This window comes from Engystomops pustulosus, chromosome 6 (genome assembly GCF_040894005.1).
Source record: "Engystomops pustulosus chromosome 6, aEngPut4.maternal, whole genome shotgun sequence".
NCBI classification, from domain to species: Eukaryota; Metazoa; Chordata; class Amphibia; order Anura; family Leptodactylidae; genus Engystomops; species Engystomops pustulosus.
Genome location: NC_092416.1, coordinates 115250183 through 115372078, shown reverse-complemented (window position 1 = coordinate 115372078; position 121896 = coordinate 115250183). Strand labels below are relative to the sequence as shown.

The window sequence follows — 121896 nt, the reverse complement described above, 5'->3', positions numbered from 1 at the left end:
GGAAACTCTGTGCAGGGGTGATGGCCTGGGTGCCCACAGAGAATGCTCCGAGTGCTACCTCTGGCACCCGTGCCATAGGTTCGCCACCACTGTTCTATCGTATAAACGGAGCTAAAAAACTCATTAAGTATCTCCGCCTTCTCTTGGTCTCCAGTCAATGAAGCCCCATTTTAAAAATATTGGGCTCCAACATGTTCTGACCCAATTTTTTTGCATTTATATACTTAAAAAAAATTCTTGGGATTTGTTTTGTTATCTTTAGCCACCTTTCTTTAGTCCACCTTTCATTTTGTATTTTGGCTGATTTGATTTCCTTTTAACTGTAGCTGTAAGCGACGTGGGGTGTAATCTAGCCCGTCTATACTTGTTACCTATTGGAATAAATTTAGAAGTATAATGACCCAGGATAGATTGAAATTTCTCCCATTTAACATTAGTATCATCATTTGACAGTATTTGAACCCAGTCTATATCTTGTAGTGCAGCCCTGAATTTCTGGAAATTAGCCCTCTTAAAATTCCCACTTTTTTCTGCTTTTTACAGTTTAAGAGGAAAATAATTATATTTTGATCGCTTTTCCCAAGGGGTTTCCGGACACTAACATTTTGGACAATCTCTGCATTGGGTCCAACAATGCATCACCTCTTGTGAGATCTTCTACAAGGTGCACCATAAAATTATCCTGCAGAAAGTTGATAAAATGTCTCCCCTTCACAGATGCAGGGCCGGGTTATAGGCGGGGCTTTCGGGGCTCGAGCCCCGGGGCCCCCACCATATCGCGTCCCTCCGGGCCCTGACTCCTCAGCCGCCACCTCCCTGAGCCTTTTGCCCGGCACAGGTGACCGCCTCCCCGCATATCCCCCTGCATGGCCTCCCCGCCCACCTGTCCGGCCCCCGACACAAGTTACCATATGTCCACCCGCCCTTCACCTGCATGGCCGAGCCCACTGCCGCAGGTTCCCGCCTCCCTGCCCGCCAGAACAAGCAGCCTTACCCCGCATCCCCCCGCGCGCCACCCCCCCTGCCCGAACAGACAGCCGTCCTCCGCTTAACAGGCGCCGTAGCAAGCCCAGCCGTCCTCAGCATCTCCCCGCTGCCACCAGCCCCCACTCCGCGCCGGTACGAGCAGCCGTCCTCCGCATCACCCCGCCAGCCCGCCCCCGCCGGAACAAGTGCAGCCACCCTCCGCATCCCGCCGCCGATAAAGCGCAACCCCCCCCCCCCGCACGCGCGCCGGAACAAAAAAGCACGCCCCCCCCCCTCCCCGGCCTAACAAACGGAACAAGCGCAGCCATCCTCCGCATCCCGCCGCCGATACCACCGCCCCCCCCCCACTCCGCGCCGGTACGAGCAGCCGTCCTCCGTATCCAACCCGCTGCCACCAGCCCGCCCCCGCCGGAACAAGCGCTGCCATCCTCCACATCCCCCTCCCCGGCCTAACAAACGACCCCCCCCCTCCCGTCCCAACAAGCAACCGACCGACATTCCCGTCCCAACAAGCACCCTCCGAACACTTTCGTGACCCAACAGCCGATCACCCTAAAAGGGTAAGTATACATTACATATGTATTTATCTGTGTGTATATATATTATGTATATTGTGTGTATATATGTTTATACAGTGTATATGTGTATATATGCATCTACTGTGTATATAAAGTGTATATTTGTATATACTGTGTATATGTGTATATATGCATCTACTGTGAATATGTGTATATACTGTGTATATACGCATCTACTGTATATATGTGTATATACTGTGTATATATGTATATACTGTGTACATACTGTGTATATGTGTATATATGCATCTACTGTGTATATGTGTATATACTGTGTATATATGCATCTACTGTGTATATGTGTATATATGTAAATACTGTGTATAGATGAATATACTGTATTTATACACGCCTATATTTGTATAAGCATATATATGTGCAGATTTAAATATATGCATATATATATATATATATATAATGTATGTTTATGTTTATATGCTGTGTATATGGTATGTATGTATATGCTCTGTATACTGAATGTGTGTGTGTGTGTATTTCCCGTATGTGTGGGAAAATGCTGTATGTGTGAATATACTTTATGAGTTTGTGTATACTCTGTGTATTAGTGTATAAATGTATATGGGTCATAAATGTGTATATACTTGTGTATGTATGTATATATATATATATATATATATATATATATATATACATAAAGTATATATGGGTGCAAGCATACGAGTGTAGAACTTTATGTGTGTATATAAAGGTGTGTATATATCAGTGTATAAATGTGTGTAATTGTATAAACTGCGGGCCTGCATGTCTGGTGCGGGCTGGGGTGTATGTTAAATGGGACAGCATATCTGGTAGGGGTGAAGGTAGATACAAAGATGTGTTACTGGGGATGAGGCCGCTGTATGTAGCTGTGTTACTGGGGATGAGGCGGCTGTATGTAGCTGTGTTACTGGGGATGAGGCGGCTGTATGTAGCTGTGTTACTGGGGGTGAGGCGGCTGTATGTAGCTGTGTTACTGGAGATGAGGCGGCTGTGTGTAGCTGTGTTACTGGGGATGAGGCGGCTGTATGTAGCTGTGTTACTGGGGATGAGGCGGCTGTATGTAGCTGTGTTACTAGGGATGAGGCGGCTGTATGTAGCTGTGTTACTGGAGATGAGGCGGCTGTATGTAGCTGTGTTACTGGGGGCGAGGCGGCTGTATGTAGCTGTGTTACAGGGGATGAGGCGGCTGTGTGTAGCTGTGTTACTGGGGATGAGGCGGCTGTATGTAGCTGTCTTACTGGGGATGAGGCGGCTGTATGTAGCTGTGTTACTGGGGGCGAGGCGGCTGTATGTAGTTGTGTTACTGGGGGCGAGGCGGCTGTATGTAGCTGTGTTACTGGAGATGAGGCGGCTGTGTGTAGCTGTGTTACTGGGGATGAGGCGGCTGTATGTAGCTGTGTTACTGGTGATGAGGCGGCTGTATGTAGCTGTGTTACTAGGGATGAGGCGGCTGTATGTAGCTGTGTTACTGGAGATAAGGCGGCTGTATGTAGCTGTGTTACTGGGGGCGAGGCGGCTGTATGTAGCTGTGTTACAGGGGATGAGGCGGCTGTGTGTAGCTGTGTTACTGGGGATGAGGCGGCTGTATGTAGCTGTCTTACTGGGGATGAGGCGGCTGTATGTAGCTGTGTTACTGGGGGCGAGGCGGCTGTATGTAGTTGTGTTACTGGGGGCGAGGCGGCTGTAAGTAGCTATGTTACTGGGGGCGAGGGGGCTGTATGTAGCTGTGTTACTAGGGATGAGGCGGCTGTATTTAGCTGTGTTACTGGGGGTGAAGTGGCTGTATGTAGCTGTGTTACTGCTGGGATAGTGGAAAGTGAGCAGGAGGACGTGTACGCACGCTGCACACAGTGGGGGCCTCCACCAGATTTTGTGCCCAGGGGCCCCCACCAACCTTAATCCAGCCCTGCACAGATGAACAATTTATATTTGGAGAGTCTCCCATTATCACTACGGTCCCCTCCTGTACAGCCCGCTCCATCTGTTTATATTGGTGAACCTCTGTTTCCTTAGTGATGTTAGGGGGGCTATAAATTACATCAAAATTAATTTTCTCAAAGCTCTCCTGACTTTGAATTTCAACCCACAAAGTTTCAGACTCCTCACACTCTTCTGAGACTACTGTCTTATTCACAATCACTTTTAAGTCTCTTTTGACATACAGACATACACCACCTCCTCTCCTATTTGCCCTGTCTTTCTGAAAAAGTGTAAAATCTTGAATATTAACACCCCAATCATGCGATGCATCGAGCCATGTCTCCGCTACCCCAACAACATCTAACTGTTCCTCTAATACTGGGGCCTCAAACTCGCCTGTGATACTTCTGGCATTTGTGAACATAAACTTTAATTTTCCACAGTTATTTATCTGATTTAAAGTAATTTCACCGCCACATATATCCTCACTGCTGTTTTGTAACTTGTGGATCTCCTTATCCACTACACTGCCCACCTCACCACCCACCAACATAACGTGTCCAAATCCCTCTGCTCTACACCAGGATCTGAGCCATGCATTTAACTCCCTGAGCTCCCGCTGTCTGCTCTGTGTAGCGCTTGGCACAGGTAGAATTCCGGAGAAGGTACTTCCCTTAACCTAATTCTTTAAAATTATTCTTCAGGCTCCTCCACCTACCATCTATTCTGTCATTGGTACCAACATGGACCACGACAGCTGGGTCATCCCCAGCCCCTCCCAGTAATTTATCCACTCTTTCCACCACATGCCGAACCCTGGCACCAGGGAGACAGCAAACCATTCGGTTTAGGCGGTCTTGGTGACAAATTATTCTATTCGTCTTTCTGATTATAGAATCCCCTACAACCACTAGCTGCCTTGGCTTACCTGCACTCTCATCCACTCTACTACTAGCTGGGCTGCTCCGCGGCTGTTAGGGAGAGCAGGATCCGCTAGGGCTGCCATTTCTGACACTGACGTCCTTACATCATTGCACAATTTTGCAATTTTGCTTGGATGTTCAGAGTCAGAATTGGCCTTCCTCCCCCTATGTACAGTAACCCAACTACCCACCTGGCCCTGCTGGCTTACCTCTCCACCCTCCACTTCTACCCCGCTTATCGCTTGCTCAGTGAGAAGCATACTCCTCTCAAGATTGTCGATTGCTCGCAGACGTGCAATATCTTCCTCCAGATCTCCAACACGAGCTTCCAGTCGAAAAATTTGGGCACATCTGTCGCAGTGGTATTCACCCTGGAACGCCTGCTCCAGCAGTGTATACATGCACTGGAGCACACCACCAAGTTCTGTGGACTTCTCTTTTTCAAAATCCGCTTTTTTCAACTCCACTTATGTTCACAAGCCAGTTACAACCACAAGCCAAAAAACCACACTCCCACTTAATTTATCAGGTGAGAGCACTAATCCCTCCTCCCAATTAGCAGACCAAGGAAAGAAAGGAAAGAAAAAGGAAATAAAAACCTATTTAAATTGTGACACAAAGAAAAGTGCCTTGCTATTCCTTATACACTCAATCCACAATCATCCAAACCACAGATTCACTCTTAGCACACACAAAAATCTGCTTTTTGCAACTCCACTTACGCTCACAAGCCAAAATTGAGCAAGCTGTCACAAAAAATATCTTCTTTATTTCGTATCAGCCAAAAAGACAGAGGCAAAACAAGGCACTAACATCGGCAACTGATTATTTTGCACACTCCTGCGCTTCGTCTAGCCGCGTGGCGCGAAACGTTGGTCCGTCGCTGATGTTAGTGCCTTGTTTTGCCTCCTATGGCTGATACGAAATAATTTGATGTGCTTTTTTTTTAAAGCTAAGCACCACACTAAGTCTACCAATAGACCCGGTGAGTTTAATTTCCCTCGCCATTGAACATTATTCACACATCTGGTAGTGCGACTCACTGCTTAAACTGGTAGATTTACCAGCTTCGAATACTGACTATTCATGTGTTTTTACTTGTCCCTCTGACTTTGCCAGTCTAGTACATAACAATCACTATTTAACATAATGCCTTTTTTTAAGTTGTATTTGATTTGTCTACTTGAAATAGGGTATTAAGCTTACACTACTCATATCTAGCGTTTCATGCGTAAGATCCACTTATAACTGTCTCAGTATTTGTGTCCTTAGGGGAAAAAGTTACCAGTCAGACGTTGACAGTCCCGCGATTGTTAGTTAACCCCTTTGACTGCACGATTACAGGTGATGTAATGGTACTGCTCAGCCTATCATTGCTAATGGACTTAAACAGAAGCTGTGCTGTGCAGGCAGTTTTTATTAGCATGAGTACACACAACATTTTTTCTCTCCCTCTTTTTTACAAATATATTACTGGGTAGTTTTCCTCCTCTCTCCCTCATAGCTCAGCTCTCAACAATTAAGTGCTTGTACTGCTATACTGAGAGAGCCTCAGAGAGCTGGCTTGGCCCAGGGCTGGGAGACGTCATGGATTCCTCAGTGTGAAGTTTGCAGGAAAGCCCTCAGTTTAGAAGATGGAGCACATCCAAACGTTCCCATAGCAATGGGATAAACAGGAGGAAACAGTGAGGGAATCCCTTTATTCAACCACTATAAACACTCAGAGTGGGGAAGGAAGTAGCCTTTCCCTCTCTAGTAACCTAGATCATAGACAACTGCTCTCACTTCATGTCAAGTTCTCATCCTCGTTAGTTCCTCTCCTCCGGGTTCCTTAACTGAAGAGGGTCTCCCTCCCCCTCCCCAATTTTTTTCTTCTTTTTTGACAAGCAGCATTGGTTTACTATGAACCACAAGAGATTTTTATTTCTTTAAATATAATTTTTATTTTATTTTTATTTTGTATAAAGTATTTTTCTGTATCCAAATGCAGAGAGAAGCTGCCTGCAGACTGGCACAGTATCATCATCACATAATGCGGTCTATGGATCAAGGTATGTCAATGTTTAAAAGGGGGATTTGGGACAGTGTTGGCACTGCATGTATCTCAAAAACGTATTATGTTTTTATTATTTTCTGCTATTGTTTGTATAAATATATAAATTTAAAGGCAAATAAATTTCTTCATAGAATATAGCAACTCATTTCTCCATATCCAGTAGTAGTACTCCCTAGCATTCTAGAAGTTTTAGTTGTATTTTTGTTGTATTTTCATTTTATGTATATATACACATGAATACTCTAAGGCAAAGTCTAGTCTAGATTTAAAGATATACTTACCTATAAAGCAATTTAGATTAAAGCAATACTAGGATTACTTGGATAAGGCTGCATGAAATGTTGGTGATAGTTCTGCTTTATACGTAATGTCAGTGTGTTACATAATATTTTGAATAAATGTGACCTAATGACCCTGTAATGTATGCATTTGGATTACACCAATGCTGTTCATTTACAGGTTTATAATCTCCCTATTATGTACACATATGGAAAATTGAAATACCTTTTTGTTTATGAAGCACTTATAAGTTAAGCAATTCTTTATGTAACTATTTTGATATATTTTATATATATATATATATATATATATATATATATATATAATCTTTAAGTATTCTATAATTTGAGAACTTCATCTAGAGGGGAAAATAGACGACTGGAGGAGCCCTGGTAGATGTCTGCCCTTTCAGGGGGGCACAGTACAGACTCTTGTGTAAGTTCTTGTGGCTATTGGTCAGAAGTTACGGGAAAATTAAAAGAGATTTAGTGTGGACAGCAACCAGTTTATACTGTAAACGTACATTACATTGGTAGCTGGAAAGTATGTCCTTCTACCATAATTAGGTCACCAACAGGCAGATGCAAAAGGGAATTCCATTTGTGGAAAAAACACCTATTATTAATAGTTTAGTCTTTGGCTATTGGGGCAGGAAAGGTTGCCAGGATTCTCCCACTCGGTTACTGAAGGAGATCCAACGTTATCTGGAAGATATGACTACAAGCCTAGGAGTTACCCTGCCGAGAGATCCTCTGCACCTCACAAACCCATTTCCATGAGCTGGTCCCTGGGGGCCAAACAGAATGACTCATTTTCCTGTCTCAATACACAACGGAGGACACTGTGCATCTTATTTTATAGTCATTTTTTGGACTAGATCATTAAGTTTAGAAAGAATGTTTTAAAGAGATCCTACCAAGTAGATTCTAATTGCAAATTGTCAGAGAAGCAAAACACAATTATATAAGAATCACTTAAGGTCTTTTCTATAAAAGTTGGCATTTAATTAAAAAAAAAACATTTAAAGTAAATAAAGAAATATACAACAATATATTGTTATATATTATACATATAATTTAAGTGAAGTTATAAATGGTACCAGACACATGAAATTAAAGCCTTGCTGTTGGATCCTACAAGGTATTATGATATTAATTCAAACAGGAGGATTTATCAATTACTGGCTGGGTGATGCATATCAAACTGCTTTCCCTAAAAAAGTGAGCTCATTCCCACCAACCAAATACTATACTTTGAAAGGATCAGCCAGGTATATGCTCACAAACCCTCACAAATTCATACTCTTACTTGCCATAAATGGCTAAAAGCCAAAGATCTTTTTCTGTTACATTCTGAAGCAACAAAAAGTTCTGAACCTGAGTGTAGGACAAATAGATTTATTACTGTACCTGCCCTCTACTGAGCATCTCTGAAACAGGGATGGAATCACGTGTATGTCTTTCACAGAAGTGGAAGCATCTTTTATGGTTCCCATGTAGTATTCAGGTTGTGAATCACTGCTCAGGGAACCGACAGGGCAATTATTTCTGTCCTTGCCTATAGAATTGGTCTTTTATTGTTTTATTATTAAACCCACATGGATATTTAATCTCCAACTGTTGATATGATGAGTAGATACAGTGGGTGTGCTAACTACTAAACTTCACCAACGTAATAGTTTTCACCAACAATGGGGAAGCTTTATGAAAGTGTCTTTTGCAGAATAAGTCTAGTTTAAGACTCTCTAGTCTAACTTTGCACCTCCCATATGCCAGATTTTGTACCACTTTTGATACAATTTACTGTGGTCATGCACATTTTGTTGTACTGGTCACAAAAATATCTGACAAGCTACTTACCCTGCTTCCCTGACCACTGGAGCCATTCAGTAGCCACATCAGTCAGTAGCTGGAACATCTACATTCAGGTCCGATATGACCATTCCAGCTTCTGTGATCATCGAGGCCACTGCCTGGCTGCAGCACTTCCTCAGCCACCACCACTTCTGGTCAGTGGTGTCCACAGGTGTATTGGATGCCACTTTGAAATAACGGTCGCCAGAGCAGGGTAAGTAGCTTTTTTGCTTAATTAAACAATGAACAATAGAAAACATTGTAAGAAGTGCTTTTAAATATACTTCTACAACAAAGGCCACCAATATTAACTATGTATGTGGTTGATTTACATAAATTCCAATTTTAAATACATAGTAACAAAACATATATTCCCTTTGTAATATAAGAAAATGGAGATCGTATGCATTCTGCTTACTTTTAATGAGAAAGACAGTCAGTAAAACCTACATGTTGGAGCCTGAACTATGATTTAAACATTCAGCCCTTTCATTCAACTAATAGAAGTAATTCTATAAGAAAGGTCATATCAGGTCATACTATACACATCGTAGGCATAAGCCAGTCCACAAACCACAAGCTTAGACATAGCTATGGGAATGTAATTTGACAAGGGCAGTATACATCGCCTCTCACCAATTCTCCTGCCAATGCCCCCATAAAATATTTGAGTTGCCTTGTAACTCTGCATCTGACACGTAACATTGATTTCCTGGTAGTATTTTTGTAATGTGAGGGACTATTTCCTTTGAGAAATGGTTGCTAGACTCCATAATGTACATAGAATCAAGCAGTCTCATGCTCACAAACCTTCAAGAGATGAAAGTCTCCACATCTAAATTAATTTCAGTGACCCAGCACACTGACGAAATAAGGAGGTGCAGAAGTTAGTGTGAATATAAAACACTCATCAAATCTGATCAACTGCATGCCTATACTATTATCTTTTATATGCTGTCCAAAAAGCCCAAACACTCTGGTGAGGATGACATTTCAGAAGCAAAAAGGTTATTGGTTATCCATAATTAGCCTAATTTAATGGAACACAGCCAGAGTTGGTGGCAAAAGCCCTATATTTTACAGTTATTCTCTGCAGGCCATTTAATGTGAATGTCCATCTATAAGTATCCAAAGGATTTCAATAATAGCGCTAACAGACAAAAATCAATTTGGCACTTTTATATGAAAGTGAAGGATACAAAGTACCTTGTTGCTTATCAAAGCTCCACTGCCCCTTCATAAGTATGTGAAAAGGTTAATGTGGTTAAAAAATAGTGGGCTGAAGTTACAGAAAAAGGGACAATCAATTTGTGCTATTTTTGACTCAGTGTTTAGCCCCATGCCCCAAATGTCTGTAACTTAGCAGTCTATGGCTTATGAAAAAAAGAACAAACTTTGCTAGTTTATACTGTGCCATAAACATTTGGCTGGGGGGCACAGGATCAAGCCTGAAGGCTGATCATTGTTGTATTGTGTTAAGTTGTGCATTAAAAAACCACAAGGGGGAACCATACATTTACATTATCTACAGGTGTAACTAACCACAACAGTTATGTACACACTTCACAAAACAGAGGGACCAAGACATTACACATCTACAGAGAACAGTACATGGAGAGTCACATGGCATTTGCAGTACAATCTGTAGACAACATGATAAAGCAAGGGAGAAGATCAGATTTCTTTATTTAGCTTAACAGACCAGTTGGTGGTCCACGTTGTGGTATATTTTTCTTACCATGATCCATTAAACAAACAACATAGATCGCAACTAGGAAATACAGTGGTACAAGGTGTCTGTGATCAATTCAGGAAACCCTCCATTCCTTTTGAATATACCATATACTGTATATTTCAATACCACTGACACATTCTTTAAAACTTCCATCTTCTCTTTATTCATGATACAAAACTATATAACATACTCTATTTACCAGTAGGAGTCCATGTATTAGTTTCACAATATGCAGACACGAGGAGGTTTCACCGAGGCTTCGGCATACTTCAGTGATGTTTTGGAGGCTTCATGCCAGAAGAAGGAGGTGGAGCCTTTTGCTGAAGTATGCCGGTTCCTCTGTGAATGCTCCTTGTGTCTGCATAGTGTGGAACTAATACATGGACCCTTACTGGTCAGTAGAGTATTTTTTATAGTTTTGTATAATGAATAAAGAGAAGATGGAAGTTTTAAAGAATGTGTGGTGGTATAGAAGTTTAAGCATTTTCTTACAAGTAAGGCTAAATTCACACACACGTATGCTCGCCCAGAGAGCGCCGAACAGCTGTAAACATGGCCACAAAAAAAGTCTCTGTTGGCCATTTTTAAGGACTGTGTGTCAACAGTATTTCCCCCATGTCACCACTGTGTGGCCGTACAATAGGCCTGTGTATAATCCTTGTGCCATCCTTTTGTGTAGAAAAAAAATGGAGTTTGTAACCTAGTTACCTACCACACATACGGAAGAGACAAGAATGACATACTGGGGCACATTTTCTAAGGTCTGTGCACCAGTTTTCTGGCAGACTTTGTACATTCTTTTCAGTGCAAACTACTTGCACGGGTATTTACATTATATTTGTGTCACGGCTGCACTATGCTTCATGCAACACAAATTTCTGCACTGAAGGGAGCATTCTGTACAGTCGGACTGAAGTCTGACAAAAATGTGTTGCACGCCCTATGTTAAAGATGCACCAAAAAAAAGTGGTGCACTCTGTTGGGGCATTGCAGGGAGCGCCAGATTTATGAAGAAATCCGGAATCTGGCACACACTGCACTATAGACAGTCAAACTGCATATAGTACAGTTTGCACTGTCCTTAGTAAATGTGCCCCATTGTGTGTCAACCATATTTTCATAACCCATAGACTTAGAGTTGTAAACACGGCGAAGAATAGGACCTGCTCTGATATTTTTTCTCAGACGCACTAGGCTGAAATCCTTAACCATTTCATTTGAAGAAAGAACATTTGTGTCAATGAAGCCTAAGGCCGTTATCACGGAGTTGGACTCTTAAGACCAGCAATAACACTGCACTTGACAGTTTTCATTATTAAAAAATATATTAAAAATAAAAAGATCGTATCATAACTAAATATAGTCATCTCCCAAGTAGCCCTTAGTGCAAAGCTATCACTTGTAGTAGCCCCCTATGTATTCTTTTGCTGGCCGTACATGGAAGTGTCCAGAGGACATTAAAAAAAAAAACACAAAATCCATCTTTCATGCAGGAATACAGGCAGTCCCCGGGTTACGTACGTATAGGCTTTGTAGGTTTGTTCTTAAGTTGAATTTGTATGTAAGTCGGAACTGTATACTTTATAATTGCAGATCCTGACAATTTTTTTTGGTCTCTGTAACAATTGGATTTCAAAAATGTTTTGATTGTCGTAAGAACCAGAATTAACAATAAAGCTTCATTGCAAACACCTTTAATAACTGGATTATAGCAGTTTATTGTTGTCTAAGGCTAAAGTACAGTAATTTACCAACACCCAGAGGTCTGTTTGTAACTAGGAGTCGTCTGTAAGTCGGGTGTTCTTAAATAGGGGACCGCCTGTACACATATTATACTGATATGTGATATCACTGATATCACTAATATAAGGACTGTAAGATAATTCTTCCTAGGGTAAAACTTAATACGTCGGCATGGCACAAAACAGCACAATAAATATCCTTCTTGTCAGGCCACAACTTTCACACAATTGATGTCAAAAGGTCAAAGTTTATCAATATACTGTTATTATATTCCAGTGGGCATTAGTTTGGAGCACTGCTTAAAGTACATCTACCACCAGGAGTGGATCCTGGCAGAGGGGACACACATTTGCATGTCCATGTGCTTGGTTTACAATTCTTGGTCCTAGACTTAGGTTTCTTTTAAATTAGATATCTGCAGATGTTAATGAAGATAAAGTTAGTGGGGTTCATTTAGTTGTCATCTTGTCGACCTCCCACGTGACTAATGAAAGTAGGAGAAAGGACTACAATCTGCCACTATTGAAAAATCACTACTGACTTCACTACTTCCGAGTACATTATACTTCATCTTTCTCCACAGCAATCACAATTGGTTTGTCAACATGACATGCGGAAATAACTTAAAGCAGCTGTAAAAATAGAACAGAGGCATTTTACATTTACAGAGATGTTGATATGTGCATGCAGAGGGGCACAAACAATGACACCTTCCTCTCTCAGCTCTGAAATATGGATTTAATATCAATGAGATACTACAGAAGTCTGTAAAACATCTGATTCATATTAGTAAAGAGATGAAGGGCCTAAGTTTGTCTGACTCAATGTCAGTCAGTTGACATGGCTAGAGACACATTTACTTGATATTAGCAAGTCATGTGTTTTAACTTAAGACTTAGATATTTTTAGCTGGTGCTTGGTGCCAGTAAAAAACAACAGGCAAAGCCAAAATGGTACAAGAAGCCTCTTAATTATAGATTTCTTAAATAAGGAATATTTTTCTAAAATCTCAATAAAAATAATCCTAATTGATAAAGCCTTCCAAGCCCATTCGTATGGAATATAAATCACATATCCAATAGGAATTTTGTGTTGTTAAAGGGGTTGTCTGTCCAATAAAACTGATTTAGTAAATACTGCCCAGTAATATAAAAAAATCCTAACAATTTAATACTCCATCTATGTTATCAACTCTTCAGTAAGCAAAAAATGCGACTTGGAAAATATGCAAATAATTTTTCCAGGATGGGATAAGGGAAACCATGCCTCTTTAAGCTACCTCCTAAGGCAGTTCCCTTGACATCAGGCATGACCTTCAGTAAGCCTTATGACATGATCAGGGATTTAAACCAAACCAGTATATCTATTCCAGAAGGAACACACTTCCAACTGTAGACATTGCTGTTTCAACCTGGTTGGGTCTCTTCAGTACAACGTAGGGAACTGGTTTGGCTGGGTGAGAGGCTTTTGACTAGGGACAGGAAGTAATTATTGCATCAACACTCCACTAGGGTATTCTGGGAAAATATGCGAATAAATAGAAGAGACCCAACCAGGTCGAAACAATGCTGTCTACAGTTGGGAATCTGTTCCTTCTAGAAAATATAGTGGTTTGGTCTTAATCCTGCATCATGTCATAAGGCTTCCTGAAGGTCCTTCTAGATGTAAAGGGAGCTGCCTTTCAAAAAATCTCAGTCAATCTCTGCATCAGTGATCTGTTACCAAAGGAAGAGAGGCAATGGAGAGTAGATAATGGTGGGGGACTGAGTGACAAAATGGAAGTGGATTATTAAAAAAGTAAGTTTTTCTCATTTTTATACACCATTCTGAGACTTTTCTAAAAATAATTTATCTGCCAAAACTTTTATTGTCAGTACAGACTGACAACATATTTAGACTATGACCTGTGACAATATACCTGATGAGTGTTTGTACAGATCATTGAAGATGCTAAACTATTCATATATTTCCCTATACCCTGCGGAAGAAATTCAACAATCTGATCAAATTTTAACTTTATAGGGAAATTACAAGTAAGACAAATTGTTTCTTTTTATACTGAGAGTTTTTAACCAGAACATGTCTTTAAATGGCTTTACTATTGCCGCCCAGAAGTTTAAATAATAGTATAGTGACCAATTTTTTGTGGTTAGGATACAAGTTATGTGGTGGTCTGTTTTTAGCTTACAAAATTATGTAGGCACAGATACTACTGGTTTCTTGCTTTTCCTAATAGAAAACGTTTTGCCATCTATATCAACTGCAACTCTAAGCATCCTGTAATAGGTGTCTCTATACATATTCTGGCCCTGTTGAATTATTTCTGTAGTCCTAAGCATTCCTAAGTAAATAATGCCATTGAATTTAGATATTCACTTTAAGTTGGGTGGAACTAGACTGTCAGCTTCTGCCCATGACAACCACTCTGAGAGAGCCTAATTAGCATACTGGATACTAGGACCACTCTGACATTATACAAATCAGTCTCCACTAGAGCAGACAATTTGTCGTCCACCCATGTGAGAGATCACAAAATAACAACATTCATCACTCAGGAAAGGTAATGAACAAATTCTACCTATGCCTGAAAAGGATGTAAAGAGGTTCAGGTTGGTGAGAGTTCCTTTTCAAGCGGCAGCTCTTTGCATTTAGTTTAGAGTAGACAGAGACATAAATAATAACCTAAGAAAATAATGGGCACCATGTGCAATAGTTAATGTAATGGAAAAACTCATGTGAATAAATGGGTAGTTTTTTTCAGGAGCCAACAGCATAATTTATATTGAAACAGGTCATTAAAATATAAGCTAATATGTAATTAGTTGTTATTTGAAATTTTGCTCTCCTTAGTTTAAACATGCTGTGGACACAGACTTTTATGGAGAGTTAAAATGCTATTGGCCCTTTAATCAGTCCATTGATTTGTCCCTGTGGAAGAGACCCAGGACAGAAGATGACTGCTGGTCACATGTCCACATCACATGTCGTGCAGCAGCCCGTGCAGGTCGTGTGATCACCACTATGTTTGGCTGTAGTGAGCTGCTTTCAATGCATCCAGTATGGCCAGTGATGTGATGAGACGTCTTCTCAGTGAGATGATGTGAAATGATGGCAGTTACACATGCATCATTACTATAGTAACAGAGTAAAACAGTCTGTTATATCATCACAGGTAGCAGAACATAAGTGGAAGTAGCTGTAACTGAAACCTGAGGGATCACGGGTGTTGTAGTCGTAGATGGAAGCCATCTTGGAGATAACTCTGACTACTTTACAAAGCCCATAAAGTTTTGTGAATCATATAATCAAACTATTTTAACTGTGTTTTGTGAATGATGACATTGAGTTCTGTTGTATTCATTTATACCTTTATGGGTTTTTGTATCAGACGTTCATACTTCCGGAATACCACTTAAGAAAAAAAAAAGCAGGTTCTATCTTTTTTCCGGCGGTGGCATGCGACAGTAACACATCGTATGCTCACCATACCGTGTCCCTGCACAATGCACTTCTATGCCAGCCGTATGCTAGCTGCTGTTTGTACAGCTTATTTACAGCCACCATAAACGTTCTTGTGAAAGGGGCCTTACTATGTTTCTACCAGCTCCATCCTGATGTTGTATAGGACTAGTGTAGAGCACTTAAACCAATAGCTTTTTGTAAAGCGATTGTGTGAAAAAATGAAAGTGGCAGCTAAGGTGCCAAAGTCCTTTTATTTTAGGTATTGGCTAAGGTTCTCCAGGTCTAACCCCAATTTCATAATCACATGTAATTCAGTAAATTGTAAGTAAAGTCTGGTATGGCCCTTGTAGAAGGCTATGGTAGTGTCATCCTTTTAGATATTGAGATGTCCTGTTCACTTATAACTCTCTCTACAATTTAGGCTGTAACACTGAGAGTGCTTAAGTAGAGAACAGATTAAATATTTATTAGAAAGACATGTGTATTTCACCTCTGCAAGCCACAGAACATACATTAGACACTTTGCAGACGTCTTCTGAAAGCATTTTACTAACAATTTTGATTTTGGTTCTTGGATATGTTTTAATAATCATATCTGACAGACTACACAGCAGAGAATGGCTATCCATGGAGAAAAGACAGAAAACCTAATGGACACTCAAGCATTCACAAAGTGTTTTAAGGCTAATTTAGACATTTCATATATAATCCATCCATGTATTATATATTTATCCTCACTATTTGAAATACACTATTTTCTAGTATTTAAAATACTAGAAAATCCACCTCATTCTGAATCATGTAATTGAAAAATGTCTGTTTTTATTACCATATTATTAGAATTAGACAATTTTGGGTATATGCAGAAATGTATAGCTTGTCAATGTAGTATATAAGAAGTCACATATAAGAAAACCAATAACCTTTTGTGAATAGTTGTACAATGAATGTCCTCTCAGAACTCAAGATGTTTGTATTTAAGTTTCCTTTATGGCTACTGTGTTGTCAGCTACTTAGACCTGAGCATGATCCATTCCAACAATGTTGGGATAGACATAAAGAGGGGAAGTTTAATGTGCACAATGCGATACAGCATAAGTGTAGAAATAATTCAGATAGAAACTGTGAAAATAATAACAAGATCATTTAATTATATCCTGTATTCTAGTACATTTACTCACATTACAATCTTACATTTCACACTTACAACTCTACTACTTTTGCAACATTCCAACTAGCTTGACAAAGACGTTAGTAACTCTGTCAGCTATATTCTTTTTCATTTTAACTAAGATCTACTTTGTAAGGCATTAGAAAATAATATAAAAAAAACCTTAGTATCAAAAATTGTCACCAGGTATACATGGATACATTTTTGTTTTTGGGGTAGGAATGTAAATGTAAAATAAGTGTGTTATTTTAGGTGAGAATGTAAGAAATACAAAGAAAGTGCAATTGTACCCCTCCTAGAAGAGTATATGAGGAATTATTTTAACTGTTCATTATGAGCAAATATTTATTGACCCGGGTGGGTTACGTCAATGCTTTATGTGTTATGTGCTGTGGTCATCCAGTGGGGAACTCTGCTGAGATCACTTTCAGAAGGGCATACTTAGCACATTCTGTAACGCCTCCCCATTACATAATTATACAATGCCCAATTCAGCATATTTAGCAGATATGTGATGTATATGCGATGAGCCAATTGGTAGTTATCAGCAGATTAGGCAATTTGTATGGAATGCTCTGTATGTTGCCAAGAACCTATGAGTGAGTCATTTCATTCTCAAGATTTCATTTTCCTTTACGTCCAATGAAATGATTTATTGTGCCCAGCTAAAAGAGAGCCTGCGTCTTACACTCACTGCTACACTACTTTTCCAGCCCAAGTTGTGGATTTCGGATAAAACAGTGTGCTTATTCAATGCTTAACCAAACAAGAGAGATGAAAGAAGCATTTTAAATATCAGGCTGGTGCTGTTTTTGGAGGGGTTTAAAACCCTCATTGAAACCATTACCATAGACATCACTGCGGCCGTCACCAAAAGAGCCTTTTTGCCTTATTTTAAATCATGGGGCAGATATAAATATTATGGGTCAATTCAAATCTACATTTCAAAAGTATTTTCCTGAGCTATTTTTTGTTAATATATAATTATACATCGAGGTTTGTAATCTCTTGTAGGTCAGGAAGCAGGTGGAAAAAAGAAAAAGTTTTTTTTTTTTACAATTTGGGAAGGGCGAGGGGGGTAATAGATTTTGATAGACTTCCAACATTTAAATCTATGAGGCTTCCACGCCCATATCATTTTATGTTAAGAGATGAAATACCAGAGCATCTTTGGGGAGTTCTGTGACAGAGGCTCTGTAAGCTGCTTCTGAATAACTTCTGCCAAATAACTTCTGCTGCAAGTTTGGTCCAAAGTTAAAGTGAACACGTCAATAATAATGTCATTTTTAGCTGGTGACTGGTACCAATAGCCGATGTTATGCTCATTTTAAAAATGCCTTTTGTCAGCATTCTGAAGAATTTCAGCACTTTATATAATTTAAATTAACATTACCTGGCTCCCTGCCAGCAGCACTATGGTGAGTCCCTTGGGAGGGGCAGCTTTAGTCTGAATGTGGCTGTGTCTCCATATGCATTCGTCCTTTCCTCCACACCATCCCTCTCTCCCGTGCCTACTCAATGCATATGACAGGAAGTGGGGAGGGGTAAGACAGCTGCATAACTGTGGAGGAGAGGCGAGCTGTCACCAGCAAAGAATGGCATTCCTGCTGACAGGTTCACTTTAAAATCTGCACCAGGAGAAAAGTGTAGTAGATCCTGGATGTATGTGGGTCCATTGCGGGTGTACTTGCCCTATGTGGCCTGACCTAATACAGTCCCACAAAACTGACAGAAGCAGTTGCAGCTGCTGTTTCTTTTCTCTTTACAGGTCTGGTCTGTCACTTCTGTCCACCTCACATGGGATGATCCAGGCACAGAACCTTATGGTGACTTCTTCTGGCCATGACGTATTGCAGCCGAATTGGCTCCCAGATATGATCAGCTGGGCCTCTAACATTACCACACTCACTTACAGCACATTATTCAATACATTACACTCCCTGAAATCACACATATATATGTGGCCCCTCAATATAATATAAATATGAACAAAAATGAAACAATATCCCTCAGCATCATTTCTACACACTTTATATACAGTGCTTCATCAGAGGTGTATGAAACAGAAAGTGACAGAAACATATTATGTTTGATGAAATTCAGCAGTTGCCATACACAGTTCAAATGAATGTAGTAGGCTTTTGATTGGAATTGCTGCATCAGTGTTTTTGTTGTTGCTTTAGTTCGGGGAGGGTACTGGAATAAGAATCCAAAATGAGGGACTTTGAAAATCATCTTTTAAGAGCTTGCGCAATCCACTTTTGTTTCCCCTATCTACTCATCTGACTAGCTGAATTATACATGTACACTCACCGGCCACTTTATTAGGTACACCTGTTCAACTGCTCATTAACACTTAATTTCTAATCAGCCAATCACATGGCGGCAACTCAGTGCATTTAGGCATGTAGACATGGTGAAGACAATCTCCTGCAGTTCAAACCGAGCATCAGTATGGGGAAAAAAGGTGATTTGAGTGCCTTTGAACGTGGCATGGTTGTTGGTGCCAGAAGGGCTGGTCTGAGTATTTCAGAAACTGCTGATCTTCTGGGATTTTCACGCACAACCATCTCTAGGGTTTACAGAGAATGGTCCGAAAAAGAAAAAACATCCAGTGAGCGGCAGTTCTGTGGGCGGAAATGCCTTGTTGATGCCAGAACTTTGAGGCAGAAGGGCTACAGCAGCAGAAGACCACACCGGGTGCCACTCCTTTCAGCTAAGAACAGGAAACTGAGGCTACAATTTGCACAAGCTCATCGAAATTTGACAGTAGAAGATTGGAAAAACGTTGCCTGGTCTGATGAGTCTCGATTTCTGCTGCGACATTCGGATGGTAGGGTCAGAATTTGGCGTCAACAACATGAAAGCATGGATCCATCCTGCCTTGTATCAACGGTTCAGGCTGGTGGTGGTGGTGTCATGGTGTGGGGAATATTTTCTTGGCACTCTTTGGGCCCCTTGGTACCAATTGAGCATCGTTGCAACGCCACAGCCTACCTGAGTATTGTTGCTGACCATGTCCATCCCTTTATGACCACAATGTACCCAACATCTGATGGCTACTTTCAGCAGGATAATGCACCATGTCATAAAGCTGGAATCATCTCAGACTGGTTTCTTGAACATGACAGTGAGTTCACTGTACTCAAATGGCCTCCACAGTCACCAGATCTCAATCCAATAGAGCATCTTTGGGATGTGGTGGAACGGGAGATTCGCATCATGGATGTGCAGCCGACAAATCTGCGGCAACTGTGTGATGCCATTATGTCAATATGAACCAAAATCTCTGAGGAATGCTTCCAGCACCTTGTTGAATCTATGCCACGAAGAATTGAGGCAGTTCTGAAGGCAAAAGGGGGCCCAACCCATTACTAGGATGGTGTACCTAATAAAGTGGCCGGTGAGTGTACATTATACATGTAGGCCAAGCCTTTGAGTTTAATAAGAATTAAATGAAGTAGAAATTAAACTTTATTTTTCAGACTGTTGTTTTATTTGTTTCTTAATGGAAGTAGCATCAGTTACAGTTAAATTGCCTGCACATAGAGGCTTCTTCCTTCATGTTTCCATTACTTGCAACATATAAAATATTGTAGCAGTCTGACTAAATAAACGTTTTGTAGCCTCTGTTGGTATACCTGGAGCCAACCAAGATGATGAACACTCACTATACTGTGTTAAAAGACCCTCACAGTTCTGTGTAACAGTGTAAAATAAGTAGCAGACCCTACATGTTGTTCTGAAGATGAACTTTTCAATTCAAAGCAACTAGATCCTCATTATTTAGTTAAATTAATTATTTAAGTGAAATTTCATCCAGATCCTGTCATTGATCAAATTTGAATTTGGAGAGATAACAGAACTTTGAGTTATCCTCCATCAAAGATACGCCAAGATAGTTTGTCTTCAGACCTGTATGACAAATACATTTGTAGTTATTAATCTTAATTTTGCATTGAAAGATTGTAGTTCTGTTAGAGGTAAGTAACTAAAGAAGATAACATAGCATAACTTAATAATCCTGTGGCCTACAGATGAACTGAACAAGTTTAAATTTTTTACATTTAGATTAAATGAATGTCTTAGATATCCATATTCTAATATGTTCTATACATGAGGGAGAGTTATAAATCATCTCCAAGAGCATTGTAACACTGTTCATCACCACCAAAAAATCCATTATTTTATATGCTTTATGTACATTCATCAGGAAGACGCACGCTGCCCACCAGCATGTGTCTTGTCAGAAAGACATTTCAGACATGTCAGACAGAATAATAACAGGAGCTTAATTTATTTGAGTGCAAAGGAAATGCAACTGGTGCCATGTAAGTGCATCTGTAAAATCATAGGCCCTTTCAACTACATTGCTGTTACAGAATGGCACATCCATTTGTTATGTGTTCCTGGATTTTTGGAAAAAGAAAACTATTACAGAAAAACGTATTCATATTTCTCTATACTAGTACTGCTTTGTGCCTGGGAGTGTTGCCATTTAACCCATCATGCAACATGTGTAACTTAAACTGTCAGGGAGCCATTCTGTGCTTTAGGTTTTGTGATCATCCTGAGTTCATGTTCCTTTTTTGGTCGTGCACTTTGCACACTGCTGTATATCAGCGAAAGCATGTTATGTCACCAGCCAGAGACAGATCGTCTGTTGTCATTGCCCCAGTCACTGTACTATTACTCTTTGCTTTGTGTTTCTTGTGAAGGGTTAGCAGATTACAAGTGTTGTTCCTGTTCTATGCCGCAGGGCAGTGTCACAGTGACACTAGCTTCTGACACACTAGCTTCCCCAGTTGTGGCTGGAGAACACGCCTCCTCCATAGCAGGTGTCTGTATGAAGCAGGAAGTTCAGAACTCGCTTTTTCTGTACTTCTGCCAATTTCACACATTGTGATCTCTTGTCTCCGAGCCGATCTGAACCGTGCTTGTCTTACAGCCAGCCACCGCTTTTGGAGACTTTGCTGGGACCTCTCTCATCCTACTCCATCGCCTGTACTTGTGCCACATTTTTAAGAGCCTTCCAATGAGCTTAAGGAACATCAAGGCTTTGTTTTTACAAGGATTAAAAGTTTTCTAGTTAACTGTATAGTGGATACAGGTTGAACGAGAGGGAATCTTTGGATATCTGTTTTTTTTTAATTTGAAGATTTGTGCTGGGCAGTAAATTTATTATAGAGATGAGCTACAGTGATCGAACCCCAGATCTTGACCTGTTGGGCAGTTGTGACCCTAAAGACAGCCTTGAAGATGAATTAGATTTCAACATCCTGTTTGATTATGAGTGCCACAACTCTTTGGAAGGTTTGTAAACATGCAGATAGATGGAGCTGTATACTGAGCCTTAAATAATCTTGACACATTGATAAATTGATTAGAAAATTTATTTTTTTCACAGATTTTAAAAGGATCTTCCATGATAAACAGTTAATCACAAATACTAGTTACTATGCACTAATATTTACATGTGTTATTATACTTTCTTATTTCTCTGCTGGTGACGGGTCAATATCAATTCTCAAATGAAACGTTAAAAGTATTTTCTAGAGAGAATGTTTCTGTCCATGTCATTGTTGCTTGTGTAGAAGTATCACTGATCTGAGATGATTTAAGAGATTTGCATCCCTGAAATGTGGCAGAACACAATAGTGCTCAAAGCTGTTCACATTTGGTAACTTGGCTATGGAGGGGTTAAGGCACTGAAGTTACAATTTGCATGGAACTCACAGGATATGTGTTTACATTTCTAATTTTGCATGCATCTAGTTTGTATGCTGAACAAATATTTACATGTTACTACAGGATCATAAATTCATTTCTTTAGGGAGAACAAACCAATGTGTGATACAGATGAACAGCAGCTGGTCGGCTTCTTTAACCCTTTAGAAAGTGGTTATACCACCTGGAGTTTAATCCAGACTTTATTTTTATTTTTTTAACTGTTTTTATTGCTTTTACAACAGTGAAAATATGTCAACATACATTCTAAGCCCTATGGGCCTAGAATACACTGTCATATAGACAAATGGACAAAGTGTGAAAGTTGAGTACAGTGAAAGTTCTTATATCAATCATAGAGTTATTAGCTCGTAACATCTCCATACATTTGGTACTTTTGATACTTTAGGATACAGTGTACGATGCCCCATAGTAGTCACTTCATAAAGGAATTATATATAATAGTCTATATATATTTACATTTGCATTATAGTGCTGTGGGGCTTTCTCATAGTGAGTTTTCGACCCTGCCCCTTCATTTGCTTTTGTGGCCTCTTACCAGCAATGTCCATTGAACAGGGTCCAAATAATGTGGCCAAATGAACCTTGCAGAAGCAAAGCCTCATATTCATTTAGCTCTGCTTGGCCTTTCCTTTCCACATGGTTGCCCACTGAGTAAAGTCAAAATGAAACAAAATCGCACAGAGCTCTCCTAGCAGGACTACTATGCCATTTTACTGAGTGGCAATGGTTTTCATGGTGAGAAAATACCAAAAGGCCAACATAAAAAAGAACTTTACCAAGATCTGTGTGACAAACTATTATACCCACTTGATTATCTCTGGACTGTTAAGTCTTTTTTAAACTATACTTTGGGCAATGATGTGCAGAAACTGCATACCTTTATAGCAAAGTGGTCTGTTAGGAATACAAAGTATTGAAAAATGTTGGATAAATGTTTTGCTTAAAGTAAACCTTGTACCGGTTACACCTGATGCCTACATTAGTTTGTGGTAAAGATTCAAAATTTATGAATCCATTTATATCTCTATTCTTTCAATGCTGATGAGTCAAGGAGGTGGTCCTATCAGTGATCAATTGCTATCTCTATGTGCATATAGGGGAAGTCACTGATAGGACTTACCCCATGACTCCTAAACAAATACATAGCAGAGATATTAATGTATAAATTACTTGTAAGACCACATTTTCCATTCCCTATGCATTTGTTTTCTATTGCAACTATCTATCTGCTCCTCCAGGCACGTACCCTGCAGGCACTATGCTAATAATGGTTGTGTTTACAATGGGCAGATGGTTTTAATAGATGTAGATATTAAATGTGTTTTAAATGTGGTGACACTTTGATGGTGATATAAAGGCAATTATGTGGGTCTGCTGCTACTAACTAATGTCACTGCTGTTGATTTGGCTGGGGACGGGCCGTTCTTGTTTACACATCATCACGGTTTTGTTTACTGGAGGTAGAATATTGTCGAAAACGAGAAATGCTTCAACAGAAAATAATACATTATATGACTTAAATGTAAAAATAAACAGGATATTCAACCTTAATTCCAGCAGGATGGGAGTGTAAAAGGCCTGTTTAATTTTAAAAAAATTCAGTATTTTTCAAGTACTCTTTTACAGTAGGTCACCTTTACATGAGACAGATGTTTTGCTGAAATATCTGCAAATATTCGCATTAGCCTAGAAGAGTTTTCTAAGCAATGTCAAAGTTGTGCATGGGTGGGACTAACTTATTCTAGTTATGAATTGCAGCGGATTACTCATTGTAAATTATGGTATATGCCAAGTACCATGGAAGTAAATTAATCTAAATACAGCAGTTTTTACTTCTCAGGTTAACTGATGTGGGGACTGCCTTATTCTCAATCTTAGTGTATTACAGGAACTAACTAATTTTTTATCAGTGAAGCTCTACATCCCTCTTCAGCCTGGTGTTTAAGTGTTTTTCCGTATTAGATGAGGTCCTCAAAAATCCTAAAAGTCCAGGAACACAGGGGTCATATTTGCTGCGGAATATTTAGCTTTAGTGAGGGTTGAATACATTGTCCAGAGTCAATAGCAATAATTTGACATAAATCATCTTGTAAGTGCAAATCTCTGCAGGCTATCCACAAACATGTCTGCTTATGCTGTCCCTAAGGCTGCATGCACATGTGCTTTTTATGGCCCACAAACAACAATCTCATGGTCCATTTTTGGTGGACTTTGTGTAACTGGTGGGGGAGCTCCGCTTATGTGTTGATACCAATAGAAAAAGAAAAGTTGTCAAAACTGCTACCTTTAGAAAGACCTGGGGACATGAGCAAGTGATGTCAGGCAAACAACAGACATGTGCCTGTAGCCTAAAGCACGATTTATAATGCTTTAGATGTATAGATTGGTAGATGAAGCACAAGTTACTAAACCTGATGACTTTTCCAGTATAATAAAAATCAGTCTGTTAGTGAGGGGGTCTTCTCAAAGGAATTGTGGAGGTTTAATAAGAGAGTCAGATGTTGCAATATTATCACTGATTTTCTTGTGGATTCTGCACTGACATTTTTAACAGTTTAATTTACTTGATTTAGAGGGTGTGCAGAATTGTGAATGTTCTAGGTTTTTTTGAATGCACAGTATTTATACATTATTCAAATATGTTATTACTACTTATAATGGATTTCTAATTGTGGTTCCACTTGGTACAGATGATTTTCTTTAAGTAAAATATTTTTTTTATTATTTTTCTCACATTTAGTAATCTAGGACCTGTCCTCAAGGCTAGACACAGATAGATCCAGATTGTAACAGAATCAAGTATAGATTTCAAGACACCATTCACACAATTTTTACTGTGATGAACAATTTTTCACATAATAACGTAAGGTTTACAGTTATAGGCAAGGCCACTATATCACCTGTATTACGGCAGCTTCCTACAGATGTTAATCTTTCTAAAACTTGGGTATGCATTTCATGTTGCTCTTCTTTTATAAATATTAATTAAAAGCCCTTTAACAAAATACATATATTAAATGCTGTGAATCTGGCCTTATACAGCTTTTTATAGAAAAAGAAGTATGAAAGGTTTTCAAATTACGTTGTAAGCATTCATGTGCGGTGGCTGTGACCCCATTGCCTGAGTCAGCTCTTTGTGACATTGCACAAGTTGCTTCCTCCTTTCACTGTAATCTATAATGAAAGTCACATGTTGGAGGTTTTTTTCAATTTAGGGAGAAAGAAGAAAATACCATTCTGTTTATGTGAACAAGAGAGGCACTATGATATTTGACAGAACAAATAGCAGATCATACAGCACTTGCACAATGTTTTCCCTCAGAACAACCAACAACTAGTCTGAATAGTGAATAGTTCTTGGGAGAAATTGTAGAACAAATTGTATGGTGGGTTTTCTCTTTTTATCTTTTGAATATGTGTAAATTTTAGGGCTAAATGAACAAATAACCGTCAAAATTGGACCATTCTAAATATTTCCTCCATTTTGATTCAATTACTATGAAGATCTCAAGGGGTTAACAATCTTCCTAAAAGCTGTTTCTGATAGCTTGAGGGGTGCAGATTTCAAAATGGATTCATTATATTGGGGATTTTGATGTTAAATATGTAAAATTTCATTCAAAACTGTATTTATCCCCAAAATAGTCAATTCTGAAAATCCGGAAAAGGGAAATTCGATTTGTAAGCCGCATGACGTCAAAATAAATTATCCAGACATTTGAAAAATGATGAAAATGTAAAGAAGACATATGGGAAATGTTATTCATCAATTTATTTAGGTGGTAAATCTATGTTCCTGAAAACGCAATTATTTCGAATTTCACATTTTTTTTTTTAATTTTTCAAAAAATTCATCATTTTTTCAGTTTTTTCTTAAACAAACCAAAACTTATCAGCCAAAATTTACCACTAAAATAAAGTACAACATAAGGGGAAAAAACAGTCTCAGAATCACTTTGATAAGTAACAGTGTTCAAAAGTTATAACCATATAAAGTGACGCAAGTCAGAATCCAAAAAATGGGACTGAGCCTTAAGCTACAAAATGGCTGCGTCCTTAAGGGGTTAAATCAAGTTTGAAAGCAACAAAAAACCCCTAGAAGATTGATAAAGATTATTTTCATTAGAAAAGTGCTTGGGAGGAAGTTCATGGAGGAAGTGGTTGAGGTTTTGTTTTTCCTTAATGATGTCTGCACTCAATAGAGACAAGCTAACAGGTTTCTTTACCCAGTCTGGAAAAGGATTCATGTAAACTGCTCTGATGCCTTGATGCCTTATCTATATGGGTTTATATAGTAAATTGTGATTTATTTACATACTAAACATGGCACAAAGGATATAGTCTTGGGCATTGCAAGACCCAAAATTGTATCACTAAATGCATATATTTTTATATTTTTCTTATTTTCAGTTTTCCAAATATGTCCTTGCCAATTGATGAGTGAAAAATGCACTGCGCTTGCAAGTGTCTCTGAGTGCAATGCCTTTTTGATGCATCTCCATAGACTTGTATGGGTCGTTTTTGACGCGTGTGACTTGCACATGTATGCAGAGTTTTTTTTAATGCACGTGTGTATGTGAAAAAGGAATGCAAGTCTGACAAATCCAATTGAATACAATGGGGCAGATTTACTTACTCGGTCCTGTCGCGATCCCGTGGTGCGTTGTCCGACGAGGATTCGGGTCTGCCACGATTCACTAAGATTGTGCGCCCAAGTTCGCTTCTGCGCCAAGGTCCGCCGGAGTTAACCTTCTTGTTCCTGGTGTTTGTAAGTGCGTGTCTTGCGACACATTTCTAAATTTTAAATCCCGCGCGTTGTCCGAATCCGTCAGGTTGTTTGACGGTCCGTCCAACGTGTGCGGCAAAATCCTGGGGCAATTAGTCGCAAAACGGAAATCGTCGGGAAACCCGACGAAAATGCGCTCTGCGGACCCTTGGTAAATGAGCCCCAATGGGTCAGAGTGCAATGCAAGTTCTGCATGTCAAAAACAACTGAAAGAGATTTTAGGCTCATATATGTAGCAGAGCCCTGCATATGGACTGTATAGTGCCTGTATTTTTGCCACTGTATAGAAAGACTCTCCCTAAGCAACAATGCTAACTTTACTATATGCATGTGGCATAGCATTGTTTTATTGGAAATATGCTGTATGTTAAGTATTACACATTACAACCTTTGTAACATGATGCCTGGACAAAATCATAAGCATCATAAGCGGGCTCAATTAGCGCCAGTGTATTATAAATGTGCCAACATTTGCCTGGGATCTTATATGGTTGTATAGGAACCCCCTCATGAATATTTTTGAGCTCTCATTTTCTTAAAGCACCAAATATGATGTCTGGCACATAGTGTTACCCCTAGAAAAATCAGCACTGACTGGTACTCTTTAAGGTCTATCTTATCTAGTATTTGTTTAAGGTCATGCATTCTGTTTTTATACTTACATTTTTATTTAAGCCATTCTCATCTTCAAAGCACTGAAATCCATAATTAAAATGATTTGTTCTTGTTAACAGCATGGAATTAATTATGACAAAAGACTATAACATACCAAGGCCTCATAATAGACAATGTTACATGGCTTTGTAGTAACCACTACAACATCTGTACTCTCTAATGAAACATGATTAAAGACCAGGGCGTCTTTTAACAAGCACCAAAGACATACAAGGATAAGTTGCTGGCACTGTTCACTTGGCACATATACCCTATCCTTCCCCTTGAAAAATGTACACAATAGATGGAAATGTTGTGTTACTTTTCACTTGGCAAAGTTTTTTTTTTTCATTTTTGCAAAGAGTCAGACTTTTTTTCTGATATACGCACACTAGAATGGAGCTGCATAGTGATTCTAGCTGCATCCATGGCATTTACGTAATCTAAAGTAACTGTAGTTGCAATGTGCCCCTGAAGATGCAGGTTTGTACCTTTGTGGGGTTTTTTGAAACTGAAAAAATTTTGGCACTATCAGTATTGAAATTCAACTCCATTTATTTATATTAATTCAAGAGTCTCAGGATGAGATCTTTGGTGCAAAAGTAGTTGCCAAAATTACTTTCTAGATATAAGCTAAACTAGACATCCAATATGGTTCGGGTAGGATTAGTACAAACACAATTTTGCCTACAGCATTTCAAATTTTATTGTTACTTGTAAAATTAAGAGAAAAGAACAGGGCACACAGCAGTGATTCTAGTACCATAGCAAATTAGACGCGGGTCTTCAAACCTAGCCAACAAGTCTATATAGTTGAGCCAAAGAAATGCAAAAAAGCCCCATAAGTCTGATCCCAATTAGCCCATAGCATAGAAAAAAATTTCATCCCGACTCTTATACGGCGGTCAAAGTAAATCTCGTCCCAGGTATGACATGAGAATTGATTCCTTTCAAAAAAGGCAATCATGCCCTTTTTGAACTTAAAGGGGTTGTCTACTTTCAGCATATATTTGATATGATTTGTGTAAGGAAAAGTTATACAATTTTCCAATATACTTTCTGTATCAATTCCTCACGGTTTTCTAAATCTCTGATTGCTGTCCTGCTATAAAAGCTTCCATTTTTAGTTCCAATGGGTAGAAATTTGTCCATGTGATGACAGGCAGGTACACAAGTATAACCTAGTATAAAATAGAAATTAAAATCTGTGATGGAAGGTAGTCTTTTAGAGAGGTTTTACGATTAAAAAAGACAGGATAGATAGATAATATAATTTATGAATGGGTTTCATCTTCATATTAATATCTTAATATTTCAAGGAAATTATTTGATTCAGCAAATCATAGTGCACTTTGCTTTCTAGTGATTGATTTACAGTCATTCAACTGATCTTTCATTTAATGTACAAATAGAATGTATGTCAGTAAAAACTGTTTACTGATAAAAAAAAAGACTGACTCAATACTTTTGTATATGCTACGTCAGATACTATTATGTACAGTAGCTTGTAGAGTGTTATATACTGTGGTGAAGTTTGGATTTCTCCTATGAAATATACAAAGTCATTTAAGGGGCAAAGATCCTTTAACCTTTAAACACTATATTTTCACAATATATTACACTACAAAAATAGAAGAAAAAATAAAAAAATGAATGTTCACATCTCCCTTTTTTTACAATTCATATATAAATAAAAAATGATAATCACCAACCTATCATTATCCTCAATTTTTTTTAGGTATGCAGAAATAACAAAATTATATAACTATGTTATGATTGACACAATGAATATAGGGGATGTGTCATTTGAACCACACAGTGAAAGCCTATTTAAAGTACAGTAGCATTACCCAAATATGAATCCTTCGTGGAAATGCTACTGACTGTGTGTGGATAAAGCTCAAAAGATGTTAGAGGTCCACATCATTAAAAATGGCTGTAGGCTGAACTCTCAGCTGAGATTCACCTTATGTCTATGGATACCTTAAAGTTCCTAATAATTGTTTGTGCCAACAAACTATATGATCAGCCACACATTTTTCTGATACTTGTTTCAGAGAAAGCATGAACTAAACTGGTATAACGGGTGCGTAATCTTTTGTGAGATCTTATTACATGTGCTTCTAAGTTCATATCTTCTGATCTGTCAGTTCCACTACTGACAGAGCAGATCCAAATTTACACAGGAAGATCTGCTGCTCACTATGGAAATGTTTAGGCTGCCATGAAAGATGTGATTTTCTCTACTTTTCTAACCTCATTTGGTCTAGCTTAATAGATAACAGTAGATTTCATTACTGAAGGTTTTATTTGCATTATTTAGTTCAGCTCAATATGTAGATTTGCTCTTTCTAGCCAATGAGATATAGGGTTCTACCTTCTATACATCATGGTGCAGATTTATGGAAAGTGTCCTAAGGTAAGACAGTGCAGAGCGATACTAGACAGTCTTATGTTACACAAGATCTATACAAGAGTCTAATGCTGGATAATACATCTGTAGTTTAAGACTGTCTAGTCGTGCTTTGCACCTCCTATTAGTTGGCTTATTTACCCCAAGAAGACTGCAACACAATTCTGTCAGGATAGCATTATTTTTGGCGCATAAACTTTTTGACACAAACCCACATCTCTTTTTAATAGGCCACCTTGTCATACTAGTTTAGCGGTGCTTGAAAACTGTCTAAAACCCTTGATAATTGTGGTACAGACAATCTTTTTGAGCAAACTTTGAAATAATTCTATTGTAAACAGATTTATAAATGTGTTCCATTATATTGTTTTTAGTGCTAGACCTAGAATGTAAACATTAGAAAATGAAAAGAACATGTGATACTGGCTTAGCCTGTATATAACTACCCATGATTTATGCATAGAAGAAAGTTTCTTTTAGAGAGCAGAAATAAATTAAAGGGAACACATCCCATTTAATATGTGGCTTACTAATCAGAACATCACAATAGTGGTCTACTTGTTTTAGAAGACCACACTGTAACATCTTACTATTTTACTATTGACTTAGAGTAATCCTTACAAATGTACAAATGTATTACAAATAGGACACATATATTGTTTAGTGTTTGGAGGAAAATATGCAGCCCTTATATACCTTACAAAGATATGTTTTTCAGAAGGTGGAAAGCAAAGCCCTAGAAACTCTCCAATTTTAATAATATTTCAGTTTAAGTTTGATTATTATCCTTAATTAATTATATTTTCTAATTAACATATTCAATTGTCCTTGATTGTTAACATAAGTTATATAATATTTAGTTTTAAATAGACCCTTCTTTTTCCAGAAGAATCAACATCTTCACATAAAATCATCAGCCCATCTTCTTCTGGAGTTGCGTACTCTCATGATGTCTCCGATTATGGGTCCAAAGCTCTGGCTTATCATAGGTTATCCTCAGATCCCTTGGGCACATATGAACAGCACAATAGTGTAGGGTCCAGGTACCACTTAGACCCTAAAAATGCTACTGGGGCTCCAGCTCTGAGTCCAAGGATTGAGATTACTCCATCTCATGAACTGTTTCATGCCGGTTCATACCGCAGCAGAGATTCAGATACTTTGGTAGAACATCAGCCAAACCTGGCTGCTACCTTGCAAGTCTATGGTTATGATGGCTACAGAGAACCGCTTTGCTTGAGCCCTGCTAGTAGTGGGTCATCAACAAGTTATATTTCAGAGACTAATTTCTCTCCTTACACCTCACCTTGCGTTTCACCAAATAATGGTCCTAATGATGACCTGTGTCCACAGATACAAAACTTCCCTCGTTATTCTCCTAGAGCTTCTCCAATAATGTCTCCACGGACAAGCATCACAGAGGACACCTGCCTGGGACCACGTTCTCCATCTCCTCGACCCAACTCAAGGTCATCATCTCCAGGCTTCAAAAGAAGGTATCCTTGTGCTGAACTCTACAATAGCCATCAAACCGTTTCTCCACATCAGTCAAGAACTCCTTCTCCCCAAGCATCACCTCGGGTTCATCTAAGGGACGATAACTCTTCGCTGAGTTACATTAACCCTACTGCATCAGCACATCTTATGGAAGACCTGAGCTTATCTACTGATCCTTCATGTGGTGTACCAACAAAAATGTGGAAAAACAGCCCAGATCGTTCCCCAATGGCTCCTCATAAGAGCATGTCATGTCAGGTTTATCAACCTCCAGAATATCTTGGGCCTTATGAACACGAAGAAAGAAAGAATTCAGACCCTGGATCAATCCTACTTGTGCCACCCACCTGGCCGAAGCAAATATTGCCTGCAATGCCCTACTACAGGTAATGTTATTCTTGTTTCGTAACACTTAAGAAATTTAAAGAATGATGAGCATAATGTTTAAATGCAGAATGGTTTGCAGCTCCTTATTTATTAGAATGACCCCGAAAACTTGATGCTCATATTTTCTTCTATAGTGAAAATGTTATTTTCCATTTCTTTTATTTTTATATTATTTTATATTTTATTTTAATTTATTTTGTAAATGTTATTTTTATCTTATCAAGCCTTGAGATAAATCACAGCTGAATTGTTCATGTGCAAAGAGCTGTCACTAGAAGAATTCTTGACCTTTGGTGTAGAAATGTCTAATAGAATGAGATACAGCATTACATTCAAGGGAGCTCTTCAGGATAAGATATATTATTGCCTTACAAGGTAGGATATCAGCAGTCCAAGTCCCTAACAGTTCCCCTAATAGGGTACTGCTGATGTCTTGATGTTTCATTGTTTAGGTTATGTATTATTATATACATTTTTTGCTTAAATCAAGGTTAGTCACATAACAATTCAGAGGTCTCTAATTCTTTTTAAAACCAGTATAAATTAAACATATGGCCATGTTGGTGAACTGCCTTGCATCATTAGCATAACATTCTTGTGGAAATCTGTTGTCTAAATACAGAAAAATCTTTATTTCTATATATATGTAAATTACTATTTTGGAGCACTCTCTTCTGAACAGCAAGGCACTGTCAATCAAGGCTAAGTGGGTGGTGCTGCAGTGAAATTGGCTACAGAAGGTGAACTGACTTTGCAGATATGACCAGGATACACCAACATTATAGTTCACATAGAAATAAAAATTAGGATATTTCTGTATTCAAGATAGAACGGAGGGGAGTGCTCACAAGGGAGATAATATTATGCTGCTTTGATAGCAGGAGAGCCCTGTACCTGTGCAGATCTGTGGATATAGAAGTCTTGTCCCCTATCAGTCCATCCATCTTAGTATGTGATACTACAGGATTTCTCCTTCTGCCATGTCATAGACTCTTCACCCCCCCCCCCCCCCCCAACCTCTGCTCTCCTGGCACTATTTTTAAAGTTGAAGAGCTGTTAACCCTTACTACTCACAGAGCAGACTACACTTTCTGTAACTATTTAACTCAAGGTTTCTGCTGGATACTCCAACATGTGATGAAAGCTGCACCACTAGCTACTATATAGATCCTGTAGATGTACACAATATGGAGATCTCAGAGGATGTACTTGAAGGAATCTCACTGGATTTTCTGCTAAGTTATTCTTTGAGAGATCACAATATGTAAAGGAAACTGTAGAGTTATTATAATTGACTCAGCTTTAGGGAAAATAAAGGAAGTGGTTACTCTCTGCCATTTTATTGCTGCTGAAGAAGATTTCTGATAAGTAGCTTCAGAACAGTAAATGCAATGGGGCACATTTACTAAGGGTCCACAGCCGCGAATCCGTCAGGTTTTTCCCGAATATTTCCGCTTTGCGCTGTACTTCACGGCATTGTGTCGCACGCGATCAATTTTTGGCGCAACCACGCCGACTTTCACGCGACAGAAATCGGGGGGCGTGGCCACCGGACAACCCGAAGGATTCGGAAAAAACGCGGAATTTAAAAAGCCATTTGTGTCGCAAGATCAAGCACTCACATACACCAGAAAAAAGCAGGTGAACTCTGGCAGACCTCGACGCAGCAGCGACACCTGGTGAATATCGGCGCACGGACCTTAGTGAATCCCGGCAGAATCCGAATCAGCGCTGGAGAACCCGCCGCTGGATCGCGACTGGACCGCGTAAGTAAATGTGCCCCAATATGTCTGGAAATAAACGGGTGAATAGCACAATATGGGCACAGATCTGTCTTTATTTTTTGAAAGGGAAATCAATTATGACAAGTTGGTAAGACACATAAATGCATAGTAAAAATCAAATTATGGAAAAAATGACAGTATTATGTTTACAATTGTGAACAAATAGAGCCCTCACATTACTTACAATATACTGGATTCATATTGTTTATTGTTACTGCTGTGATATGCATAGCAATGTTACCACATCAAATACATTTCTTAATTGTTAATCACATAGATACTGTGTGATTTAACTGTCAGCTTTAGGTTCTTATTTAGAGTTTGTTTCTTACATTGGGGGACATGCTTGTGTGCCTTATATAACTTTATTTTCCAGATGTTCCGTTCAACTTTTCAATTATATATGACTTCTTTTGCTTATTTTTGTGACTTTTTAGGTGCAAATCTGCACCTGGCACAGGGCAGGTGCAAAGCAAAGATTTTTTGTCATGGTCTCTGTTTTAACATGTAAATTGGAATTATTTCACATGCTTAATAATAATACTTCTTTATTTATATAGTGCACACAAATTACGCAGCCCTGTATAGAGCTTACCAAATCGGTCCTTTAAATGTTTAAAATTTTGCCCATTAACCTGTAGGGCATTGAAAGTTTGGGTTGTTTTTTTTTTTATTCATACATTTTTGCAATTATATATTTTTTTTACTTATTGGCTACTTCTAAGGGTGAGGTCAAATGTGGAGTTAACACATGCATTTTCAGTTGAGAAGAGCATATTTGCCTAATTACATTTAACATGGCATTTACAAAATTAATGTGTTAATGCAATGTTAACACAGATGTTAACATGTTGTAAAAAACATATTTGTTAATGCTATGTTACAGTGTATGTTAACATCTTATTAACACATGTTTTTGTAAACACCATGTTGACAGCAATGTAATTAGGCAAATCTCCTATTCTCAGGTGTTAACACTACGTGTGACCGCAGCCTCATATGTCGTCATCTCCCTGGGGTGTGACTAGAGTGCATAAAAATGTAGGCCACTGCCTCAAATCCAAAATTTAGTGTCCTCTTCTGTATATAACCCCCGGCCCCCTCCCCACCTCACATGACTTGTGAATTTGAGACATTTGCAATAAAAAGTCTAAAAGTCTGGCACCTGCCAGAATAGGAAAAACTAAACATGTATCACAAGATAAAAAGACAACATCATACATAAGGCACAAAAAAGAGCTACCAAATGTCTCAATTATACACCAAAGAAAAAATAACTATGATACGTGTCCCCCATTGTATGATATCACATTGTAACTCGCAAAAATTCTGCAAAATTAGTAAAACAAAAAATAGGTGAGCATCAAATGTTGCAATATTTAGTTTCTACTAGCCATTGCACAGCCTTTTGCCATTTTTGTGTTTCTGTTTTACATTCCCCATTTCCAAAAGTCATCCTTTTTTATTTTTCCATTCAGTAAGCCATATGAGGGCTTTTTATATGGATGTCAGTATTTAAAACTCAATGCAATGTACTGGGAAGCGCAAATTTAATACCTCTAAAACAGTAAAATATATTTTGCTGTATATCCATATTCTGACTTTTTTATTATGTAGTTCACTACATGAGAAATTATTTCTTTTATGAGATTTTGCTGGATGGTGTAGTTTGGTACTCGGAGACACCTAACGTGTATGACCAATTTGACATGCTTTGTGCAGCGCTGCGTAATCTGTGTGCGCTATATAAATAAAGAATTATTATTATTATTATTATATGTTATACTTTTCATATTTATTTATTTTTGTTTAATCCTAGGGGCTCTGATTGCTTTTACATTATACGGCAATCATGCAATTCATGTTTTGACAGCAATAGGAGCCTTAGAGAAGCTCCCATTCATCATAGCAACAGATTGCTGGCCCCCGATGATATCATGGGGGTACAACACGTACAATATGGTGGCGAATAGGTGGTAGCGCCATTTAAGCACTCCACTTATCGTGGCATCTGCTCTCCATACATCCTTAAAGTTTCTGAGCCATGCAATTACAGTGCACAACATTGGGTTATTCATTCTTTGAAAGGTTAAGTGTCAAAATTTGTTTTTTCTTTGTGGAGAGCCACTGCTCTTGTATAACATGGGCTATTTAAATGCAGTTTAGCAACTTAAAATTATTCAGGGCTCTTCTTTGTGCTATGCAAAATTTTAGGGACACATATTGGGCAATGCTTTATTCAGAAGGATGAGGTACCTTCTGGGGGTTTTCTAATGTGTAAGTCTATCAAAGTCACTCCAAACCTGAACTGGTTATTTGGTATTTGCATTGGCATGATTATCTGTCTAAAAAGTACAAAATTTTGAAAGATACAAGGGGTTTTGCCAGAATGGTGAAAACGGGTTCTGTCTGGCTATTTGTTTCTTTGAAGAAACAAGTCATTGCACAAAATGAAGACTATGGCCCACATATACTAAGGTCCTTGCATCAGTTTTCTGTCCGACTTCACACATTCTTTTCATTGCAAACTGCTTGCACAGGTGTTTAAGAAGTGCCTGTGCCACACTTTCACACGTAACCATTTTATGGCGCGGCTGCAATAGGCTTCAAGCAACACAAATTTCTGCACTGAAGGGGCGTTCCGGTGCTCAGTCGAACCGTGCGCCAGATTTAACATGTAAAGTCTGACAGAAATGTGTTGCAAGCCCCAAGTTAAAGGTGCACCAAAAAAAAAAATGGTGCACTCTGTCGTAGAAGTGCAAAGGGCATCAGATTCAAGAACAACGGGTGCCAGAAATCCTTACTCTGGTGCCCTCTGCACACTACACAGGTAAACTGCACATAGTGCAGTTTTCACTTGTCTTAGTAACTGTACCCCAATGTTGTTAAGACTTGCTCCTTGTATGGCTGAATGCTATTGCACAACTGGCTTCTGCCTTTTGTGTGGAGTTCACAGCAATGACCTAGGTTTGGTTAAGCCAGGCAGCCAATACTAGGGCAGAGATGTCAGCTATGTTTTTTACCATTTAATACAATGCTGCAATATAAATAAAATACAATATATCTCCTAAATTAACTCTTGGGTTATATTTCGAACTTGCATTTCATATTGGATATTAGGGTTATCTGCTAGGGTTCCCACACTGCCCCCCTCCATAAGCCACACTGTCCCCCAAAGTAACCACACTGTCCCCTCCCCAGTAGCCACACTGTCCCCCCAGTAGCCACACTGTCCTCACCCACCTCCCCATAAGCGACAATGCCCCCTCCACAGTAACAAAACTTTCCCCCTCACTCTGGGAAAAAACATTTACAAGCACACTGATTTCGGCTGTTGTTTTAGCTTCTTATGTCCGGTTTGTTTTTTTAAAAGGCCTGAGGGGCCCCAGGATCCAAAGGTGTTAATGGAGCCCCTCAGGCTCCTTTGCATAATTTTAAAGGCTTTTAAAAAAGTAAAAAAAACAAGGCATAGAAAGCTTAAAGAAAAGTGGATCCTGCCAGAGGGGGCACACAGCAGTATATCACTATGCTTGGTTTACAATCCTTGATACTGGTGGTAGATGTCCTGTAAGGACATCTACCATCAAAATCAAGCATGATAAACCAAGAACATTCATAGAGTCAGGCAACTTGACTGTGGTAATCTACTTATATTTATTATCTCTGACCTCCTTCCTTCTAAAATGAAAATTAAATTATGCTAGTGAGCCACAAGAGCTCTGGTGGGTGTTTCCATCATCAATCATTACAGGCTGTTACAAACATCAGGGATGGTCTCTTCGTCCTTCACTTCATTCTGCTGATTGATTACACAGGAAGAGGAGGGAGAGAGCAAGAGGTTGGGTAAGGCATGTTAAGATGGTGTATATGCAGCACCGAGGAGCTCTGGTTACGCCCCCAGAGCCTTTCTATCTCAGTAGCATAATTTTAAAGGTTGATTTTAGAAGGAAGGAGGCCCTGGATATCAAATATAAGAAGATTACCACAGTCATAGTGCCTGGATCTATGGGTAAGTGCCCCTGGTTTAAGCTTGATATTGATGACAGATTTTCTTTACAAGAAAACATTTTATGCATCTGTATTAAAATTTCTTAATAATGGAACAGGCAATATACTAGAGTTATTGTCACTGGTTGAAACAGAACTTAAAAGAAAAGAATTTAAAAGAACATAAGATGACTTTCTCCGTTACTACATCAAGTGCAACAATAATGCAGAAATTGATCCCACATTTATTCTGTCTCTTTTTCTGTCTCTCAGCATCCCTGTTGCTTCACTGCCACCACTTGAGTGGCCTCTGACAAGTCAGGTTGGTTCTTATGATCTCCATATAGAGGTGCAGCCTAAACCACACCACCGAGCCCACTATGAAACAGAGGGCAGCCGCGGAGCAGTGAAAGCTGCCACTGGAGGGCACCCTATTGTCCAGGTAAGGTTATTGCATTTAGTACTATTGTTAGAGTTATGGTGCCTTAAAGGAAACCTACCACCACGGATATACCTATAAAGGTAGATCGGGTGGTAGGTGCATCAATAGGATGTGAGAATAGCCCTTTTAAGGGCTAATCCTCATGTCCCGCAATCTTTTAATTCCCTAATATGCAGATTTTCTAAAGAGGCTACTGGGGCATGGAGTAGCCAGAGCTGAGGCTTCACTGTGCAGCTACTCCACACCCCAGTAGCCTCTTTGATTCTCCTACCAGATATCTTCGGCGCGCTGGCGGCTGCGCGGTCACTGCTCTGTGGACGAGAGCGTGCAGCTACGAAGAAGATATCTGGTTGGAGGATAAAAGAGGCTACTGGGGCGTGGAGTAGCCGCGCCATGTAGCCTCAGCTCTGGCTACTCCACGCCCCAGTAGCCTCTTTAGAAAATCTGCATATTAGGGAATTAAAAGTTATAGAAAAATTGTGGGGACGTGAGGATTAGCCCTTAAAAGGGCTATCCTCAAGTCCTATAGATGCACCAACCACCCTATCTGCATTTATAGGTAGATCCGTGGTGGTAGGTTTCCTTTAACTACATACAGTATCTGAAGAAGCACCATATATTTTCTTGTAGTTTTCTTCCTCCAACAAAAGTACAAAGTACATCAATGGAAATAGTGTGTAACTACTTTATCTTATCCCTTCCACAACCAGTGTGCATTGCATCTGTAGAATTGTCTGTCCTTTTTTATGACCATTGCAGCAGTGTAGAGCCTTCCTGAGCCTTCCTGGCATTTTACCCTGACTCATTACGTATATGAGAGTAAACAAGAATATGAATGCCTCAATGAACAGCATCTCATTGTCATCTCAATAGAGTTGTCCTATAGTAACTGAGGACAGGTGTGAGCTGGATCCAGGGTGATGATAGGTCACTATTTGCACAGCATGTAGAGTAGACTTTAAGCTTGCAGCAAAGGACAGGCTATGTATCTTTGTTTAGTCAGAAAAGCTGCTGACTCCCTCCAGGCTTCATCTAAAAATATCCCGAGCAGCATATTTATTTTCTCTCAAGCAGCTGAAAAGTGGTGTTTTCATCTCGCCAGACTCAGAAGCTCCCCTTCCTGTGACTGTAACCACCACTTACGCAGTCTGTCCATCTACTCTATGGACTAACAAATAAAAAGTAGACTGACACTAGTTACATAGCCGGCCAGCATTCTTATACGTCACAATCAGTCATTAACCATTTCACACACTAAGCTAAGCTAAGACCATTCCCTAGTGAGAAATATACTGCTCTCGGCTTCACCACCTAAAGGGTGGTTATTCTGTTCTCATTAGACTTGATTAACTTTTACACCCTGTAATTGACACACAATTCAACAACTGTCCCACTACCCACATAAAAAAAACGACTTGAATGCTTTATGGACAATGGTTGGCTGCACTTTACTGAACATTACCTGCCAAAACCAGATAACTTATTAAGGCAGATGCGTGTCAAACAGCATGTGATGCCTGATGGTACATCCACTAAAATATCACAACCTTTGCTAGCTTTGAGTTTCTATAAGCACTTTTTCTATCCCTGTACCACCTTACCTCATGCATTCATAAAATATGTTAGATATAATTATTTCCATTCAGTGCAGGCAGACACCATCTACATTGTTATATTTCTCTTCCCTTTCATCATGTGATGCCTCAGTACATAATCACTGGCAATCCTTCTTTTTTAGTAAGTGTACATAAGTATACAGTCATGGATGCTGGACTATCATTTTCTACATTATGTGACCCCATTCACATGCATGTGGCAAGATCATGGCCACCATATAAGTCTATGGCACACAGTCACGTTGTGGTGAGCACATGTTGTCTCATCGCACCGTGACCAACTGCAGCCTAGGTTGGTGGGTTAGTCAAATTTTAGTAAATTACAGCACTAGACATGTAGAACAGGCAAGCTGGTCTGTGACTCTATTTATACTCACAAGGCTTTTTACTTAGTATATAGTGTATAGTATATAGTACATACTATTTTGTGTTACACTGGTGCCTAGTGTGGAGCTTCGACAATGTAGTGTTTGCCTCTCTGTTTCTTATCTTGTGGCCAACATAAGTGATGCAGCTTCCTTTGCTTTGGGTTTTTAACGACTGTCATGTGCACGGCCAATGCAATACTCAAGTAATGAACATTGCTGTTGTGTGTGTCTTGTAGAGTCAGGCACAAAAATGTGCATCTTGCCTGGAAATCAAAAAATGGACACTAATGCCTAGTGATCATATTTTTTTCTTTGGGTAGCCTTGAAAGAGCAAGGCCAAGTGTTGTATGTGTGCGTTTATTTAAAGCCACTTAGATGCAGGCACTGTACCAGTACAAAAGAGATGTGACTGAACACCGGAAGGCGCATTAATTTCCTCTTTCTTTGGTGAGAACTCACAAACAGTCATCTCTTAGGTGGATTAGTAAAATAAAGGAAGGAAGTAACCTTGACAGAGAAAGGGAGTATTTGCTAAGGGTAGCTGGAGAATGCTGCTGCCCGTGTTGGACTTGTGTTTCCACATTTTAGTTTCTTACTTTTTGTCAATTGAAGCAGCAGACAGTTTTAATGGCTTCCTTATTATCCCCTTGGATCATCTTTATTTTGTAAAGGCGCTCTTTTGTATATCTCCAAGGGTTATAATATAACTGATTATAACAGGATTAAAGGGAACCTGTCAGTCAAATGCTCCCCCAAAAACTAAATATATTTTCATAAACTGCCATTTAAAAGCATTGCCTCTATCCCTACAATGTCAGTATCCATGCCTTTAAACTTAAACATACAGTTCCTGAAGTTGTATGTAAATGACCTGAGGTGAGTCTAGTTAATTCATGAATCTCTTGCACAGCCACGCTTGTGCACAAGTCCTTGTTTGACAGTCCTTATAGTGATACCATATGCAGAGCTGTGCACAAATTTGGCAAGAATGAATGAAGTTGCAGATGACCTCTGCTGTACACTTAAAAATAATCCCCTTTTAGTCCATAATCAATGGTTGAAATCACTGAGCAAATTACCATTTTGTTTACCCAGATCACACATGGTACAAGGCAAGAAAGACCACCTTGTTGCCGAGGTGATGAGTGAATAGCTGCAAGAATTCCCCTTGTTTGCTCCCAGATTGGATCGCGTCTATTCTGGGTTCTAACATCAGACCCATTTTACAAAAAGATTAAAAAAATGTTTAAACAGAAAAAAAGGATCTTTAAATCTCAAAATAGGGGATGGAAAGGCAGACATTACGTCTGGCTTTCTCTGCTTGTGTGGCAAATGTGACTCAGGGTTCTTGGTTTCTGTCCAGCCAGCCCTGTGTACTCTTTATAGATGTTTTTATTGTGAACAGCGCACCTTTTTAATGCAAATAATTTCCTTCCCAGGTGTTTGCAGCATTATTAAAAGGGCAATTTTTTCTTGATGCTAAAAATGTACTCATGTTAAGGTGGAAAAGAAAACCTTAAACATCTTACATTTTATAAAAAAAAATTATAATTTATAATACTAATTTAGCATCAGAGAATTGCTTGTCTTTCAGTCCCTGCTTTTTGTCTTGGTTTTATCTGTTACATATTATTTTACACATAGATGTATCATTGCCCAGGCAGGTGGTGCCAGCAGGAGGTGTTGATAAATGGGAGAGTGTTTTTCTTGTGTTTTTTAGCCTCAGAAAATAAGTTTATTTAACATGGTTCAATAGCATATGGGCTGCAATGCAGCTGGAGAATTTGTATTACCAGAAAATATTACTGTTACATATCTTGGTCATCCATTATGTAAAATATTAAATATAAACATAAAACATATGTTGTATACCATAATCAATATACTGTGCTATATATGTATATGTATATATATATATATATATATATATATATATATATATATATATATACACATACACAACACTTGCAGCTGTAGCCTCTGCTTAAAAAGGCAATAGTTAAATGGGTGTAAGATGTTATCCAATCAGTTGGTTGTATTGTAAACTGGAGTGTGATTGCAGCCACCTGACCAGGGGGAGTATAAAACCCCTGTGCAGGGGGAGCGCATGGTCTATAAGCACACGGACAGAGTGAAGAGTGAGTCAGTGCTGTCACAGAAACCAATTCCAGAATCTGAATCAGGAGACTCTAACCTAGAGCTGCAGATTCCACAGTTTGGACACAGCTCCATCTAAATTCTCCCAGCCTGCATATACCATCAGGCTGGTGCATTATTCCTGTGGACCACTCTTCACAACCACTCCAGTACCAGAATCCGAGTCTGCTGTTTGACCGCTTTGGCCCGTTGCCTGCTACCCATTGTTCAATAAAGAACCATGAGTTGCACAATGTTGCCTCCTTATGATCCCTGGTTACGGCTGTCTACCACCACAAGCTTCCCCATCCATTTCCAGGGACTTAACTTACAGACACTAAGGGGTTGCCCCAGGGAGAAACAAGTTCTTCAGCCTCTACCTCCATATTTCTTGCACACACCACCTGCTGGAGATCTGCCAGGCTGTAGGACAGCCCTCTGGTCTCCATACCAAGCACCATGACAACAGTGTGTCCTAGGCCGCAATAGCCAGCCACTCCGGTAATCTGGACCCCAGCTGCCTCCAGGTCCACAAGAAAAGGCTAGGCCCCAGTGGGAAATGTTGCATATATATATATATATATATATATATATATATATATACACTCACCGGCCACTTTATTAGGTACACCTGTCCAACTGCTCCTTAACACTTAATTTCTAATCAGCCAATCACATGGCAGCAACTCAGTGCATTTAGGCATGTAGACATGGTCAAGACAATCTCCTGCAGTTCAAACCGAGCATCAGTATGGGGAAGAAAGGTGATTTGAGTGCCTTTGAACGTGGCATGGTTGATGGTGCCAGAAGGGCTGGTCTGAGTATTTCAGAAACTGCTGATCTACTGGGATTTTCACGCACAACCATCTCTAGGGTTTACAGAGAATGGTCCGAAAAAGAAAAAACATCCAGTGAGCGGCAGTTCTGTGGGCGGAAATGCCTTGTTGATGCCAGAGGTCATATATATACACTCACCGGCCACTTTATTAGGTACACCATGCTAGTAACGGGTTGAACCCCCTTTTGCCTTCAGAACTGCCTCAATTCTTTGTGGCATAGATTCAACAAGGTGCTGGAAGCATTCCTCAGAGATTTTGGTCCATATTGACATGATGGCATCACACAGTTGCCGCAGATTTGTCGGCTGCACATCCTTGATGTGAATCTCCCGTTCCACCACATCCCAAAGATGCTCTATTGGATTGAGATCTGGTGACTGTGGAGGCCATTTGAGTACAGTGAACTCATTGTCATGTTCAAGAAACCAGTCTGAGATGATTCCAGCTTTATGACATGGTGCATTATCCTGCTGAAAGTAGCCATCAGATGTTGGGTACATTGTGGTCATAAAGGGATGGACATGGTCAGCAACAATACTCAGGTAGGCTGTGGCGTTGCAACGATGCTCAATTGGTACCAAGGGGCCCAAAGAGTGCCAAGAAAATATTCCCCACACCATGACACCACCACCACCAGCCTGAACCGTTGATACAAGGCAGGATGGATCCATGCTTTCATGTTGTTGACGCCAAATTCTGACCCTACCATCCGAATGTCGCAGCAGAAATCGAGACTCATCAGACCAGGCAACGTTTTTCCAATCTTCTACTGTCCAATTTCGATGAGCTTGTGCAAATTGTAGCCTCAGTTTCCTGTTCTTAGCTGAAAGCAGTGGCACCCGGTGTGGTCTTCTGCTGCTGTAGCCCTTCTGCCTCAAAGTTCGACGTACTGTGCGTTCAGAGATGCTCTTCTGCCTACCTTGGTTGTAACGGGTGGCGATTTGAGTCACTGTTGCCTTTCTATCAGCTCGAACCAGTCTGCCCATTCTCCTCTGACCTCTGGCATCAACAAGGCATTTCCGCCCACAGAACTGCCACTCACTGGATGTTTTTTCTTTTTCGGACCATTCTCTGTAAACCCTAGAGATGGTTGTGCGTGAAAATCCCATTAGATCAGCAGTTTCTGAAATACTCAGACCAGCCCTTCTGGCACCAACAACCATGCCACTTTCAAAGGCACTCAAATCACCTTTCTTCCCCATACTGATGCTCGGTTTGAACTGCAGGAGATTGTCTTGACCATGTCTACATGCCTAAATGCACTGAGTTGCTGCCATGTGATTGGCTGATTAGAAATTAAGTATATATATATATACACAGTGGGCACAAAGTGTTTAAACCCCTTTAAATTTTTCACTCTTTGTTTCATTGCAGCCAATAGGTAAGATCAAAAAAGTTCTTTTTTTTTTGCTCATTAACCCCTTCGGGCCTCGGCCCTTTTTTGCTTTTTTGTTTCTGTTTTTAACTCCTCTCATTCCAAAAACAATAACTTTTTTTATTTTTTTACGTTTACAGAGATGTGTTAGGGTTCCATTTAATATTCCATGCAATGTACTGGAAAGCTGGAAAAAATTCCAATTGCAGTAAAATCGACAAAAAACACATTTGTGGCATTGTCTTGTGGGCTCTGTTTTTATGGCTCAGTGATACCAAATTTATAAAAGTTTTATAAGGGTTTAGTAGATTTTTAAAAAATGTAAATCTTTTGTCCATAAAAAATATTTGCCATTTTGCCAAATTCTGAGGCCAATAACTTTTTCACACTTTGGTATATGGACCTGTATAAGGTGTAATTTTTTTGCGGTATGTGCTGAGGTTTAATTTATATCTATTTGGGACCTATATGACTGTTCGATGATTTTTACCACTTATTTACTTCACAGGGGGAGGGGCGGTGATATGCCATCCAAGATGGCAGTGGCCATCAGAAGGCATGTTAGGTGCCGCGGTTAACAGGTTAACTGCCCTGATTGGTGCCAAGACTGATTGCAGCAGTAACAGGTGATATCAGCTGTATTATACAGCTGACACCTGCCATGTATGGAGAGAGCTCAGCCCATGAAATATCACATGTTCATAAGTATTCAGACCTTTTGGTCAGTATTGAGTAGAACCACCTACTGAACTAGTACAACCATGAGTCTTCTTAGGAATAATGCAAAAGGTTTTTTACTACTGGATTTAGGGATCCTCTGCCATTCTTCCTTACAGATCCTCTCCAGTTCCCTCAGGTTGGATGGTAACGTTGGTGGACAGCAATTTTCAAGTCTCTCCAAAGATGTCTTATTGGGTTTAGCACAGCACTCTGGCTGGGCCAGTCAGGAATGGTCAGAGAGTTGTTCTGAAGCCACTGCTTAGTTATTTTAGCTTATCTACATATCTACTAAGTTTTATGATGGACTTTGCACATTCTTTTACGAGCAAACTGCTTGCACAGGTATTTAAGAAGTGCTTGCACTACATTTGTGTCACATGTGACCCTTTGGTGGTACAGCTACACTTGGTATCATGCGACTGAAGGGGGCATTCTGGTGCACAGCCGGACCATGCACTACATTTAACATAAATATTCTGACAGAAGTGTGTTGCACGGCCCATGTTAAAGTTGCCCCAAAATATAAGTGTAGCACTCTGTCAGAAAAATGCAGGGGGCTTCAGAATTATGAAGAACGGGCAGCACATCATCCCCTGATGAAGCCTACAAGTTACTCTGTGCTGGACGATCACTGGTAACACCTTTTATGTACTAAGCTTTATAGCAAAGTTTTATTGTCTATGTGTTGTTTCCATCCATAAGTGTGTTACTGAAATTGTGTGGGGTCACCTCTAATGTACTGTTTGGCATTTATCCCTATATAATATTTACCATTTATATGCGTACAAGGTCTTTCAGCTCACACAATGTCAATTTTTATACCTGTTACCTTGCTTTTGTACATGGAGCACACATTTTATATTGGCTTTTTCTATCATGTACACTCGTTCATGCACAGTGGGTATTTTTACCACGAATTGTGTTTTTAATTGGTTTTAATATTCTATTTTTGGTTGCTCAATAAAATTACTTGATTACTTGTACGCATCCTCTTTTTCTTTGTTCTTTATGAACGGGTAGCACAAATCATGAATCTGGCCCCCTCTGCATACTACACAGGCAAACTGCACATAGTTCACTGTTCTTAGTCTGGGAGTCCTTTATGTGTTTTATTGCAAACTGTATGGAGGCTTTCATATGTCTTGTATTGAGAAGAGGCTTCCGTCAGCACACTTTTCCATAAAGCCTGACCCTGAGCTCCTTGGGCAGTTCCTTAGATTTTCATGTGCTCTGACATGCACTGTGTGGTCTTATATAGACAGGTGTGTGCCTTTCCTAATCGAGTCCAATCAGTTTTATTAAACACAGCTGGACTCTAATGAAGGAGTAGAACAATCTCAAACAAAAGGATCAGAGGGAAATTGACAGCATGTAAGTTAAATATGAGTGTCACAACAAAGGGTCTGAATACTTATGACCATGTGATATTTCAGTTTATCTTGTTTAATAAATTACTGTGGAGGAGAGGAGTATGACACAGTCACACAGTCTACAGCTGTCCACTCCTCGGGACTCGCCACATGCTGCTGGGAGGGAACCAGGTAATGTGAATTAAACTTATATAAACTGATATGATTCAGAATGCTGACAAATGCATTTTTAAAATTGGCATAGCATAGGCCATTTGAAACGATGGTCCACAGCTAAAATTTAAATTCCTGGTGACAAATTCTCTTTAAACCTGTTTTTCAAAAGGAAAGTAGTCATAAATTCTCACCTCCAAAGAAACATCCACCCTATGGGCGCATCCTGCCGTAGTTACTTAAGTACAGTAATTGCTCAATCATGCACATGTCTTCCATGACAGTTTTCCATGACACGTCTTCCATGACAGTTATCTGGTCTTTAAAGTATTGAATAGTTTAAAATCATATTCTGATCTACATCAGTTTGTTGAGTTTACCATATATTATAATGTTTTGACACATTGGTGGGCATGGGGCCTCAATTGCTCACAGGGGCATAACTAGAACAGGCTGGGCCCCATAGCAGACTTCTGAATGGGCCTATACAAATAGTATACCTATTTTATACCCACACATGTGAGTTACAATCATCCAGTATATACACATCATATATATATATATATATATATATATATATATATATATATATATATAAATACGGCATATACACACATTCATACAGTAACATGCAAGACATACACAGACACCCATGCATGACATACACAGACATACAGCATATACACACCATATGTACACACATAGAGCAAATACACAAATAAAATATCATATACAGACAGCATATACTGTACAAACACCTAAAAATACAATATATGCACACCTCAAACACACACAGCATATTCACAACAAATACACGCCCAATACCCTAGATGCTAGAGCCCCTGACACTGGGGACCCCATAGTGGCTGCTATTGCTTCTACCCCTTTAGTTCCACCCCTGGTTGTTGGCCAGTGTTCTGTCATGCCAGAAAAAGGCATGCAGTGCTAAATAGCTTTTTCATCTTCCTCATTTTCAGTATTACTTTGATCCCAGTCAATGAATATACAGCCAAATAATAATGATACTTTTTATAGAAAAAAATTAGACCTATTTTATAACCAAAAAAAATAAAATCGTATACTGTACATCTTCATTTGTATACATGCACATTCCTCTTAGCAATGGTTGTTATTTTTTAAGGTCAAGTCTAACTTTTGGCTGTGTTCTTATTTTTCTGTTGATATCTCTACAGCTTCATGGCTACATGGATAACAAGCCTCTGGGACTTCAGACCTTCATTGGGACAGCAGATGAACGGATACTCAAGCCACATGCCTTCTACCAGGTACACCGTATTACAGGAAAAACAGTTACAACCACGAGCTATGAAAAAATTATCGGCAACACCAAAGTCCTGGAGATTCCCCTGGAGCCAAAGAACAACATGAGAGCAACGTGAGTAGAAAGATATAGTAATATAAAGTAAGATATTGTAAACACTTGAAATGTGATTTATCTCTTTCTACACGCTGGATAGTTAAACCTGCGCTGAACATTTTTGTGGAGGATCAGCCATAAGGAGTGATAACCCCCAACATTTTTAAAATTCTATTTTGGGTCCGCTCATCACTAATCACAAACTAACCACATAGTGACACGTCACTTTATATGATTATATATCTTTTTATACTTGTGAATCTTGCCCGATCTTCTGTTACTCTGCTTTACAGAAGCAATATGAACCTTTGACATGGAGAGGTTTGTAGATATTCTTTATGACCCATGGAAAAGTCATTGTGAGGAGTAATAAGGAATAATGACTGATAAACTGACCCCAGCACCTATTGTGAATGGTCATCCCTTTGTTATATATAAAGATGATACCTGTCCTTGTACTTATGCGAAAGGGTGATGATAAAGTGACTGCTATAGAACAGACTACTATTAGGCATAGTGGCCAGGGTAAAAGCAGGACTAATCAAAAATATTTAGAAAAATAAAACTCACATATTATTTAAAAAGTATTTTTAAGAAACAATGTATACACTTTCTGATGATAAACTTCCTTTAAAGAGAACCTGTCATGCAAATCAACCAAATCATAAATTTATATGCAACTCACCTGATATGACTCCAATAATAGTAATGGGTCCTGTATATGCAGTGATCACTACACTGCCCTGCCTCCTTGGTCCTGATTGACAGGTCTTTGCTAGGACATGCTGCTGTGTGGAACATTAAAGGGGTTGTCCGAGACTTATTAAAAAAAAAAAAAGTGGCCCGGAGGGAGCGGCACTGCATTCAACTTCCGGACTTGTTTACATGGCACAGTGATAGCAGCACGGGACGCCCTAAGGGTGCCAGGAGGTAAGTAAGTAGTTTTTTTAAGCAGCACACTCCCGACCACCTTTTGTTTTTTTAATAAGTCTTGGACAACCCCTTTAAGATAGCTCTTTTATGTTATTGGCCACTTTATGTCATGTGACCAGGATGATTTCATCTAAGGTCCTGTTACATTTGAAATGTCTACCATATGTATGCATCTAATCTCTTGATATCACAGTATGCCTCCATGAAGGCATGGCTAGGAGTAGAAGTCCATAGAAGAGTAAATGGGAGGGACATGCCCTTTCTGACACCAGATAATATTAGATAAAGTTGATTTATGTGGGGATGTAAGGGAACCAATTTTTAGCTAAAAGAAGGGTGTCAGTTAATTAATAGGACTGTATGGGAACCTAGCTGTATTTGTGAAAATGTGATGACATGTTCCCATTAAAGCTTGTCTAATGTAGCAACAAGGAAGGAAATCTGGTGTTGATACAAGCAATCCCAGACTTAAGGACACCCAATTTACAGAAAGACCTCTGGATTTAGGTAAATTTCCTGTACTTTAGCTCTAGGTTGCAATGATCAGTGTGGCAGAGCCACACACCAGTTGACAGAGCCAACATAGACAAACATAGACAAATGCAGAAAAGGTTTGGGGAATGATTTTAGTGGTGGGAGAAGGCAGATATAATCTTGCACAGTTGTTGAGTTGAGTAAGGTTTATTGCCTGTTCTTAATGACAGGTTCCCTTTTTACCTCCTAACCTCTTATCTGTATGTCATAGAGCTGTTAAGTATGTATGAAGAGGGTTCACGGGTTGAGCTCTTTACATACAGGCATGATATAGGCATGAGATATGCATGATATATGATATACAAACACCCACTACTAACACCCGCAAATTATACTAGCAGAAACGCTGAATAAATATAAGTGTGCCCACTTTTGCATAGCTATAGCAAATTCTGCATATACTGCAATACCGTAGTATATGGAAGGAGCACGCAGACTCTACAGAGTTAAAGTACCCTAAAGGGTCTAAAAATTTATAACAAAAAAAGAAAAACAAAAACAAAAGTTAAAAAAATCAAAACATAAATAAAAAAAAAGCTCAAATCACCTGCCTAGAACTGATTTAAAAATAAACAAATAACATCATAAACATGTTAGGGCTCAGTCAGAACATGGCGAAACGAAAACATTCTTTTTCATACACAAGGTTTAATTTTTAAAAATGTAGTAAAATAGAGCCCACAAGAAAACAGCGCAAATGCATTTCTTTTTACCTATTTCACCGAATTTGGAATTTTCCTGCTTTCCAGTACACCGCATGGAATAATAAATACTGTTACTAGGAAGTACAATTTTTACAAAAAAAATAAGCCTTCACACAGCTTTGTATACATGAAAAAGTTTTTGAGAGGTTACGAACAAACATAAAGAACCTATTTTGTATGTTACACAGGGACTGCCTGTATTATAGCTGGAAATTGATAAAATGAGAAATTATTATAGCACAGTCTTTCCCCCTCGATAAACTGTAGTATCTTTTTTCTAGCAGACTGAATCTCAGTATGTGTATTTTGAATATAACTAAAAATCGGCAATGTTTCCTACATAAGACAAACACAGCCCTGTTATTCCATTTCTGATTACAGAATTGATTGTGCTGGGATACTGAAGCTAAAAAATGCCGATATCGAGCTGAGGAAAGGCGAGACTGACATTGGGAGGAAAAACACTCGAGTGCGACTTGTCTTTCGAGTACACATTCCAGAAGCCAGTGGGAGGATTGTCTCTCTGCAGGTCGCCTCTAACCCTATAGAATGCTGTAAGTACCCTTCACATTATTTTCTACGTATTATGTTTTCCAACGAATTACACAAGATACTTCTTGTGTAACTATTGTTACTACCATTACACTATAATTTTCAATCACTGCAACTGGCAATATTGTAAGATTTGAAATGTAGACCTAGAGAATGAGTTGGCATACATTTATATACATTGTGTATACATTTATTCAGTCTATCTGTCACAATGCCAACACAGTGGAAGAAAAAGAGAGTTGGTCTGACAGCTATACAATTCAATAAAGACTACTGAGCTTTAATAGACATTTATATTACACAAATATCATGCCACATGGCACATGGCACAAAGATCAGTGGCATGTCATCGTGCTGAGACCACTTGGTCAACAAGACCAAGATGACATGCCACTGATCTTTGTGCCATGAAGGTGCTGGGAATGGCTGTAATGTTGACCTGCCAACTAATGGGATGTCACTACTGATGGCAGTGGGGGATGTAAAAAGATAGGAGGGAGTAACCAATGCTAAATAAAGAGGAGCGGAGAGTCTACTTTTCCATATGCCCCTTTATGCTACACGTTACAAAAATTGAGTTAAGTCACTTTTCTTTGACTGCAGAATTAAAGCAAGACAAGATATCGTTTGAATAATGAAAAGTTAAGAACATTTCCAATCTACTTTCTTTATCAATTCCTCACAGTTTTCTAGATCTCTGCTTGCTGTCATTCTATAGAAAACTTCCAGTAAACAGAAATCTGACCATGGTCACACAGGTGCACGGCTTGTTATATCACACAGCCCTGATTACTCTCTATGATACCAACGGGCCATGCACCTGTGTAACCATGGTCAGATTTCTGTCTATTAGAAGTAAGTACAGCAGCTTTCTAAAGAACAACAACAAGCAGAAATGCAGATAACTGTAAATGAATTGATAGAGAAAGTAAATTGGTAAACTGTATAATTTTCCTCATACAAACAATAACATAAGTTTGATGAAGTGGAAATACCCCTTTAAGCTCTGTGTTCCATATATTACAGATCATAGCCAGTACTTATTGCAGTGCATCTCCACCAAGATACTTTGGCCACTTTAGGTATCGCCACAATATGAATCCTATATGTCACTGAAGGAAGGGTGCTGAAAAAAGGTTATGTTACATGCTATTGGTAATTTAAGACCAGATCCAGATATCTGTAGTCCCCATTAGACACACTGGGGCACATTTACTAAGAGCTTTGCCCCAAACTTCTGTTGGACTTTGCACATTCTTTCAGGTGAAAATGCTTGCACTGGTATTTAAGAAGTGGCTGCACCACTATTGTGTCTTACGCAAACCTTTTGTGGTGCAGGTGCGCTAATCTCAATATGACAAAAATTAGGGGTGTGCCGGTCCGACTATTTAACATACAAATTGTATTGCACACCCTATGTTAAAGGCGCACCACAAAAAAGTAGATGAAACTCTGTCGGCCAGTGCGGGGAAGCGACGGATTCATGACTTCTGGCGTACGTTCTTAATGAATGTGTCGCACCCAGCATTATACATGGAAAGAGCACTTTTAGTGAAGTTTCCGTCTTTCTTAGTAAATGTGCCCCACTGTAGCTCTAATGTCATTCATATTAATTGCCTGTAGAACTGGATTTCAAAACACAAACTAACATTTATGAATCCTTTTTATGTTTTAGACAGAATAAACTTGGAGTGTTAAAATTTATCATAGTAACTGATACTGGGTTTGAAATTGTGTGCATCTTTAGAGAACCTTCAAGTTGGCTTGCATCTGTGACGTAATTTGGTACATTGTTCTGTCTCTTTCCTGACAAGCCACACTGGGGCACATTTACTTAGAAAGTAAAAAACTGCACTAAAAATGCTATTTCCGTGTATAATGCTGGGTGTGGTGATTCACTAAGATTGTGCGCCACAAATCATGAATCTGTCGCTTCCCTGCACTGGCCCAACAGAGTTCACCATCTTTTTTGTGGTGCACCTTTAACATATAGCGTGCAACACAATTTGCAAGTTAAAGATGGCGCTAGGTCTGAATCAGTCCGACCGACGGCATGCCCCCAAATTTATGTTGCATGGAGGCATGCACAGACAGATACATGTGCAAGACGTTTTAACCTAGAAGAACCTGCACAGTCCAACAAAAGTGCGTTGAACGGCCCTTAGTAAATGTGCCCCACTGAAGACAAACACGCACTAAATAATTCCTTCGTGTCTAAAACACACAATGGGGGACATTTACTAACAACAGTGCAAACTGCACTAAATGCTGTTAGCCTGTGTAGTGTGCAGAGAGCCCCAGATTCAGGATCTCTGGCGCATGTTCTTCATGAATCTGGTGCTCCCTGCACTGTTCCGACAGAGTGCACCACTTTTTTTGTGAACCTTTAACATAGGGCTTGCGACACAATTGTGTTGGACTTTGCATGTTAAATCTGTTCCGACTGAGCACCGGAATACCCCTTAATTTGTGTTGCATGGGGCCTAGTGCAGCTGCGACACAAAACGGTCACATGTGACACAAATGTGGTGCAGACACTTCTTAAATACCTGTGCAAGCAGTTTGCACTAAAAAGAACATGCAAAGTCTGACAGGAAACTGGTGCACGGCCATTTGTAAATGTGCCCCTAGATGTGGTACAATGTGGTGATTGGTCACAATCTGGTGTGGCAGAAATAATTTCACAGGAAAAACTTGGCAGGACATAGTGATTTTTATTGCCTAAGAGGTGGGTCTGGTTTAACAAGTGGCTGACATAAAGAACTGCAGCATCAGCCCAAAAAGTGTCTTTTTAATTAAATACAGACACAACCTTTTGGGGACCATTAAATATTTTGGCTTTTCCTCCTGTGTGTGGTTTTTGGTTAGATACTCTGCATAAGCCACTAGTCATCAAAAAAAGAATACAAAACAAATAACTTACTTTGGTCTGTTCCTTCTGCAAACATTGTAGCTTTGTGTATCATGGCTGAAGTACCGAGGTTTCTAAGTTTACAGCAAATGTGAAACTGCACTAATGAACTAAACCATATTAGAAGCCGCATACAGTAATTTATGGCTACAATCTATAAAATATTAAAAAACTGCTTTTCTTCCAGCTCAACGATCAGCTCATGAACTTCCTCTAGTAGAGAGGCAGGATATTGACAGTTGCCTAGTATACGGAGGACAGCAGATGATTCTTACTGGACAGAATTTTACAGCTGAATCCAAAGTTGTATTTACAGAGAAAACACCTGGTAAGGGGTTGCATATTTCTGTATCTATTCATAGTAGAAAGCATGAATATATTCTGAAGCTCAACATTGGTCTCTATCCCTATCATATGGAACTTTCTAACTGTGCATTCACAGACAATCACCAGAGCTGATTCTGTATAGGGTCAGTTGTGACTAGGTGTGTTGTGTACAATTAGAAGAAATCATACATGGATATATTATTCAATATTTTTTTATTACTATTGTTATAATTGCTAGCATAATGTCTCTACATAATGTCTCTACATAATGTTTCTGTTATTGCTTTTTCCTTTCACAATTTTAACTATTTATGTTTGATTACAAAAATGTATGGCATAAAAAAAAAGAATGTCATTTTGTGAACAGTGTGAAATTTAAAGGGAACCTGTCAGCAAAAGTTGGCCTAATAAACTACTACCAGTACGTTGAAAGGCATTTTAACAACTTCCAATTAATGTTTCTTCCATGGACCAATGTGGTGGCATCATACAGAAAAATCAACTTTGGAGGGAGATATAAATTAGTTGTATAAAGTCAAGGAGGCGAAGAGCTCAGTGCTGAAGTCAAGCTCTTCTCACCTCAGAATGTCTCCCCCGCTGTAACTGACATTATTTGCCAGACCTCTGGAGAGCTGGTTATGTATATCTCTGGATGCAGTGCCATCAATCGCAGTAAGGCCCCTTCCACACTTGCGTTGTAGATCACGTTTGATCAGGGTGCGATCAGGGTTTGGTCAGGGAAAAACGCACATTTTGCATCAGAGTGCAATCAGTTTTCAGTCAGAGTTTGTTCAGTGTCTCAGTTTTTCACGCACGTTTTCAATGCAATTTCAATGCGTTTTTCACGCACGTTTGAAAGGACTTTGCGCGTGAAAGGACTCAGGACTGAGCTCTATCTTTTCTATGGCAATTGATGCGTGAAAAACGCATTGCACTTGCATTGCACTTGCAAGTGTCTCAGAGTGCAATGCGTTTTTGATGCATCTCCATAGACTTGTATGGTACGTTTTTCATGCGCGTGACTTGCAAAAGTAGAGCATGTCGAGATTAAAACGCGCGTTAAAAAAAACACGCGTGTGCACGTGAAAAAAAATGCAAGTCTGAAAAGACCCATTGATTACAATGGGCTAGAGTGCAATGCAAGTTCTGCGCGTCAAAAGCACGCGCAGAAAACGCGCATGAAAAACACAAGTGTGAAAGGGGCCTTAGGGGAACATTCTCTGCATGATTGGATACAATCAATTTACATCACACTGCAATGTTGATTTTCTGGATGATGCCACCATGCTGGGCCATGAAAGATACAAGATCTGGAATGTATTAGGATGCTTTATGACTCACTGTTAATGGTTTATTTAGATAATTTTCTGGTGACAGGTTCCCTACAGGTAACCCTACTAGCCCTGATTTTGGTGATATCTTAATCACTTTTTATTCTCTAATGGCATAATTTTATTCGATTTTCTGTAAACGAGCAACAAGATGGAAGTAACCTTTTAAAGAAAATAGTTTTTACAAATGAGATATGGTTATGGGGTAATCATATTGCATAAACATCATTCAGTTATATGGCAGTCACATCGTGGAAATATGTAGACAGAAAATGACCTTTGACTTCTATGGGAGAAGATACTGTAACCTGTGCAGAGGACATCATTCTCTGCTATCTCTATAGGATGGAGAAAGCCACATTATTTAATTGCTACAGAAAGTACAAGGTATGAAAACCCTGGTGGGCAAAATTGTTAATATACTGTAAAGAGGGATATGGAAAAATCTATCAAATATGGTTACCATATAAAATCTTAATTCAAATATGTTGCCATTTTCTGGGCCGTTTTAAAGGATTTCCTGTGGGTGGTGAGATTCAGCGTCTGGCACTATGTTTTACTCATTGCATAGATCTCCAAAATACAGAGAGCTGATGTCATTGGGATATCCCAAAGAAACATTGCAAAACAGGAAAAATCTAAGCTATCTGATTGAGAAACAGAGTTTCTGCGTGTCAGTTACCATGGTTATAAGAAATGCAGGGAGACGGGTGGAAAACTTTGGAAGGTTCCTTTGTGACACAGACCTCTGGAATCTTACAGATGGTAAATCCTCATTAACGCAGGAATTCACCATTCAGTCCAACAGTCCTGGCACTGTCCTCTTTACGGGGGTGCACATGGAAGCCAGCCTATACATGATTGTTCTGCTCTGAACCTTTACAGCTTTTTTAACTCTTTGGAAAAAAAACTCATTTCCAAAAGAAAAATCCTTCACCTGTTGGAGGCCTCTGATTTTATAATAATCTGGCGTTGCAAGAGAATTTCCTCTTCTCACTGTGAGTCAGAAGCTCCTTGTGACTCATTTTATTGCATGCTGCTTCCCAGTATTTTGGAGCAAATATGAATCTATGCTTTCATGTATTGTGTGTGGACTGATGTGACGATATGTGTTCCAACTGCCTGAAGGTTTCTTATACTGCTGGGACTATGATGTGTACATTATGCCAGGACAAAAACATAGACTTGTGGAGATTTTAAATGACTATGCTACATATCATTTGGGGGTCACAGATGGACAGATTTCTTTCAGGAGTATTACCAACCAAACATTCATATTCAATTTAATTCAATTCTTGAATTGGATGTTATTAAAATAATATTTCATGCATGAAGATAAAAATGCTGTAATATGGCAGCACTCCTTGGATATAACCACTGCTGCTGGAGTGAATACACAAATAAACAAGTTGCTTTTGCATATGAAATGGCTGGGTGTTACTGCATGTGCCACAGCTGTCCTGTGGTAATGAACGCAGAGTCAAGATGGTTAGGCACCTGAATAGTCCATCTGTGCCCACTGCTGCCAGAGTGCAAAGGTGGTCATATCCAAGGACAGCTGTCCTTCACTTCTAAGGGACAAGATGGCTACATTTAGGGATAATTTTCTTCACATAGGTACACTTTTATGCCAATCAATATATACTTCTTCAATGACATTAGTGTAAGACATTTAAAAATTACTCTAGTTCAATGCTTCTTACCTTTAACACACATTACTTGTTGCCTGGGTTGGACAGATTTTTGTTGGGACATGAATGTTTTTTGAAAATTCATGTTCAAAACCATGAAAAATTACACCACATGTGAACTCTTCCTTATTTAATTTTTCAGAAAGGTCCTCCCCTTTTCCTGATACATTGGATCATGATTGTTATTCCTGAATGCCAGATGTTGGCATGATGTCTGACATATGTGTCATCAAACCTTTTATAAACGAATAGAATCTGTCAGGTTGCATTACAGAACCCATTATGCCATTGTGAGTCTTATAGCGATGGGTATAATTCATGACCTTTTGGGTGACTGCTATCAGAATTAAATTGGCATTATGAGTACAGTATGCTACGCATAACTTATAATAAATAATAGGTTTAGATGTAAAAATGGCCACATGATGGAAATATTTATTGTACAAATGCTGTCATCTCTATTCAGTTTTGTCCATTGCAAAGTTGTAAATGGAGATTTTGGATAGTGCAGAAAGAGGAATGTGATGAGGGGCACTGCACAATAGTATTCACATGGATCCATGCGTCAAATTTCTGACGAAAGAAAGACAATGCTGTCTTGTAATGCTAGCCAGCCAATAGTGTGAGTACGTGTGGTGCTCTAGCTCAAATGGTAAGTCCAAGGAGATGCAAATAGTCGTAAAAAGTAGAAAGAAAAAATAGAGCTGGCACTCACCAGCTAAAATACATTTCTTTATTCCGGCACTTTAAAAGACATCATTGCGGGAGGGAGCAAGACTGCGGGGAACTGACCACGGGCGACGGTCCGTTTCGCGCTGTATCAGCGCTTAATCCTGATACAGCGCGAAACGGACCGTCGCCCGTGGTCAGTTCCCCGCAGTCTCGCTCCCTCCCGCAACGATGTCTTTTAAAGTGCCGGAATAAAGAAATGTATTTTAACTGGTGAGTGCCAGCTCTATTTTTTCTTTCTACTTTTTACGGAGATTTTGGATAGTTTTACTCCTGGTAATAATCATCATATTTTGTGATTAGTGGTATAGAATAGTTAAATGGTTATCTTTTGACTTGGCAATATTGGTTACAACCAAGAAATTAATGAATCATAACAATTATTGCTACATGGAAAAGGTTTTCTTTGTCTGCTTACTTAGCTCTTTTCATGCTCTTTACTGACTATAACCATGAAATCTCAGTTGAACCAGATTTTGTTAACAGGAAGAACCTTGCTTTATATCAATGTACCTCAGTGTACAGTAAGACCTGATATACAGCAAAACCTGAGTAAGCAACTTATGATAGAGACATGTAGTTTGGTAATCTGACTCTTCTTTTTTTTCTTATGAAAATTAAACATTTAAAAAATTTGCTACATAATCAAATATTTTTCCAGTTGTAAATTTGCTTGTGGTTTTATTTTGTTCTCAGGATTGTTGCTAGACCACATTGTAATGATTCTCGTGACACCAAATAGAGATAAAAGGACAGATAACAGCTTTTAAGAAAACAAGATATGGGACAATGTAACAAACTGAAACAGTTTCAGAGAACTTATTTATATTCTACAAACTGTCCCATGAAATTATTTTGCAAAAAGTTGAGGACATTTCTCTACAACAGATACAACAGAAACCTGCAAAGCCCATACCAATTAATATCTTGAAAGTTAAAAGCCCCCATGACCACTCTAGTAAAGCCCACTCCAGCTAGCGTATGATTGATCTTCTATTTTATCTGTGATGTTGTGGGGAAAGGGTTAGTTTATAGATCACATAATAAATTATTTGTTCAGTTTATCCCTCTATTTGTAATTGAATCTTATTAGCACATTTTGGCTTTAAAATTATAAAATTTACCCTTAAAATAGAGACAATCCACTGGCAAAATGTAGATCTGAAAACAGTGCATACAATATATATTGTACTGCAAATGAAGGCTAAACATGTTGAAACCTGGGGATAGTCCAGTGGCATAACTACAGTGGTAGCAGCCATAGCAGCTGCTATGGGGCCCACAGCGTCAGGGGGCCCCATCATCCAACCTGACAAACTAAAGAATGGAGGATGTACCCCATTATATACATATTATGCTGCACATTGTACAACATAATATGTGTATGACATATATGTGATGTATATATGCTGTATCTGTGATGTATGTATGCTGTATGTGTACAGAATGTATGATGTGTATATATACTGCATTATGCTCTATACGTGTACTGTGTAACTGTAACGTGCATTTGTTAGTATATAAATATGTATAATTTTTAAGAGGGGATTCAAAAGTCTGCTATGGGGCCCTGCCTCTCCTAGTTACGCCACTGGGATAGTCCCATGTGGCTCTACCTGCATCCAATAATGGTATGTGATATTATTATAATTACTTTAATGCCTTCCATTGCTGCCCCTACAATACGAGTTATGCAACATATGAGTTATACCTTCAGAAAGCATCTTATATTTTTTTTACCTTATCCCAATTTATCTTTAACCTAATGTTTCTGATTTGCAGGATGTCGTATTGTGGATTTTTAATGATTCACAGCCTTGTTTTTGCCACCAATCCTAATATTTTTCTTTTAGAGAATTTGTGTCTTTTTTACACAATTTTTCAATTTAGTAAAAACACATTTAAAAGACACAATGGGAAAGATGTATCAATCTGTCCAAGCCAGAAAACTGGAGTGATTTGAACATGAAATGCTGTGCACCACATTTACTGAAGGTTTAGACCATTTTCCAGCCACTCCTAAAAAGGGGCATATCCTCGGTAACTAGGGGTCGTGACCAGACAGAAAATAGCCTGTGCACCATAAAATTCAGTCTGTGGACAAGAAATTTCAATTTCAATATGGTGTATGACTGCACCAGACTTCAGTCTTACACTGCATCAGATTAATCATCCAGCATCAGTTATTAATCTGGCGCAACAACTGAGACATTCATACATCTCCCCCTGTTTTTGTGTGTTTCTACCTTCAAAATCAAGCATGATAAACTGGGGACAGTTACTCATAGATCCAGGCACGGTGACTGGTAATATTTTTATATTTGTTATCCATGACCTCTTGGTGCTGAGGGAGCAGAAGGGGAGGGTGAGAAAGTGAAATAGCCTGTGAAGCTACAGGAAAAGAGGGGGCTTCCCTTCTGGATGGTTAGCATAATTTTAAAAGTTGATTTTAGAAGGAAGGAGGCCATGGATATCAAATCTAAGAATATTACCACAGTTACTGTAATTTTGATGGTAGTTTTCTTTAAAAAATTGTCACCATAATGCCATTTTAAAGAGAAGGATTGTATTTTGGCAGTGCACCATAATTTATTTAATTTAATAACTAGAATGTTTTTTTGTTTGTTTTAAGATGGTCAGCAAATTTGGGAGACAGAGGCCACAGTGGATAAAGACAAAAGTCAACATGTAAGTAGAATAAGAGCTATAGATGCTTTTGTACTAGATCCATGTTTTGCCTATTACCAGATTTGTACCATTACAAAAAGACCTTTTCAGGTACATTATTGAAAAGGTACATAACTGCAGTCTGAAGACCTGCCTAGGGGGTACATATAGGTATACCTCTGCTGTCTCCAAATCTCACATAACCCCTTACACTTTACAGCACTCATGTGCAACTGCCAGCCATGTAGCTTATTTATTACTATTGGCAAATGAACAGAGGAGGTGGAGGAAAACTAGAATATTTCTAGTTGCCCATGGCAACCAATCACAGATCCTCTTTAAAATATTCATGAGCACTGGTAAACTGAAAGCTGAGCTGTGAATGGTTGCCATGGGCAACTGGAAATTTTCTGACTTTCAGACAGCTTGATAAATCTGCCCCCATGTGCCACATTTATTAAAAGGTTTCAGACACTTTTTAGATACTTTTGTGTGTCCTCAGTTAATTAAACTGAGACTTTTCAGTCTTATCCAGTTTTATCATCCAGCAGCAGAAAATTTTATAAACTTTTAGACACGTTTGATAAATCTTCCCCAAGGTTTGTTTGTAGTATGCAACTATGCATACGGACAGCAGATATGTAGTGGTATGGTTTTGTGGTTAAATAATAAAGGATTTCCAAACATAAACCCCCAATTTAAGCAACACCTGCAAAGAGTTTGCATGTTCTCTCCGTATTTGCGTGGGTTTCTCTGGGTTCTCAGGTTTCCACCCACACTCCAAAAACATACTGGTAGGCTGATTAGGTTGTGAGCCCCATAGGGGCAGGGAGTGATTTGGCAAGCTCTGTGCAGTGCTACCTAATCTGTGTGCGCTATATAAATAAAGGAATTATTATTAATTATTATTAATTTAAGGAATTCAATGACAATTGTCACCGTTGAATTAAACTTTTATTGCATGATTTTTTGTGATAAGCCAACAGCCTATACCAGATGAACAGTGTACATATGACATATATGCTGGTTGCTATACCTATGACATAGGGGGGTACATGATAAAGGCTTTGCACCAGTATCTTTGCCCTGCATTTTTATTGTTGTTGCTGTGCCAGGTGTGCCATATTTATTATATATTGGCTCCAAAATTTAGCTTCTTTTCCGACACTCACCACATTTGTTTGGTGCTTAATTTGGGCGCAGCTCTGCAATCCTGATGCTTGAACTTTTTTGGTGCAATTTTTGGTGCAGAATAAGTCCTACAAAGAGCAATCTACCGACTTCTAAACCACTTGAATGTGGTTTGACATTTCTGATGCTCATTTGTTTATCTTGTGGTGCACCAAATATATTCAGGCCATTTACCACATTATAACATCACAGGGCAAAACACCTCTCAAATCGGGCACCAAAAAACAACACTTTAGGCCAAAAATATTAAATGCTACCAATAGTCTCTTGCCTAATGCCACCCATAGGGGAGTATTCATTAATATTGTTGCAGGTTCCGTGTTTTTTGAGCACAAATCACACGGTAAATAGCACTGGGATGTTAGATCGTAGCACAAGGGTTTGATAAATTAGTGCATGACTGAAAAAAAGGTCTGAACTAACTCCACATTCATGAATCTGATTTCGTAGTTTGTAGACCAGATTTTATCTGTTGTAATTGTGCACCAAAAATTGCACCATAAAAAGTGTTAGGAACCTAGAAGTGCAAGAAAAGTGCCAAAGAGATTGTCAGGAAAACTCTCCGCAAACTGTTTATAAATATGGTGCAGGTATTCCAAACTATGGACACCAGACCACCAAAAAACTGTTTTAAAGACAATAATGAAAGCCCCTACAGTGTCTTTTTTTTGCTTTTGCTGGATAATTTTTGCTTCATTCTTTATTTTACATTAATTGGACAAAAAGAAAACATTTTGTTGAAATATAAATTACATTTTTCTACATGATGTAAAATGTATTTCCTTATCAAATATGTAAAACTTGGTTACATTTTTTAGAGCATGTTGTTTGTGGAAGTGCCAGAATATTGCAATAGGCATATCAGCTCTCCAGTAAAAGTGAATTTCTATGTTATAAATGGAAAAAGAAAAAGAAGCCAGGCACAGCACTTCAACTACCTGCCAGGTAAGTACAATGTTCCACTTTAAGTATACTTAATAGGAATTAATATTTGTGTTGGCTAATACACTGTATAGACTTGCAAATGAGACAAAAGGGTTGCTATTAGCTAAATAATCTGTAGTTAATTTGATGCTAATGTAGTTATTTCTTTTAACAAACAAATGTAATATTGCTTGTAAGGTGTTACTGTTTTACAGATTTATTTTTGTCATTAATGTGAGCATTTTTTTTGGCAGTGCCATCTATTAAAACAGAGCCTGTGGATGAGTATCCTTCCATAGTCGGGAGCAGTGCACATCCTGTGCTAGGAACAGCACCACAAACCTTCTACCCACAACATCCATTGAGCAGTGATTCTCCTTCATGCTTAGTGGCCAACTTGGTCCCCTGTCAACAAGTACGGCCTGGCCTTCCATCACCAGATTCACGATACCCACAGCAAAGCCCATCAACAGCAGTGTATCAAAGAAGTAAAAGCCTTAGTCCAAGTCAGCTAAGCTATCACCAGCCCTCTATGGTGGCTTCTCAGATCACAATTCCAGATCCTCATAGATCAGTACTTGTCCACACTAGCTCTCCAGTCCAGTCTGCAGGCAACCCTCAGCAATCTCCAGTGATTCACTATTCTCCAACCAACCATCAAATGAGGTGTGGAAGCCACCAAGAATTCCAGCACATCATGTGTACCGACTTCACTTCCTCTCTTACACGACCAACCCAGGCTCAAAGAATAAGCCCTGCCAACTACTCTACTGTAATCCAGCAGCAGCCTAATAGCCAGCAATCTCCTAAGAATGGTCCTCCATCTTCAGAACATAAAGAAATCTTATCTTCAGCAGTCACAGTTAAGCAAGAGCAGAACTTGGATCAGGCCTATTTGGATGATGGTAAGAACTCTGACATATGATGTTCCCAGTCTACAAATTTTCAAGCTGTGATTTTTTTATATGGAGTAATATGGAAGCTAAATTTTAAAGGTGGGGTGTTAATCCAGGGAATTATTCTGGCTGCCGTATTTGAGGTTGCAAGGGAAAGTTTACCCCCATAGTCGGCATAATTGGAATAATCTGTGTATGGGTTCTTTTGCCAGCTCCAGGATGAACACTGGTATATTATAGGTTTGGTTTTCCTTGGTGGACCTGCATCCTAGCCTTATCTACTTTGAAACTATAAAATGTAACATTTGCAGATATCAGTATAACCCCTTTGACAATATTAAGTATTCTAAATGTGTTACACATTTCTAAATGAGTGTAAAGTGTGTGGGTGGTTTAGTGCAAACTTACATTTTCTTGTTTGTGGTAAGAAAGTGAAAACATATACTTTACATGTTTGATGATACATTATACTTTAACACGTAAAGGTAATTTCTTAACCTAAAGAAAGCTGGTATAGCAATTTGTATTAAAGGTTACAGGTAAAAACAAAATCCAAAAACAGCATCAAATCAACAACAATGAAATGGTTCTCTAGTATTCCTATTTTTATCAATTTTGTGCCCTGCAGAATTTGAAACACTTTAGTAACCAAATGGGACAAACTTTCATCAGTTCAGGTGGATTCCAACATTTTATATGTGAAAACTGCAGCTGTATTGAAAATCAATACAAATCTTTTTCTAATACATTTTTAACCAAAGAGTGGGTGAATTTATCATGCCTTGTATTCTGGGGCAGGCAAAAGTATTCTGGTGTATTTTGGTGTACAAAGCATGAAAAAGTCCCAATTTCTGGTGAAAAGCCAAGAAATTGCGACTTTTCACCCCTTTTGCATTCTTAATGGCACTCTGAAAAAGTAGTTATGGTGGAGCACAGAGCAGGCCAGGTAGGGGTCTAGGTAGTAGACCTGCCAAATTTGCTATAATCTATAAATATAACTGAAAACTATGCCGCGTCTGAGTTGCCAAAGATTTCATTCCAGCACACAAGTGCTACATTAGAATTACTAATGGGCTAGAAGCTCTTATAATGGGCTAAAAGTAAATCCGATGTCTTGTGCACCAACGTTCAACATCCAGTGAACAAGGCTAGTGTCTACACTCTCTACTATATAAATAAATCTCCCCCTTTCATGAGCATAAAAATTGTAGATTCACACTGAAGGCATCAAAACTATGAATTAACACATGTGGAATTATATTCTTAACAAAAATGCATGAAACAACTAAAATATTCTAGGTTCTTCAATGTAGCCACTTTTTGCTTTGATTATTGCTTTGCACACTCTTGGCATTCCCTTGATGAGCTTCAAGAGGTAGTCAACTGAAATGGTCTTACAACAGTCTTGAAGGAGTTCTCAGAGATGCTTAGTACTTGTTGGCCTCTTTGCCTTCACTCTGCTCACCTGACAGAGCACCTGTGATATGACTACCTCTTGAAGCTCACCAAGAGAATGTCAGGAGTAATCAAAGCAACCTAGAATATAAGATTTATTTTCAGTTGTTTCACACTTTTTTGTTAAGAATATAAAGTAAAGTATATAATTCCACATGTGTTAATTCATAATTTTGATGCCTTCAGTGCAAATCTACGTTTATAGTCATGAAAATACAGAAAACTCTTTTAATGAGAAGGTGTGTCCAAACTTTTGGTCTGTACTATATATATATATATATATATATATATATATATATATATATATATGTATATATTTACATATACATCCCTACAATAAATCAATTAGTAATTATTTAATTGATTAGTTATATTGAAAAAAATATTGATATTAAATATTGATAACCGTCATCTTAACTGAAGTGTTACTTGTGCAAACTGGTCTTTTGGATTCAATGATATAGATATCAAATGGAACAAGTATTATTTGGGCTACACATACAGTACACAGTAGATCACAGCCTGACTGTTATTTCTTCCTATGTAAAAGCTTCCTAGGCACAATGTGAACTTCAGATGTGGACAGCGCTCTGTCCCTGTGCATGTAATCCCTGTATCAGCAGCCCTGTCCTGCCAGAACCTGATTTTTCCTATGCTAATTAAGTATATAAAACTTTAATATCACATTCTAGTCATATGGGAAAAGGTAAATCTCTCTCCCTGGGAGGTAGGAAAAAGATGAGGACATTTGTCTGCAGTCAATCCTTGTGCGTTCACATTTGGAATGATCTTCTTGTACCTGAATAACTGTCTACCCTGACATCATCTCTCTAAGATGCTTTTATAACATTTTAAATGGGTAAATTCAGTGATTATCTAGATAAGTATTCTTCATTGGTTTATGTGCAGCTATGTTCTGTCTCTTAGTGTCTGTTACTCTGGCCAAAGTTTGGCCTGCCAATATGGAGTCACTTGATTGAAAAAAAATATGTGATCAATGCTCCAAGTTCTGTCTGTGACATTCTACAATAGTTCTATTCATGGCAGTATTAAAAATAACACAAAGCTGTCTTAAGTATAAGCATGGATTTGTATTCAATGGCCGGCGGTCATTTGGTCGTACACTGTGCACACAACACTTCTTTCTGAAACAGTGAATATTGACTCTCTGTCTTGTACCAGATCACAAATGTGGTGGTCACTGCACTAATAGACACAAGGTTTTTTTAGTTTGAAGTGTTACCTCTGGGAAGGTGACTGGGGCTGCAGTCTTTATACAAAAATATAATGTTCCTTTCTCACCTTCATGTGGCATATGATATTGCTAGTTTCAATTCTGATGCTGCTAGGGACAACTATTTTTTTCTGGTTTTCTTTTCCCAACGTATGATTATTGTAATAGTCAGTCTATTTCTCTCTACCTACTTACAAGTCATTTTGAACGCATGTCCTGTCCTGAGGGTGGATCTCTACCTCAGATTTAAGTTTTTGTTATCTACGCTGTTGTGTCTGACAAACTGCCAACTTTATATCCCTGCTGTTGAAAATTATAAAGAAGATTTTTGGCTCAATGGCCATAGAATCTGATTTTCATATAGTCCTTGAAGGGAAGTTAACTATGAGTTTCATAAGATAGACAAAGATCCTGATTTCAGAACTATGTCTTAGGCTAAATGCACATGTCCGTTAGCCGCATAGATGGCACTGTGTCTAAGTCATGCGCACACATGCACAAAAGATAGAGCAGATACTATTCTTGGCCTTTATTAGTTTTATCACTGGTAGATAATTGAATCATCTTATTGATATGAACAAGCCTATACTTATCAGTATGCGTACATTAAAGGCTAACCTTGGCCTTCTGCATCCTGCAACTGTTGAGTAATAACCTTCTCCCTATGCACAGTAAAAGGAAGAAAGCTGTTATTCAGCCTTCAATCAGGATAAAGATTATGGAAGAAAGACATTGCTCATGAATACAAGGAGTTCTGCCTGATGTACTTTGATGCAAGTGAGGCAGGAGCCTGTGTGTGCCTATGTCTCCTCGTCCATTCTCCCTCTCCTCCACACCTTCCCCCACCCCCTTCCCTGCCTGCTTATTGCACATGACAGGAAGGGGGGAGGGAGTTGGATACGTTTGGAGGAATGGAAACAGTCACAGGTAAACACAGGCTGAAGCTCCTCTCCACCCCCCTACTAATCTATCTTCTATTGTCTAACTATCCATCTATCAATCGATCTTCTATCTCTCTAAAATTGTATCTATCTATCTATCTGCTATCCATCTATCTATATGTAATCTGCTTTATATTTATTTTTAGATTTATCTAACCATTTATCTATGTACCTTTTTGTCTATCTATATATCTTCTATCTAGATTCTAGAACATATATAGATAAATAGACAAAAAGGTACATAGATAAATTTAGAGAGGGACTAGACAAATTATAGGAGATAGATAACTATATATCATCTGTCTAGACAGGAGATAAGTGATAAGCATCTTCACCTGGACATTCAACTATGGAGTATTAAAAGAACATTACATCCTCTGCCCACAAAAGTAGCTCAGTCTTCTTGACTGTAAACTTATGGTATAAAAATAAAGATTAATAGAATAATAACTGTGAACTCCCATCTTACAGAGATAGGTGGGATTGATCGCAAACCTTAAATCAAAGGAGCTCAGTGTACTTTTCACCCTCACATCATATTTTGTACTAGTAGAAAAAACCCTGCTTGTAATAATTGAAATATTGGCACTTTCATAGAAGAAAATGCAGCATGTACAATGAAAACCTCTGCAATATTATTTTCTACATGTTCTCCAACCCCCTCCAATTCCTGGACAAGTAAATAAAAATAATAAAACAATATATATGCCTTCACATATCAGGGAGGCAGTGGGAATCATCAGTACTGCCACACAGTACTACAGGGTCAGCTTATCCGTATGAGTAACAGACTTGAGAGCCTTTAGGTTATTTGTGATAAAAATTGCACTAAAGATGGATCTAATCCCCCACAGTCTTGGAAGCGTTTTAGATGAGCATATTCAAGAATATGAACAAAAACACTGATATTCTGGCATAGATGGAAGGCTCTGTTCCAGTATCTTTATCTGGTTTTGGTTTAAGTGCAGTGCCTAAGGGTTGGCTTCAAATTCGGCATTTCCTGTGTAGGCAACCCACAAGAGACAAATTGAGTAATGGTCCCTTTCTACCAAACCATCATTAACTATTTCACAGTTATTGTCTACAGGCTATACTCTAATGTGTTGATTTTATTTTATTGCCATTGGTTCTATCCTTGAGGTCATGTATAAAATGGCTTGGTGTTTTACACTAGATTGCACGTCTCTATGTAGAGTGCAGTTTAATCTCATGGTAGAAATAGTGTGAGATATGGACCTACAGCAGTGATGGCGAAGCTTTTACAGAGTGCCCAAACTTCATCCAAAATCCACTTATTTACCGTGAAGTGCCAGCATGGAATTTTATACAGTACCTTACTGTTACTTCCCTACTGTTCTTCCACATCTTTCAATTGTATCGGCCGACTGAGGCCACCAATATAGTTGACAGAAGGAATGCAAATTCATACTCTCATTGTAGCTTCTTTCCAGGGTCTCTCTGTGCAGAAAGAAATTGTGGGTCCAGCAAGATGACCTCCAAAGATAATGCAGTTCTGTCAACACCTTCTTACTTTCCCCGCAGTTCCAAACACCCAATAAAATGTCACATTAAAATACCGGTGAGAACAGCATCTCTTAAGTTGAAGATTCAGTGTTTGGTGAACTCTGTCCTTGGACAATGGCCTAAGTGCCGCAGAAAGGGCTCCGAGTGCCACCTCTGGCACCTGTGCCATAGGTTCGCCATCACTGACCTACAGTATATATGCTTCATACTCCAGAGCTGCACACTATTCTGCTAGTGGAATGACTAAGAACATTGCATTTAGTATCCTGTAATGATCCTAAGATACTATTTGTATTCTTTTCTCAAGTTGAGTTGCAACCAGTATTCTACTGATGAAGTCACTGTGTGTATAGAATACATTGCATTATCTGCATTATCCTGAGCTTTATCCTGTGTTTTACTGCAGGCTGTTTTGCTGCAATATATAACTCAGAGGGGCAGATGCATCATAAGTCTGACTTTGTCCTTCTGTTTTTGGGACTTTTCTAGGCTTGGCTGCTGGTCAGATGTATCTTAGCGGTTTTTCCTTATTGATGCATGTGGTATTCAGTCTTTAGTGAATTTGCGCAATCCAAATTCGCAATCAGCTGTAAGCTTATCTCTATGCCTGGTCAGGGGCAACTGCAGATTTGCACCAAAATGTTAAACTTTTTAAAAAAGTTGCAAATTTCACATCTAGATTAAGGCACAAAAAAAGCCGCAAATGAGCACATGCATCATGAAAAGTCTCAAAAATGAAAGAAAAAGGCAAGCTAAAAGTTTGATACATGTGCCCCAGAGTCATTAGCTGATAATAAAAATTGTCAATGTAAAAAACCACTTTTACCCACAGTATAGTGAATGTAGCTCTGAAGTATTTTACATTCTGTAATTTAGCGTGATTTAGTGTTAGTGTGATATCGTGTAATTTAGTATATAATAATGTGATGAATGTATCTACAAATGAATGCTTGCAGCATAACTATAAATGCAGCTCTGACATATACTGTAATGCAGGCAGCGACTCAGTAATCTGTCTTAGACCCTGTTGAAAATCATGCAAATTTGAGCAAATTGTGGTGCATTTATCAATGCCACAGGTTCCATACTTTTGGTGCATAAATCGTGCTAAAATTTTAGATGTTAGATTGTAGCACAAGGGGTTAGAACAGGACTGGAGAGTGTTTGAACTGTCTCCACATTCTTCGAGGTGAAATAGAACTCTATAGACCAGCTTTTGGTAGCTCTAAGTGTGCGCCAAAAACAGTGTTGGGAAACTATACGCGCAGTGTCCGATACCCAAGCAGTGCCCAAATTGTGCAAATTGTGCAAACGCCAATATTGTGGTGCCGACACTTCATAAATAAGGTGCAATAGGCGCAGCAAGGGAAACAAAAATGTTTTCTGTTAAAAAGTCAACAATCTCTCCATTGTGTTCAGAGATTGGTCAGAGTGTGTTCAGAGTTCTATGCAACAAAGCTCATCTCTCAGCTATGTCAGAGAATCTATGCTCTCTGTTTTGAAACCCAGGCAGGTAAAAAACTGACCACAGTAGGATACTTCCTAGTGCTGTCATTTTTTTTCGCTCACCCATAGACTGCAATGGACATTTTTGCCCTCAGACTTGCATCTAAGTAGAACATACTGTACTTTTGACGCTTCGGATTGCAACGCAGATGTACGGTGTTAAAAAAAATGCATGCTTGAAAAGATCTATTGAACAGCTATGTTCGAGTCTAATGCGATGATGGACCACATTGGATTTGCACAGAAAAAACGCTTGTGGGTAAGGCCTTAACCCCTTAAGGACGGAGCCTTTTTTTGTTCATTTTTCGCTCCCCACCTTCATAAATCTGTGGGGCACATTTACTAAAAACTATGTGCAGTTTGTCTGTGTAGTGTCCAAAGGGCACCAGATTCATGATATGTGGCGCTTGTTCTTCATGAATCTGGTGCTTCCTGCACTGCTCCATCAGATTGTACTAACTTGGTGCACCTTTAATATGGGCCGTGCCACACACGCTATGGGAGGGCTTATTTCTGCATAACAAATTGCACTTCTTAGAGATGGTGTTCTATTATTCCATGCCCTTTACTGGGAAGCAAAAAAAAAAAATTTCAAATGCAGTAAAATTGGTGAAAAAAAGCTTTTGCACCATTTTCCTCTGTCCACTCCAAATAACTCATCTATTATATTCTTTGGTTTGGTACAATTACGGGGATACTAAATTTATACAGATTTTGTTGTGTTTTAATACATTTTTAAAAATTAAAACCTTGTGTATGAAAAAAACATTTGTCTTTTTACCATCTTCTGACACGAATAACTTTATCATAATAAGAGCTGTATAAGGTTTCACTTTTTAACGTTTCATTGTTAATATTTTGCAAGCTTTTGATCACTTTTTGTTAAATTTTTTAATGTGCTGCAAAATGGCAAAAAGGGAAAATGTCGCTATTTTCAGGGTTCAAAGCCGGTAATAACCGTTATTATCTTTTGTTAGACCCGTCAATTTTTTGACACAGTGATACCATGCATGCTTATAATTTAATTGTTTATTTTTATATCAGTTCTAGGGTAATTGGGGTGATTTGACATTTTAGGTTGGCCTGTTTGATCCTACCACATACCGCTGTACTACAATATGGCAGTATATGGTGATTTTCCACATCATCTATTACAATGTGCAAATAGCATATTGAAATAAATGTGCTAAAATGAGACAGCTTCGCCCATGCGCTACCGTCTTATAAATGCTGTCGGTGGCTTTGCTGATTGTGGGAGTTAGTGGTAGGTTTTTACTGCAAGATCCAACAAATCCCATGTCTATATGAAGAGATACACATATAACTCATGGAGCGTAAAGAGGTTAAAGAGTAAAATTAAGTTCTAAATGCTTTACCAAATATCAATATAAATTCTTTACCTGTTCCTATTTTTTCCTATGGGACATCTACTACCAGGATGAAGGACTGTAAACCAAGCACACTGACATACCAGTGTGGACCCACTCTTGCAGGAGCCACTTTTCTTTAAGCCTCCTATGCCCTGGTTTTTAAGAAAAAAAGGCTATAAAAATAATGCAAATTAGCCTTAGGGACTCCAAGGTCCATTAACACCTATGGTGCCCATAGCCCCTCAGGCATAATTTTAAAATCCTATTTTTGTAAAAAGCAGGACTTAAGAAGCTAAAAGAAGAGCAGATCTTGCCAGAGGGGATAGAGACCAGCATGTCAGTGTGCTTGGTTTACAATCCTCGATTCTGATGGGAGATGTCCTTTAATCAAGCCAGCCATTATTTAGGATGCATTATATTGTGACTTTTGTGTAATTCTAGGATCTGGTTCTCAGTCCTACTTCATGGTTAAAGGCTCTGTTATTTATTTTTTTTTACTAATAGAAGCCCTAACAGTTTCATGGATGTGTTGCATGGCATAAACCAGCATTCCGGATGGCTTCCAATAGTGTCCACCAACAGACTGGTAGAGGGCAATCAGTGGGAAAGCTGATGTCACTACCCAGCCCATAAAATGCCCCCTAGGTTTGGCTTGATTGGTGTTTTCACGCAACCATGAAAGTGAATGAACATTACGACTTTCTCTAATAGATATGTGTAGAAGGTTTTTATAGCATAATTACATTACGTTAATACAAGATGTAATCCTTTGCACAGGTAATTGATGTGGTACAAAGAAAAGGTTGTGTAGTCCTACAACATAGATAATGTTTCCCAGTCTCTAATTTAGCTCCCCATTATAAAAGCTATAATAAGAAGCGACAGCTTTTCTACTGTAATAAACGGGTTTGTGTTAGCTATTAGAGATTCCTGCCACGTGTCCACATCTGTCTTCTTGTATTTAATGAGGTGAGGAATGGTATTAAACATTTTTTCTTTCGGGAGGCAGATTTGTACCCAGAAAAACAACAATTAACACCATCTTTTCCTTTCCGTCTTTTTATATGAGCTTAGTAACAATGTAACAGTCTGGCAGGTTGACGCCCTTAACGTTTTTCACACTTCTTACATGTTTTAATACCCTCAGAAATTGTGGTTTACAGGAGAATGTGCTGTAGAGACAAATTACAAGCTTTGCCAAGTCACAATTATACAGCTTTACATACAAAATGTATATTGGAAAGAGTATCATTGAAGTATTAAAACCTATTTAACCAATTTCTTATAAGCAGGAGCTACAGTGTTTTGCTTGGCTTTTCATGAATATCCTCTGGCATCAAAAGTGTTAAGCTAAGGATGGTTAAGAAAAAATGTCTACTATGAAATTCTCTATTTAGTGGTTACTGGACACAATTCAAAGATGGGGATAGACCAGTGCCACCAAGGTGCACCGATCAAGATATACTTTCCTGCCATTCCAGAAATAAATGCCTGTTACAGTATATATATACACAGTAGGTGTATATGTATATATACATACAGTAGGTGTGCTTGATATTGTAGCTCAACCACAACTGTTTGGCATGGGAATAAATCCACATTTCACATACACACACATATATATATATATATATATATATATATATATATATATATATATATATATATATGGATTTATTGCCATGCCAAACAGTTGAGGTTGAGCTACAATATCAAGCACGCCTACTGTACAATATATGGTGCCCTGCTCCACTCTACATGGTAATGAATGAAGAGATCTCAGACAAGCGTACCGAGGTGTTGGGCCCCCATCTGATATTCAATTGACATTTGACATTTAATGTACTTTATAAGTACTTCATATATTAATTTAAATGTAATATGTTAATTGTCAAGGTACATATGTGTTGATACCATATAACTATATCACCCCCACAGATTTGCTGTTCATAGCAGAGAATGAAACAAGAAGCAGACAGTTCTGTTTGATGTGTAGTGGCTGAAGTGGGTTACTTCAGATTTGATCCCATTCATATGTATGTGAGCTGATCAGAAGTAACTTTTTCTGACCACTAAACAATGAACATAGCTGCTTCAATATATTTATCCCAGAAAAGCCCTTTAAGTAAAAAAAAAAAACAACAAAAAAAGCAAAACTCTTGTGCAGCACACCAGGGCTTGGTTGGCATGTGTGCTGGATTAGGCACTGAAGTGTACTACAACTTGGATTCTCTTGGGTTCTCATGGGTTTTCCAATGTAGACTATCCTGCGGATATCCAATAAATAGATTAAAGTTGAAGTTCCTGCCTCTGGGACCTACACCTATCTCCAAGAACGGAGGTCCGCTGAGCCTCTCCCCGCAGCTAGGCTGTGTGAGCACCTGTGCATCCTCTCTCCATCTCTATGGAAGGAAGGAAAATAGCCAAGAGTGTGAAATAGAACTCCCATAGAGTTTAATAGTGTATGGCTCCATTATGTCCTGAAGTACTTACCAGTCCCAACACAATAAACATAACATTTCATGAATGCCCACATAATAGTAACACGCTGTAAAAAGTAGCATAAATATCAATGCTCCTACTATATTTAAGGCCCAAAACAATTAGTGACACCATGATTATTAGTACTGCTACTTGATAATGTTTAAAGACTACTGTATTACTGTAATTTTAATAAAACTATACAGTAATAAAAACATTACTCAAAGACCAACATTTTGTGGATTATTTATAATTACTCCAGGTCCTAGACCAGTTCTATGTCTGTTTTTGGATTTTCCCTGTCCATCAAATTAATTAAAAGCTGTGTTGGCCCTTTAATAAATGTACTTATGCTCTATTTTCTGTCTGGGATTTTTTTTAAATAGTCTCAAAATGCTCATAAGGCAGCAGGAGACTGAAATGACTGTGGCTTTTTACACAACTTTTTGCAATCTGGCTTTGCATGGCGTTGCACTAGCGGTAGTTCTATGATTACTGATGATTATGGCTTTTTAGCGGTGAAAAGTCCAAAAAAACCTCAATGCAACTTTTTGGAGACATTTTTTACACCAAAAAGCCAAATGATTAATAACCCTCTATGAGTACAAACTGACAGTTTGGCTGTACAGAGACTTGAAGTTGCCAGCTGTAATATTCAGCAATAGGGCTGTGCTTTGTATATTTAATTGACCTGTGTATTTACTATAATAAAGTTTTAGAGATGAGTGATATGTGTCAGCATGAGTAGGTTTGCATTTACTGATAATTTCACATTGGGGAATCACAGTTATTTTATGAATATTGCTGATAATTTTGATTTATCGTTTCAAACTCCTCTGCTGCTCCCTCTATGTTGTTATCTACCATCATGTCACTATTGCAGGCAATCACTAGCTGAAGTAATGACCTGAGTGGTATATGCAGCAAATGATGGCCTGAAATGCCAAACAACCAGGTCAGCAAAGAAATCCAGCAATACTTCATTGGGGGAAGGGATCTAGAAGTTAAAGGAGTTTTCCAATTATTATCTAGTTATTAGTTAGCATAGCTCCTAACCATCCCAGTTTCGGCGGTTGGGATTATGGCCAGGCTCCCTTTCTCTCCCTCACATTGTCCCGCCCCTCCTGGTCCCGTACATTACAGCTGCAGAGCAGCCAAAACATTGGGGCTAGGCGGAGGTGGAATTAGCCCCTGCTACCTCCTCAGATGAAGTCTAAAGGAGTCATGTGAGGAGGTAGCTCTGCCCCTCTGCTGGCCACGTCCGCTCCCCAAATCAGTCAGAGTTGGGAGAAGAGAAAGTGACTGCTGTGGGGAAACGATGAAATGTAAGAAACTGAGGGGTTTTTTGGTTTAATACCAGGGTACAGGGGGCTACAATTATGAGGCTGGACGACAGGGAGCTACAGGAAAGGCTGGAGGATGAGAGGCCACAGGAGGATGTTAAAGGACAGGAGGAGGCTACAGGAGGAGGCCGGATGACAAGAGGCTACAGGAGGAGGATGGAAGACAGGAGGCCAAAGGTAGAGCATCCTGGACGACAGGAGGTCACAAAATGAGGGAGGATGAAAGACAGTGGGGCCACAGTAAGATGAGGATAGAGGACAGGAGGCCACAACATGTGAGGAGGGGTGGCAGATATTATTATGTATACGTTTGGGGAGATAAATAAAAGTGGAAAACCAAATGTAATTAGAGGATAAACTGACGCTTTGCGGTGGGCTCTGGTGAAGACCAGCTGCCACTTAGATTCCGGTCCCAGGTGTCGTCTTGTACCCCCTCCCGCGGTGGTCCAGAGGATTCACGCATCCCGAATCCTGACACCTGTGAATTGATTTTGGGGGGTCCACCTACTGCTACATAGAGCTATTAAATGTATATTTTTAAGGTCATGCTAAGATGAAAAGGGACAAAATGTGGCCCTCTTCATCTGCCCCTCATTTGTGGACCCCCTCACCCCCCTCTTAATATGCCCCCTCTCAACACTGCAGTGTAATTTTGATATAATATTCATTATATATTCACTTTTCATGGAGATTCCTAATTTATATAGGTTTTATTATGTTTTCCAAAAAGTCAGCTGAACTGTTTAGGCTTCTGTGCTTCAGTAATATTCTAACTTTTCTCTGACCTATAGCCTCCTTTGCCATCGTCATATACCCAAGAAGAACACATGGGTAAATAGACTTTATGTACTGTGAAACATGGTTTTTAAAACCTGCCCTAAATCTGCTCCAAACGCAGTCCTGCTTGATTTATTATGACGAAGGTTAGCCAATAAGAGTTTTTTTATTGAGGATAAAAAACTGAAATCCTGGGTTCTGCTGCTTGTCCAGTGGTTTACCACCTCTATTCATTGTAATGACATTTCTGATATTTTTGCCTGTGTGTTCTCCTAGTACTATACTGGGATAATAAGCATGGAAATAGAATGTTAAATTCATAACACATTCATCTCTCTCATAGATGAAAAATGACAGTGATAAGAGTTTGCTATGGCAGATGCAACTGTATCCAGGGAGTCCCCCGTCTGTGGCACCCACACAAAAATGCCCTGGCATCTTGACAAACCAGGAAATGGTTTGTCTTGACAAAACTGTGCTCTGCAGTGCATGGATATACTGATTTTGTTATGATAGCAAAACAAGTTCTATGGTAACCATTGTAAAAGTGTGAGACAGGCTTCTCTGGAGGGTTGGGGAAAGCCGCTTTTTGTTTGTTGTATTTGGCTTCTGTGATCTCTGGAAGAGTGAAGCTTTCATTTCAGGGGGAGGGTGGAAGAAGAGGTCTCTGGAGAACCTCCTTATTTTCCACACCAGAGGGAATGCCAACCTGGCATAAGGACTTCTTCTTTCCATCAGCTCCCTTCCAAACATGTTGGGTCTCCTAAAGATAGTCTTGTCAGTGGCCGTGAAGGGTGGAAAAAGTGAAGCAAGAAAGGATTAGAGACTGAGTAACTGGGTTTCCCTCTGTAAACAGCTGCTAACAAACTTGCAGAGTATGCTGGAGTTCATCTGATCTGTTAAGCTGGAGTGTTCAGTAGTGACTGGAGCTCTGCACTTGCATTAACCCTTACAACTACAGCTTACAGCAGTAGTAAATAGCCACACAGTGGTTCTTATTGCTAAAAGTTGGGACAGTAATTGCTTCCTCATGTATTGTTGATATATGAGGAAATTCATGCAGCCCTTTTTATCTGTGATGCTCCATGTAAATATTTCAGTCCGTATAGCAAAGACAATCTTCCTGGGGTTAGGACTTTCAAGAATTACATGAGGCATGCAATTTCTTGGGTAAGACTGCTAAACAGAGCGTGGAGCATTTATCAATTGTGACGCAGGGTCTGTGTTTTTGGTACAGGAATCGCGCTAAAATTTTCACAGGGATGTTAGACTGGATGTCACAGGGTTTAATGAATTGCAGAAGGACTAAAAAGGATTAGAACTGTCTCTAAATTCATGAAGGTGAAATACAACTCCATAGACCAGCTTTTTGCAGCTCTAAGTGAGTGCCAAAAACAATGTCGGATTCCAGGTGTGTGCCCAAATTGTGCGCTTTAAAAACAAAAATTTGTGAGTGTCTGAAAAGCACCAATACTGTGGTGGTCAACAATGTTGTCTGTCTCATCTGGGAAGGAAATAGGTGACCCTAAATTGTGTAATCTGTATGTTGTCATACAACTAAAAGTGTAATGTTCACATATTATTTTCTTATATAGCTATTGGCATTTGAAAGGGGAAGAAAAGTCTCCTGTATTTTTTTTCCAGAAGACATGGTTAAGTTAGCCAACATAGACTAGTATAGACTACAACTTAGCGCAATGGAAGTTATGATCCAAACTCCATGGAGGAGATGTATAACACGTATGATAGCAGCCACACCCCCGCACGTCTGGCCAGATACACCAAGAGGCTTAGGTTTGACCTGGTGTAGTTTTGCATCAAAACCAAAGATTGGGACGGAATGCCCTGTTCCCGCCGAGCACCCTCCATGTCCATATGGCATTGTGGTGGCATATTCACAATTTTACTAGCAAATGCTTGCACTGCACGATAATTTGCGATTAATTCACTGCTTCTGCACCACAAAACTGGTGTAGAAGCTGTGATAAATCTCCCCCAAGTGAGTGAAGGTACCAATAAGGATATGGGGATACATTGGACACCATGTTAACCACCTAGATAGAGTTTTGGATGTGATATTAAATAACCGTGGTTTCCTGCAAAAAGCAGGTTTTATGGTACTAAAGTAAAGACATATGGTCATGATTCAGAACTAGCAGGTCAAATGGCTTTGATGCCCTATTCATTGTTGTCCTGAAATAGTCTGAGCTATATAGTAGTGAAAAGGCAAACAATACTGCCCCCTTTTATGAGCTGCCATCCATTCCAATATCTGTGGCAGTCATATTAGTCCCATAGAATTCACCACTTTGCTTATTTAACACATGCATAGTGTAAAAGAGAAAACAAGCTGACACTCACCATATAAAATTTTTCAGTCTTTATTCCAGAACAACATTAAAATCATGATGCAGGAGAGAGGGATCACGCAGGAGCCCACAAGAGGCGACGGTCCATTTCACGCTAACTGAGCGGCAGGACTAAGCGCTCAGTTAGCGTGAAATGGACCGTCGCCTCTTGTGGGCTCCTGCGTGATCCCTCTCTCCTGCATCATGATTTTAACGTTGTTCTGGAATAAATACTGAAAAATTGTATATGGTGAGTGCCAGCTTGTTTTCTTTTTTACACTATGCATGTTGTTGTTCTTTTGGACTATGAGAGCTAGAGCACCACTACATATTTTTACAATCTTTCGCCCCAGCCTTTCATTGCTCCTTTTTGGCTATAAAGTCTAATGGGATACTAAACTTGAGCAGTGCCCCCCCCCCCCCTTTCCCGGTTTCTTTCTACACTGAAATTGCTTATTTAACACAGCTTCTTATTGTCAAAACTGTTGATTTATTTATTTTCTTTGTCTTTGGATTTTCAGAACATGCTGCATTGATTTAGCGCTGAGGATTTGCTGGGTGACTGTTCTGTCTTATCAGTTAATTGATGGTGTAAGGGTCTAAACCTAATTATTGATGGGGATTATCTATATTAGGTGACCCACTTGTGATCTTCACACCACCGCAATGTTACAGTTTTTATATTCTAACACTAAACATGAGACAAATGATCAGTTATTCATTTTGGTAAATTTGTCCAAAACTAGTCGCCTCCTTTGTCTTTCACCTCAGTAGTAATTGTGATATGTGCACAAATATTTCAGAAGACATAAAACATATTTACAGCTGGAGTATTTCCCTGTACAGTAAGTTAGTGTAAATCTGTCTAAACCTGTGCCAAGATCATGACCAGCAGAGAGCATACAGCTTGCTGGCAGGAATTGTATTCTTTTAGTTGAGGAGTGGTGACTTTATTAGGTTTCGCCTCAGGGGTTCAAATTCAATTCAAACTGTGATAAATAAATTGGTGCAGGAGGCCAGGAATAACTTCACACTGCTGAATGTAGGCTGAGGCGTATATGCATGTGTACTGATACTACAGACACTTCATTGCGTCAGGTGGCCCGTGCCATGTTATGAAGAGCAGCACTATGTGAATGTTGCCACAAAGGAAACCTATCGTGAAGTAGATCTGATGGTAGATTCCTCCTGCCTGCCTCTGCCCTAATCTGTTATTTAGTAATCCTGGAACCTAACCTAATTTGTTAAAAAAACTTTATTTTAGTAATATGTGAATTAACTGCAGAGGCTACTAGGGCATGTACTAGCCTTAGCTCCCAGTGCCTGGCCAGGCTAGTACATCAGTAGCATCAGTAGTACAATTTATATATTACTAAAATAAAGTTTTTTAACAATTTAGGTTAGTTTTGAGGATTATTAAATTAGAGATAAGGGCATAGGCCGGGCAGGAGGAATCTACCATTAGATTTACCTCTGATTCCTTATGGTAGGTTTACTGTATGACATAAAAGTACCAAAAAAGCACATGAGAACATCTGTTACTTGTAGACGCAATTGGATGTGTTATACTTCTACACTTTGGTGATATTGTGAAACAGAAGGACAACTACGGTATTTGTAAACAACAGAGAACTATCAGGTACCATATTGATTGCTTTTCAGACATTGAGGGTAAATGGGGACATGCATCAATAGGAGTTTCTTGCTTTTCGCACCATTCTGGACCAAGACAGGTAGGTATTAAAAACAAGTTTACATTTCATCTGTCACCTTCATCTAAGGTGGCCAGTTCACTTTTTCTCACCCCTGTTCCACATTCGTGTGTGTATAGGAGTGTCCTTTGCCCTAGCTGTTTGTCTTTCAGTGATGGGTGGACAGTTTGACCAGGGGAACCTTACATGGGCTGATAACACAGCAGCAGCTACCTGTTTTGGCCACATTTACTTGAAAACAGGATACGTAGATTGAGTGAAGCCAAGAAGAACATAGGATTCCCCATGCTGCACAGCCAAGCCCCTCTGCAGCTGTTATGGCTCTTTTTACCATGAGAAACGAATACTCAGTTACAGTAAATGACTCAAAACATTGCAGAATGGAACAGACTTGTTCCTCATGTGTGGACTTCCAGCTTTAAACCTGGGAACAGAGTTCCGCTTGTGAAGATTACAGCAGAACTGTTGTATCTACATTAAAATGTGGAGAACAGCTACTACTAGAGGGGAATCACACAGTGTATGTGGAAAGGTTGTTAAGATAGAGACTGGCTCAATCTGTAAGGGATGTTATTTTTAAAGACTGGCTCAATGAGGAAGGCCTGTTACTATAAAGCCTGGATCATTGTGGAAAGGGATGTTACTATTAAGACTCACTCAATGTGTAAGGGGTGTTACTATGAAGACTATCTCATTTGTGTAAGGGATGTTACTATGAAGACTGGCTCAACGTGTAAGTTATGTTTCTATAAAGACTTGTTCAGCATGTAAGGGATGTCTCTATATAGACTGGTTCAATGTAAGTGATATTTTTGTAAAGACTGGCTGAATGTATAAGTGGACGTAGGGGTGGGGAGTGGCAAGTACAGGTATTGCCAACCACCTGCTGTGCATTTAAATCCAATTTAAGGGTCTTTTAAGAGTATTCCTGCTTTATGGGGTTATATATCAAACTGGCGACAAAATGAATGATACATATTACAGTTGAAATTGCAAATTATTGCTGTTAAAGATCAGTCTCCTATGATTGACTATGATTGCAGTGGTAACAGCTCATTTCACATCTTTAGGACTCTTTAACATTGGCGCTGTTCATCACATCCGTGGTTCAGTGATTTCCACAGATTCCTCACAAAGCCATTGATTTCTGTGTGTGTTTTCACATTTTCAGATTTTTTTGTCAATGAAAAAATATTATGAAACACGTATGTCCTATTTTTTTAAATGCGCATCACCCCCATGCTACTGTGAAAGTTTTATTGTTTTGTTTAATTGTATGTTGTAGATTATATAGATTTTATAAATTAACTTTTTGTAGATTTAGCTAAGATTTGATGACACAAATAGTGCAAATATGGAAAACGTACCGTAAAGGGAGTATGTTTGACTCGATGGGGACGATGTATTGAGCACTGTCAGGTTTTTTCTTAAATGCTAAAAAACTCCTCTGATCACCAGTTCAACAACTTTTTTCAACACCTATATGGGTTTTGGAGGAAGGGGTATGAAGGATCATACTTCAAACGGGTTTTGAATGCAGAAGAAATGCCCTGAATGTAGCAGGGAAAATCCTCTATTTCTACGGTACATCTCATTTTCCCACTTGACGTGTGCAATACAGGGTTACATTGGTGTGGGCTGGCATCCTGCTCATATGATCTTTTGATCTATCGGCAGGAAACGGCTATGTAACCATCTTGCAGTGTTTTCGGTTGTTCTACATGATGGCACTTGCAGTGCAAGTTTTCTTCTGATCTCATGAGAATCAGTACGCTTACTCAGCAGTGCGATTTTCTACTACCATAAAGAACTATATCTTGAAAGGGTAGAGCATGGTTTAGTTGTACATGGAGTATATTAACCTTCATATAGCGCTGTTGCTTGAGCTGAATGTCAGCTGTAGTACATTTTTCAAACATTTTGTGATAAAGCTTACAGAATTACAGTTTAAATATAAATCATCCAAAATGTTTTCAGTAAGTTATCATGTTATTACCCTTCAAATAGGAGGACCTAGAGCACTTTGTGATATAAAAATGTACTTATATTGTTATTAAACAGTGAAAGCTTCATTAAATGAATATTCCAGTTTTTGGTAAATTAAAGGTGCATTCTGGTAATAACTCCCTATCCACTGAATAAAGGACAACTGTTAGATGGTGGAGACTGATGACTGGGAACCATATGAATATAACATCCTTTTATCATATTTGTTTCTGTCTACTTAGGATAGTTCACATAAAACTAATTCGTAGATATACACTTGCTGCTTTGTGGTGCAATATATTAGGAGATTAGTGGTCACAGCAATGATAGCTGAATTGAACATATTATTACATTCTGAACTGAGATTGTAAACAGAAATATCTATTCCAGCTCTGTATCCCTCTTCACAGTTCAGACTGATAGTATGTAGACAAAAAGACAGATGCTGACTGTCCTGCTTACTTGCTCCTTAAATAAAGGAGAAAGATTTTTGTGGAGCAATCAAGTTGGATGATCGTTTTTTTTGGTCTACCTTTTGTACAGAGACCCTTGGTTCATGTTTGCCAGGATATCCCAGTAGTATTACCAGCTCTTTAACATGTCCTTGTCTCTATAAACTCCTTAGATCCTCCTATTTAAAGGAAACCTACCATAAGGAATCTTAATTAACTGCAGAGGCTATGGGGCATGTACTAGCTAATCAGGCACTGGGAGCTAATGCTAGTACATGCCCCAGTAGCCTCTGCAGGTAATTTAGATATTACTAAAATAATGTTTTTAACAAGTTAGAAAAGGCAGGCAGGATGAATCTATCATCAGATCTACTTCTTATGGTAGATTCCTCATGATAGGTTTCCGTTAACTGCTCTTAGGGCATTCATAAAGATGCAAATCTACTTAAAACTTAAATTAGGTCAACATGCTTACAGTAAACCTCAGTGTTTGGTGGTTTCATATTCTTCCCCTTGATGATCTCTGCAAATTTAAGTTACCTGTGATTATACAATATATATGTGCAAAACTCCTCTGCATATCTCATCTAAGTTTAAATGTGTATTAACCCTTTCAGGACCTTGCCCTTTTTTGTTTTTTCATTTTCATTTTTTACTCCCCATGATCAAAAATCCATAACTTTTTTATTTTTCCATGTCCAGAGCTGTGTGACGGCTTATTTTCTGCGTAACAAATTGCACTTCATAGAGATGGTATTCAATATTCCCTGCCGTGTACTAGGAAGCGGGAAAAAAAATCCAAATGCAGTGAAATTGGTAAAAAAACGCATTTGTGCCACCTTCTTGTGGGCTTGGATCTTACGGATTTCACTGTGTGCCCCAAATGACATGTCTACTTTATTCTGCGGGTCGGTACGATTACGGGGATACCAAATTTATATAGGTTTTATAATGTTTTCATACATTTAAAAAAATTAAAACCTCCTGTACAAAAATTTTTTTGGGGATTTTGCCATCTTCTGGCGCTAATAACTTTTTTATACTTTGGTGTACTGAGCTGTGGGAGGTGTCGTTTTTTGCGGATTTTGATGACGTTTACAATGTTATCAATTTTAGGACTGTACGACCTTGTGATCACTTTTTATAGAATTTTTTAATTTTTTTAAATGACAAAAAAAGTGCCATTTTCGAATTTGGGCGCGATTTTCCGTTACGGGATTAAACGCAGTGAAAAACCGTTATCATATTTTGATAGATCGGGCATTTTCGGACGCGGCGATACCTAATGTGTTTATGATTTTGACTGTTTATTTATATTTATATCAGTTCTAGGGAAAGGGGGGTGATTTGAGTTTTTAGGGTTTTTTATTATCATTTTTTTTTTTTTAACTTTTTTTTATTTTTACTTTTAGTACTTTTCAGACTCCCTAGGGTACTTTAACCCTAGGGGGTCTGCACGATCCTATCATATACTGCCATACTACAGTATGGCAGTATATGGGGATTTTACTCCTCATACATTACAATGTGCTGATAGCACATTGTAATGCATGGGTTAACCAAAAGTAGCCTCGGGTCTTCGCGAGACCCGAGGTTACCATAGCGACGGATCGCCGCTCCCCGATGACGTCACGGGGAGCGGCGATCCTCGAAAAGATGGCGGCGCCCACGCGCCGCCATGCTTTTGAAGCCGCCGGCAGCATTGCCGGCGGCGATCGAGGTGAAAACACCCGCGATCGGTGCTAGCACCGATCGCGGGTGTTACCGGTAAGCCTTTGCTGCAATATGCAGCAAAGACTTACCGGCTATGGAGAGGGCTCAGCGCGTGAGCCCTCTCCATGCACCCGCGGCCGACCCGTGACGTGCTATTACGTCACGGGTCGTGAAAGGGTTAATATGACACAATATAACAATAACAAGGCTAATAGTGAGAGAAAACAGAGAGTAGTAGCACATCCTATACAGGCTTCACAGAGTACAATTACAATGTTTACAGGATATACTAAGTTCTATGAAGTAACACAAAGTTGGATAGTATAATATCAAAGAGAAATTTGTGGAATATGGAGGCCTAGGCAGAGAAATTACTAAGGAAGTTTAACATAGAAAATGTAAGATGATGTGCATTTTAGCCAAGGAAACAAAAAGCATGTGTAAAATTATGTGTAGAATGGTAAAACAATGGGTAACACTGCATAAAAAGAGGCATTTATGCACATACACTGTCCTAATACTAATTACTAGTCAGACCATACATAAAAGTTAGCACACTATTTGGGGCATCAGAGTTTTACCAGAATGGGTGCATAGGAGTGGAACCAGGGTTATTAGTCATACAATGACATTATTAAAATCGGGGTTAATAACTTTGGAAAAAACTTTTATGGGCTGATCTTTTTACAGTGAACAAATACTTGAACAAACATACAGAGATAATTCTAATTATCCTTTTACACTGAAGCCTGTAACCAATGAGACATCCTCTACACGATGGATTCACCATTGTAATAGACAGGGAATCTTTACTGTAAATGCATTGAGACAATGGAACTCGTTGCCACAGAACGTCATTGGATGAGTCTGAAAGCAAAATATCACATACTATGGAAACTATTTTCAGTGGGATGTTGATCCAGGGATTTATACTGACTGCTATAATGGAGTAAGGAAGGAACTTCTTTCTCCTTTATGGTCTAATTGGTATCAACCTTATGGGGTTTTATGCCTTGCTCTGCAACAACACTGTAGGATTATAGTTTGGCTTTAAATGACTTACATCTTTATTAAAAAATCTACTATGAACTTTGAACTTACATGTGGAAACCCACTGTCCATTCTGGTATGTCATATTCAGTATGCATTACCACTGTCTTATGGAATACAAGTCTAGACAGTTCCATACATGCAGGTGTATCAGTCATGCTATCATGCTAAAGCTGGTGGTCCTATAAACAAAGCCAAAAGTGTTTCAAAGGATTTTATTACTTAAAGGACAGTATACAGTATTCTCTGAACCTTGTAATTACCATAGAGGATAAAATAGTAGAATACACCCTCTGGGCAGTTGACAAACATGCAATTACATTCTGATGATGACAGGTTTGGCAAGCATCTGAACAGGCTATGTGCTGCTACTGACTGTTCCTACACTATAATGTGAAGATCACAGTACAGTCAAAGGCTAAGAACCTGTACTGATACACACAAATGCACTCGTCCATATGTTAATTCTCTTTTGCTAGCCAATGCGGCGGTAGTTACTTTCACACAGTACACAGAGAGACACTTGCAAAAAGAAAATGTAAGCTCGATGTACTCTTAGGCCACCAGATCCCAATTGAAGCAAATGGCCAGGTAGAGAAGAGAGAGGAAGTGAGTCATCCTAACCCCTCCCCTCTCCATGAAAGCCAAGTGTCCAGGCACAGTGAGGTGAGGCATTTAACAATTTTGGTGCAGGGTGTTTTTGTGGCACGAATTGTGCTAAAATATAGCGTTAATGAATTGTCATGAAACCTAAAAGGGCCAGAACTGTCTCCACATTCATGAAGGTGAAATAGAACTCCATAGACCACCTTTTTGCAGCACTAAGTGTTGGCCAAAAACTGCTCTAAAACAGTGTTGGGAAACTAGATGCACAGGAAAAGTGTTGGATTCCCAAGCGGCACTCAGTTTGTGGATGCCCGAAAAGCACCATTATTGCGGCTACGACACTTAATAAATTAAAGTCAATAATGAATGTCCCCCTGTGTGTTCAGGTGCAATATAGCTCTATTTCTGCACCCAAACCACTGCCACAATTATGGACGTGAGTGGAGCCTTAGCTACTATGAGCTAATTCATACATATTAGCAAAACTCTTACATTGCACAGCCGCAATAAAATGAGCTATGTCATTCATCAGATCTGTATTTGTCAAATATTGTAGGTTCGTTTTTGAATAAAATATAATATACTAGAAAATTGCAGAAAGAAGCGCCCATTAAAATTATGCAATACAGGTTGAGGTCTTCAAGCGGTAGTTTTCCAGTTTTGGTGAACCTGGAACTCCCAGCATGATTTTATAAAACACAGCTATTAGGGAAGACTAGAAGCTAGAGTTTCACAAAACTGGAGGCCTACCGGGGATATTCATTATTCACTTTCCAAAAGAAAACTTTCAGCTTTTTTTTTTCTCTCTTGCTGCACCTGTTGCGTCTTATTTATGAAGTGTTGGCCAATATTGGTGCTTTTCCAACACTCACAAATATTTCTTTTTTTGGGTGCCACTTTGGAATCCCACACTTTTACTGTGCTTCTAGTTTCCCAACATGTTTTTAGTTGCAATTTTTGGTGCTCACTTAGAGCTGCAAAAAGCTGGTCTATTGAGTTCTATTTCACCATCATGAATGTAGAGACAGTTCTAAACCTTTTCTGTCCTGTGCCAATTCATTAGCCCCCTGTGTCACAATCTAACATCCCACTGAAAATTATAGAAAGATCTATGCACCAAAAGTGGACCCTTTGCCAAAATTGGTAAATGCCCCACACTATTACCAGACCCTGTACTGGCAACGGGTGTCTCACAGTGTAGAGACACTCATTATGATGATCCAATGGTTTCTTGTGCTATCTTGAGAGCTTTTATATATTATGGAACTGAATTGTTAATTTATCTAAAAGGTTCTATCATAAACTTTGATGTCGACCAATAACATGACATTTATTGCACAACTGAATCATGTACATAACTGGTACAGAATATTCATTTCTGTCAAGTTTTCCAGCATTTAACATGCTGTCTAAGGTCCAAAACATCATTGCCACAACAAGCCTTCCAAAAATGTCATCTGCTGGTTGGTTTCCATTGGTCAAAGCAATTTTGCTATTTGCATATATCTTTATTCATTGCCCTTCATCTGGTGTGTGGTACACACACTGGGATAGGGATGAACATGATTCTTTGGACTCTTGGACAAACTGCTCTAGGTACTGTGGAAAAGATGGTCTTCAGAAACCAAAAAGTTGCAGTTGTAGCTTTTTTTCTTTCTATCTCCTTTCTTTGTACCTACTCGAAACTCAAAATTTGGTTTTTGCAAATCTTTTTCAGAACTGATAGATACAAACCTTAGCTGGATACAAAACATTATATGAGGCCGAAGTCAGTGGTCTCTGAGGCGAGAATTGAAAGTAAAAGGTAACTCCTACTCATTTTACTCCCTTTTTCTGGCAGTTTCTCACATTTCTCATCCTTTAACTTCACAGTCAGATCTTTTTTTTATTTTCTGTTTCTTTGTCAATTTCTCTGAGAGATTGCTGGGAAGTATTGGCTCAGACTTCTGTACTTCTATGTGGTCAATGAGACTCCTTCATACTGTGGGAGTAATATACCAGTACAAGTATTGGGGAATCTGTTGTCATATGATTCTTAAAAATCGAATGCAAGTTGCTCAGAAAGTGCTGAATTGCCCCATTGAAGAAGAAGGCAGTTGTCATTTACATTTGTTGATGCCTTTACAGAACTCTTCATATATTAATTTTAGGGACTTCATTTTTCATTGTTCTTCTGATGATGGTCAAATATAAAGATACAAGAGTGCATGTATTGTGAAGACCCTCGGTTCAGTAGGAACCTGTGACATCACTGAGACCCTTCTTTTGATGATGTCATTAGATCCTACTGAATAGATTTGAGCGACTTTGTGGCTTGATGCATGTCTGTCTAACCATCCTATAGTATGATTATATTATGTAATCTAGTTTTATATTTTATATTGTAAATATTGACTGACATTACACGAATCGTTAATATTAAAATAATAAATAATAATTCTTTATTTATATAGCGCACACAGATTACGCTGCACAAAGCATGGCAAATTTTATTTATATTTAATATAAAAACATCAAATATAAGAAAACTAACATATCATGTGACTGAGTGATAACATTATGATTTTCTACTTCTGGCGCCCCACTGATTGATCACAAGAACAAAGGGATTATGTTCTCTTGGCTCATTCTCTGTAAATGAATATTTGTGGCCAAACATTTTGCTGGGAAGTAAGCATCTGAGGAAACCAATATGCAGGGAACCACTCTAAAGGATCAGGAATTTGGGTAATAGGTAATTTGCTTGTGATTATCGGTGAGTTAGTAAATACTTGTATTCTTCATAATGTAACAATTCAGGAACATCTTTTCCTATAACTGTGTGTTGTGCTGTTACTCTACTATTCCTACTATAAATACAGGCAGTCCCTGGGTTATGTACAGGATTGATACTTTAGGTTTGTGTTTAAGTTGAATTTGTATGTAAGTCGGAACCAACACATTTTATTATTGTTACTCCAGAAAAAAACATTTTGGCCTCTGTGATAATTGTAAAATTTTGTGCTGTATGGGAGCAATGATTATCAAGACTCCTTGTACAGACACCTTACAGCTGATCATTATAGCCTGGGACTAAAGAAAAGCATCCCGAGAGTTTCACCAAAGGTCACAGTGGACAGCGAGGTCAGTCTGTAACTAAGGGGTGGTACGTAAGTCAGGTGTCCTTAAGTCAGGGACTGCCTGTATTTCACTAAATTGATTGCTCAGTGTTGACAGTTTCAAGGTGTCCTTACTACCCAATCAAATTTGAATTGTGAAAACTCACCCCTTTGACAAGTGGAATGGTGTCACCCTATTGGCAATTTATTCATATTTCTATCGAAGCAGAGGAACAGCACAGCATAGAGTTCCATGATAAAAGGCTTGAGAATTGTAACAAAGTAGATGCCAGATGTCAGGCAAGGTGACGGGACCTTTTTAAAGAGCTGTGAAGTCAAATAGAAATGTAGTATTTCTCCCTATTTATTTTCTAACTCTCATGGTTCTACAATAACTGTTTAGAGCTCTGCTTAATGTATCTCTCACCCCCAGCCCTGCACCAAGCAGTGTGGCAATCCCCCCAGCATTCACTTGAAAGAACCTCTCCTTTTGTGTATCCCTCAGGTATTGCCATTCATTGACTCTTATAAAAAAAAAAAAATTGGCAGCACCTACCGCTGGCACAGAAACCAGACCTTCACTAAACAGAGGGCCATTCATGGACAGCCTGGACTGTAATATAACTTATTTTAGCTCCTAGTTACAAGTAGCCTAAATATGTATTTTATTTTTGAGCATTTTAGGTTGTGTCACCTCCTCATCCGTACAGACTGTAAGCTCTTCCAAGCAGGCTTCTCACTCCTTTTGTTCCATGTGACTGTTTGTACTCTGTTATGTAGTGTCTCCTATGATTTGTCAAGCACTACGGAATACAATGGCGCTATATAAATAAAGATTATTATGATTAGATAGAAGCATCAGGAAATTAATTCCACCAGGGCATTAAAACCTTATGGATTAACACATAAACCCAGTATAATTACCCAGAAAGCTTCTCTCAGCCACAATGAGTGGAGACATGGCTTTGCATCCTTGAAATTGTTAATATTATTGTTAATTATACATAATGTGCATTCACATAAATGTAGCGGATGCAGCCGTAACGTAAGAGATAGTCTAATGTTTCCCAAATGAATTCTGATCTTAAAGATATAAAACCATCCAGAGCTGCTATACTATGAGTTTCAGATAGTGAGTATTGAGTTGATTTTGTTTGAGTACTTGTTTGTGGCAAATAAAGATTTGTACACCGGCACTATATAGTAAATGATGTAATGTTCACAGACAAATCAGTAGTGGTAGTGCGACACTGACTGCTATCCCTAGAATTGATCAGTATTAATTTTGTGTGAAATAATGTGTGCATATTTTTGTCATATTACTCACATATTCCCTGTATGATAGAGCACTGCCTTTATAGGACTTCCAAGCAAAGAAATAGCGCTGCAGAATATAATAGTGCTATATCAATATTTATTATTATGTATTATTATTCATTTTTATCAAATAGTTTAATAATGTGCCAAATGTATCAACCAACCTCAGATCGATAAAACTGGTGCTTTGCCTGGTCTCAGATTGTAGTAAATTTCATTAGAGAACATTGGTAAATGTCTCTAAGAGGTTGTACTATCTGCATTGGCAAACAGAAACAATACAGGAAGGAACATAAAGGAAATCTACCTATGATAAACCAGGAGCACTTAGATATAGGGACTATGGGGGATATTTATCAGGAACTCTGCGCACCGCCAGTGGCGCAGAGGCCCTGAAATAATCGCAAATGCTAGCTTATTGCTAGCTTTTGCGATTATTTTTCACAATCCGCCACCTTCACGCCAGTGGGGCGTGAAGGGGCGTGAAGGGGGGGCGCGGCCGGCCGAGCGGGGGGCGCGGCCGGACTGGAGTGAGCCGGCGCGGGGCGTTACTGTCCCCGAGCCTGCGCACTCGCTGCTGCGTGCATACGTGAAAAGTCGCCGGTTGCGTCTCTTTCGACGCCAGGCCCTGCCAGGCGTAGGAAAAACGCTGCGCGACTGGCAGCCCGATACATCAAGAGGCAGAAGTCTCTTCATGTATCGGGCTGCGAATTTGCAGCGGCGGGGCACGAGTGCCAGTGTATGATAAATATCCCCCTATGAGTGTGGTAATCTGCTTAGATTTGTTATCCTTGTAGTATTTCCTTCTAAAATCAACTTTTGGAATGATACTGATGAGCCAGAAAGTCTCTGGGGGCTGTTACCAGAGCCTCTCCATGCTGTATTTTTACAGGCCGTTACACTGTGCAGGTGCACATTTCCCACTAGTTTCACAGACTGTTACACTGTGCAGGTTCACATCTCCCACTCTCACTTTCTCCCTCAGCACTTCCCCCTTCCACTGCCTGATGTGATCTCACTGCAGTAAAGAAAGTTTCAGGACACATTGGAGGGGGTGAAGTAGCACTTGCACACTGTAACAGCCTTTGAATCTGCAGTACAAAGGGGTCCTGGTAATGCGTTCCAGAGCTCTTCTAATTTATAAGCATATTTTTAAAAGTTGATTTTAGAAGGAAAAAGGCTGTGGATAAGAATATAAGAACATTACCACAGTCACAGAGCCTGGATCTATGAGTAAGTGTTCCTGGTTTATCATGTTGGCTTTTGATGGTAGATTTCCTGTAAATAGATGGTTCAAGAAATGGAAATTCAATAGTATTGCAGAATTCTGTACTAATTATTTGTAATATTTTTTATTAATGAGGGAATTCTTTCAATCAATGTATGAAAGTAAATGCATTACAGTTTGCTAGAAACAAATAGATTTTTGCTTCTGCTGAGCCTGCCTAATAATGAATTGTCCATGTTGGATAAAGTCTAGGCTGTAACACTTAGCTCTGTGCAGTATTGAATCAATATAGGTTCTCTATCACAGGGTGTAAGCAAGTGCAAAACAAGTATGTTCCCTTACACCACCAGCAGTAGGGACAGATTTTGACTGTACTTCTATAACACTAGTTATTGTTTCATCTGGTTACAGTTGCAAGCAAAACTGCATGTGACAGCGCAAGGTCCATCTCATTTATAGATGTATATCATCCGTGGGTTTGTGAGAAAACTTTGTGGGCATGCACTATTTTTTATCCTTTATTTGGACCAATAGCTACCATTATAGTGAATGGGTTATATCATGGACAGTTTACAGATGCTATTATGGTATGATTTTCCCGAGCACACCAAATATTATATCAATAAAATTTGAATCAACCACCGATGATACAAAGCCAGTGGTGTAATGATTGCATTCGCAGCGGGTGCGACCACGACCAGGCCGGCGATGGTCCGAGGCCCGTCGTCCCCCAGTCGGCAGTCAGTGGGTCCGGTCAGATTTGAGGAGAATCAATTGTATGCGATTCAGACATGAATACAATTGATTACAGTAGTGGTGCCGATGGAAGTGCATCTGCCAGCACTAAGGGCCTCTACTGCCATTTCGTTAAGGGGACCTCTACTGCCATCTTATTAAGGAGGCCTCTGCTGCCATTTCGTTAAGGGGGATTCTGCTGCCATTTAATTAAGGGGGAGTCTGCTGCCTTTTCATTAGGGTGGGCCTCTGCTGACATCTCATTAATGGGGTCTCTGCTGACATCTCTTTAAAGGGACCTCTGCTGACATCTCATTAATGAGGTCTCTGCTGACATCTCATTAAGGGAACATCTGCTCATATCTCATTAAGGGGGTCTCTGCTGACATCTCATTAAGGTGGGTCTCTGCTGACATTTCATTAAGGGGGCTGCTGTGACCCTTAAACCTCTCCAGAAGACCACCTCTGTAAGAGGGTCCCCTCCCTAAAAGACTATTTTTTAATTTAATCACCAATTTTTTAAAATTTATTTGCCAATGGAATCTGCCGCCTATCTACAGGTCGTACATACACATATTATATTCAAACTTTCAAACACAAACAATAATGCTACATCCTATTCCTGGTATGTAATCGGATGACCTAAAGAAAGATGAATAATCACATGTTTATGACATCACTGCAGGTCCTAGAGCAGTGATGGCGAACCTTTTAGAGACCGAGTGCCCAAACTACAACCAAAACCCACTTATTTATCACAAAGTGCCAACACAGAAATTTAATTTGTTATTTATGCTCCCTTCTCTGTCACAGCTTACATTGATACCAGCACCTGAGAACAGCAATAAAGCAGAAAATAGAAGAAATTTGAATGATCATTGTAGCTTCCCTCCAGGGTCCCATAAACAGGAAGAATAGCTCAGTGCACAGCGAGTCCTGGGCTGCCTGGGACTGCAGGAAGATACCTGGAGTCCTCTCTGGTGATGGCCTGAGTGCCCACAGAAAGAGCTCCGAGTGCCACCTCTGGCACCAGTGCCATAGGTTAGCCACCACTGTCCTAGAGCTTTTGACATGTGGCGGGGACTGAAATTCTCCGGCTACTGATCAGGAGCATTCATGTGCTAGTAACCCCTCCCAATAACAAAAACCACCCTCCTCTCTTTTGTCTAGCTATGGATTCCCATGACAACCAACCAAACAAAGACAGTCAGAGAGATAAGGTAACTGATAGCTTCTAACCTGCAAGCTGACAAATGGCTGCAGATAGTTAGCTGAAGATAGCTGATTAGAGAATTGTAGAGCTAGGAAAAAGTTTTTATACTTAACAATTGTACTTTAATGCGTTTTGTGCATATTCACCCTAAGCTGGTTACTATATAAAAGATGTTTCTCTATCCACATCATTTGGCAATTTACTATGAAATTAGCAGCAAATGTGGATTTGACTGTCAGGTGTCATAAATAAAGACCTCCTGGATGTAATGTATGCCTGAAGCAATTTGTCTTTGTATAGGAGGGAAAGATTTGACAGGCACGGAAACCGATTTAAACCCCCCTTGTTTCCTTGCTGACTGTGGATCTGTGAATATTTACTTTGTCTGGAATAATTTTATTTATATTCTCTTTTGTCTACAGTTAATGAAATTATCAGGAAGGAGTTTTCTGTTCTGCCTCCTAGAAATCAAACATAGAAGAATGAAGCTGCCAGGACCCCACTTATTTAACGTTTCCTTCTCTGTCCTCCCCGATCCTTCCGCCTAATACACTCCACCTTCTGTTTCCTCTATGTCCACTGCAAGCTGCCGATTCCAGTACCACAAACAATATCCTGGCACCAAGCTCAGCCGCGCTTCTGAAAACATCAAAGGCGTGAGACTCATTGTCCTGCCATAAGAAATATATCTGAAGACCGATGATTGAGAACTCTGTAGTATGGCTCATGGTGATCTGTGATATGTGAGAAGAACAATCTCTTACAGTGACAACTGCTAGGACATTAAAATGATGTGCCACTTACTAAGAGTCTGTGAGCAAAGTAGTGGCATTGAGAGAGCAGAGCTCAGGATTTTCTGAAGGACACAGATAAAAGCGTACAAGAAACCTAAATAAACCATATACTGTAGGCTTATGCTCTGAGAAGAGAGAAATGCTATTGAATGTCCTACAATGGAAAACTATGATGTGTTCTGTTCAATATGCTCATGCACATACTCTTTGTTAAAGTTACTGGAGGAATATAATAGAGATACATTCCCTCAAAAAGGACCTTTCACAATTCTAGACATGTCTGCTTTAGAGACTCCATAACATTACAATGCTGAACATGCTTTCTCAAAGCTCTATACTGTTATGTAAAGCTCTGTGATTTTTCCTAAAACATATTAATTAATTGACATCTGGGTTTTCCAGTTGAGGGCATCTCCCTTTAAATTAGAAACTATCCAGAAATTAGGAATACAAGTCTCTACTAAAGCAGACATGCCATGAGAATAAATAGATCCTCTTACAATATCCTCCTTTTTGTCCTAAGTCTCCGCAATGTTGTTGCATTATTTTCCTTATACAGCCGCTTCAGATTCTAATACCCATAATTATCACAGACGCATAAGTAGAAAACTCAGATTATAATATTTTTTGCAAAAATAGATTCATAGAATAGATACATAGACATTAAGTGTATATATAGTATATATACACATATACACTTTATTGTCCTTTGTATAGATGGTTTACACCATTTAAAGCAGAGATTCCAGTTGCACAGAATTAACACCCATGTGTTAACGCATCTATGTACAGCCCCTTACTCCTTCCCAACATCCAAAATCAGGTGTTGAATGAGCCCTGCTTTAAATTGTCAGTAGAGATCTCCTATGGAACTCCCATTAACTGTAAATAGCGAATGCAGAGTATGTTATTTATTGTGTCTAATCTAATGTTTAGAATGAGGAATTTAACTAATTTGCTTGTTTTATAGATCTATATATATGAACCACCTTTGTATATTTCTGTGGTATATAATGCTTTAAAAGAAAAGGTTTATCTGAAGTGTCCAAAGGACCATAAATCAGTGGGTAGGAGTCTGTGTCATTACATTCCCTGTAGTTTACCACAGCAGCCACATGTTACATTGTTGCCAACAGGGGTTTATATAACACATAGTAGTGTTAAGATTAAACAGATTGTAGTCATGCTTTTTAATTTCTTTTTCCTCCTTTTACTTTTTTTTTACATTAAGGAACCACATTACTGATTTGCATTGCAACAGTTTATTAAGAATAATTGCAATAACATTCTCTTAGATTAGATTTGCCTGTAGTTTAAGCCAAGTGTTGAACTCTGTGCACTATATAGTGCACAGAGTTCTTATTTTCCCGATATGCAGTAGAGACAGTTGTCTCTGCTACATGTTGGGGAAATAAGAACTCTGTGCATCATCTATGAATAAAATGCACAGAGTTTAATCCCCAGTCTAAGGCATGGTATTACAGCCGTGATTATGGACTTATCATGGAGTATGTGCGTCCACACATTCAGGTTTTAAGATGCCGTTTTTGAAGCCAAAAAGTGGAAGCAGATGAAGTGCATCATAATAAATGAGAACATGTCATTGGGAGTGGCTTCTGCTTTTCACTCCACTCCTGGTTTGGGTATCAAAAACTGTAACTAAATGTGTGGACGCACCCACCCTCAAAGTGTGTGAATGTGCCTCATGTATGTTGAAAACTGGAATTGGGTTGCATACACAGACGCAGATTTCTAGAGGCACTCTGTGCTACCACATTCTCTTGTCACAAATTTCAGTCCAACCACATTGCAGACTTTCTCTCTGTTGAAGTTTGCCATATCCCACTCACAACACTGTTATAAGTGGTTGCTGTGGAAAAATATGTTGCTTTCGAATGTGTCCTTAGGACTTCAAAACAAAGGCCATATGGGCTATAAAGCTTCCAAAAACTGCAATGTGACAATCATAGCTCTACTCCGAATCAATACTGGGGGAGGACCAGTAAAAAAGCCATAAAGTACAGAGCATTTGTGTGAGTAATCCAAAGAAATCATTGATGTATGAACATTTATTCTATCTGCACTTGTACAGCAATATATTGAGGAGGGTTTCCCAGAGCAACCAATTGTTGTTGTCATTTAAAGATCTGCCTTACTAAACTCTCTGTATAGCTGGGCTGCATAGCTATGGGCAGCATCACTGGTTTAGCAGTTCATTGTTAAATTCTATAGATTTAGGGATATAAACACATTATATAGATGTTGCAGAACTAATTTGTTTTCTTAGTGCATTTTTATGTGTTGGTGGTTAAGTTCAAGAAAAAAAAAGGGATCACAGATGTCAAATAGCAACAAATAACAAATCAATCTCTGCCACATTTGTACTTAAAGGAAACCTACCACTTTACAATTGTACTTCTAAGCCTCCAATTCCTTGAGCTGTGCCGGAGAGTATCTTCGTTATTTAAATAAAGCGCTGTAATGCTTTTTAACATTATAATCTTTATATTCTAAGCAGCTTCGGCGCAAGGTGGTATGTGCTCAGCGCACCATTAAAGTACAATTGTAAAGTGGTAGGTTTCCTTTAAGTACAAATGTAGAGAAAAAAGGATCCCATCTTGTGTCCACAACCAGCTTCTACTCTGTACTATATTAAACACTCTGTGGCTGGAGCATGGAGCTGCAGGTGCTCTGTAGCATCCCAGATGACTGTTCTGTGTACCACACACTGAGCCTCCGTATCATCCTGTCAGTAAAGCCTTAATGTGTTTACCTAATGCGGGAGATTTGCTTGCTGTGCCTGGACTGCAGCCATATTTGCACATGAGGAAATTCAGTTTTTCCTCAACAATGTGAATGTTTTTACCACAGTGCTTTCCTGTCATTGTACCAAAGAATCTCAAATCAAATTGTCTGATGGCTGCACAGGTTTTGATGGATTTTCCATGAGCATTTCATGGCATCAGATGAGTGGCTATGGAATGTCAGTAGCTCTGTAGTTTTCAGGCCTGAAGGTGTATTAATATGTAATATATAAGAACCTTGTGAATGCTCCATCAGTCTTTACAGGTAATACATCTGGCATTAACTCATTAAACCTTATCCAAGCTAGTGTTACCCAAATTATGCTTAATTTACACATTGCAGATTTCCTTAGTATTTTGATGCCAAATTTGGCATATTTGCAGAGAATGAATGTAGCTAACTCTGTTTTATACAAGGAAAGTGCCAGTGCTGACCATATTAACAACAACAAATGGCACAACACCCTCCATCTATATGCTGCATGTATCCCTTTCTCTGAGATTATTTGTTCAATGTTATTGAATCATGTTACACTCTTATCATGTACTGGACCAAAGAAGCCCAATCATGTCAATGTCAAGAAGGTGGAAAAGACAACTTTTATACGACTTGCTGTGCTCAACAATATGTTCAATGTCTCATTATAATACATTGTATGCAGCTCTCCTGCTATGCAGTGTGGCTTGGATAAGTTCTCAGATGTTAACAGAGCATGTTTTTTTTACATAAATACATTTTATATTCTGTATATCATAACCTGCCTCTGTGTAGTTAATGATCAGGGAAGAGATGCATATCCTAGACACCTTAAAGACCACACTAGAAATTTCCTTATTGTCACTGCAATAATTATTTTTAGCTACTGCTAGAAAAAGAAGAAAAAAGTAGAGGATGGCACTCCAAAAGTTAATACAGTACATGTAAGTAAGATCACAACTGCACCTTTGCTTGGAGCCTCCAGCCCACAGTTCATCCAAAAACAAGACAAAATACCAGTTTTTTTTTAGGTGCTTCGGGAATTTTAATTGTCCTGCTGCTTTGGTGGAGCAGAACAATATAAATACAAATGGAAATATGATTCTGTCTTTATGCTAAGAACCAGTGAGAAAAATGATCACTGGTCTAAGTTGTCTGGCACACTAGTGTACCTCTTCACAAGTAGAGGATGGCACATATTGAGGAAGGGGGCATTTATTAATGGCTTTGCACCAGTTTCTTGGTGGCCAGGTTTTTTAATTTTGTTGCTGAGTCATATACTCCATATTTATTATATGTCGTGCCACAATTTAGTTTCTTTTCTGACAGTCACATCTTTCAATTTTGGTTCAGATCAGTTTTCCAGCACTTCTAGTTTCCCAACACTTATTTTGGCACATAATTAGACCAACAAAAAGCAAGTATACTTACATCGAAAGCCCTTCATGAATGTGGTTTGTCATTTCTAATGCTTATTAGTTAATCTTACCATCTTACAGTACACTAAATATATCAAGACCGTGCTACACAATATAAAATCACACTGCAAATCAGGCACCAAAAAACAACACCTAGCGCCAAAATAATACATGCCATCCATTCCATATACTTAACAAGAGGACATTGACTTGGTCAATTACTAATTGTAATGACTACCTCTTACTGGGAGTGATGTCATATATTGACCTTAAAAGTATGGAGCTACATTATTGTATTCAATACAAAAGTCAAGGTATAGAAAACTGCTCGTCTTCAGTTGTGACTTCGGATCTCCAATGTTGATGCTGCAGTCTTGTGGTCTGTTTCCTCAATGTAGCTGGTCTGTACTGCATGGATTGAATTTGTGTATCTTTTGTATTGATTATTAGATCTGCTACATTGTCTTTAAGTGAACATGTGTGAATATTCCTTACATTTCAGAGTAATGCGGATAGTGGTATCTGTCAATATCAAGTACTTCACCACTCATATTTGAGCCTTTCAGGAAGGATGTTGTTGACGGAGAAGAATGTATTTTTGATGGATTACTGACCACAGTATTAGTGAAAAAATCAATAGATTCAAAGCCCAGAATTCTCAGTCTCCAACTTGTTTTTAGTGTTCAGTGGGAGTCGCTAAGTATAGGCCCAATGTATAGGCACTGCAACCATGATCTTGTTGTGTAATATATATTATAATACACTTTTGACTTCTGGATGTCACACAGCATCTTGAAAGTGTAAAATAAAAAAAAACATATTTCTTTTGAAACAACTAATATAGATAAAAAAAATAAAAAACAGAGGGGCACTCATTCGACAGCATCCAATGTAAAGGCAATAAATAGACACAAGGCAAAGATATAAGAGATATGCAGATATGTACACAGACAGTGTATGCCATGACGCAGCATGGGCTTTGTACAAAGCACACAATAAATTAAGATACACTCCTTGCACTTATTCTAACTCTATGTTAGAATACAGTGCTGCTCTAGCATACAAACTCAAGCAAACAAAACTGCATACGTTTTTCAATTACGCCGACAACCTGTAACCGGAAAGAAGATGGGGAAAAGGGAAGAGAGGGGGATGCAGGGTAATTTGGTCACAGGCCCGAAGCTTTATTTTATTTTTATTTTAAAATAAGACACAAAAGGGAGATGGGGGAAGGAGAGGATTGGAAAGTCCCGTAACTTCCAAAAAGTGCTCAATTTGCTCCAAGCAAAACAAGGTGGAAGAGTGGTCTTGTCAGTCCTCTTCTTTTGAGCCCATCCTGCTGTCAAATGAGGCATAATCTCTGAGCTGGCTCGTGACTAGCCGGTGACAGTCCTGGATAGACAAAGTTTCTCTGTGCATGGTGAGGCACATTTAGGCGTAGCACAAGCTGTCTTTGTAGGAGTTCATAAGACGCCAGGCATCCTGGATGGCGCTTACTGTGTGGGTGCCCTGGAATAATCCATAAAGACCTGCATGGCAAGTCATGATGTTCCTAGGCACAGAATGATGTTGTTCGTGTTCCAGGGCTTTCAACAGGCCCTGACCAAAGAGTCATTCTTAGAACAAATGCAATTCCAGAGGAAGCAGATTTCCAACTGCAGACAGCACTGTTTTTGGTTGAATCTATTCAATACAGCATAGGGAACCGGTTTGGCTAAGGGTCAGGAAATAAGAGTTCTTCTTATGGAGATTTTGCCAATTGAGGCCGTCATGTAGGCATGTGGAAACGTATAGCCATTGATAATAATAATGATTCCTTTATTTACACTCACTGGCCACTTCATTAGGTACACCAGTCCAACTGCTCGTTAACACTTAATTTCTAATCAGCCAATCACATGGCGGCAACTCAGTGCATTTAGGCATGTAGACAAGGTCAAGACAATCTCCTGCAGTTCAAACCGAGCATCAGTATGGGGAAGAAAGGTGATTTGAGTGCCTTTGAACGTGACATGCTTGTTGGTGCCAGAAGGGCGGGTCTGAGTATTTCAGAAACTGCTGATCTACTGGGAATTTCACGCACAACCATCTCTAGGGTTTACAGAGAATGGTCCGAAAAGGAAAAAACATCCAGTGAGCGGCAGTTCTGTGGGCGGAAATGCCTTGTTGATGCCAGAGGTCAGAGGAGAATGGGCAGACTGGTTCGAGCTGATAGAAAGGCAACAGTGACTCAAATCGCCACCCGTTACAACCAAGGTAGGCAGAAGAGCATCTCTGAACGCACAGTACGTCGAACTTTGAGGCAGATGGGCTACAGCAGCAGAAGACCACTCCGGGTGCCACTCCTTTCAGCTAAGAACAGGAAACTGAGGCTACAATTTGCACAAGCTCATCGAAATTGGACAGTAGAAGATTGGAAAAACGTTGCCGGGTCCGATGAGTCTCGATTTCTGCTGCGACATTCAGATGGTAGGGTCAGAATTTGGCAACAACAACATGAAAGCATGGATCCATCCATCCATTCAGGCAGGTGGTGGTGGTGTCATGGTGTGGGGAATATTTTATTGGCACTCTTTGGGCCCCTTGGTACCTATTGAGTATCGTTGCAATGCCACAGCCTACCTGAGTATTGTTGCTGACCATGTCCATCCCTTTATGACCACAATGTACTTACAGCAGGATAATGCGCCATGTCATAAAGCTGGAATCATCTCAGACTGGTTTCTTGAACATGACAATGAGTTCACTGTACTCAAATGGCCTCCACAGTCACCAGATCTCAATCCAATAGAGCATCTTTGGGATGCAGTGGAACGGGAGATTCGCATCATGGATGTGCAGCCGACAAATCTGCGGCAACTGTGTGATGCCATCATGTCAATATGGACCAAAATCTCTGAGGAATGCTTCCAGCACCTTGTTGAATCTATGCCACGAAGAATTGAGGCAGTTCTGAAGGCAAAAGGGGGTCCAACCCGTTACTAGCATGGTGTACCTAATAAAGTGGCCGGTGAGTGTATATAGCACACACAGATTCTGCAGTGCTGCACTGAACTTGCCAAATCGGTCATCCTCCACTAGGGTATAGTGGGAAATATGCAAATATGTTTTCAAAGATGGGACAAGGAAAACAATGAAACTTTTTGCTACCCTGAAAGGAAGCCCCCCTAATATCAGTCATGACTTTCAAGAAGCCTAATGACATGACATGGTTTAAAGCCTATTCTAGTATGCCTATTCCAGTAGGAACAGTTTCCCAACTATAGACAGAGCTGTTTCAATGTGGTTGCTTCTGTTCAATACAGCTTAGGGAACTGGTTTGGCTAAGTAAGAGGCTATTTACTATACACGAAAATTGCTAGGCTCAGCAATTTACTAGGCTCAGCGGTGGCATAACTTAAAGTTGACGGGCCCCGGTGAAAAGTCTGTACCAGGCGCCCTAAGATAATCTATGGTTTATAATAATAGTCTCCTCATATGGGAAAGAAAAAGTTTATGGGCCCCCTAAGACTCTTGGGCCTGGCTGCGACCGCACACTTTGCAACCCCTCAAGTTATGCCCCTGAGGCTCAGGGAGTTCTTCTTGAGAGAGAACTTTACCAATTTTCTCTTCAATGATAAGCTGCTGTGTATCTTTTTTCACAAAGAACTTACAGACAATGGGGGAGGGGGGTATTTTACAATGTGTTTCAGGTTCTGCCAGTTTCTAGCAGGAAAACACTTGTCTTTTGCTGCACCAGATTTATCACTGTCATGATGAATTCAGGTGCAGTATGTGCAGTTCCTACTTCAGACCTACTTATAGTTGGTCAAAACTGTGCGCCATAATTTCGGCCGCATGGACGATTTCTGCAAGACAAGCCCCAAAAAAGCATCAAAAAGCCTTGATAACTGTGGTGCAAGGCATTTTAGACAGTGTTATTGGCACAAAACCACCACAATTTTGGTGCAAGTGCATTTATAAATCCCCCCAATGTGTGTCATGACACAGCATGGGCTTTGTACAAGAGCGCACAATAAATTAAGATTCACTCTTAGTGCTACAGACACAAAGTACAGTTTTATTTTAATTAAAAAGATATTAATAAAAAAAAAATGGACAAAAAACTTACAGTGTGTGCCATCATGCGGCATTGGCTTTGTACAAGAGCACACAATAACATTAAGATTCCTCCTAGCACTGCTAGACACAAAGTACAGGGTTTTTTTTATTGAAAAGAGCTTTATTAAAAAATATCCACACACAACTTATGTACAATGTGTAAAATGATGCAGCATGGGCATTGTACAAAAGCACCCAAAGCTTAATTGAAAAAAATACAATCGTAAGAGGATAATGGGGAAGGTGAGGATTGTGGTTCTCTTCTTCCTGGTTTCTTCAAGTTACATAAAGTAGGCAAATGAAGCAATGTCCAATAACTCACGAAACTGCTCAGAAGACTCCAACTTAAAAAGTTAAGTTCATGGTGGAATTCACTGTGAGGAAGATGCTCCTTGCAGCACCAGAGAGTCATTTCTTGAAGGAAATGGAGTGACCTGGTCTATTGCATTTCCTGTGAAGGAGAGGATCAGTCGGTTCTTCTTTCTCTCAGGGTACGTGGGGGAATTGGTACAGTCTATGAACTCTCCTGTGAGGGTGAGTGGACTAGTCAATTTCTTCTTCCTCATAGTCTCTTTATAGCTGGAATAGTCTCTCAGGATTCTGAGAACCATTTGGTAGTAATCTAGAACAGAAACGGGCTAAATGAGCCTTCAGATCTTGTTCACCTGAGAGAGCCAATGTTTTGTTTGCTTAATTAATTTTGTAATTGAAATACTTTTGCAAAGTAATATACTAGGCCTGTTTTTTTACTTTAAGTCCCACAAAGGTCATACTAGACCTTAGCTTGGCTGGAATCAATCTCCAGGGAGCCAGGTTGGATCTGTTGCATCCACAGCACAACAACAGTAATTCTATTTTTATGCATTTCGGACGTTTTACATTTCATCCTTAGTCATGGTCAGACCATGACTAAGGACGAAATGTAAAACGTGCGAAACGCGTAGGTCCATCTGTGATTTATTTTTTATTTTATGTAAGCTTACTATTTTTTTGTTTATATGTCATATTTTTTTCTATTTTTAATTGAGTCAAAATTAAAGAAAATTCATTTTTATCGATGAATACGAGTGCTGGATTTCCTACTTTCTTCATATTAACTTACCTGGACTGGAGCAGGCTGGCGACCGGAAGCGGTATGACGTGAGGATGCCGCTCACCGCTCCTCCTCCTCCCGCCGCAGACCTGTGAGATCAGCTAGCCGATTGTAGCTGTCTCTTCCCCCGACATGTGAGCGCTGAGGGCGCTGCTCCCCCCGCTGGCGATCCGGTGGTCCGACGCGCTCAGAGGCTGCGATCCTCGACCGGTGGGCTGGGAGTTGGCGGTTGTCCGTGTTGGTCTTGTGGATCTCCCAGTCAGCGTGCCTGGCGCGTACAGCAGCGGCGCCCTGTGCAGATGTGTTGGACCTGATAGCCAGTGCCCGGGCCCTGATGCACCTCATTGAATTTTGGCTCCATGAGAGGGATCCTCAGTGCAGATGGATGGCCACAGAGATGCTGTTGGTGATGGTTCGGTGGAAAGGCCAAGGATCGGAGTGATCATAATATGCGGATGCCTGAGACACGAATATATGGCCAGTAGGCTGAAGGTGGTGAGATACCCTATTATATGTTGGAATTTAACCTCTCTCTTCGTGCTTCTGCTTAATGCGGAAATCTTTAGCTACTAACCCCTCTTTTTGGATTTGCATTGAGCCTGCTTACTAACATCTACCTACTGTGTGCTAGACGAGAAGGGGCTGTAGTTGGCTGTATAAAACTGTACAAAGCTTTGAAGCAAGGAATGAGCACTCAAGGAATATGTGCCCTGTCTGACTGTTACTAAAAGCAATAAGAAATTTGATAACGGTTGATACTTCAACCCGTACTCTAGCCGCTGCTGCTAGTCTACTGACATTAGACATTTAAAGCTTGAATATCACCGATTGTATGTATCAAGTGTGAGTTGATTAATACTGTGTGCCCCTGGAATAGGGGAGGAACAATTGGCTAATATAATCGACTTTGCAGTGGTTTTTCGGATAGACATTTTTTGCGAGCCCTATTTAAAGCTACAGATCAGAACCGCATTTAAAGGAACGTGAATGGGCAAAGTGTTGCTTCCAAGATGTTTCGTTGCCAACTGGATAACCTGCAGTTACTAACCCTCTCTCCTCAGCTATTAACCTTCTCTCCGCATCTAGTGCACGCTTGACCTATATTCATTGATGCACTGTCAAGCATTGAACCCTTTGCTGGCTGACCCTATTGTATACTGCATATCTTTGTTCTTGTTCGCTTTGTTACTGGGAAGGAGGGAAATGCGAATACAGTGGCATTGTCTCTTGAGCCTTTTGTGTAACACGCCTAATATGTAACATATAACAGGTAATGTGTATCATGTGACTGGCCGGTTCGGATGCTCTGTGTTATCTGGGATTGATCCCTTAACGTATCTGTGTATCTTGCAACTAACAGACAGTGAAGTTGAATTTTCTGTCTGTATAATTCTGTACGCTGTGTTGGTATAAGTTGGTGCTGTTTAGAAGGACGAACTCCCAGGTGGCCCCTTGGGCTATTTTTAGGGGAGGAAACTTAACCCGTAATATACACTTGTGAGACAAAAGAAAGGGGGAATGGCGCCCAAAGTTGATAAGTCAGAGAAAAGGAAATCTCAAGGGGTGGTGTCACCAAAGGAAAAAGGGACCCTAAAGGGAGAGAATAAATTGGATAAAATGTGGCAATCCCCCCAGACGAGGACCAAAGTGAGTCAGAAACAAGGGACAGACTCTAAAGGGCCCACCAGATCAAATGTAGAAGAGACCGCACAAGAAGAGAATGGGTCGAACAGGAAGCGGAAAGAGATAGTGGGTCAGATACGAACGTAACATTGAATAAGGACTCGGTCCTTGAAATTTTGCGAGCTATAAAAGATTGTAAAGCCTCAGTCCTGGAATTGACGAACAAATTTGAGACAGAAATTTCCTCGATGAAGGGAGAGCTAAATGGAATAAGAGAAAAACTTAAAGGGAATGACAATAAGATAGGTGAATCAACAAAAGAAGTGAGCTGCCTGAAAAAAGAGATAAGCCACCTTAAGGAAGGCAGAAGCTCCCTCCAAAAAAAGCTAGATGAGATGGAAGATAGGTCCCGGAGGGCCAATATACGGGTGGTCGGCTTGCCGGAGAGATCAGAGGGGGGGAAGCCCATCGAGTTCATGGAGAAATGGCTCACTGAGATAGTGGGAAAAGAAAATTTATCCCCTTTATTTTGTGTAGAACGGGCGCGTAGAGTACCAGGTAAACCGCCTCCTCCTGGAGTGGGGCCAAGGCATCTTATTGTGAAGTTATTATTGTCCAGAGATAGAGATGCGGTGTACGTCACATGTCGGGTCCCGGTACATGGAGAGGGCTCGCGGGCCGAGCTCTCTCCATAGCCGGTAAGTCTTTGCTGCATATTGCAGCAAAGGCTTACCGGTAACATCCGCGATCGGTGCCGGCACCGATCGCGGGTGTTTTACCGCTGATCGCCGCAAGGTGCCGCCGCCATCTTTCCGTGGATTGTCGCTCCCCGTGACGTCAGCTACTTTGGGTTAACCCATTCATTACCATGTGCTGTCAGCACATGGTAATGTATGAGTAGTAAAATCCCCATATACTGCCATACTATAGTATGGCAGTATATGATAGGATCGATCAGACAACCTAGGGTTAAAGTACCCTAGGGAGTCTGAAAAATAGTAAAAATAAAAATAAAAAAAAGTTAAAATAAAAAAATTATAATAAAAAAAACTAAAAATTCAAATCACCCCCCTTTCCCTAGAATTGATTTAAATATAAATAAACAGTAAAAATCATAAACACATTAGGTATTGTTGCGTCCGAAAATGCCCGATCTATCAAAATATGATAACGGTTTTTCACTGCGTTTAACCCCGTAACGGAAAATCGCGCCCAAAGTCGAAAATGGCACTTTTTTGCCATTTAAAATTTTTTTTTAAATTATCTAAAAAGTGATCAAAAGGTCGTACAGTCCTAAAAATGTTAACATTGTAAACGTCATCAAAATCCGCAAAAAACGACACCACCCACAGCTCCATACACCAAAGTATGAAAAAGTTATTAGCCCCAGAATATGGCAAAATCCCCCAAAAAAATTTTGTACAGGAGGTTTTAATTTTTTTAAATGTATGAAAACATTATAAAACCTATACATATTTGGTATCCCCGTAATCGTACCGACCCAGTAGACATGTCATTTGGGGTGCACAGTGAAATCCGTAAAATCCAAGCCCACAAGAATACGGCACAAATGCGTTTTTTTACCAATTTCACTGCATTTGGAATTTTTTTGCCGCTTCCCGGTACACGGCAAGAAATATTAAATACCACCATTTTGAAGTGTAATTTGTTACGCAGAAAATAAGCCATCACACAGCTCTGCACATGGAAAAATAAAAAAGTTACAGATTTTTGAATGTGGGGAGTGAAAAATGAAAACGCAAAATCAAAAAAGGGCCGCGGCGGGAAGGGGTTAAAGAGAGTAAGGGAGAAAGGAGAAGTGTCTCACGGAAATTCAAAAATCATGTTATTCCCGGACTACTCGAAAACCACGCAAAATAAAAGGAAGAGTTTTGTTGAGGTCAAAAGGAGATTACAGAAGGCTAATTTAAGATACGCTCTTCTTTTTCCCTCTAAATTAAGGGTTATCTACCAAGATGAGGCTTTGTTTTTTGAAACCCCAGAACAGGCGATGGAGTGGTTAGATCCAAAGGGGTTATGAGACTGTTAGATTGATCAGTTATCCTTGTGACTATATATTGGGAAGGCTGGTGGCAGTAGGGCGAAGGGAGGGGGAGAAATGGAGAGGTGAGTTGAGGGGGGGAGACCTACAAGAAATGGTTTGTAGGCCAAATAAAGGTGAAGGGAACCCGGTAAGAGGGGGGGGGGGGTTTGTTTGTTTGGGTTCTTTTTTTTTTTTCTCTCTTGAGTCATGGGGAGCGCTAAGCTATTGACCTGGAACGTCAGAGGAATGGGGGAACGCATTAAAAGAGTTGCTATTTTCGACTGTATAAACAGGCACCTCCCAGCCATTGTAGTCTTAATAGAAACTCATTTAACACAAGAAACAATAAGTAGATTAGAGCGTAAATGGATAGGGAAACAGTTCCATTCCTGCCACACCAATCTTTCCAGGGGAGTTAGTCTTTTAATTCACCAGAGAATAGATTTGAAGGTATTAAAATCTAAATCTGACGATTATGGTCGATATGTTTTTATTGACGCAATATTGGAAGGCTTGAGATGTGTGCTGGCCTTGTATATATTCCACCACCGTATTCTTCGGAGATCATTAGGCACTTGCTGCTGTTTTTGGACAACTGTCCGAATTGTCCAGTATTGGCCTGTGGAGATTATAACTGTATAATGAATCCTGAGATAGCTAGAATATCATGTGATCCCGCTAGGAAAATAGAAGGAGAGACACCCTTGAAAAAGATCTGTGATGAAGTAGGGCTGTTAGACATATGGAGGCAAAAATACCCCCCAAAAAAAGCATATTCGTGTTTTAGTAGATCACATAAAAGTATGTCTAGGATAGATCTTGCCCTGGGTAATAGGACCTGTATGGAACATATAATAAAAATGACATATGAGCCTAATACCATATCGGACCATTATCTCATAGTACTAGATGTAAGAAGTAAGTGTATTAGTGGGGGGAATACATTACCTTTTAGAATCAATGCACATTGGTTGACAATATTGGATATGGATCAAGCTTTGATGGAGGAGATAGAGTTATTTTGGGAAGATAATAAAGGGAATATGGATATAAGGATCGTCTGGGACGCATTAAAGTCTCATATTCGGGGTTTTTTATATAATAAAATTCACTGGGCTAGGAAAATCAAACGTATAAAGGAAGGGAAGCTAAAAGAGAATATTAAAAAATGTAGGGAAAATTTTAGAGTAACACCAAATGTCGAGAATTTTGAAAAATTGAACACGGCCCATAAGAAATTGTCAGATGAATTAATAGACAAATCAGAACACGCCAATTTCTTTGCAGGATATAGAAAATACTATGAGGGGGGAAACCCGGTAGGATGTTAGCTAGGGTGGTACAAAACCAAGACCACAACCCCGGTATAAATGTAATTAGGACTAGGGAGGGGAATTTGACCAATGACAAAAATATAATTCAGAGGGAGTTTGTTAATTTTTTTTCTGAGTTATACTCCTCAAATCCAACACAAGGGGTAGATAAGATCACAGAGTACCTCGAAGGGATTGAACTCCCGCAGCTAACCCCCGACCAAAAGGGACAATTAGATGAATCACGGGGAAAGACTTAGAGGAAGCCCTTGGCACCATAGTGGGAAACACAACCCCTGGGTCGGATGGAATACCCTTTGAGTTATATCGGAGATGTGGGAAGGTGTTAATTCCGATTTTAGCAGACGTATTGAAGTATTCACTGGGAAAAGAAGGGTTACCGGCTTCAATGAATGAGGCAATAATATCACTTATCCCTAAGAAAAATAAAATTAATACAGAAATAGAATCATACCGTCCAATATCCCTTATTAATACAGATATTAAAATATATGCGAAAGCCCTATGTATAAGATTGCAATCTGTTGCTGGGGGGTTGATCCACCCTGACCAGTCCGGTTTTCTCCCAGGGAGATACATGTCTAGTAACATTAGAAAGGTCTTTGCAGGTATACAGTTGGGCCGGGGGGGAAGGGGGCGCTCCATCCTGTCGATAGATGCGGCTAAGGCCTTCGACAGGGTGGAGTGGGTCTTCCTCTGGGAGGTTTTGAAGGGATTCGGGTTTGGTACACAGTTTGTGAACTATATTCGATTATTATACTCGGAACCAAAGGCCAAAATTAGAATAGGTCAAGGCTTGACGGAAGAATTTAGCATCTTAAGAGGTACAAGACATGGATGTCCAATCTCTCCGATCTTATTTGTGTTGTTTCTGGAACCATTAGCAATAAGGTGCAGAAATGATACAGGCATTTTAGGGTGGGGCCGTAATGGGTCAGAGGATAAAATACTATTGTATGCTGATGACATACTGTTTACAGTAGAGCAAACAGAGGAATCTATTCCGATCATTATGGATACAATAGCGGATACAATTTTCTCTTTTGAAAACAGGGGAAACCTGACAGTACTGGCCAAAGGAGATACCATTGAATATTTGGGTATTAAAGTGTCTGTTGAGCCGAAAGAATATATTGGAAATAACCTAATGCCATTAATACAAAAAATCCGGAAGAAAATATTTGTATGGATTAAATTACCATTATCACAGTCAGACAGGTTAGCACTGGTTAAAATGATCTTGCTACCCCAATTGTTGCATGCTACAACAGCTACACCTATATGGATCAATGGCAAATTTTTTAAAATCATTGAGAGACTCCTGAATGAGTTAATCTGGGGCAGGAAGAGGGTGAGACTTAAATTGGAACATCTTTATAAGCCCAAAGGAAAGGGAGGCTGGGCATTGCCGAATTTCTTTCTTTATTTCGTGGCTTCGGTACTGCAATATATACTAGGGGGGAAAGATGACGGAATAATCCAAGCTATTGCACAAAGGGTAAATATGGAATTTAATAGTGGGCTTGTCTTCTTGGAATCTGGGATGTTGAAATTCACAGAACTAGCACGGATACCAATTTGTAGGTGTTTTAGTAAAATATGGGATTGGGTTAAAAAACAATATGAGCTGAACGATAGTATAATATATTCACCATTATGGAGTAATTATTATTTAAAAGAGTTGCAGCAATTCAAGGATCGGAGATTCTGGGTAAGTAGGGGTATTGATCAAATTGCACAAATTATTATAGATGGGGATAGATGGTATGTAATAAACAAAGCAGAATATGTATTAGTAAGTTGGTCTGGATGACTAAATTATATTTGTATACATGTATATGTGTACACGTTGTCGAAATGATAATACAGTATGTATCGTAATAGAACCTATAATTAGGCATTGTATGCCTCTTTTTGTGAAGCTTATAATATTTTATTCTACAATTCTGCTTGTTATTTTTGGTGATTTGTTTAATATGTATATGAAAAAGTTATAAATAAAATGTTGATAAAAAAAAAAAACTTACCTGGACCGACACAGGACGTTTTCCTCCGGGCACCATTCACACTGAAGTCAGCTGATAAAACGTGAATCTACAATGGAAGGGTGAGCTGTACAAATTTTCTTACGCTCTTTCAAGTTTAAGGAAGACCAGCGCCGTGATCGAGCTGAAGACTATGGGGCAGATTTATCAAGCTGTCTGAAAGTCAGAATATTTCTAGTTGCCCATGGCAACCTATCACAGCTCAGTTTTCACTTTACCAGTGCTCATGAATATTTTAAAGGGGAGCTGTGATTGGTTGCCATGGGCAACTAGAAATATTCTGACTTTCAGACAGCTTGATAAATCTGCCCCTATATGTAAGTACTAGCTGTGGCTCTCGACATTGCCCAGAATTGTAAATTAAAATGCTCTTTGATATAACAAAATAGAATTGTCTCCGATTATCTCCAACTATCTCTTTCAGTGGTGGTCTCTGACCATCTCTGTTTCTGACCGTCTATGACCGTTTCTGCTGTCTCTGACTGTCTCTGTCTCTGACTGTGTCTGACCATTTCCATCTCCGAGTGTCTCTGACTGTCTCTGAATATCTGTCTCTGACTGTCAGTTTCTCCATATGTCTCTGTTTCTGACTGTTTGTCTTTGACTGTTTATGTCTCCGTCTTTCTCCGACTATGTCTGACTGTTTGTCTCTGACTGTCTCTGTTAGTCTCTGTCAGTCTCTGACTGTCTCTGACTCCGGTTTTCTCTGTCATTGACTGTCTCTGACTGTCACTTTGTCTGTGGGGAGATTTATGAGAAGTGTCTGAGAGCAGAACAGTTCTAGTTGTCCATGGCAACCAATCACAGATCAAATTCTATTTTCACAAAGCTGGTTATAAAATTAGAGTTGATCTCTGATTGGTTTCCATAGGCAACTGGTTTTACCACAGACATTTCTCATAAACCTCCCCCTATCTCTCTGTCCCTTTCCTGCTTACTTCACACAATCAAATCCATCTTACCCGACATAATCACCAAAGCTCAGAGCTCATATAAATGACCTGTGGCAAAATAGCAACGAATCACGGTTCAGCTTCTAACTTCCACAGCAGCTAGGATACAATGGCTCCTGTATATGGTGGTTAATAAGTGTATTTTGGAAAGAATAGGGTGAAAATGTTGGCTCAAAACCTACCATATGATGTTCCCTTAATCACAGAGAGTAGCTATGCATAATTTGGTGATTGTAAATGCAAAAATGCAGATTCCTAAATGTGTACATACATACACATACACATACACTCAGCTTTATATATTACATGTTTAAATTAATTTAACTTAATATTAATGGTTTGCTTCCTTTAAAGCTACATGCATATGAAAATCAAATTTTTCCATGTTCTAGAAAATATGTTTTCCATTGTTCTTGTCGCAAACACTAACAGGCCTATAAGGAACTAAACTTCCTTCTCCTTCAATGTAGCTTTATTTTCTCAACAAAAGTACTCAGTTCGAGCCAATTTATCTTCTGTTAACCACAATACCATGGCCTAAGTATAAATTGTAATACAGAAAAAACTCAAAGATGTACATGACTGTGCTGTCTTTACAAATACAAACATCACAAAGAGATGTTCACTAGAGATGAGCGAGCACTAAAATGCTCGGGTACTCGTTATTCGAGACGAACTTTTCCCGATGCTCGAGTGCTCGTCTCGAATAACGAACCCCATTGAAGTCAATGGGAGACTCGAGCATTTTTCAAGGGGACCAAGGCTCTGCACAGGGAAGCTTGGCCAAACACCTGGGAACCTCAGAAAAGGATGGAAACACCACGGAAATGGACAGGAAACAGCAGGGGCAGCATGCATGGATGCCTCTGAGGCTGCTTAATCGCACCATTATGCCAAAATTATGGGCAACAGCATGGCCATGACAGAGTGACAGAATGAAGCTAGATAGCATCTAAAACATGCAATAATTGACCCTGACACTATAGGGGACGGCATGCAGAGGCAGCGGCAGCAGGCTAGAGAGTGGCATGGCGACATACCCTAAATGGACTCAGGCTTCAAACCAATGGGTGGCAGAGAGGAACCAAAGGAGGTGAGCAAGAAGCGCTCAAATAATATCGGTACATGATAAAAGTTTGCCAGTATATTTTGTGGATTACACAGCAGGGTGGCGACAAAGTTAACATGGAAGCCATGAAAACAACCCAAAATTCTGCCTGACACAGCTCGTTTGATAAGGGGACCATGTATGGAGGCAGTGAACTAGTAGTAGATTAAAGGTTCTGCAGTTAAAACTATGTTAGTTGGATCTTGGCATGGAGTTGGTGCTCCGCTGCCAGGCGAGCTTTCGCCAATCCAAGCCCCTGTCTCTAGGCTACTCCCCAAACAGCACTTCTAAGAACCTTTTGTATAAGATCAAGTGTAGTAGCGTTCTTATAAGTTTAGGATATGGCGGGTGAGGGGAATGTAAACAGATGCGCAAGAAGCGCTGAAATAATATTGGTAAATGATAAAAGTTTATTAGTATATTTTGTGGATAACACAGCTTTCTGCCTGACACACCTCGTTTGATAAAGGGACGATGTATGGAGGCAGCTATATGGACGACTTTTGGAGGTAGCAATGGAGACAACGTGTGGAGGCTGCTATGGAGACAATTTAATTTGGATAGTGCCTGTATGTGGCAGTCCCAAAAATTTTTCAAACCAGAGGAGCAGGTAGGTGGCCCTCCAGAAAAATGGAATCGATTGAGTGCCTGTATGTGGCAGTCCCAAAAAGTTTTCAAACCAGAGGAGCAGGTAGGTGGCCCTCCAGAAAAATAGAATAGATTGAGTGCCTGTATGTGGCACTCCCAAAAATTGTTTAAAACAGAGGAACAGGTCGGTGGCCCTCCAGAAAAATTGAATAGATTGAGTGCCTGTATGTGGCACTCCCAAAAATTGTTTAAAACAGAGGACCGGGTCGGTGGCCCTCCAGAAAAATTAAATGCATAAAGTACTATAGCAAGAGCCAGTGGGCCCTGTCAAAAAATAGCCAGTTTCCTCTGCTTTACTGTACAAAGAGGAGGAGAAGGAGGAAAATGAGGAGGAGGAGGAGTGGATCAGGTTGAGCTTCCTTCACCTGGTGGAGATTGGAAATTATGAGAAATCCAGGCTTTATTCATCTTAATAAGCGTCAGCCTGTCAGCGCTGTCAGTCGACAGGCGTGTACGCTTATCGGTGATGATGCCACCAGCTGCACTGAAAACCCGCTCGGACAAGACGCTAGCGGCAGGGCAGGCAAGAACCTCCAAGGCGTACAGCGCCAGTTCGTGCCACATGTCCAGCTTTGAAACCCAGTAGTTGTAGGGAGCTGTGTGATCATTTAGGACGATGGTATGGTCAGCTACGTACTCCCTCACCATCTTTCTGTAAAGATCAGCCCTACTCTGCCGAGACTGGGGACAGGTGACAGTGTCTTGCTGGGGTGACATAAAGCTGGCAAAAGCCTTGTAAAGCGTACCCTTGCCAGTGCTGGACAAGCTGCCTGCTCGCCTACTCTCCCTCGCTACTTGTCCCGCAGAACTATGCACTCTGCCGCTAGCGCTGTCAGAAGGGAAATACTGTTTCAGCTTGTGCACCAGGGCCTGCTGGTATTCATGCATTCTCACACTCCTTTCCTCTGCAGGGATGAGAGTGGAAAGATTTTGCTTGTACCGTGGGTCCAGGAGAGTGAACACCCAGTAATCGGTGCTGGAATAAATTCTTTGAACGCGAGGGTCACGGGATAGGCAGCCTAGCATGAAATCTGCCATATGCGCCAGAGTACCAACGCGTAAGAATTCACTCCCCTCACTGGCCTGACTGTCCATTTCCTCCTCCTCCAACTCCTCCAACTCCTCTTCTTCTGCCCATACACGCTGAACAGTGAAGGACTCAACAATGGTCCCCTCTTGTGTCTCGCCAACATTCTCCTCCTCTTCCTCCTCATCCTCCTCCACCTCCACCTCCTCCGATATGCGCTGAGAAACAGACCTAAGGGTGCTTTGGCTATCAACAAGGGAATCTTCTTCCCCGTCTCTTGTGACGAGCGCAAAGCTTCCGACTTCATGCTGATCAGAGAGTTTTTCAACAGGCCAAGCAGCGGGATGGTGAGGCTGATGATGGCGGCATCGCCACTGACCATCTGTGTTGACTCCTCAAAGTTACTCAGCACCTGACAGATATCAGACATCCACGTCCACTCCTCATTGTAGACTTGAGGAAGCTGACTGACCTGACTACCAGTTCTGGTGGAAGTTGACATCTGGCAGTCTACAATGGCTCGGCGCTGCTGGTAAACTCCGGATAACATGGTCAGTGTTGAATTCCACCTCGTGGGCACGTCGCACAACAGTCGGTGAGCGGGCAGTTGGAGGCGGCGCTGCGCTGCCCTGAGAGTGGCAGCATCTGTGCTGGACTTCCTGAAATGCGCACAGATGCGGCGCACCTTCGTGAGCAAATCTGACAGATTGGGGTATGTCTTGAGGAAACGCTGAACTATCAGATTTAACACATGGGCCAGGCATGGCACATGTGTCAGTCTGCCGAGTTGCAGAGCCGCCACCAGGTTACGGCCGTTGTCACACACAACCATGCCTGGCTTCAGGTTCAGCGGTGCCAGCCACAGATCAGTCTGCGCCGTGATGCCCTGTAATAGCTCTTGGGCGGTGTGCCTTTTATCGCCTAGGCTCAGCAGTTTGAGCACCGCCTGCTGTCGCTTAGCAACGGCACTGCTGCTGTGCCTAGAGCTACCGACTGATGGCGCCGTGCCCACGGATGGTAGTTCGGAGGAGGAGGTGGAGGAGGGGTGGGAGGAGGAGGAGGCATAGTAGGCCTGAAACACCTGGACCGAGGTAGGCCCCGCAATCCTCGGCGTCGGCAGTATATGACCAGCCCCAGGGTCAGACTCGGTCCCAGCCTCCACCAAGTTAACCCAATGTGCCGTCAGCGATATATAGTGGCCCTGCCCGGCAGCACTCGTCAACGTGTCCGTGGTCAGGTGGACCTTGTCAGAAACGGCGTTGGTCAGGGCACGGGTGATGTTGTCTGACACGTGCTGGTGCAGGGCTGGGACGGCACATCGGGAAAAGTAGTGGCGGCTGGGGACCGAATACCGAGGGGCGGCCGCCGCCATGAGGTTGCGAAAGGCCTCGGTCTCTACTAGCCTATAGGGCAGCATCTCCAGGCTAAGCAATCTGGAGATGTGCACATTAAGGGCTTGGGCGTGCGGGTGGGTTGCACTATATTTGCGTTTCCACTCCAGCGTCTGGGGTATGGAGAGCTGAACGCTGGTGGATGCTGTGGAGGATCGTGGAGGCGACGATGGGGTTTTTGTGGCAGGGTCCTGGGCAGGGGGCTGACTATCAGCTGACACAGGGGAAGGAGCAGTGGTGTGCACGGCCGGAGGTGAACGGGCTTGTTGCCACTGAGTGGGGTGTTTAGCATTCATATGCCTGCGCATACTGGTGGTAGTTAAGCTAGTAGTGGTGGAACCCCTGCTGAGCCTGGTTTGGCAAATGTTGCACACCACAGTCATCCGGTGTTTCCTTAAAGAACCTCCAGACTTCTGAAGATCTAGCCCTCGCCGCAAGAGCCCTCGCCACGGGAGCTTCACTAGTTGACACATTTGGCGCTGATGCACCAGCTCTGGCCCTGCCTCTCCGTCTGGCCCCACCACTGCCTCTTCCAACCTGTTCTGGTCGAGGACTCTCCTCCGTCTCAGAAGCACTGTGTTCACCCGGCCTCTCAACCCAGCTTGGGTCTGTCACCTCATCATCCTCCGATCCCTCAGTCTGCTCCCCCCTCGGACTTCCTGCCCTGACAACAACTTCCCCACTGTCTGACAACCGTGTCTCCTCATCGTCGGACACCTCTTTACACACTTCCACTACGTCAAGAAGGTCATCATCACCCACAGACTGTGACTGGTGGAAAACCTGGGCATCGGAAAATTGCTCAGCAGCAACCGGACAAGTGGTTTGTGACTGTGGGACGGGTCCAGAAAACAGTTCCTCAGAGTATGCCGGTTCAAATGCCAAATTTTCCTGGGAGGGGGCAGACTGGGGGGGAGGAGGCTGAGGTGCAGGAGCTGGAGGAGTGGCGATTTCGGTGACATGGGTGGACTGCGTGGAAGACTGACTGGTGGACAAATTGCTCGAAGCATTGTCAGCAATCCACGACATCACCTGTTCGCACTGTTCTGGCCTCAACAGTGCTCTACCACGAGTCCCAGTAACTTCAGACATGAACCTAGGGAGTGTAGCTCTGCGGCGTTCCCCTGCTCCCTCATAAGCAGGTGGTGTCTCACCCCGGCCAGGACCACGGCCTCTGACCCCTGCAGTAGTTGGACGCCCACGTCCCCGCCCTCGTCCTCTACCCCTAGCCCTCGGGTTAAACATTTTTAAAATGAGAGTTATAGCTTTAATTTTTTTTTATCTTTTTTTTGTGTTTTTTTTTTTTTTTTGTGTTTTTGAGTTTTTAAAACCAAACAATGCTATCCTATTGCTATGGCTATTTTCTAGCCAAGTATGAAAGCACACTACTATGCCAGATGAGATGACACCGAGTTATTAAACAAAATAAACGTAAAATAAAAAAGGACAAATGGCAGACTGTGCCTAATTGAAATCCAACCCCTACTAAATTTTCCCACTTCGGTCTTTGCAATGGATATGTGCGTCACTAAGCGCAAAACACAGCGGTCGCAAGTCTCACTACAAATTGCTCACAATTGGCTAGTAGATGCACTGCAGCAAGTACAGCCACCAGCAGATCAACCAGAAATCAAATATATAACGCTACTGTAGGCGTAAGCCGTTTGGATTCTCCTATGGCTATTTTCTAGCCAAGTATGAAAGCACACTACTATGCCAGATGAGATGACGCTGAGTTATTAAACAAAATAAACGTAAAATAAAAAAGGACAAATGGCAGACTGTGCCTAATTGAAATCCAACCCCTACTAAATTTTCCCACTTCGGTCTTTGCAATGGATATGTGCGTCACTAAGCGCAAAACACAGCGGTCGCAAGTCTCACTACAAATTGCTGACAATTGGCTAGTAGATGCACTGCAGCAAGTACAGCCACCAGCAGATCAACCAGAAATCAAATATATAACGCTACTGTAGGCGTAAGCCGTTTGGATTCTCCTATGGCTATTTTCTAGCCAAGTATGAAAGCACACTACTATGCCAGATGAGATGACGCTGAGTTATTAAACAAAATAAACGTAAAATAAAAAAGGACAAATGGCAGACTGTGCCTAATTGAAATCCAACCCCTACTAAATTTTCCCACTTCGGTCTTTGCAATGGATATGTGCGTCACTAAGCGCAAAACACAGCGGTCGCAAGTCTCACTACAAATTGCTCACAATTGGCTAGTAGATGCACTGCAGCAAGTACAGCCACCAGCAGATCAACCAGAAATCAAATATATAACGCTACTGTAGGCGTAAGCCGTTTGGATTCTCCTATGGCTATTTTCTAGCCAAGTATGAAAGCACACTACTATGCCAGATGAGATGACGCTGAGTTATTAAACAAAATAAACGTAAAATAAAAAAGGACAAATGGCAGACTGTGCCTAATTGAAATCCAACCCCTACTAAATTTTCCCACTTCGGTCTTTGCAATGGATATGTGCGTCACTAAGCGCAAAACACAGCGGTCGCAAGTCTCACTACAAATTGCTGACAATTGGCTAGTAGATGCACTGCAGCAAGTACAGCCACCAGCAGATCAACCAGAAATCAAATATATAACGCTACTGTAGGCGTAAGCCGTTTGGATTCTCCTATGGCTATTTTCTAGCCAAGTATGAAAGCACACTACTATGCCAGATGAGATGACGCTGAGTTATTAAACAAAATAAACGTAAAATAAAAAAGGACAAATGGCAGACTGTGCCTAATTGAAATCCATCCCCTACTAAATTTTCCCACTTCGGTCTTTGCAATGGATATGTGCGTCACTAAGCGCAAAACACAGCGGTCGCAAGTCTCACTACAAATTGCTGACAATTGGCTAGTAGATGCACTGCAGCAAGTACAGCCACCAGCAGATCAACCAGAAATCAAATATATAACGCTACTGTAGGCGTAAGCCGTTTGGATTCTCCTATGGCTATTTTCTAGCCAAGTATGAAAGCACACTACTATGCCAGATGAGATGACGCTGAGTTATTAAACAAAATAAACGTAAAATAAAAAAGGACAAATGGCAGACTGTGCCTAATTGAAATCCAACCCCTACTAAATTTTCCCACTTCGGTCTTTGCAATGGATATGTGCGTCACTAAGCGCAAAACACAGCGGTCGCAAGTCTCACTACAAATTGCTCACAATTGGCTAGTAGATGCACTGCAGCAAGTACAGCCACCAGCAGATCAACCAGAAATCAAATATATAACGCTACTGTAGGCGTAAGCCGTTTGGATTCTCCTATGGCTATTTTCTAGCCAAGTATGAAAGCACACTACTATGCCAGATGAGATGACACTGAGTTATTAAACAAAATAAACGTAAAATAAAAAAGGAAAAATGGCAGACTGTGCCTAATTGAAATCCAACCCCTACTAAATTTTCCCACTTTGGTGTTTGAGGTGGATATGTGTGCCACTAAGAGCTAAACACAACGGTAGCAAGTCCCCCTGCTAATTCCTCACAAAATGGTACTAGATGCAAATAAAAAAAAAAAAAAGTAGAACGTTATTGTAGCCCTAAGAAGGGCTGTTGGGTTCTTGGAGAATCACTCCTGCCTAACAGTAAGCTAATAGAACACCCTAACGCTTTCCCTGACCAGCAGCAGCTCTCTCCCTAGCGGCATCCAGACACAGAATGATCCGAGCAGCTTGGGCAGCGGCTAGTCTATCCCAGGGTCACCTGATCTGGCCAGCCAACCACTGCTATCGACGTGTAAGGGTACCACGTCATGCTGGGTGGAGTGCAGAGTCTCCTGGCTTGTGATTGGCTCTGTTTCTGGCCGCCAAAAAGCAAAACGGCGGGAGCTGCCATTTTCTCGAGCGGGCGAAGTATTCGTCCGAGCAACGAGCAGTTTCGAGTACGCTAATGCTCGAACGAGCATCAAGCTCGGACGAGCATGTTCGCTCATCTCTATTGTTCACCTAATAAAAAGATAATCATTCAAGTCATGCAACATTCTACCACCAGGAGTCTCCCTAACTTCAAACTATTCCACAAAAGTCACAAAGCATTCAACATATATGCAGGACAATGTAAACCTCATGAAAATTAAATTTTCCTGTGAACTGAAACCCTTAACAATGACATAGAAAGAAGTCTAAAGGAAAAACTTTGGTTTTAGCTAAAAGAGTAATTTTATTTCAATCATGAACGTATGATCTGAATCATTCAGAGAATTTTCTAAATGGTGTATCAAAAGGTCCAGTAGTTTTCTGTACAAAATATAAAGTTCTGTTTTTTTATTGTATCAAGTACTTATTTCATGCAATAATATTAATTATATAACCCCTTACCGACGCGTGCCGTAATTGTATGGCGCGCTTTGGGTGCGGGTACATGGAGAGGGCTCACGAGATGATTGCAGCAAAGACTTACCTGTAACTACCACAACCGCTGCCGGCAGCTTCAAAAATGTGCGTCTTGCACAGTCCTAAAAATGGTAGCATTGAAAACGTCATCAAAAGTCGCACAAAATGACACCACCACAGCTCCATACACCTAAGTATGAAAAAGTTATTAGTGCCAGAAGATGGCAAAATAAAAAAATTGTTTCTTGTACAGGAGGTTTTTTTTGTAAATGTGTGAAAACATTATAAAACAAACCTATACAAATTTGGTAATCCCGTGATTGTACTGACTGAAAGAATAAAGTAGACCTGTCATTTGGGTCATACAGTGAAAGCTGTAAAATCCAAGCCCACAAGAAAACTCCTTTATTTAACCATTTTCATTTGCATTTGGATTTTTTTTCCTTCTTCCAAGTACATGGAATGGAATATTAAATACCATCAATATGAATTGCACAGGGCACAATAATCATACAATGTTATTTTCTGTCTCTCACAGTTGAAGAGCCATAAAAATGGCAGACCTCTCCATTCTATGTAGGAGGGAAAACCTGAAAAATTGTCAGTGTACCAAATAAATTTTACCGAATGAATAAGAAAATAAACAAATATCTCTACAGATATCTGGGCCCAGTATCCAAAATTGTTACTTACCTGGCTTTTAATAAAAATCAGACAGAGGTCACTATGGATAATCAGATACAGTTCTTCCACTAAGTTTCCCTCTATCTTTTACCTACTTACTTCCTTAGAAACTCCAGGCTTGGTAGGTGTTAATGGAGTATGTAATTTTTAAAGACTTTTTTTCTTACAAAGAAGGGCTTAAGAAGCTAAAAAAGAGTGGACCTGCCAGAGGGGTCACACACCAGTATGTCAGTGTGTTTGGTTTACAGTTCTTCATTAGAGATGAGCGAGCACTAAAATGCTCGGGTACTCGTTATTCGAGACAAACTTTTCCCGATGCTCGAGTGCTCGTCTCGAATAACGAGCCCCATTGAAGTCAATGGGAGACTCGAGCATTTTTCAAGGGGACCAAGGCTCTGCACAGGGAAGCATGGCCAAACACCTGGGAACCTCAGAAAAGGATGGAAACACCACGGAAATGGACAGGAAACAGCAGGGGCAGCATGCATGGATGCCTCTGAGGCTGCTTAATCGCACCATTATGCCAAAATTATGGGCAACAGCATGGCCATAACAGAGTGACAGAATGAAGCTAGATAGCATCTAAAACATCCAATAATTGACCCTGACACTATAGGGGACGGCATGCAGAGGCAGCGGCAGCAGCGGCAG

The 121896-nt window shown here is 39.8% G+C and overlaps 1 protein-coding gene across 6 annotated transcripts; it reads left to right on the top strand.

Moving 5' to 3' along the window:
- The first annotated feature begins 5709 nt into the window (after window positions 1-5709).
- NFATC2 (nuclear factor of activated T cells 2) lies at window positions 5710-95821 on the top strand. Of its 6 annotated transcripts, none has more exons than XM_072110639.1 (11): window positions 5710-5752; window positions 6399-6459; window positions 31198-32194; window positions 38240-38408; window positions 48179-48381; window positions 50916-51088; window positions 54185-54325; window positions 60708-60763; window positions 62752-62878; window positions 63112-63762; window positions 94265-95821. In XM_072110639.1, exons 2-11 carry the CDS (start codon window positions 6441-6443, stop codon window positions 94318-94320), a joined length of 2592 nt encoding a protein of 863 aa, XP_071966740.1. In that variant the 5' UTR covers window positions 5710-5752; window positions 6399-6440; the 3' UTR covers window positions 94321-95821. The 6 variants fall into 6 exon arrangements, with proteins under 6 accessions (XP_071966740.1, XP_071966742.1, XP_071966741.1 ...); XM_072110641.1 differs by having other exon boundaries at window positions 5714-5752; window positions 31694-32194; XM_072110637.1 differs by lacking the exons at window positions 5710-5752; window positions 6399-6459 and adding exons at window positions 21601-22020; window positions 87969-88055.
- Window positions 95822-121896: the final 26075 nt, after the last annotated feature.

Coding starts and splice junctions, on each gene's coding strand:
- NFATC2 (XM_072110636.1), top strand. CDS start 21,897: ATGAGCTACAGTGATCGAACCCCAGATCTTGACCTGTTGGGCAGTTGT. Junction 38,409..48,178: donor GAGGGCACCCTATTGTCCAG/GTAAGGTTATTG, acceptor ATATCTCTACAG/CTTCATGGCTACATGGATAA. Junction 48,382..50,915: donor AAGAACAACATGAGAGCAAC/GTGAGTAGAAAG, acceptor TTCTGATTACAG/AATTGATTGTGCTGGGATAC.